This window comes from Phyllobates terribilis, unplaced genomic scaffold (assembly GCF_046119375.1).
Source record: "Phyllobates terribilis strain yellow unplaced genomic scaffold, ASM4611937v1 Scaffold_338__1_contigs__length_2061084, whole genome shotgun sequence".
NCBI classification, from domain to species: Eukaryota; Metazoa; Chordata; class Amphibia; order Anura; family Dendrobatidae; genus Phyllobates; species Phyllobates terribilis.
The window spans coordinates 144,246-288,424 of record NW_027363098.1 but is presented as its reverse complement, the minus strand read 5'-3'; positions in this window follow the sequence as shown (position 1 = coordinate 288,424).

Genomic DNA, 144,179 nt, shown 5'->3' with positions numbered 1-144,179 from the left:
ACTGCCCCCTACAGCTTCAGTGGCTGATCTCAGGTGTCCACAGGGAATCAGTGCCCGTGTATTGTTAGTAGACTTCCATTGTAGTCTTTATTAACACATCTACAACCCTTTGTATTATTCTGAACCTCCATAGAAGTGAATGGAGAAAGCCTATCATGCACAGCCACTTCTATGTTCATATTAACTAGAGATACAGCCTTATCTCGATAGCTGCGGGTGGCTACAGAGGTGGAGCCAACATCTATTAGCCATTTATGGCTTATTTGGTGGATATATCTGAGAGGGAAATAACCCTTTAATTGGGTTATCCACTACTAGACACCAACTATTGATAGGCCAAGGGAGGTGAGAAAACTAAAAGAAATTGATATCTCCAGACCAGCGCTGCATACCCCACTGGTTACCTGAGGTTAACAACCGGTGGGGGCAATGCATGAGTGTTGCAGCTTCTGATTGGTTGCAGCATTCATATTTCATCTAAGCCAGAAGAAGTAGTGCTCACATGACACCCCTGCCAGATGTTGATGTCAGAATAATGGCGGGATACACAACAATGAGTATAAGAGGGCACTGGTTTGGGAGGTGATTTGGGGATTTTTTAATATTTTCCCCTTCCTAGGTCCACAAATAAGACCCTACAAGTTCCAGGGAACATAGGTACACAGAACACCCTTTTTGGGCTGTGCATCTTCTCTATATACAGTGGGGGGAAAGTAAACTGCTCAAAAAAATAAAGGGAGCACTTAAACAACTGAATATAACTCCAAGTAAATCAAACTTCTGTGAAATCAAACTGTCCACTTAGGAAGCAACACTGATTGACAATCAATTTCACATGCTGTTGTGCAAATGGAATACACAATAGATGGAAATTATTGGCAATTATTAAGACACCCTCAATAAAGGAGTGGTTCTGCAGGTGGGGACCACAGATCACATCTCAGTACCAATGCTTTCTGGCTGATGTTTTGGTCACTTTTGAATGTTGGTTGTGCTTTCACACTCGTGGTAGCATGAGACGGACTCTACAACCCACAGAAGTTGCTCAGGTAGTGCAGCTCATCCAACATGGCACATCAATGCAAGCTGTGGCAAGAAGGTTTGCTGCATCTGTCAGCGTAGTGTCCAGAGGCTGGAGGCGCTGCCAGGAGACAGGCCAGTACACCAGGAGACGTGAAGGGGGCCGTAGAAGGGCAACAACCCAGCAGCAGGACCGCTACCTCCGCCTTTGTGCAAGGAGGAACAGGAGGAGCACTGCCAGAGTCCTTCAAAATGACCTCCAGCAGGCCACAAATGTGCATGTGTTTGCACCAACGGTTTGAAACAGACTCCATGAGGGTGGTATGAGGGCCCGACGTCCACAGATAGGGGTGGTGCTCACAGCCCAACACCGTGAAGGACACTTGGCATTTTCCACAGAACACCAGGATTGGCAAAGTCGCCACTGGCGCCCTGTGCTCTTCATAGATGAAAGCAGGTTCACACTGAGCTCATGCGACAGACGAGACAGAGTCTGGAGACGCCGTGGAGAGCGCATAGTGGGTAAACAACCTTACGCGGTGAAATGAGCTGCATCTGGATCTCGTCCACCTAAAGGGACTGTCAGCACAGAAGGAGACAGAGGTAAAACAAGCAGGTTGGAAGGTGTATATAAATGATTGGCCCACGCCGTGATCCATGGAGCGCTTGTACTTGGTTTCAACAGTCATTCTGTGCTGACAGTCCCTTTAAAATCAGTGTTTCCCAAACTCCAGTCCCCACGGCCCCCCACAGGTCATGTCTTCAGGATTTCTATAGTATTGCACAGGTGAGAGAATTCCTGATTCCTTGATGATACTTTCATCACATGTGTAATACTGAGGAAATCCTGAAAACCTGACCTGTTGGGGGGAAAACCTGACCTGTTGGGGGCCATGAGGACTGGAGTTTGGGAAACACTGCCTTAAATGGAGCGGTGCTGCAGTTTTATTATTCAGCGATTAGCAGGATCCCCCAACAATTTCTTAAGCAATGAGAAAATGCAGTCCCTAATGATGTCCTCTGACAATAAGCGGATCACGGACAGCAGATGCATTGGGTTCTGCATTTCTTGGAGAATGGGATGGGGCAGCTTCTGTCTTCTCAGTGATACAATCAGGAAGGAGATGCAGCGTGAGACAATCCCTGTCTAGATCTTTGATCTGATCATCAATACAGAGGGCTGATTGGTGAAGACAGAGGGAAAGGCTAATAAGATTATTAAAAAAAACTTAGTTTTTCAGCTGGTACTTCCTCTGGGGTCAGTATGCCAACCTCATTGACTTCATAGCACTTGCCAGAGTGGGCAGACACGATTTATTGCCTTTACACACGTCACCTCCACACAGGGTGATGCTGCTACCACGCCTCTGTAGTGATCAAACGTTGAGTCAAACAGCAGGGCTTTAAGAGGGCTGCCCTTTTCAATCTTGGGACTAAAACACAAAAATAAGACATCCTGTTAAGGGGTATAAAGGTAAGTAAACCGCGTTCAGTCCGGGGTGATGAATTCCAAAAGACAAAGTATATTCTGCCATCACATAACGTTTCGACCTGTTATAGGTCTTTATCAAGTATATACAAAGACATACAGGGATACTGATCCCCCTGGTCAGTGGCAAGAACCCTGTAAATTCCCCTTAAATGGTCCAAAACTGAAACTGTGGGAACAATCGAATCCACTTAGGGTTCAGCAAACTTACAGTCAAGGGTTTGATAAAGTTATCTACACCCTTGTGTCTCCGGAAAGCATGGCATACGTTCACGTGCTGAAAATGCCGACCAGTGCTGGAGTGAGCGGAGGTCCGCAGCTTGTGAAACTACAGATCCCAGCAGGCTGACGGTCTCTCATCAAGTTATGCTGGGAGTCGCAGTTTCACAAATAGTGCTAGAGGATCCATGTCAGAAATATGAGGCTGCCACTAGGGTTTCTCCCACAAATATGTAATCGGACGTGGAGCAGATCCGCACGTGGATGAGCCATATTCTCTATCTGTGAACATACTACTCTCCTTCACTCAGATTGTAAGTGGTTCTGCAGCGCATCTGTGCAGAGCAAGCTGTCAATCAAAATCCGGGCCAGGTTTACAGCCGTCACCTCCGATATAGTAAGCGGTGCTGTGATCCAAGACTGTAGCCGCTCTGTGCACAACGATGAGTGAAGGCCGGCGGCTGCAGGGAGGAAAGAAGTTAATTTTCTCCCGGTACCTGCATTATCAATAAGGCGGCCGGGCAACATTGTAACAATATTTATCTGCAGATTAACCCTATACCTGCAGGTACATAGCATTTTTCAAGGTGACAGGTTCCCTTTAATAAAGAGAAGATGGATAGAGCCGCATTAGTCCATACTCACAGTGGAAGCCTCCTGACAACTTCTTGAAGAATACTTTCCACATTTGTTCCAAGCTTTGCCGAGATCTAATAGAAATAAACAGAGAAATTAATTTCTTAATACAGTTTAGAACTCGGCTCCAATGAATCACAAGAAATGAAACCTGTTTGAAGCTGACAAGCAATCAAGCACTCCGTAAGCCACACAGAACATGGCTACTTATGTCATCTGCAGGTGATTAAAGGAACCTGTCATGTTGAAATGGTATAAGATCTGTAGGGGGATGTTGTAGAGCAGAGAAGTTGATCAGACTGATAGACATATCTGTGGGAAGAGAGTCAGTAAGACTTGCATTTTATGCAGAGAAAGTCCTGCCGTATGTACACTAGTCCAGTGGGCGGTCCTAAGTGATTGACAGTTCCCTGTATGACCATGCAGGCAAAGATAGCTGTCAATCACTAGCATGACCGCCCACTGGACTCATCTATACAAACAGCAGGATTCCACTGAATAAATTGATACAGGAAAAATATCTATCTTTGTACTGTGTTAGCCAGTAGATAGAAGAGTATTTAGATTTGAGAGTCCTCAGTGGTTGATACCTTTTAATGGCTAACGGAAAAGATGGTAACAAATTGCAAGCTTTCCAGACTACTCAGGTCTCAGGTCTGCCTGATGAAGAGGCCTGAGCAGTTTGGAAAGCTTGCAATTTGTTACCATCTTTTCCGTTAGCCATTAAAGGTATCAACCACTGAGGACTCTCAAATCTAATGAATGAATTACAATTTATAATGAATCTTCTCCCACAAACCTATATATCGTTCTGCTCAGTTTCTCATGGGTAAAACCTGTAAGTCTGAATGGGGCTGTAATGTTATTACAATCATGTTGTAATGGGGTTTGGGAGGTGGAACCTCTGAGCAACTATACAAGGGGGCGGTCCATGTAAGGAAGCGGGTGGCTCCCAGGGAAGACGGGCAGGTAGTCACAGCAAGTGACAGGGACAGTCTCTGGGTAGAAGGGCAGGTAGTCACGGCAAGTGACAGGGACAGTCTCTGGGTAGAAGGGCAGGTAGTCACGGCAAGTGACAGGGACAGTCTCTGGGTAGAAGGGCAGGTAGTCACAGCAAGTGACAGGGACAGTCTCTGGGCAGAAGGACAGCAGGCAGGTGGCTGGTGAGCGCTCCCAGGTGAGCAGGCTAGAGTCTCTGGACAGGCAGGTGGTCACGGCAAGTGACGGCAGAACCTCCAGGTAGACTAGCAGACAGGTAGCAGGTGGATGCTCCCAGGTGAGCGGGCAAGAGTCTCTGGACAGGCATGTGGTCACGGCAAGTGACGGCAGAGCCTCCAGGTAGACTAGCAGACAGGTAGCAGGTGGACGCTCCCAGTTGAGCGGGCAAGAGTCTCTGGACAGACAGGTGGTCACGGCAAGTGACGACAGAACCTCCAGGTAGACTAGCAGACAGGTAGCAGGTGGACGCTCCCAGTTGAGCGGGCAAGAGTCTCTGGACAGACAGGTGGTCACGGCAAGTGACGGCAGAGCCTCCAGGTAGACTAGCAGACAGGTAGCAGGTGGACGCTCCCAGTTGAGCGGGCAAGAGTCTCTGGACGGGCAGGTGGTCACGGCAAGTGACGGCAGAGCCTCCAGGTAGGCTAGCAGGCAGGTAGCAGGTGAGCGCTCCCAGGTGAGCGGGCAAGAGTCTCTGGACAGGCAGGTGGTCACGGCAAGTGACGGCAGAGCCTCCAGGTAGGCTAGCAGGCAGGTAGCAGGTGAGCGCTCCCAGGTGAGCGGGCAGGCTGGTCCATAGACAGACTGACAGGTGTCGGAAGGCAGACCGTCGGACCGCAGGCTTGCAAGCAGGTAAGCGGATATCAGGCAGGTATCAAGCAGGAATCTGGCAGGTGACTGGCAGGTAACAAGCAGGAATCTGGCAGGTGACTGGCAGGTAACAAGCAGGAATCTGGCAGGTGACTGGCAGGTAACTGGTAACGGGACCTGAGGGCTGAAGCAGAGTGAAGGCTTTGCAACAACATTGCTCGGGCACCTCCATTTTGGAGGAGGTGCCTTATATATGGTGAAGTCCTCCGGCCATTGGCCGGGGACTCCTTAGGACGACGCACGCGGCCCCTTTAAGAGAGGGGGAGCGCGCCCGCGCTCGCCCTAAGCACCGTGGCCGGGAAGCAGCGCACGCTGCCAGCAGAGCGGGAGGAAGACGCTGGGCACGGAGCGGAGAGGTGAGGGGAACAGCATCCCTGCCTAGCAGGAGGCAGGGACGCCGACGCTACAGTATACCCCCCTTTAGGCCCCCACTTTTTTAAGCCAGAGAGAAATTTATCAAGGATGAGAGGGGCATGGATGTTCTCCCAGGGCTCCCACGTTCTCTCCTCAGGACTAAACCCCTTCCAATCTACCAGAAAAAAGGTTTTTCCTCTTACCCATTTGGTGGCCAGAATGTTCTCTACCTCAAACTCGTTCTCAGCGGAAACCGGAGCAGGGGGCGTACCTGTAGACTTGGAAAAAGAGTTAAGTACCACGGGTTTGAGGAGAGATACATGGAAGGAGTTAGGGATCCGTAAGTTGGCCGGGAGTTTCAATTTATAAGCCACCGGATTGATTTGTTTGATAACTTCCAGTGGGCCGATGAACCGAGGCCCTAACTTGTAGGAGGGAATCTTGAGCCTGACATACTTGGACGAGAGCCAGACTTTATCTCCAGGACGGAATTGTGGAGGATCCAGTCGTTTTTTGTCAGCGTGTTTTTTCATCCGCTCGGACGAGTGAAGGAGTGCGGATCGGGTACTCTCCCAAATGGAGGAGAATTTGCTAATGAGAGATTCCGCAGCCGGATTGTCCATCGAGGTGGAGACGGGAAATGGGATCCGAGGATGCTGACCGAAGACTAGAAAAAACGGGGATTTGGAGGAAGATTCGCTCTCGTGATTATTGTAAGAGAATTCAGCCCATGGTAGGAGATCCACCCAGTCCGAATGGTGGGCATTAACGAAGTGCCGGAGGTAACTGGTCAGGATCTGATTGATCCGCTCCACTTGCCCATTGGACTGTGGGTGGTAAGTGGAGGAGAAGTCCAGGGTAACGTCAAGCAGCTTACATGTGGCTCTCCAGAAGCGTGAGGTGAACTGAACCCCACGATCCGACACGATGTGGAGGGGCAGGCCATGGAGACGGAAGATGTGGCGGACAAAGTCTTTAGCCAGTTCGGGTGCAGACGGGAGACCCGGCAGGGGAATGAAGTGCGCCATCTTGGAAAAGCGGTCAGCGACCACCCAAATGACAGTACAACCGGCAGAGACAGGGAGATCCGTTATAAAGTCCATAGCTATATGCTGCCACCAGGCAACAGGTACTGGAAGAGGAAGGAGGCGACCGGCTGGCAGGTGTCTCGGAACTTTGTTGCGGGCGCAGGACACACAGGCTGAAACAAAGTCTATTACATCCTTGTGCAGGGTAGGCCACCAGTAATGCCGGGTAATAAGCTGGAGGGTCTTTTTCTGACCGGCGTGGCCAGCTAGCTTAGATGAGTGACCCCAGAGTAGGACCTTCTTCCGATCAGGTACTGTTACGAACGTCTTACCGGGACGGAGACGATTTAGATTCACGGGAGCCACCTGCATTACTCTGGCGGGATCAATGATGTGCTTCGGTTCCTCCTCTAGGTCAGACACCAGGAAGGATCGGGACAAGGCGTCAGCTTTGATGTTTTTGTCTGCCGGGCGAAAATGAAGAACGAAATCAAAGCGGGCAAAAAACAAGGACCACCGGGCTTAGCGCGGGTTAAGTCTCTGGGCGCTCTGGAGGTAAGCCAAGTTCTTGTGGTCCGTGTAAATAATTAACGGGTGAAGAGCCCCCTCGAGCAGGTAACGCCACTCCTCCAGTGCCAGCTTAATGGCCAATAACTCTCGATCTCCTATAGAATAATTGCGCTCAGAAGAGGAGAAGAGTTTGGAGAAGAAGCCGCAAGTTACCATTCTTCCGGAAGGCGACTTTTGGGTAAGTACCGCTCCAGCTCCAGAGGAGGAGGCGTCAACTTCCAGGAAGAATTGTTTGTTGCCGTCCGGACGATGCAGCACCGGGGCGGAAGAGAAAGCCTGTTTTAAGGAAAGAAAGGCTTCCTCTGCTTCGGGCGGCCATTTTCTGTAATTAGTGCCCTTACTGGTGAGCGCAGAGATTGGGGCAGTCCGGGAAGAGAAGTGCGATATGAAGAGGCGGTAGTAGTTGGCGAAACCCAGGAACCGCTGAATAGCTTTCAACCCCTCTGGTCGGGGCTACTTCTGGATGGCAGACAGTTTCTCAGGATCCATTCGTAGGCCGGTCTGAGAGATTATGTAGCCCAGAAACGGAAGCGAGGTCTGCTCAAAGAAGCACTTCTCATATTTAGCGTAGAGGTGGTTCTGCCTGAGCCTGAGCAGAACCTGACGAACATCCCTCCGGTGTGTGGGGAGATCCGGAGAGAAGACCAAGATGTCGTCCAGGTACACCACTACGCAGGAGTAGAGAAGGTCCCGGAAGATGTCATTGACCAACTCTTGAAAGACGGCGGGAGCGTTACAGAGACCGAAGGGCATTACCAGGTATTCATAGTGGCCGTCCCGGGTGTTGAATGCCGTCTTCCATTCATCCCCCTGACGGATACGGACCAGGTTATACGCCCCACGGAGGTCCAGCTTGGTGAAGATTCTAGCCCCCCTCAGACGGTCAAATAATTCCGGAATGAGCGGAAGGGGCTATTTATTCTTCACCGTGATCTGGTTAAGGCCTCTATAGTCTATACAGGGACGGAGTGAGCCGTCCTTTTTGATGAAGAAGAAGCCTGCTCCCGCCGGGGAAGTAGATTTCCGGATGAATCCCCGGGCCAGATTCTCCTCAATATATTCTGACATGGATCGGGTCTCAGCAGCGGACAAAGGGTAAATGCGCCCACGGGGAGGAGTAGCGCCGGGCATCAGGTCGATTGGGCAGTCGTATGGTCTATGAGGGGGTAATGTCTCTGCCTTCTTTTTATTAAAGACGTCCGCATACGACCAATAAGGAGCCGGAAGACCAGGTAGATTGGCTGGAGTAGGAGAAGGACGGACAGGATGGACGGGAACTAAGCAAGTCTTATGGCAGTCCTGTCCCCAGCGAAGGACTTCTCCGGTCTGCCAATCAAGCACGGGTGCATGTCTCTGAAGCCAAGGTAGGCCTAATAAGAGGGCGTGAGAGAGTCCAGGCAGAACATGAAAGAAGATGCTCTCAGAGTGCAGCATTCCCACCTGCAGGGTTATGGATTCGGTGATGAGTTGGATGGGATGTGGTAAGAGGCCCCCATCCACGGCAGCGACAGATAAGGGTACAGCTAGAGGTTTGGTGGGAATGCGGTATTTCTCTACCAGAGACTGAGAAATGAGATTTCCGGCAGCTCCAGAGTCAAGTTGGGCTAGTTCAAAATAACGGTTCTCCCCGCAGATGATAGAGACCGACAGCAACAGAGATGGAGAGGGTTTACTCTTGTCTAGGACGACCTCTCTGAGCGATCCTAGACACAGGCGTTTCCCGACCTCTCCGGGCAGGAACGGATCCGGTGCTCCTTACTGCCACAGTAGAAGCAGCTCCCCTCGGCTCGGCGTAACTCTTGACGGGTTTTGACCATCTTGGTCTGGTCGACCTGCATAGGCTCAGGTGAGTGCGCCTGGGTAGTAACGGGAGAAGTGACAGGTTTCTGGAAGGTAGGGGCTAGACGTGGAAACCTCCTCTCACGGGTGACCTCTTTGGCGCGCTCCTGGAACCGGATGTCAATCCGGGTGGCAAGTGTTATTAAGTCGTCGAGAGTGGTAGGAATGTCCCGACCGGCGAGTTCATCTTTAATACGGCCGGACAGACCCTCCCAAAAGACAGACACCAGGGCGTCGTTATCCCAGGCCAGCTCCGAAGCAAGGGTACGGAACCGTATGGCGTATTGGCCCACGGAGAGATTTCCTTGACGGAGGCGTAGCAGAGATGATGCGGATGAGGTCTTCCGTCCTGGTTCGTCGAAGACTTTCCGGAAGGCCGTGAGAAAGGCTGGCAGGTTGGACACCAGGGGGTCTCCTCTCTCCCATAGAGGATTTAGCGAAGCCAGTGCCTCTCCCGTGAGATGGGACTTGATGAAGGCTACTCTGGCTCGGTCGCTGGAAAACTGGTGTGTCAACAGTTCGAAGTGCAGAGTGCACTGGTTAATGAAGCCCTGTGCCTGGCTGGGATCTCCGCCAAAACGAGGAGGGGCGGAGAGGCGGGGACCGGGAAGAGATGCCATGGTGTTGATGGGCTGCGGCGGTGCCGGGGTAGTAAGTGTGCGAGTGGAGGCAGCTCCGGAAGAGGTAGTCAATGTGTCCAGGCGGGAGTTAACACCACGCAGGTGACTCAGGATGGACTCCTGTTGGGACCTCTGACGGGAAAGTTCATGACATAGGTCCGAGAGCGAGGGAGCTTGGGTGCCACGGGTTCCATGGCCCGAGCAAACTGTAACGGGTCTGGGAGGTGGAACTTCTGAGCAACTATACTATTACTATTCCTTGTAAGGAAGCGGGTGGCTCCCAGGGAAGACGGGCAGGTAGTCACAGCAAGTGACAGGGACAGTCTCTGGGTAGAAGGGCAGGTAGTCACGGCAAGTGACAGGGACAGTCTCTGGGTAGAAGGGCAGATAGTCACGGCAAGTGACAGGGGCAGTCTCTGGGTAGAAGGGCAGGTAGTCACGGCAAGTGACAGGGACAGTCTCTGGGTAGGACAGCAGGCAGGTGGCTGGTGAGCGCTCCCAGGTGAGCAGGCGAGAGTCTCTGGACAGGCAGGTGGTCACGGCAAGTGACGGCAGAACCTCCAGGTAGACTAGCAGACAGGTAGCAGGTGGATGCTCCCAGGTGAGCGGGCAAGAGTCTCTGGACGGGCAGGTGGTCACGGCAAGTGACGGCAGAGCCTCCAGGTAGACTAGCAGACAGGTAGCAGGTGGACGCTCCCAGCTGAGCGGGCAAGAGTCTCTGGACCGGCAGGTGGTCACGGCAAGTGACGGCAGAGCCTCCAGGTAGGCTAGCAGGCAGGTAGCAGGTGAGCGCTCCCAGGTGAGCGGGCAAGAATCTCTGGACAGGCAGGTGGTCACGGCAAGTGACGGCAGAGCCTCCAGGTAGGCTAGCAGGCAGGTAGCAGGTGAGCGCTCCCAGGTGAGCGGGCAGGCTGGTCCATAGACAGACTGACAGGTGTTGGAAGGCAGACCGTCGGACCGCAGTCTTGCAAGCAGGTAAGCGGATATCAGGCAGGTATCAAGCAGGAATCTGGCAGGTGACTGGCAGGTAACAAGCAGGAATCTGGCAGGTGACTGGCAGGTAACAAGCAGGAATCTGGCAGGTGACTGGCAGGTAACTGGTAACGGGACCTGAGGACTGAAGCAGAGTGAAGGCTTTGCAACAACATTGCTCGGGCACCTCCATTTTGGAGGAGGTACCTTATATATGGTGAAGTCCTCCGGCCATTGGCCGGGGACTCCTTAGGACGACGCACGCGGCCCCTTTAAGAGAGGGGGAGCGCGCCCGCGCGCGCCCTAAGCACCGTGGCCGGGAAGCAGCGCGCGCTGCCAGCAGAGCTGGAGGAAGACGCCGGGCACGGAGCGGAGAGGTGAGGGGAACAGAGTCCCTGCCTAGCAGGAGGCAGGGACGCCGACGCTACACATGTAAATGCAGATCACAAAATCTTTCAGATGATCTTTTTTTTTTAACACTCAAATCCCCTATGGATATTTATGTTTACTAAAGGATTCCTTACCCATTCTTTTGACAGCTCTTCTTTAGGTATGGACACATACCGGCATCCGGCATAAAAACATCTGGAGACTTTTCCTTTTTCTGTGATATTGGATAATCTTGTTCATTTCTAACGCTTTAAATCTTTCAAATTCTTTCCGAAAAATGTATCATAAAGGGACTTCCTCAGGTCAGTTTTGCTTGTGGTTGTGTTACCATTATTTGTGCCAAATGTATCAAAGAGTTGCACGATGTTTGATAAATGTTTATGCAGCACTTCCATCTTTATTTATTCATTTTACTCACTTATATAGCATCAACCTATTCCGATGCGCTTTACAGACATTATCATTGCTGTCCCCATTGGGGCTCACAATCTACATTCCCTATCAGTATGTCTTTGGAGTGTGGGAGGAAACCGACGCAAACATGGGGAGAACATACAAACTTCTTGCAGATGTTATCCTTGGTGGGATTTGAAACCAGGATCCCAGTGCTGCAAAGCACCAATGCTAACCACTGAGCCACCGTGTATCTTTATCCACTGAGCCACCGTGTATCTTTATCCACTGAGCCACCGTGTATCTTTATCCACTGAGCCACCGTGTATCTTTATCCACTGAGCCACCGTGTATCTTTATCCACTTTTAACGTCACCCGTCGTTCTTAGACCTGTGTAGCTTTCCAAGCCCAATTTCTAAAAGTTGCAAGAGTGCTGTAAAATAGGAAGCTGCACATTTTTGCGCAAAAATGATGCGTCACAAAATAGTTTCGTGTTTTTTTAACACCAAAAATTGATGTAAATTCCTCGCTACATTGCCCCTTTTTCCAGCCAAATTTTGTAGAAAAAAAAAAAAAGACAAGGTACAGACAGCGAAGTTAAATTTGCCTACAGGAATGATTTTGATCTGGAGCGCATTGTACCCGGATACAGTCACTAGCGGGAATGTCAACCATCTTCTCAATTTGTTTCTCCACCCTCTCCGGATCTGCATTCTTCAAGTCTATCTAAAAGCAAAAGTATAAATACTAATTATTTATCAAAGCTGGACAAAATCTAGAAACCATATAATAAAACTGGCATAAAATATAGTGCTGAACAAGAGTTTAGGGAGAGATGTACAACTGGCACTGGCCTTTAGAAGGGATTGTGTAATCGCACAAAACTAGCAAAAATGTAAAGTGCCTGTAAAACAAGGAACGTGCAATTTACCTCTTAGTAAAAATCCTATTCTTTCTCAAGAACGGGAGGAATTTTAATTTCATGATTTTTTTTTAATCAAATAATTTTTATTGAAAAACTCCAAATACAAATTTTCCATCTTTCAAATAACATACATGACATAGTAATTCCATAGTATAAAACATGAACAAAGTATCTGAACTTCAATTCCCTAACCCACCCTAAACCCAAATCCCAACACTCCAGAGAGAACCATTTTCAGAGCAGTTCTAGAATAACGGACTACAGCATTCGTAGAAGGGGGAAGAAGATAAAAAAGTGACTAACAAAGGGAGAGCAGCGTTTTAATTTTATCATTTACTGCTTGATGCCTGAGCCGGGAAGTGCACGCTTGAAAACTGTTGCAGGCTGCTGTAATCACAGGACACAAGCAAACAGCATGGCATTTCCTATCAGCAGGGAGGAAGTAAAGGGAACAGTAATGAAAGTCTCCTCCTACTCCGCTCCATAATGAAATGAACAGTGTGCATCCTACAAATGCGATGCATACAGCAAACAATTCATTTTCCATACACAGGTTGTGAGTTGACCACTGGATATACACAAGTGTATAACTAATTACCAGAACTGGAAATCGAAAAAAAAGACGAGCAAGTTTGGGGTGAATCCTGCCTTCATTACTGCACAGCCGCTCATAGAGGGATCGGTGCTAGGAACAGCAGCAGTGCCGGCGATGTTCACAGATTTACCTGCTGCGGGACTGAAGGAGTCTGATAGTGTTCGGCTCTAAGCTTTTTACCTTGTTTACGACAGGAATAATTGAAAGCTGTGCTTCAAAGGCGAGGAAGAAGTTGGTCACCGTCTGCGCTTGAATACCCTTAAGGGGGGAAAAAAATATATATACATATATACAAATACTGAAACATCTAAATGCATTAGAACATCAAACCTGGTGAAGCGGTAAATGACTTGTCCTCCAGGGATACAGGCTACTGTCATTCAGTAATTATTTAATAGGAATTTTACATTTTATGTGATCACCACGCTAGAATGTAAATGATGAAAACACAACACAACTCCTCACCATATGAAGATATTTTGTGTTTTATAGAACAGCATTTCTGTGGAATAACACGACTGATTTACTGTGTATGCACCATAGCCTTCATTTGATGTCACTTACTGTCACCTGTCACCTTGCCCCAACTCTGCAATCCCCAATATCAGTCCATGACCTCAATGGGGTCACTATAAAATTCTAAAGGGGACTGGTCATGTCTCTATTAGAAAATAGACAAACTTAGGATAGAAACAATATGAGCATATACCCTGCTATAAGTAAGTAAAAAGCAATAGTGAATATATATAATATAGGGTACTTAGTAAACATGGTTTTTGATTTAAAAAAAGCCATCCCACCCACACCAAGGTGTACCCAGTCAGTTATGTGAAATATATAATAAAATACACTTTAGTACAATATTAGTGTTTTGTCCCTTTAAATCTGCTGCTACTTCTGTCACCATGGTAACTGCATTCATACTCAGCCAATAGGATTGCTCGGTTTGAATTTGGGAAAAAAAAAAAAGTCCTATATCGTCAGTTTGTTCCTTCTCATCTGAGTGTGAAGACAGACACCTGCGATCAGCGAGAGATTATAGGTATAAGACGTGATATAATATAACGGACGGAGCCACATCCCATCACACGCACTCAGCGACCACAACTCACAGGAATCAGCACATTTACCAGACAATAAGTTATTATTCCCCAACACATGATACGCTGAGACACCAGTGGGGGGCGCCGCACTCGTTACATCTCCCATCTGGATGGATCCAGCGACGAGATCCTGATATTTACCCCCAGCTCCGCTCCTCCATAGGGAATGGCCCAGATGCACGCAGAACGGACCGAAGTGTAATACTGCTAGAACTCTGCATGATATCACATCCTCCATATATACCACATAATAAAGGGGTGCTCCCACTGGGACAGGTCATCACCTATCCAGAGATCAGTGATAACTTGTTCCAACTAGACATCCCCTTTAATGGAAGAGATCACATCTCTAACAGTCAATACGCTATTCATTCCCAATCTTCCCTGGCCCCAGTAATGCCCCTGAGTATATCGCCAATATGAGCCAATCATCAAACCCTCTGCTGACTGTTCCCGATGTTTTATAGAGTTTGGAGACGTTGCTACAAGAGAAGATATCAGCGGACACCATGGGGGTGGAGTATTCTGCCAGCGATGGAGCAGGTAGTATCCACCAGTCTGTGATATCTGACCTTCCTCCATATTCTGCTCTTACATGCGTTTCTTCAGCTTTACCCCTTCCCGACATAACCAATTTATGTTTTTTTTCTGTTTTTTCCTCCGCTTTTTCCAACTTTTCTAACTTTTTGATATCTGTCCACATAGTGTGAGGTCTTGTTATTTTGTAGGATGAGCTGTCCTTATAAATGACACCATTCATTTACCACATAGTGCTAGAAAACGGGAAAAACATTCCAAGTGCAGTAAAAGTGCGGAAAAAAAAGCCTGACATTGTTTTTCTGGGAACGGTTTTAACGGCGTACATTGTGTGGTAAAAATGACCTGGTAATAGGATCCTACTCCTCAGTGTGATTACAGCAAGACCAAACTTCTCCAATAGTTTTGGCAAAAGAAAAAAAACTTTTTTTTGATGCTGTCACCATTTTTTCTGAGACCCGTAACATTTTCAGTTTCCGGGTTGATGGAGCTGTGTGGGGGCTTATTTTTTGAAGGGCAAGAGGACTTTATTGATAACATTTTGGGACACATATGTCATGGTCATCGCTTCTTACAGGATTTTCTGCAGTATTGAGGCGAACGAAAAAATGCAATTTTGTCTTTTTGAATTTTTTTCTGTGTTCACTGATCGTTTTTTTTTATATTTTGATAGATTGTATTTCTCTGAAAGAGACCAAACCACAAAATGTGTATATTTTTATTATCTTTATTTTTAGTGGGAGGGGAGTTGAACGTGTGGGGTTTTAATAAATATATATATACTTTTTTTCACTGTATTTGTATACATCATCTGATTGCTTGTGCTATATACAGCAATACCACAGTAATGCTCCATATAGCAAAACCACGGTCTTCTTTACAGCCCAAATGAAGCTTTATGATGACAGGCACGGAGGCTTCAGCAGACCCCCGGATGTCATAGCAGTCCATCGGCGCCCTATGATCGCGTCACAGGAGCGCCGGTGGGCGTATGGAACGACGCGTCCCAATGCTGGCGCGCTGTTAATGCTGCTGTTAGAGATTGACAGCAGCACTGAACAGGTTAACAGTGGTGGGCAGATCTTCACTCCACTCGCAGCTGTTAGAGGCAGGTCCTGGTTGTTTGTCACAGCCATTATCTGCCATGTACGGGGCGAGCTGACCCTACTCCATACACCCGCTACTGACTTATACCATACATGTACGGCAGATGTTGGTAAGGAGTTAAAGCGGTTGTCCAGCTTTGGGGCCATTTTTTTTTACTTTAATGCAAGTATTTGGGGCTAAAATTGATTTCTGTAATTGAGTTTCATTAAAAATGTTGCCTTCTGTAGCATCTGTGCTGCACTGTCTATTGCTGGCTGCAAAATTAGCTAACTGAGAATCTATCAGTGAGCTCCTTAGTCTTAAGGGAGAGTTTGTACATCTTTCATCTGTTTTTTTTTTCCTGAGTGCCTATTAGCTGATCTATGCCCAAAGAAAACACAAAACTTGAATGTGCAGGGAAACAACAAGTCTGTAATAGCCGGTGAAAAACACTTAATGAAACCTAAATGTAAAAAATTACTTTTAGTAGTAAATACATGGACATGAGAAAATATACACTGCTCAAAAAAATAAAGGGAACACTTAAACAACAGAATATAACTCCAAGTAAATCAAACTTCTGTGAAATCAAACTGTCCACTTAGGAAGCAACACTGATTGACAATCAATTTCACATGCTGTTGTGCAAATGGAATAGACAATAGATGGAAATTATTGGCAATTATCAAGACACACTCAATAAAGGAGTGGTTCTGCAGGTGGAGACCACAGACCATATCTCAGTACCAATGCTTTCTGGCTGATGTTTTGGTCACTTTTGAATGTTGGTTGTGCTTTCACACTCGTGGTAGCATGAAACGGACTCTACAACCCACAGAAGTTGCTCAGGTAGTGCAGCTCATCCAGGATGGCACATCAATGCGAGCTGTGGCAAGAAGGTTTGCTGCATCTGTCAGCGTAGTTCCAGAGGCTGGAGGCGCTACCAGTAGACATGCCAGTACACTAGGAGACGTGGAGGGAGCCATAGGAGGGCAACAACCCAGCAGCAGGACCCCTACCTCCGCCTTTGTGCAAGGAGGAACAGGAGGAGCACTTCCAGAGCCATGCAAAATTACCTCCAGCAGGCCACAAATGTGCATGTGTCTGCATAAACTGTTAGAAACCGACTCCATGAGAGTGGGATGAGGGCCAGACGTCCACAGATGGGGGTTGTGCCCAATGCCAGACCTTATGTGGCTGGAGAGTGTCAGCAGTTCCTGCAAGATGAAGGCATTGAAGCTATGGACTGGCCCGCCCGTTCCCCAGACCTGAATCCCATTGAGCACATCTGGGACATCATGTCTCACTCCATCCACCAACGTCACGTTGCACCACAGACTGTCCAGGAGTTGGTGGATGCTTTAGTCCAGGTCTGGGAGGAGATCCCACAGGAGACCATCCGCAACCTCATCAGAAGCATGTCCAGGCGTTGTAGGGAGGTTATACAGGCACGTGGAGGCCACACACAATACTGAGCCTCATTTTGACTTGTTTTAAGGACATTACATCAAAGTTGGATCAGCCTGTAGTGTGTTTTTCCACTTTAATTTTGGGGGTGACTCCGAATCCAGGCCTCCATTGGTTAATAAATTTGATTTCCATTGATGATTTTTGTGTGATTTTGTTGTCAACACATTCAACTTTGTACAGAACAAAGTATTCAATGAGAATATTTCATTCATTCAGATCTAGGATGTGTTATTTGAGTGTTCCCTTTATTTTTTTGAGCAGTGTGTATATATAATATAAACAATTACTGCAGCTTTAATGCTATTTATTACGTCTCAGGAGGAGGACGGAAGAGGAAGAGGACGGAAGAGGCGGAGGACGGAAGAGATGGAGGACGGAAGAGGCGGAGGATGGAAGAGGAGGAGGACAGAAGAGGAGGAGGACGGAAAAGGAGGAGGACGGAAGAGGAGGAGGATGGAAGAGAAGGAGGACGGAAGAGGCGGAGGATGGAAGAGGCGGAGGATGGAAGAGGCGGAGGACAAAAGAGGCAGAGGACGGAAGAGGGGGAGGACGGAAGAGAAGAAGGACCGAAGAGGAGGAGGACGGAAGATGAGGAGGACGGAAGAGGAGGAGGACGTAAGAGGAAGAGGACGGAAGAGGAGGAGGACGGAAGAGGCGGAGGACAGAAAAGGCGGAGGACGGAAGAGGCGGACGACAGAAGAGGCGGAGGACGGAAGAGGCAGAGGACAGAAGAGGAGGAGGACGGAAGAGAAGGAGGACGGAAGAGGAGGAGGATGGAAGAGGAGGAGGACGTAAGAGGAGGAGGACGTAAGAGGAAGAGGACGGAAGAGGAGGAGGACGGAAGTGGAGGAGGATGGAAGAGGAGGAGGACAGAATAGGAGGAGGAGGACAGAACTGCACCTTAAGATCCCTAGGGGGAAAGGGATGGTAGTAATATAGTGGTAGTATATCCATATTAGTGTAATATGAGTAATAATACTAGTGATAATAGTAAGAAAGTAATAAAATAACAGTAGTAATAGTAGTAGGTAGAATAGCAGTGTGATCCAGGGTCCTAGGACTGATCGCCTTTTCTCGGGGTCAAGAAGGAATTTTTCCCCTGTGACACAAATTGGCTGAAGGTGTCCTGGGGTTTTTGCCTTCTTCTGGATCAACACTGTAGGTATAGGGCAGTATTAGTAGTGTTAGGAAAGAAGAATAATACTGTAATAACATAGCACAATGTAATAGTAACCATATCAAATAGATTTATAAAAACAAATTAAAATAACTCCAGTAGTACAATAATTAGTGTAATATTATACAACTTGTAATAACATTATTAGGTTTGATCCAGGGTCCTAGGACTGATCGCCTTTTCCCGGGGTCAAGAAGGAATTTTTCCCCTGTGACACAAATTGGCTGAAGGTGTCCTGGGGTTTTTGCCTTCTTCTGGATCAACACTGTAGGTATAGGGCAGTATTAGTAGTGATAGGAAAGAAGAATAATACTGTAATAAGATAGCACAATGTAATAATAACCATATCAAATAGATTTATAAAAACAAATTAAAATAACTCCAGTAGTACAATAATTAGTGTAATATTATATAACTTCTAATAACATTATTAGGTTTGATCCAGGGTCCTAGGACTGATCGCCTTTTCCCGGGGTCAAGAAGGAATTTTTCCCCTATGACACAAATTGGCTGAAGGTGTCCTGGGGTTTTTGCCTTCTTCTGGATCAACAGCTTTAGGCATAGGGATTTTAGTAATACCATTATTAGAATCACAAGATTAATAAAAAAAATTAGAATTACATTTTTTTAATTAGTTTTATAACAGTTACAATTAATTGCATTAATGCAATAATAATAAATAGTAAAAATGGTGGTAATAATAATAATACAAAAAACTAGTCCCAGTTAGTAAGTTAGTGTAATGTTAGTGTAGGGACCCATCTGAAGAGGTCGCCTTGACGTTGGCAGATGGGCTCGCACAATTTGCTCAAAATGTGCGCTAAGAACCTCATATTTCTATGTACAGGAGATCTAGCAGTAATACCATTCAGGAGATAGATATCTGTGTGCACACATTTTGTTATATACTTTTGTGCAGCACACAGGGCAGGTATACAGGTACAGGGCGAGAGTGTTACAGTGATATTATAACTCGGCCTTAAGGATAAAATGCTGATAACTACAGATCCTGGAAACACATCCGAAACTAGACCTTGTAAGTAACTGGTTCCCAGCTAGTGGTAAATATGTACAGGGCAGTCCGGTACCAAGACCTGCTCTATAGGACACATTATCATCAGGCAGGTCCTTACAAGATCTGCGGCAGAAGTGTGGCTGTGTAACACAGTCCTGCTCCTGCCTCAGCTGCCCACAGTGGAGCCAACCTTGATCCTGGCAGCTTAATCCATTGTATGACACAGTAGGGGGCTTCCACAGCATTTAGGCACTTTAGACAGGAGAGGGAGGCATGATCATGGTGCCAATGAGTTTCTATGGCAGCTGAGATCTAACAATGGACCCCATGACGGCCATCTTACTGCTCCTATTAGACCCCGGCTGAGGAAAGGTCTATGAGGACACCGGTCAGACTTATGTCGCCTGCTCTGCACATATTAGAAATACCTAGGGCTGATTAGTTTGCCATATGTAAATCTGATCCAGCAGCGCTGGGCTACCACTGACGTGATCAGGGCTATTGAGCTCCTAGATTGGGCAGAGGAGCTCAGTATTCAGCAGGAGCTGGCCGAGGAGAGCAGAGCAACTTGCATGGGGCTGCTGCACAAGAAGCAACTCACAAGGTGGAGATTTACCCGGAGACGCTGTGCTCGGGCTATGATCTGCTGTGCAGGCTGCATAGTAGATGCCTCGAAGGACCCTAACTTCACCCCTAACAGGCACAGCAGAGCTCGGACGGCTGCAAGTGAACGGAGAGCGGCTGATTAGTAACTGCTGCGTCTCCTGCAGCTCAGATAAGAGCCGCACAGAGCGGGGGTTCAGTAATGATTAATATGGGAAGTGTCCGCCCCTCACATGCCCTATATGCGGCCTCCAGAGGTAAAGTCTCCCCTGTAACCAGCGCCTCCTCCCACCTTCTCTGCTGGCATGCTCCATTACTTAAAGGGGATGTCTGAAGAAAACAAGTTATCACTTATCCACAGGCTCGGTGATCACTTACTGATCGTGGGGTCTGACCGCTGCGAGCCATCGTCTGATCGGGAAGGAGTGGAAAGTCAGGGATCAACTGCAGCTCCATTCATTCTCTATGGGGCTCCGGAAAAGCCGAGCTCAGCGCTTGAATGCCACATAGGGAATGAATGGAGCGGATCCTGGAGTAATAACATGTCCTCCTCTCCTCAGCTTTCTGTCTGTGTAAGTGGCTCAGCCCTTGTCTCCCCTTCTGCTCCGGCTTCTGTGCTGGTCCTTGTGAGGAAGAGGAAACCCTCTGCCCTTCTGCTCCGGCTTCTGTGCTGGTCCCTGTGAGGAAGAGGAAACCCTCTGCCCTTCTGCTCTCAGTCCTCTGCGACTTTTCACAATCGCTCAGTGCACCCATTATATGTAATAAGGATCATTCTTCATCCCTTGTCCAGCTTTCACCCCCCCCAGTCTGACCAGCGGACAAGATAATAAACATGTGAGTGGAAGGTTCACAATTATTAGATGTGTTGTGAATAGTCTCCACAGCATTATCCGGAGAAAACTGCAGGGTGACCGCTTGTGAAACCAGCACAAAATCCAGCGGACAGCGCTTCCCTGTCCCCCGCCGGTCTCTGTATCCTGGCATTCAGCTATTCCATTTGGTGCTTATTCTGGAAGGAAAACAAAAATGTGATGTTCTTACACAGACGCCTGAAGACGCGACGTTCGCAGCTTTTCATCATCCATGTTGGGCTGTTGTATGACGTGTGGATTACTCTGCTTGTTGGATTCTTGCATTACCACAAACACTGCCTTTATTTTGTGATTTCTGTGCCGCTTCCCACTTCTATTGGCAGTGTGATATATCAGCACGTGAGGGCTGCCACAATCATGTGTCAATAGGTTTTTGCTGGAGGCAGTGATATAGAGACCATCCTGGACCAGGGAGGAGTTGGTACAGAAGCACCTAGAGAGGGGGGTACAGGGGCTTCATTTGAATTTTAAACTTAGCTGGATTGTGTTTAGCTACAAGAATGGAAAGTAAAATAATAAAATCTTAATTTTTTTTTTCTATTTGGCAAAATCGTCCATCAGAGGTTTGGCCACTACCGAAAAGTTTTTGATGAACTTACAGTAGTAGCTGGTGAAACCCAAAAAACTTTGTAACGCCTTTAAGTCTTGAATATAATACCAATCCAGTACCGTCCGGACTTTGGCCAGATCCATGCAAAAACGGTGAATGATAAGAACTAACCCTGAATGGAGAACATACATTTCTCTGGTTGGACAAATAATTTATTATCTTTGAGTATCTGTAAGACCTGCCTGACATGTACCTGATGTGACTGGAGGTAAATAAATTAATATGTCATCAAGATTGGTTTGTTGTGATCTACCTGCCAGATGACTAAAAATGTCACTAACAGTGTTGAAAGAAAGCGGGAGCATTAGTCAACCCAAATGCCATCACAAGCTTTTCATAGTGCCCCTCAGGAGTATTGAAGGCCATCTTCCACTCATCTCCTCAATGTGAATGAGATTATAAGCCCCCCTGAGGTCTAGTTTAATCAAATCGTAGGAGCCAAATTTTTTTCTAAAGAGGTCGGGATGAGAGGGAGAGGATATGCATCCCAGACCGTGATCCGATTAAACTCGCGAAAATCAAGGCGGGGGCGCAACCCCCAGTCTTTTTTTTTGACAAATAAAAACCCCACTGCAACGGGAGATGAAGAACGTCTTATATGGCCCAATGGTAGACTGACTGACCATGCTGTTCTGAACTGCCACCCTAAGATGGCTTCCCATTATATACCTACTGTATAAATGCTCCCTCTAACGGCTTCCTCCACCCACACCCAGGGACAGGGCTCAGCAGCTGCACTCTGCATGTTGGATGCAGGTGTTTTGGGGGGTTCCGTGCAGCACTCCCATCTTACCTGAGTGAAGGGAGACACCACACCTCTGGGTGAGGTGCAGTACCGCTGTGGCGACTGAACACTCAGGGGCGCCACATTCCCCCCCCGGTAAAACACAGCACGTCCGCGGGCTGGAACAGAGCAAAACCAGGCATAACTGACATGCAAAATTTTTAAGATGCATCCGCATATAAGACCATAAAACAACATTTCTTCCCTTTATGGGAGGCACATTTCTTTTAACGTTACTGGTTACATTATAAAACATCATAAGAGTATTGTCATATAAAACAATTTTCAAGACAGTTCCAGCACCAGGGTGCAACAGTAGCAGCATGAGGGACCCGTCCACAAACCCTCAACGTAGGCCCTGGGCATGGCTGCAGGGCATAGACGATCCAATCCTGGACCTCGTCTTCCGCCACGCCAAACGGGTTTTTGTTCTGAGGTATATTTGTAATTATAAAACCAATAGGATGCACTTTAAGAAGTGCTAAACTATGTACAATGTCAACGTCCGGCTTCTCACAGTCCTCAGCCTGTCAGTCTCTGTATCCTGACGGGTAACTGGGTAGCAAACATGAAGTCAACTGCACCCTTCCGGGCAACTTATGTACAGTCCAGTTAACTAAAACAGTTTAACAGTGGGGCCCCCTCCGGGGGAACCCCTGGTTTCTGCAGGCTGACCCAGCCTGGTCATCAGCCTCAGGCTGCAGGGGGACCAGGGATGGAGCAGCGCCAGCCGCATTTGGGAAAGGGACATCACTCCTACCTGCTCCCGCGACTGCGTCAGCTCGGCCTGACACCTCCCGGTCTTTACGCAGCTTCTCTCCACCTCCTCTCCTCTTTCGGGGGCGGTCCCATGGCACTTTGCTGTCGGTCACTCCCTGTGTCGGCCTCCCCGCTTTGACGGACACATCTATGCGGACAGTCACTGTTGCAAGGGGCAGGGCCTGCTTTTGGCGCCATTCTGGGACTCGGCCCACGACGGGAGGTTCCATTCTGTTGTTCTTTAGCACGCACATAATGGCGCCCGTTCTTCTGGGGCGGGCGCCACATTCAAGGCAGAAAACACTTCTTTAGGCGCACATTACCCGCAGATGGCGGGCTGGTCACGTATCCTGTTTGTGACGCCAAGTGGTGACTCGCTGCCCCCTGGGCCGCGGGGCACACGGCAGCCGGGCCTTATGGCTGCTTTGGGGAATATCACGGTGGCTGGCCCGGGGCGGTCAGTTCAAAAGGGATTATTTATAGGATTTGTCGTGAAGCCACCTGTGGTGTCTGGTGAGGATCACCAGTGCTGCAACAGTCCTCTGAGGCAGATGTTAGGGCAGCTAGAGATGGAACGGCTCCCCACAGGTGGAGCGGGCCTCAGGGCAGTGTAAATTGATGGAGGGTGCGCTGGGCGTTGTAGTGCAGGGAGGGAAATGGCACCAGTGAAGGAATAGACGGCGGCAACTCAGTGCAGTCGTCCAAGATTTTTATTCACAGTTCTTCAGGAAACACACAAGTGCACGTTACAGGTGAAGGCCTCCCACGTTGCGCCGTGGTCACCCTGGCAGGGGTTCAATCCTTCCTCAGGAAGTTTAGGAATGCTTGGCAGAACCCCACTTTCTCGTGTTCCTACTTTGACCGTCTTCACACTAGGTCCTTCTCCCTGCTGCCCTGCGCTGCCCACTCTCAATCCCGCTCGGGTATGCTGAAGTCCTTCCTATACGTCGGATCCGGGACCAACCTGACCCCCTGGAGATTAGAATGCAGCAACCGATCCCTCTGTCTTCTGACAGATGCGGGGTGTACGGGTGCTGTCCTGCACGCGCCGTACCCCTGGGATCCCTTCTTAGAATGGAGCCTACTGACTGACCATTCTGTTCTCAACTGCCACCCTAAGATTGCTTCCCATTATATACCTACTGTGTGCTCCTTCTAACTGCTTCCTCCACCCACACCCACTACTGGTTCCCCCTACCTTTGGGTTTCCCCCACTCCAGCCAGGGACAGGGCTCAGCAGCTGCGCTCTGCATGTTGCCCTTCCAGCCGGTCTGAAGCAGTGTAATGTTGGATGCAGGTGTTTTGGGGGGTTCTCTGCAGCACTCCCATCTTACCTGAGTGAAGGGAGACACCACACCTCTGGGTGAGGTGCAGTACCTCTGTGGCGACTGAACCCTCAGGGGCGCCACATGCCCACGATGCAGAAATGCTCCGGATTTTTCCTGAGTGTTTCTGCATCTCCCTGGCAAAAAAAACGCATGCAGATTTTACATGCGTTTTTCCTGCCAGGGACAAACGTAAGTGAAGCGTTTTTCACATGCATGTCCGCATGCGGGTTGTCAACTGCTTTCCAAGTGATTTTAGCATCACTTGGAAAGTGCTTGACAACTTGGTCACACTATATAAATCCTTGCAACCGGCATGTATTTATATAGTGTGACCAAGTTAATAGTTGAAAAAAAGAATAAAAATGGTAAAAAAAAAAAAAATAGAATTAGACTTACCGGTAATTCTGTTTCTAAGACCCTCCACGACAGCACACCTTGAGGTAGCCTCCCCATCCTAATTAGGGACAGGAAAACAAGATGTTAAATAGCCCCTCCCTGCTACAATCCCCAGTGTTTTCAAAGGACCACACAGTATGAATGCTCTAAATATTTATTAACACTAAGGATTTTTCCAATCAAAGAAATGGAGGGAACTACCCATGCTGTTGTGGAGGGTCTTAGAAACCGAATTACTGGTAAGTCTAATTCTATTTTCTCCAATCCCCTCCATGACAGCACACCTGGAGTAATACCAAAGAATGAATTTTAGGGAGCGACAACAGCCTGAAGGACTTTCCTTCCAAATGCTAAGTCTCTATTAGATATTACATCTAGTCATTAATAATGTTTAGCAAAGGTATGGACACACGACCATGTAGCTGCCCTGCAAATCTGCTCAATGGATGCACTAGCTTTTTCCGCCCAGGAGACCCACATAGCTCTAGTAGAAAGAGCTTTCAAGGATTTCAGAGGAGGCAAATCTTGAACTATGTATGTTTCACAAATTGCTTTCTTAATCCAATTTGCTAGCGTATTTTTGCAATTTTCTTTCCTTTATTGGGGCCTCCATATTGGACAAATAGGTTCTGATCCTTCCTCCAGGTTTCAGTCTGCCTCAAATAGCGGATTATAGTCCTTCTTACATCCAACGCGTGGAATTCTTCTTCCTTGCTATTTGATGGATTTTGACAGAATGACGGAAGAATTATGGGCTGAGACATATGAAAATTAGACGACACTTTAGGTAGAAAAGAAGGATCCAACTGGAGGATGATCCTGTCCTCCAAAATACGACAATAAGTCTCTCTGATAGACAGGGCTTGGATTTCACTCACTCTTCTGGCTGTAGTCAGAGCTACAAGCAATGCCGCTTTCCAAGACAATTTGTCTATGTGTGCCTCGGCTATTGGCTCGAAAGGATGCATAGTTAGACCTCTAAGAACTATGTTGAGATCCCAAGGTGGAACTATTTTAGCTCTTGTTGGATTAATCCGAGAAGCAGCTATCATGAACCTCTTAATCCATCTGTTTTGGGCCAAATCAGCATCAAAATAGGAACATAAAGGCGAGACTTGGACCTTCAGCGTGCTTGGTCTTAATCCTTTAGACAGACCGTTCTGTAGGAAATCCAAGATTCTGGCCACGTCAGGCCGAAAGGGATCTAATGGACGAGGCTCATACCATAGCTTGAAAGCTTTCTAGATTTTTCCATAGATGGAATTTGTGACTGGTTTTCTGCTTTTCTGCAGTGTATGTGACTCGCCCCCAGGGGTGTCGCGGGGCACCCGGCAGCCGGGCCTAAGACTGCCTGCGGGGATTATCGCGGTGGCTGGCCCAGGGCGGTCAGTGCCAAAAGGAATTATTTGTAGGGAATTTGTCGTGACGCCACCTGTGGTGTCTGGTGAGGATCACCAGCGCTGCAACAGTCCTCTGAGGCAGATGTCAGGACAGCTTGAGATGGAACGGCTCCCCACAGGTGCAGCAGGCCTCAGGGCAGTATAAATGATGCAGGTTGCGCTGAGCGTTGTGGTGCAGGGAAAGCGATGGCACAGCAGGAGTAACGGACAGAGACAGGGGATTTGCTTCATTACCTTTACTGGTACAGCTGTTAGGTACGGTCCAGGGTACTCCAGATGAAGGGCGCACTTTTGGACTTCTCCCCAGGGTGCGGGTATAGGGCCTCCTGATCCGTGTCTGTCCCTATGTATGCTCCTGGCCAGCCTGCAACTGGGCATAGCTTATGTGTCCTGCTTTTACTTCACCAGATGCTCAGAAACAGGACCTCTGGTTGGTAACCACTTTCCCTGGACGTCGGGGCCCTCGTGGTTCCTGATCCTGTGTTGTCTAGCCTTCAGGTTTGCCAGGGACTTGTAGTCCTCCTGGGATTCCGGTTATCCCCACTGGGTGTAAAGGGTCCCTGTAGGCGCGGACCCGGTGTCCGGTAGATATAACGGGGTGAGCTTATTGTGCTCCTCTGCCCCCTTGGTTTCACTCCCCTTTTTCTCCTTGCCGTCGGCCACACTCGGGGCCCTCACTACTAGGCAGCTGACGTGCTGCGTCTTCACCGCTATCTGAGCGTCGGCACGTTCTCAGGCTCTCTCTCTATCTGGGCTCCCTCTGCTGGTATGAGTTGGAAGGTAGAGGTGTTTGTATGTAGTGAGGGCCTCTTGTGGAGAAATCCATCCATGCACCCTTCTGGGTTCTGTGGCACCAATGCACAGCAGGGCGCCACATTTGGATCACCTGTACTGAGAAGCCTCTGGCTTTTCAGAGGGCGGTCTCAGAAGCCAAGCAGCTAGAGCCAAATTCTGAGGGGCCGGATGGAAAATCTGGCCCTAATGCAGCAGATCGTGGATTCAAGGAAGCATCAATGGATCATCCATTCTTAGACTGCTCAATGTTCCGAACCATGCTCTTTTTGGCCACATTGGAGCTATTAGGATAGTCTTGACCCCTTCCGACCTGATTTTTTGTAAAGTCCTTGGTATTAACAGAATAAGGGGAAAAGCATTAGCGAGCCCAACTTTCCAAGGGTGAGCGAATGCATCTATCCCTGTTGCTGAATCCTCGGGTTTCAAAGAGAAAAAGGCTCTTACTTTTGCGTTTTCCTGGTTCGCAAACAGGTCCACATCTGGGTATTCCCACTTTTGAACAATCATCTGAAATATCTTCGAGTTCATGCTCCACTCCCCTGGATGAATGTCTTTTCTGCTCAGAAGATCTGCATGATAGTTGTCGGAGCCCCTCAGATGCAGAGCCGATAAGGATAGTAGATTATGCTCCGCCCAGTGGAAGATCCTTTCGGAGATCATCTGTAACCTCCTGTTTCTTGTACTTTCCTGATGTCTCAAGTGGGCTACAGTTGTCATATTGTCCGAGTAGACTCTGACATGCGACCCCTGAAGCACAGTAGTGGCTGCCCATAGGGTTTCTTCCACCACTTTCATTTCTCTTAAGTTTGAGTACTGCTCTGCTATTTCTTGCGACCAGACCCCTTGGAAGGCCACGTGGGAGACTACTGCTCCCCATCCCCTTTTGCTTGCGTCTGTTTTGACGGATAACAAGGGAAGTTGAATCCATGCTGAACTTTTCTCCAGATTTCCTGGACAGAGCCACCAATTTAAAGATGCTTTCACCTTCTCTGGCAGATGAATTCTGTTGGAGAGGGAACTTGGAGATCTGTCCCAACAGGAAAGGATGTAGTTTTGAAGGACCCTTGAATGCGCTTGAGCCCAAGGTACCGCCTGAATAGATGAGGTCATGGACCCGAGGACGGACATGGCGAATCTTAATGACACTCCGCTCTGGTTCTTTAGTGCATAAACTTTCGACCTCAACTGAATCTGCTTCTCTTTTGGCAGAAAAGAGGCTTGTTGCTGAGAATCCAGGAGAATTCCCAAGGAGATCTTCCTGGTGGAGGGAATCAGATCTGACTTTTGGTAGTTTATCAACCATCCCAAGGATTCCAGGATCTGGAGGGTCATCTGGAGGTCTCTTTCCAAACTTGAAACCGAGGGAACCATCACCAAAAAATTGTCTAAATATGGGACGATGCAGATATTCAGTTTCCTTAGATAAACCTACTACCTCTGCCTTGATCTTTGTAAACAGGCGGGGTGCTGACGAAATGCCGAAGGGGAGTACATTGAATTGAAAATGAAGTATCTCTTGGTTCTGAGTTACAGCAAATCTGAGAAATTTTCTGTAATCCGGAAGAATTGGCACGTGGTAGTAAGCCTCTGGCTGGTCTACTGTTGCCACGACAAATCCTTTTCCAATCAATAAGCTGCCATTGAGGAAGGAAGCTCGCAATTCTGCCTCCTACCTTCTTGGCGTCATTGTCTGTCCTGCCTAGAACCTTGAAAGATATTCCTACCTCTTCCCCCTTTTGTGTAACTCCAGCGACCAGTTTTACCCTTGCCTCTGTACTGAAATGCTTGCAGGTGTTGTTGTTGAGGGAGAAGAAATGGTCTCTTTCTGAAACTTTTTGGATTCTTTGGCTCTGGCAGAGACTTCTTCTTGTCGGATGCTTTCTCCAACAACTCGTCTAGGACCGCCCCAAACATATACTCTCCTTTAAATGGAATGGAACAAAGCTTAGATTTTGATGCGTTGTCCCCACTCCACATCTTCAACCACAAAGCTCTTCTCGTAGAATTTGATAATGCTGCCAATCTTGCCGCAATCTTGACCGACTCCGCCAAGGCATCCGCTAGGAATCCAGTGGCCTTCTGCAGAAAAGGAAGAGATGCTAGGAGGTCCTCTTGAGTGGTACCTTTCCAGAGATGTTCCTCTAGTTGTTGGAGCCAGAGGAACGTGGAACGAGCTACACAAGTTGAAGCGATATTAGTCTTCAGTGAAGCCGCCGATGTTTCCCATGCCTTCCTTAGAAGGCTTTCCATCTTCCTATCCATAGGATCTTTGAGCTGTGACGAGTCTTCAAAGGGAAGGGTTGTTTTCTTCGCAACCCTTGCCACCTGTACATCAACCTTCGGGACTTCCATCCATAGCTTAGCCGCCTTTTCATCTAGAGGGAATCTATCCTTCATTTCTCCTGCCATACTAAGCCTTTTCTCAGGTGACTCCCATTCATCCAAAATAAGACTCCAAATGTTGTCATGCACAGGGAACACTACCTTCTTCTTGGATTTCAGACCGCCAACATTTCATCATGAACTGTACTGGTTTCCTTCTCCTCTTCCACCTGCATCGTGTCTCTCACCTGCGACAACAATTCCTCCATATTCTCAGACGAAAAGTAATATTTCCTATCTTCCTCATGATCTTCACTTAGGACCCCTTCTTCCGGTTCCTCCATAGACCCTAATTCTGAATCAGAGGTCTCCCTAACCTTATATTTTCTCCTTTTGGGGGGAGATGGACCTTCAGCTCTGGCTTGTGAGAAGGAGGCTAGGGAAGATTGTATTTCCTGCCGAACCATTCCCCTGACTTCTTCCATAAGGGAAGGCTGTTCTTCCTTCACAATGTTGTCAGTGCATTTCCAGCAGAGGGGTTTCTTATGCCCTGAAGCCAGCTTTTTTATACAGATGGCACATTTGCGAACTGTAGTGCTTTCTCCCACTGTCGGTGCAGGATCCTTGTCTCCCTAAATTAAAAATAAAAAAAGGGGAGATTTAAAATATATTTAGGATCCTGCTCAAAAGAGAGTGGGGAATAACCTAGGACCTAGTACTTACTGGGGCCGGGTTAGCGCTGGGCTCTGCAGACGCAGGCTTTGGAACAGCACCCTCCATAGTAGCAGAATATTCTGTCCTACCTTAATGGAGTCTTCTCATCTGGGTCTTTTATAGGGGAGACCGAGATCCAGTGCCAAATTTTCACCTATCTAGTGAAGGATCCTCATTTTCAGGGCAAACCGCGGCTTCTCCTTTTGAATTTCCCGCCGCAGCCCCATGCGTTCCACGGTGGAACGCACCAGAAGTGACGTCCCGCTGGCCAAAAGCCTGACTTCCGGCACGCCGCCATGGAGGACAGAGGAGACTCCGGCCGGGGAGCAACAGGAGGCCCCCAGCCCCCAAAACCCTACTCGGCTTTACACGCAGGCAAGTGTGTGTGTGGGCGGTCCCGCTCTCAAGGAGACACGGGAGCTGCAAAGGAAGGAAGGTCGGAGGCGATCGCTCCCTGCAGCCCGGCAGGTAAATTTAATAGGGCCCTGCTTGCCGGCCGCAGGCACCCCAGGTAACCTCTTCATCCCATAGGGACAGGAAAACACTGGGGATTGTTGGGGGAAGGGGCTATTTAACCTCTTGTTTTCCTGTCCCTAATTAGGATGGGGAGGCTACCTCCAGGTGTGCTGTCATGGAGGGGATTGGAGAAAATAACATTATACTTACCTTCTGATGGCCCCCGGCTTGCGGTGGAGTGAAAGGATCTTCCATGACGTAATTTAGTCATGTGACAGGTCACGCGACCGCCGTGACCTGTTGAACATCCGCAACAAGACCACAGAGAAACAAATCAAGAAGAAACGTCACACTCACCGGAGTGTTGATCAGGTTCAGGAGATACTTCTTTCCCTCGTAAGTGTAAAACAGAGACGCAGTCAGGGCCTTCACCGTAATCCCGCGCTCCCTCTCCACCTGCAGCTTGTCAAGAACTTGCTTATTGGAGGAGGCTTTTGGAATACACCCTGAGGGAAGGAGCGAGACACCAGAATCCACACTGTTAGCTCGTAGTGGCAGTGTCCCCCTCCATACTAGTCTGTCAATGGTAGCTTGTTTCTGTGTTTTATATATTTATTTTAGGTGTGTAAACCCTCTTCATGTGTACAGCAGCCTGGAATGAACGTTGCTTAAAAAATAAATAATAGAGTAAGGCCTCATTCAGACTTTCATCAGCTTTGTTTTGCATCCGAGAAGCTCTAAACTTTGATTTGGATCAAAATCCGACAGGTCAACGTGTTTCAGTGAAAAATACGCGGTCCACAGAAATATGTGAACAGCCCTAGACTATAATAGATATGAGTTCTGTGAAAAACAAGGATCGAGCTCGTACGAAATCCAACATTTCATTCTATAAATCTACATAAATTAAGTAACGTGCCAAATTGCTTTTTTTTTGGTTTATGTTTTGCGTGTACGGAGGGAAAGTTCCCAGTGCTAGTGTCTAGCTCACTGATTTTCCTTGCTTGATACAGAGGCTGGTGCTGGGCAGGGAAGCAACCTTGGAAGTCTGAGGCTTGGTTAGTGCTCCGTTACACCCAGAGCACTCAGAAATGCAGCAACAGATAAAAGATATAGAGGTGTCTATGGATTTAGCTTTCCAAATCCTGCATGGTCATGAATGGGAATTGGAGGGAGGGGTATATCTGATGGATTCCCTTAAATTGTTAATTGGCAATTGCAGTTCACATAGTTGCATATTACTTAATCATTAGAGCTACAAAAATTTGCACTTCAAGCACCAGTAAAACAGAGGCCAAAAAAGATTCCTTAGAGGCATCTGGTCACTATTAGTGATGATCGAGCGTGTTCTATCAACCCCTTCGGCAAGCACGCTCGGGTGCTCGCCGAGTATTTTGGCATGCTCGGCATTTCTTTTAAGGTCGCCGTGCCTGCAAGTGTCACGGCTGTTAGCGTGCTCACTGAATGGGTTCATAGAACACGCTCGATCATCACTAGTCACTATACATTAGTATACAATAAAAAAACACATATCACATAGTGAATAACACAGACACTATTCAATACAGCAGGGTTGAGGTGTACTTTGTGGGACAAAATTACAGCATTTTTGAAAGACGCCATTCACTTTACTGTGCAACATATAGAAAAAAAAGGGCAATGAATTCCAAATAAAGTGAAATGGTGCAGAAGAAAACAAAAACATTTTACTGCTTTTAAAAAATTCTAAACTTTGCAAACAAATTGTTTGGCTTGTGTTCCAATTTTCTAAGACCGTTTTTAATACCATTTTGGGGTACAACTTTTTGATTGCTCCATCAAATGAATAGTCGTAAGTTACTTACCGGTAACAGGATTTTTCAGAGACCATGACAGCACCACGAGAGAGGGGATCCGCCCACCAAGGAGAGGAAACATACAGGCTTAAAAGGGCGCCACCTCTCTCCCGCCTCAGTTTGGATTACAGAGCATTGAGAGGACCGCCAGGTTAATAAACACAGCAAACAATCACAAAATTGCCATACCAGACGACACCTACTGAGTGTGAGATTATAATTAATAAAACGGGAGTGTTCCCACAAACGTGAAAGGAGGGAATATAAGGGTGCTGTCATGGTCTCCGAAAAATCCCATTACCGGTATGTAATTTAATATTTTATCGGTCGACCATGACAGCACCACGAGAGAATTACAGAGATGAAGTAATGTATTGAAGGACCACAGCCTGGAACACTCTTTTCCCAAAGGTGAGGTCAGCCGATACACCTATATCTAACCTATCGTGTCTATGGAATGTAGAGGGACAGGACCAGGTAGCAGACTTACATATGTCTTCTATCGAGACACCTGTCTTCTCAGCCCAGGAGGTCGCCACAGCCCGGGTGGAATGAGCCTTCAGCCCTTCTGGCCCTTCCTCGTCGCTAGATGTACAGACCAAAAGTTTGGACACACCTTCTCATTTAAAGATTTTTCTGTATTTTCATGACTATGAAAATTGTACATTCACACTGAAGGCATCAAAACTATGAATTAACACATGTGGAATTATATACTTAACAAAAAAGTGTGAAACAGCTGAAAATATGTCTTATACTCTAGGTTCTTCAAAATAGCCACCTTTTGCTTTGATGACTGCTTTGCACACTCTTGGCATTCTCTTGATGAGCTTCAAGAGATAGTCACTGGAAATGGTTTTCACTTCACAGGTATGTCTTGTCAGGTTTAATAAGTGGGATTTCTTGCCTTATAAATGGGGTTGGGACCATCAGTTGTGTTGTGCAGAAGTCTGGTGGATACACAGCTGATAGTCCTACTGAACAGACTGTTAGAATTTGTATTATGGCAAGAAAAAAGCAGCTAAGTAAAGAAAAACGAGTGTCCATCATTACTTTAAGAAATGAAGGTCAGTCAGTCCGAAAAATTGGGAAAACTTTGAAAGTGTCCCCAAGTGCAGTTGCAAAAACCATCAAGCGCTACAAAGAAACTGGCTCACATCAGGACCGCCCCAGGAAAGGTAGACCAAGAGTCACCTCTGCTTCTCAGGATAAGTTTATCCGCGTCACCAGCCTCAGAAATCGCAGTTTAACAGCAGCTCAGATTAGAGACCAGGTCAATGCCACACAGAGTTCTAGCAGCAGACACATCTCTTCAACAACTGTTAAGAGGAGACTTTGTACAGCAGGCCTTCATGGTAAAATAGCTGCTAGGAAACCACTGCTAAGGACAGGCAACAAGCAGAAGAGACTTGTTTGGGGTAAAGAACACAAGGAATGGACATTAGACCAGTGGAAATCTGTGCTTTGGTCTGATGAGTCCAAATTTGAGATCTTTGGTTCCAACCACCGTGTCTTTGTGCGACGCAGAAAAGGTGAACGGATGGACTCTACATGCCTGGTTCCCACCGTGAAGCATGGAGGAGGAGGTGTGATGGTGTGGGGGTGCTTTGCTGGTGACACTGTTGGGGATTTATTCAAAATTGAAGGCATACTGAACCAGCATGACTACCACAGCATCTTGCAGCAGCATGCTATTCCATCCGCTTTGCGTTTAGTTGGACCATCATTTATTTTTCAACAGGACAATGACCCCAAACACACCTCCAGGCTGTGTAAGGGCTATTTGACCAAGAAGGAGAGTGATGGGGGACTACGCCAGATAACCTGGCCTCCACAGTCACCAGACCTGAACCCAATGGAGATGGTTTGGGGTGAGCTGGACCGCAGAGTGAAGGCAAAAGGGCCAACAAGTGCTAAGCATCTCTGGGAACTCCTTCAAGATTGTTGGAAGACCATTTCCGGTGACTACCTCTTGAAGCTCATCAAGAGAATGCCAAGAGTGTGCAAAGCAAGCATTAAAGCAAAAGGTGGCTACTTTGAAGAACCTAGAATATAAGACATATTTTCAGTTGTTTCACACTTTTTTGTTAAGTATATAATTCCACATGTGTTAATTCATAGTTTTGATGCGTTCAGTGTGAATGTACAATTTCCATAGTCAAGAAAATACAGAAAAATCTTTAAATGCGAAGGTGTGTCCAAACTTTTGGTCTATACTGTATATGATAGAGAAATTGCCTCCCAATTCCATCTAGCTATGGTGGACTTCGTGACCTTAGACCGTTCCTAGCCCCTTGGTAGGATATAAACAACGAGTTATCTTTCCTAAAGCTTTTGGTAACTGAATGTTACCTAACCAGACATCTCCTCACTTCTAACGTATGTAACTCCACCTCTTTCTGGTTACTAGGATGTGGACAAAAGGAGGGTAGGAGGACTTCCTGAAGTCTGTTGAAACGAGTAGCTACCTTAGGGAGAGAGAGTGATTTTTAGACCAGATCCTGCCTATCATCCAGAATTTGAGTAAACGGCGAGGCCATAGACAGGGCCTGGATGTCACTAATGCTCCTGGCCGAGGTTAAAGATATTAAAGCGGTCTTAAGAGAGAGGGATTTAAGGGTTGCTGACTATTAGCTCAAACAGCGAGATAGTCAAGGCCTTTAGAACCAAATTTAAATCCCAGGGAACCAAGCTGCTTTTAATAATGAGTCTAGATCTAAAAGCTGCCTTAATGAACCGAGAAACCCAGTAGTTACAAGCTACATCACAGCTATATAGGGCACCCAAGGCAGAAATATGTACTTTAAGGGTGCTGGTGGATAACCTTAGTTCAAGACCTTTTTGTAAAAACTCCAAAGATTTGTCCTATTGGCACCCCCTCCCCATGAACCCCAGAACCAGAGAAAGACAAAAACTTTCTCCAACTTGTGGCATAAATCTGGGTTGTAACAGGTTTTCTCCTGTGCAGGATGGTTACTAGACCTTTGGATAAACCTTTCTGATTTGGCAGTGTCCTTTCAAGTTCCACACCGTCAAGTGGAGGCCAGTTGCTTGAGGATGGAATATCGGACCCCGGAGAAGGAGATATGGAATCTCTGGAAGAACCCAAGGATCGGAGATGGACATGTTCCTCAGGCATGAGAACCAGGGCCTCCTGGGCCAAAAGGGTGCGATCAGCAGAACCCTGGCCTTGTCCTCCCTGATCTTTCTTATTACCATGAGAAGAACAGCCAACCAGGGGGGGAGGAGTCATACGCCAGGCTGAAATACCAACGTATCAGGAAAGCGTCCACAGCTAGGGGATTTAGGGAACACAAGATCTTTGTCTTCTGATTTAGTTTTGTGGCAAACGGATCTACCTGACCGGAGGCCCCCCCCCATCTTCGGCTATTTGGGTAAAAATTCCTTGATTTAGTTCCCATTCCCCTTGCATCAGAGGCTAGCAGCTTGGGAAATCTGCTCTCATGTTTTCTTTTTCCCTTATATAGAGGGCCATCAGGGAAAGGAGGTGACTTTCTGTAATCTGGAAGAGATGATCTGTCACTCTCATCAGCGATCTTGACCATGTATCCCCCTGGTGGTTCACATATGCTACCGCAACTAGATTATCCAAGAGGATCTTTACATTCTGGCCCTGAAGGAAAGGTAAGAAATTATTCACCGCCTTGTCTACCGCCAGAAGTTCTTTTGCATTGGAGGAGAGACCCTTTTCGATATCTGACCAGGTCCCCTGGGCTACCATATCTCCCAGATGGGCTCCCCACCCTCTCGGACTCGCATCTGTGGTAATTGTTCTAGTGACCCTAAGTACCCAGGGAACCCCTCGAGAAAGGTTAGGCTCATCCTGCCACCACTATAAAGATTTTACTGACCGGGGTGATAAGGACATCTTCCCTTCCAAGTGCCCCTTAAGAGAAACTTCATTATGTAGCACATCCCACTGTAGAACTGTGGCGCCCCTGAGGGTTCGACTGCCACAGGGATGCTGCACTTCTGTAATGGAGTGTAGTGTTCCTCCTCCGAGGTAAGAACAGCGTGATGGTCGGGACCCAACCTTTGCATCCAACACCACATTTCTCCACCAGAGGGGGCTAGTATGCACCAGGTGCTGCCCTCCTGGTTACAGGGAGACTGGGGAACCAAGAGTGAGGGGAACCAGTTAGTGGGTGAGGGTGGAGGACTTACAATTTAGTGACACTTTAAATTTCATATTTAATAAAAAGCCATCTTTGGTTTTGGTCTTTGTGCTGCTAATTACTGTGAGGTATTGTGATCTCCCACCCTGAACGTGGATCCTGTGTGGACCTGCAGTGGATGGAGACACAGCCCTCATACCCCAGCCTTGGAACGAGGGGCAGGTTGCAGACGAGGAATGTCTCAACCCGGTCAAGGACCACGACCAAGAAGGCCCGGAGCTAAAGAGTGTAGCTCCACAGCAAATGGATCCCGGGGAGGATGCAGACGGAGCAGTGTACACCACCTGTCCTCACCACCTGATATATTCAGAGGGAGTCCAGCTGCAAGAGGGATACCGGCCCCCGACACCCGACCTTGCTACTCCATGTCCTGGTTGGTAAAGCCCGGTAGGCCCAGAGGAAGGAGCGGAGCTGCCACCCGTGCCCTTGTTCTGAGAGGAGTTCAGAGGGAGATCCGGCCTATCTACACACACACAGACAGGAGAGGATACGGTCTGTAGTTCAGGAACACTCAGGTGCGGGGTCCCGATTGAATGCTGGACTTGCTCGGAGGTTGTCGGACCCCGGTCCCTGGTGACCGCAGGACTCCGTGGGGAGCAGGGAGTCGCCTTCCTTCTGCCATCTCTAATGTGAGTAAAGCCTTGGAAATTCATCCCTAAGACCTCCGGACTGTTCGTTACGCGCCATTCCGTGCGACGCCGCGTCCCTACTCCCGCACTACTACCCCCCCTTTATCCTGCTTTACCGGCCCTGAGGCCGCGCTCCGCCTGTGGGGAGCGGCGAGAAATTTAGCCGCCATGACTCCAGGCCTCAGCGGACTGTAGTTGCGCTGGTGGCGCATCACCAGACACCACAGGTGGCGTAGTCGACAATTACCACTCAACCCGGAAAGCCCTAGCATCATTTTCAATGTGACGGCCCTTGGCGAGGAACGGGTCCAGGCCACGACTGCACCCCCGTTCTCAACATCTGACCTGACTCCGAGTACCCCCATCTTCCCAGGGCAGGGCTGAGAGCGTCACATCACCATGTGTAGGGGTGGATTCAGTGAGGAGAAGTGAGAGGAGCAGGGGCTCTGCAGGAGCTCTGCTCGGCAGGCAGGCTCGGCCTGTCATGCCCAAGAAGGAGAGAGGAGTGGGAGCTAGGGAGGAAGGCTCCAGTAACTTAAGGGATCCCAGGGGGTACGGTGAGTGCAGGACGGCACCCGTACGCCCGAATCTGCCAGGTGTCAGAGGGATCAGGCTGCAAGAAGGGAACCGGTCCCTGGACTAGCTGAGTTACTTCAGGTCTCGGCTGAAAAACTTTCATTGTGCAGTTGCCACAACCTCACCTAAGCCGCCGTGAAGGGCACCAAGCAAGGTCCGGGAACTTCAAGTTGCCCAGAGGGATCTCAAGGTAACAGATCGGCACTTTGTGTGGCGGGGCGCATGGCAGGAGGGAGAAGACCCACCGCGGGAAGTCAGCTAAGAAAGGAACATACAGAAAGGGGGTCCCGTTAAGTACTCTTGAAGTACGTGGGAGAGTGCTGAGCCCCTGCCTGGTAAACGCAGCGCGACATGGGAGGCTGACACCTGTACAGTGCACCTGAGGAAGCTAAAGAACTGTGAGTAAACTCGGATGACTGCACCCCACTGTTTCTGTCAGTTATTTCTACAACGCTATCGCTCCTGCACTACAACGCCCAGCATCACCATCTGCATCTACACTGCCCTGGAGCTGTGCTCTGCCTGTGGAGAGCCATGCCAACCCAGCTGCCCTAACATCTGCTTCAGAGGTCTGCAGCAGCGCCGGTACTCATTACCGGGAACCACAGGTGGCGTCACGAGACAAAACTGTTAACAAACCCTTTTTTTTTAAAGAGTGACCCCAGGGTACGGGCCCGTGACATCCGAAGAAGGCAAAGGCCCGGGTACCGAGTCACCCATATTCCCCCTGGGCGAGTCATACTACACCACACAGGAGAGCCGACAGATCCTCTATATACTACACCACACAGGAGAGATGACAGATCCTCTATATACTACACAATACAGGAGAGCTGACAGATCCTCTATATACTACACCACACAGGAGATCTGACAGATCCTCTATATACTACACAATACAGGAGAGCTGACAGATCCTCTATATACTACACCACACAGGAGAGCCGACAGATCCTCTATATACTACACCACACAGGAGAGCTGACAGATCCTCTATATACTACACCACACAGGAGAGCTGACAGATCCTCTATATACTACACCACACAGGAGAGCTGACAGATCCTCTATATACTACACCACACAGGACAGATCCTCTATATACTACACCACACAGGAGAGCTGACAGATCCTCTATATACTACACCACACAGGAGAGCTGACAGATCCTCTATATACTACACCACACAGGACAGATCCTCTATATACTACACAATACAGGAGAGCTGACACATCCTCTATATACTACACAATACAGGAGAGCTGACAGATCCTCTATATACTACAGCACACAGGAGAGCCGACAGATCCACTATATACTACACCACACAGGAGAGCTGACAGATCCTCTATATACTACACCACACAGGAGAGCTGACAGATCCTCTATATACTACACCACACAGGAGAGCTGACAGATCATCTGTATACTACACCCCACAGGAGAGCTGACAGATCATCTGTATACTACACCCCACAGGAGAGCTGACAGATCCTCTATACACTACACCACACAGGAGAGCTGACAGATCCTCTATATACTACACCACACAGGAGAGCTGACACATCCTCTATATACTACACCACACAGGAGAGCTGACAGATCCTCTATATACTACACCACACAGGAGAGCCGACAGATCCTCTATATACTACACCACACAGGAGAGCTGACAGATCCTCTATATACTTCACCACACAGGACAGATTCTCTATATACTACACCACACAGGAGAGCTGACAGATCATCTGTATACTACACCCCACAGGAGAGCTGACAGATCCTCTATACACTACACCACACAGGAGAGCTGACAGATCCTCTATATACTACACCACACAGGAGAGCTGACAGATCCTCTATATACTGCACCTCACAAGAGAGCCGACAGATCATCTATATACTACACCACACAGGAGAGCTGACAGATCCTCTATATACTACACCACACAGGACAGATCCTCTATATACTACACCACACAGGAGAGCTGACAGATCCTCTATATACTACACCACACAGGAGAGCTGACACATCCTCTATATACTACACCACACAGGAGAGCTGACACATCCTCTATATACTACTACACCACACAGGAGAGCTGACACATCCTCTATATACTACACCACACAGGAGAGCTGACAGATCCTCTATATACTACACCACACAGGACAGATCCTCTATATACTACACCACACAGGAGAGCTGACACATCCTCTATATACTACACAACACAGGAGAGCTGACAGATCCTCTATATACTACACCACACAGGAGAGCTGACACATCCTCTATACACTACACCACACAGGAGAGCTGACAGATCCTCTATATACTACACCACACAGGACAGATCCTCTATATACTACACCACACAGGAGAGCTGACAGATCCTCTATATACTACACCACACAGGAGAGCTGACAGATCCTCTATATACTACACCACACAGGAGAGCTGACACATCCTCTATATACTACACCACACAGGACAGATCCTCTATATACTACACCACACAGGAGAGCTGACAGATCCTCTATATACTACACCACACAGGAGAGCTGACAGATACTCTATATACTACACCACACAGGAGAGCCGACAGATCCTCTATATACTACACCACACAGGAGAGCCGACAGATCCTCTATATACTACACCACACAGGAGAGCTGACAGATCCTCTATATACTACACCACACAGGAGAGGTTACAGATCCTCTATATGCTACACCACACAGGACAGATCCTCTATATACTACACCACACAGGACACATCCTCTATACACTACACCACACAGGAGAGCTGACAGATCCTCTATATACTACACCACACAGGAGAGCTGACAGATCCTCTATATACTACACCACACAGGAGAGCCGACAGATCCTCTATATACTACACCACACAGGAGAGCTGACAGATCCTCTATATACTTCACCACACAGGACAGATTCTCTATATACTACACCACACAGGAGAGCTGACAGATCATCTGTATACTACACCCCACAGGAGAGCTGACAGATCCTCTATACACTACACCACACAGGAGAGCTGACAGATCCTCTATATACTACACCACACAGGAGAGCTGACAGATCCTCTATATACTGCACCTCACAAGAGAGCCGACAGATCATCTATATACTACACCACACAGGAGAGCTGACAGATCCTCTATATACTACACCACACAGGACAGATCCTCTATATACTACACCACACAGGAGAGCTGACAGATCCTCTATATACTACACCACACAGGAGAGCTGACACATCCTCTATATACTACACCACACAGGAGAGCTGACACATCCTCTATATACTACTACACCACACAGGAGAGCTGACACATCCTCTATATACTACACCACACAGGAGAGCTGACAGATCCTCTATATACTACACCACACAGGAGAGATGACAGATCCTCTATATACTACACCACACAGGAGAGCTGACAGATCCTCTATATACTACACCACACAGGAGAGCTGACACATCCTCTATATACTACATCACACAGGAGAGCTGACAGATCCTCTATATACTACACCACACAGGACAGATCCTCTATATACTACACCACACAGGAGAGCTGACACATCCTCTATATACTACACCACACAGGAGAGCTGACACATCCTCTATATACTACACCACACAGGACAGATCCTCTATATACTACACCACACAGGAGAGCTGACAGATCCTCTATATACTACACCACACAGGAGAGCTGACAGATACTCTATATACTACACCACACAGGAGAGCCGACAGATCCTCTATATACTACACCACACAGGAGAGCCGACAGATCCTCTATATACTACACCACACAGGAGAGCTGACAGATCCTCTATATACTACACCACACAGGAGAGGTTACAGATCCTCTATATGCTACACCACACAGGACAGATCCTCTATATACTACACCACACAGGACACATCCTCTATACACTACACCACACAGGAGAGCTGACAGATCCTCTATATACTACACCACACAGGAGAGCCGACAGATCCTCTATATAATACACCACACAGGAGAGCTGACAGATCCTCTATATACTTCACCACACAGGACAGATTCTCTATATACTACACTACACAGGAGAGCTGACAGATCCTCTATATACTACACCACACAGGACAGATCCTCTATATACTACACCACACAGGAGAGCTGACAGATCCTCTATATACTACACCACACAGTAGAGCTGACAGATCCTCTATATACTACACAATACAGGAGAGCCGACAGATCCACTATATACTACACCACACAGGAGAGCCGACAGATCCAGTATATACTACACCACACAGGAGAGCCGACAGATCCTCTATATACTACACCACACAGGAGAGCCGACAGATCCTCTATATACTACACCACACAGGAGAGTTGACAGATCCTCTATATACTACACCACACAGGAGAGCTGACAGATCCTCTATATACTACACCACACAGGAGAGCTGACAGATACTCTATATACTACACCACACAGGAGAGCTGACAGATCCTCTATATACTACACCACACAGGAGAGCTGACAGATCCTCTATATACTACACCACACAGGAGAGCTGACAGATCCTCTATATACTACACAATACAGGAGAGCTGACACATCCTCTATATACTACACAATACAGGAGAGCTGACAGATCCTCTATATACTTCACAATACAGGAGAGCTGACACATCCTCTATATACTACACAATACAGGAGAGCTGACAGATCCTCTATATACTACACCACACAGGACAGATCCTCTATATACTACACCACACAGGAGAGCTGACAGATCCTCTATATACTACACCACACAGGAGAGCTGACAGATCCTCTATATACTACACCACACAGGAGAGCTGACAGATCCTCTATATACTACACCACACAGGAGAGCTGACAGATCCTCTATATATTACACCACACAGGAGAGCTGACAGATCCTCTATATACTACACCACACAGGAGAGCTGACAGATCCACTATATACTACACCACACAGGAGAGCTGACAGATCATCTATGTACTACACCACACAGGAGAGCTGACAGATCCTCTATATACTACACAATACAGGAGAGCTGACACATCCTCTATATACTACACCACACAGGAGAGCTGACAGATCCTCTATATACTACACAATACAGGAGAGCTGACACATCCTCTATATACTACACAATACAGGAGAGCTGACAGATCCTCTATATACTACACAATACAGGAGAGCTGACACATCCTCTATATACTACACAATACAGGAGAGCTGACAGATCCTCTATATACTACACCACACAGGAGAGCTGACACATCCTCTATATACTACACCACACAGGACAGATCCTCTATATACTACACCACACAGGAGAGCTGACAGATCCTCTATATACTACACCACACAGGAGAGCCGACAGATCCTCTATATACTACACCACACAGGAGAGCTGACACATCCTCTATATACTACACAATACAGGAGAGCTGACAGATCCTCTATATATTACACCACACAGGAGAGCTGACAGATCCTCTATATACTACACAATACAGGAGAGCTGACAGATCCACTATATACTACACCACACAGGAGAGCCGACAGATCCACTATATACTACACCACACAGGAGAGCTGACAGATCCTCTATATACTACACCACACAGGAGAGCTGACAGATCCTCTATATACTACACCACACAGGAGAGCTGACAGATCCTCTATATACTACACAATACAGGAGAGCCGACAGATCCACTATATACTACACCACACAGGAGAGCCGACAGATCCAGTATATACTACACCACACAGGAGAGCCGACAAATCCTCTATATACTACACCACACAGGAGAGCCGACAGATCCTCTATATACTACACCACACAGGACAGATCCTCTATATACTACACCACACAGGAGAGCTGACACATCCTCTATATACTACACAATACAGGAGAGTTGACAGATCCTCTATATACTACACAATACAGGAGAGCCGACAGATCCACTATATACTACACCACACAGGAGAGCCGACAGATCCTCTATATACTACACCACACAGGAGAGCCGACAGATCCCCTATATACTACACCACACAGGAGAGTTGACAGATCCTCTATATACTACACCACACAGGAGAGCTGACAGATCCTCTATATACTACACCACACAGGAGAGCTGACAGATCCTCTATATACTACACCACACAGGAGAGCTGACAGATCCTCTATATACTACACCACACAGGAGAGCTGACAGATCCTCTATATACTACACCACACAGGAGAGCTGACAGATCCTCTATATACTACACAATACAGGAGAGCTGACACATCCTCTATATACTACACAATACAGGAGAGCTGACAGATCCTCTATATACCACACAATACAGGAGAGCTGACACATCCTCTATATACTACACAATACAGGAGAGCTGACAGATCCTCTATATACTACACCACACAGGAGAGCTGACACATCCTCTATATACTACACCACACAGGAGAGCTGACACATCCTCTATATACTACACCACACAGGAGAGCTGACACATCCTCTATATACTACACCACACAGGACAGATCCTCTATATACTACACCACACAGGAGAGCTGACAGATCCTCTATATACTACACCACACAGGAGAGCCGACAGATCCTCTATATACTACACCACACAGGAGAGCTGACACATCCTCTATATACTACACAATACAGGAGAGCTGACAGATCCTCTATATATTACACCACACAGGAGAGCTGACAGATCCTCTATATACTACACAATACAGGAGAGCTGACAGATCCACTATATACTACACCACACAGGAGAGCCGACAGATCCACTATATACTACACCACACAGGAGAGCTGACAGATCCTCTATATACTACACCACACAGGAGAGCTGACAGATCCACTATATACTACACCACACAGGAGAGCTGACAGATCCTCTATATACTACACCACACAGGAGAGCTGACAGATCCTCTATATACTACACCACACAGGAGAGCTGACAGATCCTCTATATACTACACCACACAGGAGAGCTGACAGATCCTCTATATACTACACCACACAGGAGAGCTGACAGATCCTCTATATACTACACCACACAGGAGAGCCGACAGATCCTCTATATACTACACCACACAGGAGAGCTGAAAGATCCTCTATATACTACACCACACAGGAGAGCTGACAGATCCTCTATATACTACACCACACAGGAGAGCTGACAGATCCTCTATATACTACACCACACAGGAGAGCTGACAGATCCTCTATATACTACACCACACAGGAGAGCTGACACATCCTCTATATACTACACAATACAGGAGAGCTGACAGATCCACTATATACTACACCACACAGGAGAGCTGACAGATCCTCTATATACTACACCACACAGGAGAGCTGACAGATCCTCTATATACTACACCACACAGGACAGATCCTCTATATACTACACCACACAGGAGAGCTGACACATCCTCTATATACTACACAATACAGGAGAGCTGACACATCCTCTATATACTACACAATACAGGAGAGCTGACACATCCTCTATATACTACACCACACAGGAGAGCCGACAGATCCTCTATATACTACACCACACAGGAGAGCTGACACATCCTCTATATACTACACCACACAGGAGAGCTGACAGATCCTCTATATACTACACCACACAGGAGAGCTGACAGATCATCTATGTACTACACCACACAGGAGAGCTGACAGATCCTCTATATACTACACCACACAGGAGAGCTGACAGATCCTCTATATACTGCACCACACAAGAGAGCTGACAGATCCTCTATATACTACACCACACAGGAGAGCCGACAGATCCTTTATATACTACACCACACAGGAGAGCTGACAGATCCTCTATATACTACACCACACAGGAGAGCTGACAGATCCTCTATATACTACACCACACAGGAGAGCCGACAGATCCTCTATATACTACACCACACAGGACAGATCCTCTATATACTACACCACACAGGAGAGCTGACACATCCTCTATATACTACACAATACAGGAGAGCTGACAGATCCTCTATATACTACACCACACAGGAGAGCTGACACATCCTCTATATACTACACAATACAGGAGAGCTGACAGATCCACTATATATGTAGCACCCTGAGGACTCGGCTGCTACAGGGGTATTACACCTCAAGCCAGAGGTGTGGTATTCCACTCCCGGGTAAGGATGGAGTGTGGAACTGAGCTCAGAAGGCTGCATGCACTACATACATCCCATTTCCGGGGGACAGAACAACGGTACTCCCACCAGTATATGTGCAGGTACGACAGCGTCTGTCCCTGGCTGGAGTGGGAGGGGGGTGGAACATCCCAGTAGTGTAGGGGCAGATAGGGGGTGTATTCTGGGTAAATGTAGGAGCTCATTGGGTGCTGGTCACCTGAGCTCACACATAGAGGGAGTATATAAGGTGGGCACCATCTTAGGACAGGGTCAGTCAGTCAGTCAGTCAGTCAGTGAGTCAGCAGTAACTCCAGGAGAGGAGAAGGAAGAGGGACCCAGAGGCGCAGGACGAGAGGGGACCCCAAGATCCCAGAATAAGGACAAAAGGGTGAAGGGTCGGCAAAAGGGTACCGGATCCCAAGCTGGCGGAGGCCAAAGCAAACCTTAGCCAGGAACCGGAGGTCGTGGGCAAGATTTGCCACGACCCTCACCAAATCCACCAGAATGGCACACCGAGCATAGGGTCAGGGAAGCCAGAGAAGGTTCAACCACCAAGAGACCCGAGGGAGCCGGACATAGGTGGATCCCTGGTGAGAACGGCCAGAGAGAGAGAGAAGAAGGGAGCTCAGGACCATACTCAGGAATTGCCCGGGAGTTGACCGAGTCCCGCACCTGGTGGACGCAGCACGGCTTGGGTGGTCACTGCTGTACAGAGTGACCCGAGCAACACCAGTGAGTAAAAACCCTGAAACTGCATTTCATGCCTCTGAGTCTCCTTGCTGCACCTTCACAACCACCATCCTCCACGTTTGACCCCCTGAGGCTATACCCCTCCCATTGGGGGTTATACTACCACAGCTGCACACACACCACCAGCCTCAGAGGACCATCCTGCAGCAGCGGCCTTTTGACCGCAAATCAACGGGTGGCGTAGTCGACACTAAGAACATCTGCAAGGACTGCCGCACACTGAGTTTGACACCCTGGGCACGGACCGGGTCACAGCCACTCGGAGACTACAACCCCCATCTGATCCGGCTCCGGGTATCCCTAACAACATGGCCCAGGGTGCGCGTCATATACTACACCACACAGGAGAACTAACAGATCCTCTATATACTACACCACACAGGAGAGCTGACACATCCTCTATATACTACACAATACAGGAGAGCTGACAGATCCACTATATACTACACCACACAGGAGAGCTGACAGATCCTCTATATACTATACCACACAGGAGAGCTGACAGATCCTCTATATACTACACCACACAGGAGAGCTGACAGATCCTCTATATACTACACCACACAGGAGAGCTGACACATCCTCTATATACTACACAATACAGGAGAGCTGACAGATCCTCTATATACTACACAATACAGGAGAGCTGACAGATCCTCTTTATACTACACCACACAGGAGAGCTGACAGATCCTCTATATACTACACCACACAGGACAGATCCTCTATATACTACACCACACAGGAGAGCTGACACATCCTCTATATACTACACCACACAGGAGAGCTGACACATCCTCTATATACTACACAACACAGGAGAGCTGACAGATCCTCTATATACTACACCACACAGGAGAGCTGACACATCCTCTATACACTACACCACACAGGAGAGCTGACAGATCCTCTATATACTACACCACACAGGAGAGCTGACAGATTCTCTATATACTACACCACACAGGAGAGCTGACAGATCCTCTATATACTACACCACACAGGAGAGCTGACAGATCCTCTATATACTACACAACACAGGAGAGCTGACAGATCCTCTATATACTACACCACACAGGAGAGCTGACAGATCCTCTATATAGTACACAATACAGGAGAGCTGACACATCCTCTATATACTACACAATACAGGAGAGCTGACAGATCCTCTATATACTACACAATACAGGAGAGCTGACACATCCTCTATATACTACACAATACAGGAGAGCTGACAGATCCTCTATATACTACACCACACAGGAGAGCTGACACATCCTCTATATACTACACCACACAGGACAGATCCTCTATATACTACACCACACAGGAGAGCTGACAGATCCTCTATATACTACACCACACAGGAGAGCTGACAGATCCTCTATATACTACACCACACAGGAGAGCTGACACAACCTCTATATACTACACCACACAGGAGAGCTGACAGATCCTCTATATACTACACCACACAGAACAGATCCTCTATATACTACACCACACAGGAGAGCTGACACATCCTCTATATACTACACCACACAGGAGAGCTGACAGATCCTCTATATACTACACCACACAAGACAGATCCTCTATATACTACACCACACAGGAGAGCTGACAGATCCTCTATATACTACACCACACAGGAGAGCTGACACATCCTCTATATACTACACAATACAGGAGAGCTGACACATCCTCTATATACTACACAATACAGGAGAGCTGACAGATCCTCTATATACTACACCACACAGGAGAGCTGACACATCCTCTATATACTACACCACACAGGACAGATCCTCTATATACTACACCACACAGGAGAGCTGACACATCCTCTATATACTACACAATACAGGAGAGCTGACAGATCGTCTATATACTACACCACACAGGAGAGCTGACAGATCCTCTATATACTACACAACACAGGAGAGCTGACAGATCCTCTATATACTACACCACACAGGAGAGCTGACACATCCTCTATATACTACACAATACAGGAGAGCTGACAGATCCACTATATACTACACCACACAGGAGAGCTGACACATCCTCTATACACTACACCACACAGGAGAGCTGACAGATCCTCTATATACTACACCACACAGGAGAGCTGACAGATCCTCTATATACTACACCACACAGGAGAGCTGACAGATCCTCTATATACTACACCACACAGGAGAGCTGACAGATCCTCTATATACTACACAACACAGGAGAGCTGACAGATCCTCTATATACTACACCACACAGGAGAGCTGACACATCCTCTATACACTACTCCACACAGGAGAGCTGACAGATCCTCTATATACTACACCACACAGGAGAGCTGACAGATCCTCTATATACTACACCACACAGGAGAGCTGACAGATCCTCTATATACTACACCACACAGGAGAGCTGACACATCCTCTATATACTACACCACACAAGAGAGCTGACAGATCCTCTATATACTACACCACACAGAACAGATCCTCTATATACTACACCACACAGGAGAGCTGACACATCCTCTATATACTACACCACACAGGAGAGCTGACAGATCCTCTATATACTACACCACACAGGACAGATCCTCTATATACTACACCACACAGGAGAGCTGACAGATCCTCTATATACTACACCACACAGGAGAGCTGACACATCCTCTATATACTACACAATACAGGAGAGCTGACACATCCTCTATATACTACACAATATAGGAGAGCTGACAGATCCTCTATATACTACACCACACAGGAGAGCTGACACATCCTCTATATACTACACCACACAGGACAGATCCTCTATATACTACACCACACAGGAGAGCTGACACATCCTCTATATAATACACAATACAGGAGAGCTGACAGATCGTCTATATACTACACCACACAGGAGAGCTGACAGATCCTCTATATACTACACAACACAGGAGAGCTGACAGATCCTCTATATACTACACCACACAGGAGAGCTGACACATCCTCTATATACTACACAATACAGGAGAGCTGACAGATCCACTATATACTACACCACACAGGAGAGCTGACAGATCCTCTATGTACTACACCACACAGGAGAGCTGACACATCCTCTATATACTACACCACACAGGAGAGCTGACAGATCCTCTATATACTGCACCACACAAGAGAGCTGACACATCCTCTATATACTACACCACACAGGAGAGCTGACAGATCCACTATATACTACACCACACAGGAGAGCTGACAGATCCTCTATATACTACACCACACAGGAGAGCTGACAGATCCTCTATATACTACACCACACAGGACACATCCTCTATACACTACACCACACAGGAGAGCTGACAGATCCTCTATATACTACAGCACGCAGGAGAGCTGACAGATCCTCTATATACTACACCACACAGGAGAGCTGACAGATCCTCTATATACTACACCACACAGGACACATCCTCTATACACTACACCACACAGGAGAGCTGACAGATCCTCTATATACTACAGCACACAGGAGAGCTGACAGATCCTCTATATACTACACCACACAGGAGAGCTGACAGATCCTCTATATACTACACCACACAGGACACATCCTCTATACACTACACCACACAGGAGAGCTGACAGATCCTCTATATACTACACCACACAGGAGAGCTGACAGATCCTCTATATACTACACCACACAGAAGAGCTGACAGATCCTCTATATACTGCACAAAACAGGAGAGCTGACAGATCGACTATATACTACACCACACAGGAGAGCTGACAGATCCTCTATATACTACACAACACAGGAGAGCTGACAGATCCGCTATATACTACACCACACAGGAGAACTGACAGATCCTCTATATACTACACAACACAGGAGAGCTGACAGATCCACTATATACTACACAACACAGGAGAGCTGACAGATCCACTATATACTACACCACACAGGAGAGCTGACAGATCATCTATATACTACACCACACAGGAGAGCTGAGAGATCCACTATATACTACACCACACAGGAGAGCTGAGAGGTCCTCTATATACTACACCACACAGGAGAGCTGACAGATCCACTATATACTACACCACACAGTAGAGCTGACAGATCATCCATATACTACACCACACAGGAGAGCTGACACATCCTCTATATACTACACCACACAGGAGAGCTGACAGATCCACTATATACTACACCACACAGGAGAGCTGACAGATCCTCTATATACTACACCACACAGGAGAGCTGACAGATCCTCTATATACTACACCACACAGGACACATCCTCTATACACTACACCACACAGGAGAGCTGACAGATCCTCTATATACTACAGCACACAGGAGAGCTGACAGATCCTCTATATACTACACCACACAGGAGAGCTGACAGATCCTCTATATACTACACCACACAGGACACATCCTCTATACACTACACCACACAGGAGAGCTGACAGATCCTCTATATACTACAGCACACAGGAGAGCTGACAGATCCTCTATATACTACACCACACAGGAGAGCTGACAGATCCTCTATATACTACACCACACAGGACACATCCTCTATACACTACACCACACAGGAGAGCTGACAGATCCTCTATATACTACACCACACAGGAGAGCTGACAGATCCTCTATATACTACACCACACAGAAGAGCTGACAGATCCTCTATATACTACACAAAACAGGAGAGCTGACAGATCGACTATATACTACACCACACAGGAGAGCTGACAGATCCTCTATATACTACACAACACAGGAGAGCTGACAGATCCGCTATATACTACACCACACAGGAGAGCTGACAGATCCTCTATATACTACACAACACAGGAGAGCTGACAGATCCACTATATACTACACAACACAGGAGAGCTGACAGATCCACTATATACTACACCACACAGGAGAGCTGACAGATCATCTATATACTACACCACACAGGAGAGCTGAGAGATCCACTATATACTACACCACACAGGAGAGCTGAGAGGTCCTCTATATACTACACCACACAGGAGAGCTGACAGATCCACTATATACTACACCACACAGTAGAGCTGACAGATCCTCTATATACTACACCACACAGGAGAGCCAAGAGATCCTCTATATACTACACCACACAGGAAAGATGACAGATCCACTATATACTACATCACATAGGAGAGCTGACAGATCCTCTATATACTACATCACACAGGAGAGCTGACATATCCTCTATATACTACACCACACAGGAGAGCTGACAGATCCTCTATATACTACACCACACAGGAGAGTTGACAGATCCTCTATATACTACACCAGACAGGAGAGGTGACAGATCCTCTATATACTACACCACACAGGAGAGCTGACAGATCCTCTATATACTACACCACACAGGAGAGCTGACAGATCCTCTATACACTACACCACACAGGAAAGCTGACAGATCCTCTATATGCTACATCACATAGGAGATCTGACAGATCCTTAATATACTACATCACACAGGAGAGCTGACAGATCCTCTATATACTACACCACACAGGAGAGCTGACAGATCCTCTATATACTACACCACACAGGAGAGCTGACAGATCCTCTATATACTACACCAGACAGGAGAGGTGACAGATCCTCTATATACTACACCACACAGGAGAGCTGACAGATCCTCTATATACTACACCACACAGGAGAGCTGACAGATCCTCTATACACTACACCACACAGGAGAGCTGACAGATCCTCTATATACTACACCACACAGGAGAGCTGACAGATCCTCTATATACTACATCACACAGCAGAACTGACAGATCCTCTATATACTACATCACACAGGAGAGCTGACACATCCTCTATATACTACACAATACAGGAGAGCTGACAGATCGTCTATATACTACACCACACAGGAGAGCTGACAGATCCTCTATATACTACACAACACAGGAGAGCTGACAGATCCTCTATATACTACACCACACAGGAGAGCTGACACATCCTCTATATACTACACAATACAGGAGAGCTGACAGATCCACTATATACTACACCACACAGGAGAGCTGACAGATCCTCTATGTACTACACCACACAGGAGAGCTGACACATCCTCTATATACTACACCACACAGGAGAGCTGACAGATCCTCTATATACTGCACCACACAAGAGAGCTGACACATCCGCTATATACTACACCACACAGGAGAGCTGACAGATCCACTATATACTACACCACACAGGAGAGCTGACAGATCCTCTATATACTACACCACACAGGAGAGCTGACAGATCCTCTATATACTACACCACACAGGACACATCCTCTATACACTACACCACACAGGAGAGCTGACAGATCCTCTATATACTACAGCACACAGGAGAGCTGACAGATCCTCTATATACTACACCACACAGGAGAGCTGACAGATCCTCTATATACTACACCACACAGGACACATCCTCTATACACTACACCACACAGGAGAGCTGACAGATCCTCTATATACTACAGCACACAGGAGAGCTGACAGATCCTCTATATACTACACCACACAGGAGAGCTGACAGATCCTCTATATACTACACCACACAGGACACATCCTCTATACACTACACCACACAGGAGAGCTGACAGATCCTCTATATACTACACCACACAGGAGAGCTGACAGATCCTCTATATACTACACCACACAGAAGAGATGACAGATCCTCTATATACTGCACAAAACAGGAGAGCTGACAGATCCTCTATATACTACACCACACAGGACACATCCTCTATACACTACACCACACAGGAGAGCTGACAGATCGACTATATACTACACCACACAGGAGAGCTGACAGATCCTCTATATACTACACAACACAGGAGAGCTGACAGATCCGCTATATACTACACCACACAGGAGAGCTGACAGATCCTCTATATACTACACAACACAGGAGAGCTGACAGATCCACTATATACTACACTACACAGGAGAGCTGACAGATCCACTATATACTACACCACACAGGAGAGCTGACAGATCATCTATATACTACACCACACAGGAGAGCTGAGAGATCCACTATATACTACACCACACAGGAGAGCTGAGAGGTCCTCTATATACTACACCACACAGGACACATCCTCTATACACTACACCACACAGGAGAGCTGACAGATCCTCTATATACTACAGCACACAGGAGAGCTGACAGATCCTCTATATACTACACCACACAGGAGAGCTGACAGATCCTCTATATACTACACCACACAGGACACATCCTCTATACACTACACCACACAGGAGAGCTGACAGATCCTCTATATACTACAGCACACAGGAGAGCTGACAGATCCTCTATATACTACACCACACAGGAGAGCTGACAGATCCTCTATATACTACACCACACAGGACACATCCTCTATACACTACACCACACAGGAGAGCTGACAGATCCTCTATATACTACACCACACAGGAGAGCTGACAGATCCTCTATATACTACACCACACAGAAGAGCTGACAGATCCTCTATATACTACACAAAACAGGAGAGCTGACAGATCGACTATATACTACACCACACAGGAGAGCTGACAGATCCTCTATATACTACACAACACAGGAGAGCTGACAGATCCGCTATATACTACACCACACAGGAGAGCTGACAGATCCTCTATATACTACACAACACAGGAGAGCTGACAGATCCACTATATACTACACAACACAGGAGAGCTGACAGATCCACTATATACTACACCACACAGGAGAGCTGACAGATCATCTATATACTACACCACACAGGAGAGCTGAGAGATCCACTATATACTACACCACACAGGAGAGCTGAGAGGTCCTCTATATACTACACCACACAGGAGAGCTGACAGATCCACTATATACTACACCACACAGTAGAGCTGACAGATCCTCTATATACTACACCACACAGGAGAGCCAAGAGATCCTCTATATACTACACCACACAGGAAAGATGACAGATCCACTATATACTACATCACATAGGAGAGCTGACAGATCCTCTATATACTACATCACACAGGAGAGCTGACAGATCCTCTATATACTACACCACACAGGAGAGCTGACAGATCCTCTATATACTACACCACACAGGAGAGTTGACAGATCCTCTATATACTACACCAGACAGGAGAGGTGACAGATCCTCTATATACTACACCACACAGGAGAGCTGACAGATCCTCTATATACTACACCACACAGGAGAGCTGACAGATCCTCTATACACTACACCACACAGGAAAGCTGACAGATCCTCTATATGCTACATCACATAGGAGAGCTGACAGATCCTCAATATACTACATCACACAGGAGAGCTGACAGATCCTCTATATACTACACCACACAGGAGAGCTGACAGATCCTCTATATACTACACCACACAGGAGAGCTGACAGATCCTCTATATACTACACCAGACAGGAGAGGTGACAGATCCTCTATATACTACACCACACAGGAGAGCTGACAGATCCTCTATATACTACACCACACAGGAGAGCTGACAGATCCTCTATACACTACACCACACAGGAGAGCTGACAGATCCTCTATATACTACACCACACAGGAGAGCTGACAGATCCTCTATATACTACATCACACAGCAGAACTGACAGATCCTCTATATACTACATCACACAGGAGAGCTGACAGATCCTCTATGTACTACACCACACAGGAGAGCTGACAGATCCTCTATATACTACACCACACAGGAGAGCTGACAGATCCTCTATATACTACACCACACAGGAAAGCTGACAGATCCTCTATATACTACACCACACAGGAGAGCTGACAGATACTCTATAAACTACACCACACAGGAGAGCTGACAGATCCTCTATATATTACACCACACAGGAGAGCTGACAGATCCTCTATATACTACACCACACAGGAGAGCTGACAGATCATCTATATATTACACCACACAGTAGAGCCGACAGATCCTCTATACACTACACCAGGGCCGGCTCCAGGTTTTTCTGGGCCCCGGGCGAAAGAGTCTCAGTGGGCCCTTTTAACACATACACGATTCATGATGCACAGATACGGCGGAGAAATAAATAAATATATATATATATATATATATATATATATTTATTTATTACACATGGCCCAGCCTGCCCCCTCATCCTTCACATACGCAGACATATGCACACGCACACACGGTACGCAGACATATGCACGCACACACGGTACGCAGACATATGCGTGCGCACACACGGTACGCAGACATGCGCGCGCACACACGGTACGCAGACATATGCGCGCGCACACACGGTACGCAGACATATGCGCGCACACACACGGTACGCAGACATATGCGCGCGCACACACGGTACGCAGACATATGCGCGCGCACACACGGTACGCAGACATATGCGCGCGCACACACGGTACGCAGACATATGCACACATACAGACATACACATAGATAAAACAGACAAATATATATACACAGTCATATACACTGACATTCACATACATGCACTCACACAGACCCATTACTAATATTTTTAATATGGGGATTGGGGAAGCCTCACTCACCTGTCCCAGGTCCAGTGTCCTGTCCAGCAGCTCCTCAGGTATGGGGCAGTGCAGGGCCCCCGGCGTGTCACAGACTTCATGGCCCTGGAACATCAGAGGGGCCCACTTGCGGTCGGGTCCGGGCCCCTCCCGCCCATCTGTGCAGGACCTCCGCTCCGACAGTGTTTCATTGCCGGCACTCCCCCAGACATGGCCGCGCGCTGTCCGGCTGTGTCTCCTAGTAATGACGCGGCAGGAGCGACACACAAGCACAATTAAAGGTGCAGTGCCGTCGACCCTGCCGTGTCATTACTAGCAGACACAGCCGGACAGCGCGCGGCCATGTCTGGGGGAAGTGCCGGCAATCAAGCAGTGCCTGCGTCCCTGAACAGGTGCCGAGGAAGCGGCGAGGGCCCCGACAGTGAGTGGGCGGGTGGGTGTGTGGGCCCGGCCCCGACAGTGAGTGGGCGGGTGGGTGTGTGGGCCCGGCCCCGACAGTGTGTGGGCCCGGCCCCGACAGTGTGTGGGCCCGGCCCCGACAGTGAGTGGGCGGGTGGGTGTGTGGGCCCGGGCCCCGACAGTGAGTGGGCGGCTGGGCCCCTCTGATTTTCCAGGGCCCCGGCATTTGCCCGGGTACGCCGGGTGCTGACGCCGGCCCTGCTACACCACATAGGAGAGCTGGCAGATCCTCTATATATTGCACCACACAGGAGAGTCGACAGATACACTATATACTACACCACACAGGAGAGCTGACAGATCCTCTATATACTACACCACACAGGAGAGCTGACAGATCCTCTATATACTACACCACACAGGAGAGCTGACAGATCCTCTATATATTACACCGCACAGGAGAGCTGACAGATCCTCTATATACTACACCACACAGCAGAGCTGACAGATCCTCTATATACTACACCACACAGAAGAGCTGACAGATCCTCTATATACTACATCACACAGGAGAGCTGACACATCCTCTATATACTACACAATACAGGAGAGCTGACAGATCGTCTATATACTACACCACACAGGAGAGCTGACAGATCCTCTATATACTACACAACACAGGAGAGCTGACAGATCCTCTATATACTACACCACACAGGAGAGCTGACACATCCTCTATATACTACACAATACAGGAGAGCTGACAGATCCACTATATACTACACCACACAGGAGAGCTGACAGATCCTCTATGTACTACACCACACAGGAGAGCTGACACATCCTCTATATACTACACCACACAGGAGAGCTGACAGATCCTCTATATACTGCACCACACAAGAGAGCTGACACATCCTCTATATACTACACCACACAGGAGAGCTGACAGATCCACTATATACTACACCACACAGGAGAGCTGACAGATCCTCTATATACTACACCACACAGGAGAGCTGACAGATCCTCTATATACTACACCACACAGGACACATCCTCTATACACTACACCACACAGGAGAGCTGACAGATCCTCTATATACTACAGCACACAGGAGAGCTGACAGATCCTCTATATACTACACCACACAGGAGAGCTGACAGATCCTCTATATACTACACCACACAGGACACATCCTCTATACACTACACCACACAGGAGAGCTGACAGATCCTCTATATACTACAGCACACAGGAGAGCTGACAGATCCTCTATATACTACACCACACAGGAGAGCTGACAGATCCTCTATATACTACACCACACAGGACACATCCTCTATACACTACACCACACAGGAGAGCTGACAGATCCTCTATATACTACACCACACAGGAGAGCTGACAGATCCTCTATATACTACACCACACAGAAGAGATGACAGATCCTCTATATACTGCACAAAACAGGAGAGCTGACAGATCGACTATATACTACACCACACAGGAGAGCTGACAGATCCTCTACATACTACACAACACAGGAGAGCTGACAGATCCGCTATATACTACACCACACAGGAGAGCTGACAGATCCTCTATATACTACACAACACAGGAGAGCTGACAGATCCACTATATACTACACAACACAGGAGAGCTGACAGATCCACTATATACTACACCACACAGGAGAGCTGACAGATCATCTATATACTACACCACACAGGAGAGCTGAGAGATCCACTATATACTACACCACACAGGAGAGCTGAGAGGTCCTCTATATACTACACCACACAGGACACATCCTCTATACACTACACCACACAGGAGAGCTGACAGATCCTCTATATACTACAGCACACAGGAGAGCTGACAGATCCTCTATATACTACACCACACAGGAGAGCTGACAGATCCTCTATATACTACACCACACAGGACACATCCTCTATACACTACACCACACAGGAGAGCTGACAGATCCTCTATATACTACAGCACACAGGAGAGCTGACAGATCCTCTATATACTACACCACACAGGAGAGCTGACAGATCCTCTATATACTACACCACACAGGACACATCCTCTATACACTACACCACACAGGAGAGCTGACAGATCCTCTATATACTACACCACACAGGAGAGCTGACAGATCCTCTATATACTACACCACACAGAAGAGCTGACAGATCCTCTATATACTACACAAAACAGGAGAGCTGACAGATCGACTATATACTACACCACACAGGAGAGCTGACAGATCCTCTATATACTACACAACACAGGAGAGCTGACAGATCCGCTATATACTACACCACACAGGAGAGCTGACAGATCCTCTATATACTACACAACACAGGAGAGCTGACAGATCCACTATATACTACACAACACAGGAGAGCTGACAGATCCACTATATACTACACCACACAGGAGAGCTGACAGATCATCTATATACTACACCACACAGGAGAGCTGAGAGATCCACTATATACTACACCACACAGGAGAGCTGAGAGGTCCTCTATATACTACACCACACAGGAGAGCTGACAGATCCACTATATACTACACCACACAGTAGAGCTGACAGATCCTCTATATACTACACCACACAGGAGAGCCAAGAGATCCTCTATATACTACACCACACAGGAAAGATGACAGATCCACTATATACTACATCACATAGGAGAGCTGACAGATCCTCTATATACTACATCACACAGGAGAGCTGACAGATCCTCTATATACTACACCACACAGGAGAGCTGACAGATCCTCTATATACTACACCACACAGGAGAGTTGACAGATCCTCTATATACTACACCAGACAGGAGAGGTGACAGATCCTCTATATACTACACCACACAGGAGAGCTGACAGATCCTCTATATACTACACCACACAGGAGAGCTGACAGATCCTCTATACACTACACCACACAGGAAAGCTGACAGATCCTCTATATGCTACATCACATAGGAGAGCTGACAGATCCTCAATATACTACATCACACAGGAGAGCTGACAGATCCTCTATATACTACACCACACAGGAGAGCTGACAGATCCTCTATATACTACACCACACAGGAGAGCTGACAGATCCTCTATATACTACACCAGACAGGAGAGGTGACAGATCCTCTATATACTACACCACACAGGAGAGCTGACAGATCCTCTATATACTACACCACACAGGAGAGCTGACAGATCCTCTATACACTACACCACACAGGAGAGCTGACAGATCCTCTATATACTACACCACACAGGAGAGCTGACAGATCCTCTATATACTACATCACACAGCAGAACTGACAGATCCTCTATATACTACATCACACAGGAGAGCTGACAGATCCTCTATGTACTACACCACACAGGAGAGCTGACAGATCCTCTATATACTACACCACACAGGAGAGCTGACAGATCCTCTATATACTACACCACACAGGAAAGCTGACAGATCCTCTATATACTATACCACACAGGAGAGCTGACAGATACTCTATAAACTACACCACACAGGAGAGCTGACAGATCCTCTATATATTACACCACACAGGAGAGCTGACAGATCCTCTATATACTACACCACACAGGAGAGCTGACAGATCATCTATATATTACACCACACAGTAGAGCCGACAGATCCTCTATACACTACACCAGGGCCGGCTCCAGGTTTTTCTGGGCCCCGGGCGAAAGAGTCTCAGTGGGCCCTTTTAACACATACACGATTCATGATGCACAGATACGGCGGAGAAATAAATAAATATATATATATATATATATATATATATATTTATTTATTACACATGGCCCAGCCTGCCCCCTCATCCTTCACATACGCAGACATATGCACACGCACACACGGTACGCAGACATATGCACGCACACACGGTACGCAGACATATGCGTGCGCACACACGGTACGCAGACATGCGCGCGCACACACGGTACGCAGACATATGCGCGCGCACACACGGTACGCAGACATATGCGCGCACACACACGGTACGCAGACATATGCGCGCGCACACACGGTACGCAGACATATGCGCGCGCACACACGGTACGCAGACATATGCGCGCGCACACACGGTACGCAGACATATGCACACATACAGACATACACATAGATAAAACAGACAAATATATATACACAGTCATATACACTGACATTCACATACATGCACTCACACAGACCCATTACTAATATTTTTAATATGGGGATTGGGGAAGCCTCACTCACCTGTCCCAGGTCCAGTGTCCTGTCCAGCAGCTCCTCAGGTATGGGGCAGTGCAGGGCCCCCGGCGTGTCACAGACTTCATGGCCCTGGAACATCAGAGGGGCCCACTTGCGGTCGGGTCCGGGCCCCTCCCGCCCATCTGTGCAGGACCTCCGCTCCGACAGTGTTTCATTGCCGGCACTCCCCCAGACATGGCCGCGCGCTGTCCAGCTGTGTCTCCTAGTAATGACGCGGCAGGAGCGACACACAAGCACAATTAAAGGTGCAGTGCCGTCGACCCTGCCGTGTCATTACTAGCAGACACAGCCGGACAGCGCGCGGCCATGTCTGGGGGAAGTGCCGGCAATCAAGCAGTGCCTGCGTCCCTGAACAGGTGCCGAGGAAGCAGCGAGGGCCCCGACAGTGAGTGGGCGGGTGGGTGTGTGGGCCCGGCCCCGACAGTGAGTGGGCGGGTGGGTGTGTGGGCCCGGCCCCGACAGTGTGTGGGCCCGGCCCCGACAGTGTGTGGGCCCGGCCCCGACAGTGAGTGGGCGGGTGGGTGTGTGGGCCCGGGCCCCGACAGTGAGTGGGCGGCTGGGCCCCTCTGATTTTCCAGGGCCCCGGCATTTGCCCGGGTACGCCGGGTGCTGACGCCGGCCCTGCTACACCACATAGGAGAGCTGGCAGATCCTCTATATATTGCACCACACAGGAGAGTCGACAGATACACTATATACTACACCACACAGGAGAGCTGACAGATCCTCTATATACTACACCACACAGGAGAGCTGACAGATCCTCTATATACTACACCACACAGGAGAGCTGACAGATCCTCTATATATTACACCGCACAGGAGAGCTGACAGATCCTCTATATACTACACCACACAGCAGAGCTGACAGATCCTCTATATACTACACCACACAGAAGAGCTGACAGATCCTCTATATACTACACCACACAGGAGAGCTGATAGATCCTGTATATACTACACCACACAAGAGAGCTGACAGATCATCTATATACTACACCACACAGGAGAGCTGACAGATCCTCTATACACTAAACCACACAGGAGAGCTGATAGATCCTGTATATACTACACCACACAGGACAGCTGATAGATCCTGTATATACTACACCACACAGGAGAGCTGACAGATCCTCTATATACTACACCACACAGGAGAGCTGACAGATCCTCTATATACTACACCACACAGGAGAGCTGACAGATCCTCTATATACTACACCACACAGGAGAGCTGACAGATCCTCTATATACTACACCACACAGGAGAGCTGACAGATCCTCTATATACTACACCACACAGGAGAGCTGACAGATCCACTATATAGTACACCACAACGGAGAGCTGACAGATCCTCTATATACTACACCACACAGGAGAGCTGACAGATCCTCTATACACTACATTACACGGGAGAGCCTACAGATCCACTATATACTACACCACACAGGAGAGCTGACAGATCCTCAATATACTACACCACACAGGAGAGCGGGCAGATACTCTATATACTACACCACACAGGAGAACTAATAGATCATCTATATATTACATCACACAGGAGAGCCAACAGATACTCTATATACTACAACACACAGTAGAGATGACAGATCCTCTATATACTACACCACACAGGAGAGCTGACAGATCCACTATATACTACACCACAAAAGAGAAATGTCAGATCCTCTATATACTACACCACAAAGGAGAACTGTCAGATCCTCTATATACTACACCACACAGGACAGCTGACAGATCCTCTATATATTACACCACACAGGAGAGCTGACAGATCCTCTATATACTACACCACACAGGAGAGCTGACAGATCCTCTATATACTACACCACACAGGAGAGCTGACAGATCCTCTATATAATACACCACACAGGAGAGCTGACAGATCCTCTATATACTACACCACACAGGAGAGCTTACAGATCCTCTATATACTACACCACACAGGAGAGCTCTATATACTACACCACACAGGAGAGCTGACAGATCCACTATATAGTACACCACAACGGAGAGCTGACAGATCCTCTATATACTACACCACACAGGAGAGCGGGCAGATACTCTATATACTACACCACACAGGAGAGCTGACAGATCATCTATATATTACACCACACAGGAGAGCTGACAGATCCACTATATACTACACCACACAGGAGAGCTGACAGATCCTCTATATACTACACCACGCAGGAGAGCTGACAGATCCTCTATATACTACAACACACAGGAGAGCTGACAGAACCTCTATATACTACACCACACAGGAGAGCCGACAGATCCTGTATATACTACACCACACAGTTGAGCCGACAGATCCTGTATATACTACACCACACAGGAGAGCTGACAGATCCTCTATATACTACACCACACAGGAGAGCCGACAGATACTCTACACACTACACCACAAAGAAGAGCTGGCAGATCCTCTATATATTACACCACACAGGAGAACCGACAGATCCACTATATACTACACCACACAGGACAGCTGACAGATCCTCTATATACTACACCACACAGAAGAGCTGACAGATCCTCTATATACTACTCCACACAGGAGAGATGACAGATCCTGTATATACTACACCACACAAGAGAGCTGACAGATCATCTATATACTACACCACACAGGAGAGCTGACAGATCCTCTATACACTAAACCACACAGGAGAGCTGATAGATCCTGTATATACTACACCACACAGGAGAGCTGATAGATCCTGTATATACTACACCACACAGGAGAGCTGACAGATCCTCTATATACTACACCACACAGGAGAGCTGATAGATCCTGTATATACTACACCACACAAGAGAGCTGACAGATCATCTATATACTACACCACACAGGAGAGCTGACAGATCCTCTATACACTAAACCACACAGGAGAGCTGATAGATCCTGTATATACTACACCACACAGGAGAGCTGATAGATCCTGTATATACTACACCACACAGGAGAGCTGACAGATCCTCTATATACTACACCACACAGGAGAGCTGACAGATCCTCTATATACTACACCACACAGGAGAGCTGACAGATCCTCTATATACTACACCACACAGGAGAGCTGACAGATCCTCTATATACTACACCACACAGGAGAGCTGACAGATCCTCTATATACTACACCACACAGGAGAGCTGACAGATCCACTATATAGTACACCACAACGGAGAGCTGACAGATCCTCTATATACTACACCACACAGGAGAGCTGACAGATCCTCTATACACTACACTACACGGGAGAGCCGACAGATCCACTATATACTACACCACACAGGAGAGCTGACAGATCCTCAATATACTACACCACACAGGAGAGCGGGCAGATACTCTATATACTACACCACACAGGAGAGCTAATAGATCATCTATAGATTACATCACACAGGAGAGCCAACAGATACTCTATATACTACAACACACAGTAGAGATGACAGATCCTCTATATACTACACCACACAGGAGAGCTGACAGATCCACTATATACTACACCACAAAAGAGAAATGTCAGATCCTCTATATACTACACCACAAAGGAGAACTGTCAGATCCTCTATATACTACACCACACAGGACAGCTGACAGATCCTCTATAAATTACACCACACAGGAGAGCTGACAGATCCTCTATATGCTACACCACACAGGAGAGCTGACAGATCCTCTATATACTACACCACACAGGAGAGCTGACAGATCCTCTATATAATACACCACACAGGAGAGCTGACAGATCCTCTATATACTACACCACACAGGAGAGCTTACAGATCCTCTATATACTACACCACACAGGAGAGCTGACAGATCCACTATATAGTACACCACACAGGAGAGCTGACAGATCCTCTATATACTACACCACACAGGAGAGCGGGCAGATACTCTATATACTACACCACACAGGAGAGCTGACAGATCATCTATATATTACACCACACAGGAGAGCTGACAGATCCACTATATACTACACCACACAGGAGAGCTGACAGATCCTCTATATACTACACCACACAGCAGAGATGACAGATTCTCTATATACTACATCACACAGGAGAGCGGACACATCCTCTATATACTACACCACACAGGAGAGCTGACAGATACTCTATATATTACACCAAACAGGAGAGCTGACAGATCCTCAATAAACTACACCACACAGGAGAGCTGACAGATCCTCTATATACTATACCACACAGGAGAGGTGACAGATCCACTATATACTACACCACAAAGGAGAACTGTCAGATCCTCTATATACTACACCACACAGGAGAGATGACAGATCCTCTATATACTACACCACACAGCAGAGATGACAGATTCTCTATATACTACATCACACAGGAGAGCGGACACATCCTCTATATATTACACCACACAGGAGAGCTGACAGATACTCTATATATTACACCACACAGGAGAGCTGACAGATCCTCAATAAACTACACCACACAGGAGAGCCAACAGATACTCTATATACTACAGCACACAGTAGAGATGACAGTTCCTCTATATACTGCACCATACAGGAGAGCTGACAAATCCACTATCTACTACACCACAAAGGAGAACTGTCAGATCCTCTATATACTACACCACACAGGAGAGCTGACAGATCCTCTATATATTACACCACACAGGAGAGCTGACAGATCCTCTATACACTACACCACACAGGAGAGCTGACAGATCCTCTATATACTACACCACACAGGAGAGCTGACAGATCCTCTATATACTACACCACACAGGAGAGCTGACACATCCTCTATATACTACACCACACAGGAGAGCTGACAGATCCTCTATATACTACACCACACAGGAGAGCTGACAGATCCTCTATATACTACACCACACAGGAGAGCTGACAGATCCTCTATATACTACACCACACAGGAGAGCTGACACATCCTCTATATACTACACCACACAGGAGAGCTGACAGATCATCTATATACTACACCACACAGGAGAGCTGACACATCCTCTATATACTACACCACACAGGAGAGCTGACACATCCTCTATATACTACACCACACAGGAGAGCTGACAGATCCTCTATATACTACACAATACAGGAGAGCTGACAGATCCTCAATATACTACACCAGACAGGAGAGCTGACAGATCCTCCATATACTATACTACACAGGAGAGCTGACAGATCCACTATATACTACACCACACAGGAGAGCTGACAGATCCTCTATATACTACACCACACAGGAGAGCTGACAGATACTCTATATACTACACCACCCAGGAGAGCTGACAGATCCTCTATATACTACACTACACAGGAGAGCTGGCAGATCCTATATATACTACACCACACAGGAGAGCTTACAGATACTCCATATACTACACCACACAGGAGAGCTGACAGATCCTCTATATACTACACCACACAGGAGAGCTGACAGATCCTCTATATACTACACCACACAGGAGAGCTGACAGATCCTCTATATGTTATACCACACAGGAGAGCTGACATATCCTCTATATACTACACCACACAGGAGAGCTGATAGATCCACTATATACTACACCACACAGGAGAGCTGACAGATCATCTATATACTTCACCACACAGGAGACCGACAGATCCTCTATATACTACACCACACAGGAGAGCCGTCAGATCCTCTATATACTACACCACACAGGAGAGCTGACAGATCCACTATTTACTACACCACACAGGAGAGCTGACAGATCCTCTATATACTACACCTCACAGGAGAGCCGACAGATAATCTATATACTACACCACACAGGAGAGCTGACAGATCCTCTATATACTACACCACACAGGAGAGCTGACAGATACTCTATAAACTACACCACACAGGAGAGCTGACAGATCCTCTATATATTACACCACACAGGAGAGCTGACAGATCCTCTATACACTACACCACATAAGAGAGCTGGCAGATCCTCTATATATTACACCACACAGGAGAGCCGACAGAGCCACTATATACTACACCACACAGGACAGCTGACAGATCCTCTATATACTACACCACACAGGAGAGCTGACAGATCCTCTATATACTACACCACACAGGAGAGCTGACAGATCCTCTATATACTACACCACACAGGAGAGCTGACAGATCCTCTATATACTACACCACACAGGAGAGCTGACAGATCCTCTATATACTACACCACACAGGAGAGCTGACAGATCCTCTATATACTACACCACACAGGAGAGCTGACACATCCTCTATATACTACACCACACAGGAGAGCTGACACATCCTCTATATACTACACCACACAGGAGAGCTGACAGATCCTCTATATACTACACAATACAGGAGAACTGACAGATCCTCAATATACTACACCAGACAGGAGAGCTAACAGATCCTCCATATACTATACTACACAGGAGAGCTGACAGATCCACTATATACTACACCACACAGGAGAGCTGACAGATCCTCTATATACTACACCACACAGGAGAGCTGACAGATACTCTATATACTACACCACCCAGGAGAGCTGACAGATCCTCTATATACTACACCACACAGGAGAGCTGACAGATTCTATATATACTACACCACACAGGAGAGCTTACAGATACTCCATATACTACACCACACAGGAGAGCTGACAGATCCTCTATATACTACACCACACAGGAGAGCTGACAGATCCTCTATATACTACACCACACAGGAGAGCTGACAGATCCTCTATATGCTATACCACACAGGAGAGCTGACAGATCCTCTATATACTACACCACACAGGAGAGCTGACAGATCCACTATATACTACACTACACAGGAGAGCTGACAGATCCTCTATATACTTCACCACACAGGAGAGCTGACAGATCCTCTATATACTACACCACACAGGAGAGCCGTCAGATCCTCTATATACTACACCACACAGGAGAGCTGACAGATCCACTATTTACTACACCACACAGGAGAGCTGACAGATCCTCTATATACTACACCTCACAGGAGAGCCGACAGATAATCTATATACTACACCACACAGGAGAGCTGACAGATCCTCTATATACTACACCACACAGGAGAGCTGACAGATACTCTATAAACTACACCACACAGGAGAGCTGACAGATCCTCTATATATTACACCACACAGGAGAGCTGACAGATCCTCTATACACTACACCACATAAGAGAGCTGGCAGATCCTCTATATATTACACCACACAGGAGAGCCGACAGAGCCACTATATACTACACCACACAGGACAGCTGACAGATCCTCTATATACTACACCACACAGGAGAGCTGACAGATCCTCTATATACTACACCACACAGGAGAGCTGACAGATCCTCTATACACTACACCACACAGAAGAGCTGACAGATCCTCTATATACTACTCCACACAGGAGAGATGACAGATCCTGTATATACTACACCACACAAGAGAGCTGACAGATCATCTATATACTACACCACACAGGAGAGCTGACAGATCCTCTATACACTAAACCACACAGGAGAGCTGATAGATCCTGTATATACTACACCACACAGGAGAGCTGATAGATCCTGTATATACTACACCACACAGGAGAGCTGACAGATCCTCTATATACTACACCACACAGGAGAGCTGATAGATCCTGTATATACTACACCACACAAGAGAGCTGACAGATCATCTATATACTACACCACACAGGAGAGCTGACAGATCCTCTATACACTAAACCACACAGGAGAGCTGATAGATCCTGTATATACTACACCACACAGGAGAGCTGATAGATCCTGTATATACTACACCACACAGGAGAGCTGACAGATCCTCTATATACTACACCACACAGGAGAGCTGACAGATCCTCTATATACTACACCACACAGGAGAGCTGACAGATCCTCTATATACTACACCACACAGGAGAGCTGACAGATCCTCTATATACTACACCACACAGGAGAGCTGACAGATCCTCTATATACTACACCACACAGGAGAGCTGACAGATCCACTATATAGTACACCACAACGGAGAGCTGACAGATCCTCTATATACTACACCACACAGGAGAGCTGACAGATCCTCTATACACTACACTACACGGGAGAGCCGACAGATCCACTATATACTACACCACACAGGAGAGCTGACAGATCCTCAATATACTACACCACACAGGAGAGCGGGCAGATACTCTATATACTACACCACACAGGAGAGCTAATAGATCATCTATAGATTACATCACACAGGAGAGCCAACAGATACTCTATATACTACAACACACAGTAGAGATGACAGATCCTCTATATACTACACCACACAGGAGAGCTGACAGATCCACTATATACTACACCACAAAAGAGAAATGTCAGATCCTCTATATACTACACCACAAAGGAGAACTGTCAGATCCTCTATATACTACACCACACAGGACAGCTGACAGATCCTCTATAAATTACACCACACAGGAGAGCTGACAGATCCTCTATATGCTACACCACACAGGAGAGCTGACAGATCCTCTATATACTACACCACACAGGAGAGCTGACAGATCCTCTATATAATACACCACACAGGAGAGCTGACAGATCCTCTATATACTACACCACACAGGAGAGCTTACAGATCCTCTATATACTACACCACACAGGAGAGCTGACAGATCCACTATATAGTACACCACAACGGAGAGCTGACAGATCCTCTATATACTACACCACACAGGAGAGCGGGCAGATACTCTATATACTACACCACACAGGAGAGCTGACAGATCATCTATATATTACACCACACAGGAGAGCTGACAGATCCACTATATACTACACCACACAGGAGAGCTGACAGATCCTCTATATACTACACCACACAGCAGAGATGACAGATTCTCTATATACTACATCACACAGGAGAGCGGACACATCCTCTATATACTACACCACACAGGAGAGCTGACAGATACTCTATATATTACACCAAACAGGAGAGCTGACAGATCCTCAATAAACTACACCACACAGGAGAGCTGACAGATCCTCTATATACTACACCACACAGGAGAGGTGACAGATCCACTATATACTACACCACAAAGGAGAACTGTCAGATCCTCTATATACTACACCACACAGGAGAGATGACAGATCCTCTATATACTACACCACACAGCAGAGATGACAGATTCTCTATATACTACATCACACAGGAGAGCGGACACATCCTCTATATATTACACCACACAGGAGAGCTGACAGATCCTCAATAAACTACACCACACAGGAGAGCCAACAGATACTCTATATACTACAGCACACAGTAGAGATGACAGTTCCTCTATATACTGCACCATACAGGAGAGCTGACAAATCCACTATCTACTACACCACAAAGGAGAACTGTCAGATCCTCTATATACTACACCACACAGGAGAGCTGACAGATCCTCTATATATTACACCACACAGGAGAGCTGACAGATCCTCTATACACTACACCACACAGGAGAGCTGACAGATCCTCTATATACTACACCACACAGGAGAGCTGACAGATCCTCTATATACTACACCACACAGGAGAGCTGACACATCCTCTATATACTACACCACACAGGAGAGCTGACAGATCCTCTATATACTACACCACACAGGAGAGCTGACAGATCCTCTATATACTACACCACACAGGAGAGCTGACAGATCCTCTATATACTACACCACACAGGAGAGCTGACACATCCTCTATATACTACACCACACAGGAGAGCTGACAGATCATCTTATACTACACCACACAGGAGAGCTGACACATCCTCTATATACTACACCACACAGGAGAGCTGACACATCCTCTATATACTACACCACACAGGAGAGCTGACAGATCCTCTATATACTACACAATACAGGAGAGCTGACAGATCCTCAATATACTACACCAGACAGGAGAGCTGACAGATCCTCCATATACTATACTACACAGGAGAGCTGACAGATCCACTATATACTACACCACACAGGAGAGCTGACAGATCCTCTATATACTACACCACACAGGAGAGCTGACAGATACTCTATATACTACACCACCCAGGAGAGCTGACAGATCCTCTATATACTACACTACACAGGAGAGCTGGCAGATCCTATATATACTACACCACACAGGAGAGCTTACAGATACTCCATATACTACACCACACAGGAGAGCTGACAGATCCTCTATATACTACACCACACAGGAGAGCTGACAGATCCTCTATATACTACACCACACAGGAGAGCTGACAGATCCTCTATATGTTATACCACACAGGAGAGCTGACATATCCTCTATATACTACACCACACAGGAGAGCTGATAGATCCACTATATACTACACCACACAGGAGAGCTGACAGATCCTCTATATACTTCACCACACAGGAGACCGACAGATCCTCTATATACTACACCACACAGGAGAGCCGTCAGATCCTCTATATACTACACCACACAGGAGAGCTGACAGATCCACTATTTACTACACCACACAGGAGAGCTGACAGATCCTCTATATACTACACCTCACAGGAGAGCCGACAGATAATCTATATACTACACCACACAGGAGAGCTGACAGATCCTCTATATACTACACCACACAGGAGAGCTGACAGATACTCTATAAACTACACCACACAGGAGAGCTGACAGATCCTCTATATATTACACCACACAGGAGAGCTGACAGATCCTCTATACACTACACCACATAAGAGAGCTGGCAGATCCTCTATATATTACACCACACAGGAGAGCCGACAGAGCCACTATATACTACACCACACAGGACAGCTGACAGATCCTCTATATACTACACCACACAGGAGAGCTGACAGATCCTCTATATACTACACCACACAGGAGAGCTGACAGATCCTCTATATACTACACCACACAGGAGAGCTGACAGATCCTCTATATACTACACCACACAGGAGAGCTGACAGATCCTCTATATACTACACCACACAGGAGAGCTGACAGATCCTCTATATACTACACCACACAGGAGAGCTGACACATCCTCTATATACTACACCACACAGGAGAGCTGACACATCCTCTATATACTACACCACACAGGAGAGCTGACAGATCCTCTATATACTACACAATACAGGAGAGCTGACAGATCCTCAATATACTACACCAGACAGGAGAGCTAACAGATCCTCCATATACTATACTACACAGGAGAGCTGACAGATCCACTATATACTACACCACACAGGAGAGCTGACAGATCCTCTATATACTACACCACACAGGAGAGCTGACAGATACTCTATATACTACACCACCCAGGAGAGCTGACAGATCCTCTATATACTACACCACACAGGAGAGCTGACAGATCCTCTATATACTACACCACACAGGAGAGCTGACACATCCTCTATATACTACACCACACAGGAGAGCTGACAGATCCTCTATATACTACACCACACAGGAGAGCTGACAGATCCTCTATATACTACACCACACAGGAGAGCTGACAGATCCTCTATATACTACACCACACAGGAGAGCTGACACATCCTCTATATACTACACCACACAGGAGAGCTGACAGATCATCTTATACTACACCACACAGGAGAGCTGACACATCCTCTATATACTACACCACACAGGAGAGCTGACAGATCCACTATATACTACACCACACAGGAGAGCTGACAGATCCTCTATATACTACACCACACAGGAGAGCTGACAGATACTCTATATACTACACCACCCAGGAGAGCTGACAGATCCTCTATATACTACACTACACAGGAGAGCTGGCAGATCCTATATATACTACACCACACAGGAGAGCTTACAGATACTCCATATACTACACCACACAGGAGAGCTGACAGATCCTCTATATACTACACCACACAGGAGAGCTGACAGATCCTCTATATACTACACCACACAGGAGAGCTGACAGATCCTCTATATGTTATACCACACAGGAGAGCTGACATATCCTCTATATACTACACCACACAGGAGAGCTGATAGATCCACTATATACTACACCACACAGGAGAGCTGACAGATCCTCTATATACTTCACCACACAGGAGACCGACAGATCCTCTATATACTACACCACACAGGAGAGCCGTCAGATCCTCTATATACTACACCACACAGGAGAGCTGACAGATCCACTATTTACTACACCACACAGGAGAGCTGACAGATCCTCTATATACTACACCTCACAGGAGAGCCGACAGATAATCTATATACTACACCACACAGGAGAGCTGACAGATCCTCTATATACTACACCACACAGGAGAGCTGACAGATACTCTATAAACTACACCACACAGGAGAGCTGACAGATCCTCTATATATTACACCACACAGGAGAGCTGACAGATCCTCTATACACTACACCACATAAGAGAGCTGGCAGATCCTCTATATATTACACCACACAGGAGAGCCGACAGAGCCACTATATACTACACCACACAGGACAGCTGACAGATCCTCTATATACTACACCACACAGGAGAGCTGACAGATCCTCTATATACTACACCACACAGGAGAGCTGACAGATCCTCTATATACTACACCACACAGGAGAGCTGACAGATCCTCTATATACTACACCACACAGGAGAGCTGACAGATCCTCTATATACTACACCACACAGGAGAGCTGACAGATCCTCTATATACTACACCACACAGGAGAGCTGACACATCCTCTATATACTACACCACACAGGAGAGCTGACACATCCTCTATATACTACACCACACAGGAGAGCTGACAGATCCTCTATATACTACACAATACAGGAGAGCTGACAGATCCTCAATATACTACACCAGACAGGAGAGCTAACAGATCCTCCATATACTATACTACACAGGAGAGCTGACAGATCCACTATATACTACACCACACAGGAGAGCTGACAGATCCTCTATATACTACACCACACAGGAGAGCTGACAGATACTCTATATACTACACCACCCAGGAGAGCTGACAGATCCTCTATATACTACACCACACAGGAGAGCTGACAGATTCTATATATACTACACCACACAGGAGAGCTTACAGATACTCCATATACTACACCACACAGGAGAGCTGACAGATCCTCTATATACTACACCACACAGGAGAGCTGACAGATCCTCTATACACTACACCACACAGGAGAGCTGACAGATCCTCTATATGCTATACCACACAGGAGAGCTGACAGATCCTCTATATACTACACCACACAGGAGAGCTGACAGATCCACTATATACTACACCACACAGGAGAGCTGACAGATCCTCTATATACTTCACCACACAGGAGAGCTGACAGATCCTCTATATACTACACCACACAGGAGAGCCGTCACATCCTCTATATACTACACCACACAGGAGAGCTGACAGATCCACTATTTACTACACCACACAGGAGAGCTGACAGATCCTCTATATACTACACCTCACAGGAGAGCCGACAGATAATCTATATACTACACCACACAGGAGAGCTGACAGATCCTCTATATACTACACCACACAGGAGAGCTGACAGATACTCTATAAACTACACCACACAGGAGAGCTGACAGATCCTCTATATATTACACCACACAGGAGAGCTGACAGATCCTCTATACACTACACCACATAAGAGAGCTGGCAGATCCTCTATATATTACACCACACAGGAGAGCCGACAGAGCCACTATATACTACACCACACAGGACAGCTGACAGATCCTCTATATACTACACCACACAGGAGAGCTGACAGATCCTCTATATACTACACCACACAGGAGAGCTGACAGATCCTCTATACACTACACCACACAGGAAAGCTAATAGATCATCTATATATTACATCACACAGGAGAGCCAACAGATACTCTATATACTACACCACACAGGAGAGCTGACAGATCCTCTATATACTACACCACACAGGAGAGCTGACAGATCCACTATATACTACACCACAAAGGAGAACTGTCAGATCCTCTATATACCACACCACACAGGAGAGCTGACAGATCCTCTATATATTACACCACACAGGAAAGCTGACAGATACTCTTTATACTACACCACACAGGAGAGCTGACAGATCCTCTATATACTACACCACACAGGAGAGCTGACACATCCTCTATATACTACACCACACAGGAGAGCTGACAGATCCTCTATATACTACACCACACAGGAGAGCTGACAGATACTCTATATACTACACCACACAGGAGAGCCGACAGATCCTCTATATACTACACCACACAGGAGAGCTGACAGATACTCTAAATATTACACCACACAGGACAGATCCTCTATATACTACACCACACAGGAGAGCTGACAGATCCTCTATATACTACACCACACAGGAGAGCTGACAGATCCTCAATATACTACACCACACAGGAGAGCCGACAGATCCTCTATATACTACACCATACAGGAGAGCTGACAGATCCTCTATATATTACACCACACAGGACAGATCCTCTATATACTACACCACACAGGAGAGCTGACAGATCCTCTCTATACTACACCACACAGGAGAGCTGACAGATCCTCTATATACTACACCACACAGGAGAGCTGACAGATCCTCTATATACTACACCACACAGGAGAGCTGACAGATCCTCTATATACTACACCACACAGGAGAGCTGACAGATCATCTGTATACTACATCCCACAGGAGAGCTGACAGATCCTCTATATACTACACCACACAGGATAGCTGACAGACCCTCTATATACTACACCACACAGGAGAGCTGACAGATCCACTATAAACTACACCACACAGGAGAGCTCACAGATCCTCTATATACTACACCACACAGGAGAGCTGACAGATCCTCTATATACTACACCACACAGGAGAGCTGACAGATCCTCTATATACTACACCACACAGGAGAGCTGACAGATCCACTATATACTACACCACACAGGAGAGCTGACAGATCCTCTATATACTACACCATACAGGAGAGCTGACAGATCCTCTATATACTACACCACACAAGACAGATCCTCTATATACTACACCACACAGGAGAGCTGACAGATCCTCTATATACTACACCACACAGGACAGCTGACACATCCATTATATACTACACAATACAGGAGAGCTGACACATCCTCTATATACTACACAATACAGGAGAGCTGACAGATCCTCTATATACTACACCACACAGGAGAGCTGACACATCCTCTATATACTACACCACACAGGACAGATCCTCTATATACTACACCACACAGGAGAGCTGACACATCCTCTATATACTACACAATACAGGAGAGCTGACAGATCGTCTATATACTACACCACACAGGAGAGCTGACAGATCCTCTATATACTACACAACACAGGAGATCTGACAGATCCTCTATATACTACACCACACAGGAGAGCTGACACATCCTCTATATACTACACAATACAGGAGATCTGACAGATCCACTATATACTACACCACACAGGAGAGCTGACACATCCTCTATACACTACACCACACAGGAGAGCTGACAGATCCTCTATATACTACACCACACAGGAGAGCTGACAGATCCTCTATATACTACACCACACAGGAGAGCTGACAGATCCTCTATATACTACACCACACAGGAGAGCTGACAGATCCTCTATATACTACACCACACAGAACAGATCCTCTATATACTACACCACACAGGAGAGCTGACACATCCTCTATATACTACACCACACAGGAGAGCTGACAGATCCTCTATATACTACACCACACAGGACAGATCCTCTATATACTACACCACACAGGAGAGCTGACAGATCCTCTATATACTACACCACACAGGAGAGCTGACACATCCTCTATATACTACACAATACAGGAGAGCTGACACATCCTCTATATACTACACAATACAGGAGAGCTGACAGATCCTCTATATACTACACCACACAGGAGAGCTGACACATCCTCTATATACTACACCACACAGGACAGATCCTCTATATACTACACCACACAGGAGAGCTGACACATCCTCTATATACTACACAATACAGGAGAGCTGACAGATCGTCTATATACTACACCACACAGGAGAGCTGACAGATCCTCTATATACTACACAACACAGGAGAGCTGACAGATCCTCTATATACTACACCACACAGGAGAGCTGACACATCCTCTATATACTACACAATACAGGAGAGCTGACAGATCCACTATATACTACACCACACAGGAGAGCTGACAGATCCTCTATGTACTACACCACACAGGAGAGCTGACAGATCCTCTATATACTACACCACACAGGAGAGCTGACAGATCCTCTATATACTGCACCACACAAGAGAGCTGACACATCCTCTATATACTACACCACACAGGAGAGCTGACAGATCCACTATATACTACACCACACAGGAGAGCTGACAGATCCTCTATATACTACACCACACAGGAGAGCTGACAGATCCTCTATATACTACACCACACAGGACACATCCTCTATACACTACACCACACAGGAGAGCTGACAGATCCTCTATATACTACAGCACACAGGAGAGCTGACAGATCCTCTATATACTACACCACACAGGAGAGCTGACAGATCCTCTATATACTACACCACACAGGACACATCCTCTATACACTACACCACACAGGAGAGCTGACAGATCCTCTATATACTACACCACACAGGAGAGCTGACAGATCCTCTATATACTACACAAAACAGGAGAGCTGACAGATCGACTATATACTACACCACACAGGAGAGCTGACAGATCCTCTATATACTACACAACACAGGAGAGCTGACAGATCCGCTATATACTACACCACACAGGAGAGCTGACAGATCCTCTATATACTACACAACACAGGAGAGCTGACAGATCCACTATATACTACACAACACAGGAGAGCTGACAGATCCTCTATATACTACACCACACAGGAGAGCTGACACATCCTCTATATACTACACCACACAGGAGAGCTGACAGATTATCTATATACTACACCACACAGGAGAGCTGACACATCCTCTATATACTACACCACACAGGAGAGCTGACACATCCTCTATATACTACACCACACAGGAGAGCTGACAGATCCTCTATATACTACACAATACAGGAGAGCTGACAGATCCTCAATATACTACACCAGACAGGAGAGCTGACAGATCCTCCATATACTATACTACACAGGAGAGCTGACAGATCCACTATATACTACACCACACAGGAGAGCTGACAGATCCTCTATATACTACACCACACAGGAGAGCTGACAGATACTCTATATACTACACCACCCAGGAGAGCTGACAGATCCTCTATATACTACACTACACAGGAGAGCTGGCAGATCCTATATATACTACACCACACAGGAGAGCTTACAGATACTCCATATACTACACCACACAGGAGAGCTGACAGATCCTCTATATACTACACCACACAGGAGAGCTGACAGATCCTCTATATACTACACCACACAGGAGAGCTGACAGATCCTCTATATGTTATACCACACAGGAGAGCTGACATATCCTCTATATACTACACCACACAGGAGAGCTGACAGATACTCTATATACTTCACCACACAGGAGACCGACAGATCCTCTATATACTACACCACACAGGAGAGCCGTCAGATCCTCTATATACTACACCACACAGGAGAGCTGACAGATCCACTATTTACTACACCACACAGGAGAGCTGACAGATCCTCTATATACTACACCTCACAGGAGAGCCGACAGATAATCTATATACTACACCACACAGGAGAGCTGACAGATCCTCTATATACTACACCACACAGGAGAGCTGACAGATACTCTATAAACTACACCACACAGGAGAGCTGACAGATCCTCTATATATTACACCACACAGGAGAGCTGACAGATCCTCTATACACTACACCACATAAGAGAGCTGGCAGATCCTCTATATATTATACCACACAGGAGAGCCGACAGAGCCACTATATACTACACCACACAGGACAGCTGACAGATCCTCTATATACTACACCACACAGGAGAGCTGACAGATCCTCTATATACTACACCACACAGGAGAGCTGACAGATCCTCTATATACTACACCACACAGGAGAGCTGACAGATCCTCTATATACTACACCACACAGGAGAGCTGACAGATCCTCTATATACTACACCACACAGGAGAGCTGACAGATCCTCTATATACTACACCACACAGGAGAGCTGACACATCCTCTATATACTACACCACACAGGAGAGCTGACACATCCTCTATATACTACACCACACAGGAGAGCTGACAGATCCTCTATATACTACACAATACAGGAGAGCTGACAGATCCTCAATATACTACACCAGACAGGAGAGCTAACAGATCCTCCATATACTATACTACACAGGAGAGCTGACAGATCCACTATATACTACACCACACAGGAGAGCTGACAGATCCTCTATATACTACACCACACAGGAGAGCTGACAGATACTCTATATACTACACCACCCAGGAGAGCTGACAGATCCTCTATATACTACACCACACAGGAGAGCTGACAGATTCTATATATACTACACCACACAGGAGAGCTTACAGATACTCCATATACTACACCACACAGGAGAGCTGACAGATCCTCTATATACTACACCACACAGGAGAGCTGACAGATCCTCTATACACTACACCACACAGGAGAGCTGACAGATCCTCTATATGCTATACCACACAGGAGAGCTGACAGATCCTCTATATACTACACCACACAGGAGAGCTGACAGATCCACTATATACTACACCACACAGGAGAGCTGACAGATCCTCTATATACTTCACCACACAGGAGAGCTGACAGATCCTCTATATACTACACCACACAGGAGAGCCGTCAGATCCTCTATATACTACACCACACAGGAGAGCTGACAGATCCACTATTTACTACACCACACAGGAGAGCTGACAGATCCTCTATATACTACACCTCACAGGAGAGCCGACAGATAATCTATATACTACACCACACAGGAGAGCTGACAGATCCTCTATATACTACACCACACAGGAGAGCTGACAGATACTCTATAAACTACACCACACAGGAGAGCTGACAGATCCTCTATATATTACACCACACAGGAGAGCTGACAGATCCTCTATACACTACACCACATAAGAGAGCTGGCAGATCCTCTATATATTACACCACACAGGAGAGCCGACAGAGCCACTATATACTACACCACACAGGACAGCTGACAGATCCTCTATATACTACACCACACAGGAGAGCTGACAGATCCTCTATATACTACACCACACAGGAGAGCTGACAGATCCTCTATACACTACACCACACAGGAAAGCTAATAGATCATCTATATATTACATCACACAGGAGAGCCAACAGATACTCTATATACTACACCACACAGGAGAGCTGACAGATCCTCTATATACTACACCACACAGGAGAGCTGACAGATCCACTATATACTACACCACAAAGGAGAACTGTCAGATCCTCTATATACCACACCACACAGGAGAGCTGACAGATCCTCTATATATTACACCACACAGGAAAGCTGACAGATACTCTTTATACTACACCACACAGGAGAGCTGACAGATCCTCTATATACTACACCACACAGGAGAGCTGACACATCCTCTATATACTACACCACACAGGAGAGCTGACAGATCCTCTATATACTACACCACACAGGAGAGCTGACAGATACTCTATATACTACACCACACAGGAGAGCCGACAGATCCTCTATATACTACACCACACAGGAGAGCTGACAGATACTCTAAATATTACACCACACAGGACAGATCCTCTATATACTACACCACACAGGAGAGCTGACAGATCCTCTATATACTACACCACACAGGAGAGCTGACAGATCCTCAATATACTACACCACACAGGAGAGCCGACAGATCCTCTATATACTACACCATACAGGAGAGCTGACAGATCCTCTATATATTACACCACACAGGACAGATCCTCTATATACTACACCACACAGGAGAGCTGACAGATCCTCTCTATACTACACCACACAGGAGAGCTGACAGATCCTCTATATACTACACCACACAGGAGAGCTGACAGATCCTCTATATACTACACCACACAGGAGAGCTGACAGATCCTCTATATACTACACCACACAGGAGAGCTGACAGATCATCTGTATACTACATCCCACAGGAGAGCTGACAGATCCTCTATATACTACACCACACAGGATAGCTGACAGACCCTCTATATACTACACCACACAGGAGAGCTGACAGATCCACTATATACTACACCACACAGGAGAGCTCACAGATCCTCTATATACTACACCACACAGGAGAGCTGACAGATCCTCTATATACTACACCACACAGGAGAGCTGACAGATCCTCTATATACTACACCACACAGGAGAGCTGACAGATCCACTATATACTACACCACACAGGAGAGCTGACAGATCCTCTATATACTACACCATACAGGAGAGCTGACAGATCCTCTATATACTACACCACACAAGACAGATCCTCTATATACTACACCACACAGGAGAGCTGACAGATCCTCTATATACTACACCACACAGGACAGCTGACACATCCATTATATACTACACAATACAGGAGAGCTGACACATCCTCTATATACTACACAATACAGGAGAGCTGACAGATCCTCTATATACTACACCACACAGGAGAGCTGACATATCCTCTATATACTACACCACACAGGACAGATCCTCTATATACTACACCACACAGGAGAGCTGACACATCCTCTATATACTACACAATACAGGAGAGCTGACAGATCGTCTATATACTACACCACACAGGAGAGCTGACAGATCCTCTATATACTACACAACACAGGAGATCTGACAGATCCTCTATATACTACACCACACAGGAGAGCTGACACATCCTCTATATACTACACAATACAGGAGATCTGACAGATCCACTATATACTACACCACACAGGAGAGCTGACACATCCTCTATACACTACACCACACAGGAGAGCTGACAGATCCTCTATATACTACACCACACAGGAGAGCTGACAGATCCTCTATATACTACACCACACAGGAGAGCTGACAGATCCTCTATATACTACACCACACAGGAGAGCTGACAGATCCTCTATATACTACACCACACAGAACAGATCCTCTATATACTACACCACACAGGAGAGCTGACACATCCTCTATATACTACACCACACAGGAGAGCTGACAGATCCTCTATATACTACACCACACAGGACAGATCCTCTATATACTACACCACACAGGAGAGCTGACAGATCCTCTATATACTACACCACACAGGAGAGCTGACACATCCTCTATATACTACACAATACAGGAGAGCTGACACATCCTCTATATACTACACAATACAGGAGAGCTGACAGATCCTCTATATACTACACCACACAGGAGAGCTGACACATCCTCTATATACTACACCACACAGGACAGATCCTCTATATACTACACCACACAGGAGAGCTGACACATCCTCTATATACTACACAATACAGGAGAGCTGACAGATCGTCTATATACTACACCACACAGGAGAGCTGACAGATCCTCTATATACTACACAACACAGGAGAGCTGACAGATCCTCTATATACTACACCACACAGGAGAGCTGACACATCCTCTATATACTACACAATACAGGAGAGCTGACAGATCCACTATATACTACACCACACAGGAGAGCTGACAGATCCTCTATGTACTACACCACACAGGAGAGCTGACAGATCCTCTATATACTACACCACACAGGAGAGCTGACAGATCCTCTATATACTGCACCACACAAGAGAGCTGACACATCCTCTATATACTACACCACACAGGAGAGCTGACAGATCCACTATATACTACACCACACAGGAGAGCTGACAGATCCTCTATATACTACACCACACAGGAGAGCTGACAGATCCTCTATATACTACACCACACAGGACACATCCTCTATACACTACACCACACAGGAGAGCTGACAGATCCTCTATATACTACAGCACACAGGAGAGCTGACAGATCCTCTATATACTACACCACACAGGAGAGCTGACAGATCCTCTATATACTACACCACACAGGACACATCCTCTATACACTACACCACACAGGAGAGCTGACAGATCCTCTATATACTACACCACACAGGAGAGCTGACAGATCCTCTATATACTACACAAAACAGGAGAGCTGACAGATCGACTATATACTACACCACACAGGAGAGCTGACAGATCCTCTATATACTACACAACACAGGAGAGCTGACAGATCCGCTATATACTACACCACACAGGAGAGCTGACAGATCCTCTATATACTACACAACACAGGAGAGCTGACAGATCCACTATATACTACACAACACAGGAGAGCTGACAGATCCGCTATATACTACACCACACAGGAGAGCTGACAGATCCTCTATATACTACACCACACAGGAGAGCTGACAGATCCTCTATATACTACACCACACAGGAGAGCTGAGAGGTCCTCTATATACTACACCACACAGGAGAGCTGACAGATCCACTATATACTACACCACACAGTAGAGCTGACAGATCATCCATATACTATACCACACAGGAGAGCTGACACATCCTCTATATACTACACCACACAGGAGAGCTGACAGATACTCTATATACTACACCACACAGGAGAGCTGACAGATCCTCTATATACTACACCACACAGGAGAGCTGACACATCCTCTATATACTACACCACACAGGAGAGCTGACAGATCCACTATATACTACACCACACAGGAGAGCTGACAGATCCTCTATATACTACACGACACAGGAGAGCTGACAGATCCTCTATATACTACACCACACAGGACACATCCTCTATACACTACACCACACAGGAGAGCTGACAGATCCTCTATATACTACACCACACAGGACACATCCTCTATACACTACACCACACAGGAGAGCTGACAGATCCTCTATATACTACACCACACAGGAGAGCTGACAGATCCTCTATATACTACACCACACAGGACACATCCTCTATACACTACACCACACAGGAGAGCTGACAGATCCTCTATATACTACAGCACACAGGAGAGCTGACAGATCCTCTATATACTACACCACACAGGAGAGCTGACAGATCCTCTATATACTACACCACACAGGACACATCCTCTATACACTACACCACACAGGAGAGCTGACAGATCCTCTATATACTACACCACACAGGAGAGCTGACAGATCCTCTATATACTACACCACACAGAAGAGCTGACAGATCCTCTATATACTACACAAAACAGGAGAGCTGACAGATCGACTATATACTACACCACACAGGAGAGCTGACAGATCCTCTATATACTACACAACACAGGAGAGCTGACAGATCCGCTATATACTACACCACACAGGAGAGCTGACAGATCCTCTATATACTACACAACACAGGAGAGCTGACAGATCCACTATATACTACACCACACAGGAGAGCTGACAGATCATCTATATACTACACCACACAGGAGAGCTGAGAGATCCACTATATACTACACCACACAGGAGAGCTGAGAGGTCCTCTATATACTACACCACACAGGAGAGCTGACAGATCCACTATATACTACACCACACAGTAGAGCTGACAGATCCTCTATATACTACACCACACAGGAGAGCCGAGAGATCCTCTATATACTACACCACACAGGAAAGATGACAGATCCACTATATACTACATCACATAGGAGAGCTGACAGATCCTCTATATACTACATCACACAGGAGAGCTGACAGATCCTCTATATACTACACCACACAGGAGAGCTGACAGATCCTCTATATACTACACCACACAGGAGAGCTGACAGATCCTCTATATACTACACCAGACAGGAGAGGTGACAGATCCTCTATATACTACACCACACAGGAGAGCTGACAGATCATCTATATACTACACCACACAGGAGAGCTGACAGATCCTCTATACACTACACCACACAGGAAAGCTGACAGATCCTCTATATGCTACATCACATAGGAGAGCTGACAGATCCTCAATATACTACATCACACAGGAGAGCTGACAGATCCTCTATATACTACACCACACAGGAGAGCTGACAGATCCTCTATATACTACACCACACAGGAGAGCTGACAGATCCTCTATATACTACACCAGACAGGAGAGGTGACAGATCCTCTATATACTACACCACACAGGAGAGCTGACAGATCCTCTATATACTACACCACACAGGAGAGCTGACAGATCCTCTATACACTACACCACACAGGAGAGCTGACAGATCCTCTATATACTACACCACACAGGAGAGCTGACAGATCCTCTATATAATACATCACACAGCAGAACTGACAGATCCTCTATATACTACATCACACAGGAGAGCTGACAGATCCTCTATGTACTACACCACACAGGAGAGCTGACAGATCCTCTATATACTACACCACACAGGAGAGCTGACAGATCCTCTATATACTACACCACACAGGAAAGCTGACAGATCCTCTATATACTACACCACACAGGAGAGCTGACAGATACTCTATAAACTACACCACACAGGAGAGCTGACAGATCCTCTATATATTACACCACACAGGAGAGCTGACAGATCCTCTATATACTACACCACACAGGAGAGCTGACAGATCATCTATATATTACACCACACAGTAGAGCCGACAGATCCTCTATACACTACACCAGGGCCGGCTCCAGGTTTTTCTGGGCCCCGGGCGAAAGAGTCTCAGTGGGCCCTTTTAACACATACACGATTCATGATGCACAGATACGGCGGAGAAATAAATAAATATATATATATATATTTATTTATTACACATGGCCCAGCCTGCCCCCTCATCCTTCACATACGCAGACATATGCACACGCACACACGGTACGCAGACATATGCACGCACACACGGTACGCAGACATATGCGTGCGCACACGCGGTACGCAGACATGCGCGCGCACACACGGTACGCAGACATATGCGCGCGCACACACGGTACGCAGACATATGCGCGCGCACACGCGGTACGCAGACATATGCGCGCGCACACACGGTACGCAGACATATGCGCGCGCACACACGGTACGCAGACATATGTACACATACAGACATACACATAGATAAAACAGACAAATATATATACACAGTCATATACACTGACATTCACATACATGCACTCACACAGACCCATTACTAATATTTTTAATATGGGGATTGGGGAAGCCTCACTCACCTGTCCCAGGTCCAGTGTCCTGTCCAGCAGCTCCTCAGGTATGGGGCAGTGCAGGGCCCCCGGCGTGTCACAGACTTCATGGCCCTGGAACATCAGAGGGGCCCACTTGCGGTCGGGTCCGGGCCCCTCCCGCCAATCTGTGCAGGACCTCCGCTCCGATAGTGTTTGATTGCCGGCACTCCCCCAGACATGGCCGCGCGCTGTCCGGCTGTGTCTGCTAGTAATGACGCGGCAGGAGCGACACACAAGCACAATTAAAGGTGCAGTGCCGTCGACCCTGCCGTGTCATTACTAGCAGACACAGCCGGACAGCGCGCGGCCATGTCTGGGGGAAGTGCCGGCAATCAAGCAGTGCCTGCGTCCCTGAACAGGTGCCGAGGAAGCGGCCAGGGCCCCGACAGTGAGTGGGCGGGTGGGTGTGTGGGCCCGGCCCCGACAGTGTGTGGGCGGGTGGGTGTGTGGGCCCGGCCCCGACAGTGTGTGGGCCCGGCCCCGACAGTGAGTGGGCGGGTGGGTGTGTGGGCCCGGCCCCGACAGTGAGTGGGCGGGTGGGTGTGTGGGCCCGGCCCCGACAGTGTGTGGGCCCGGCCCCGACAGTGTGTGGGCCCAGCCCCGACACTGAGTGGGCGGGTGGGTGTGTGGGCCCGGGCCCCGACAGTGAGTGGGCGGCTGGGCCCCTCTGATTTTCCAGGGCCCCGGCATTTGCCCGGGTACGCCGGGTGCTGACGCCGGCCCTGCTACACCACATAGGAGAGCTGGCAGATCCTCTATATATTGCACCACACAGGAGAGTCGACAGATACACTATATACTACACCACACAGGAGAGCTGACAGATCCTCTATATACTACACCACACAGGAGAGCTGACAGATCCTCTATATACTACACCACACAGGAGAGCTGACAGATCCTCTATATATTACACCGCACAGGAGAGCTGACAGATCCTCTATATACTACACCACACAGCAGAGCTGACAGATCCTCTATATACTACACCACACAGAAGAGCTGACAGATCCTCTATATACTACACCACACAGGAGAGCTGATAGATCCTGTATATACTACACCACACAAGAGAGCTGACAGATCCTCTATACACTAAACCACACAGGAGAGCTGATAGATCCTGTATATACTACACCACACAGGAGAGCTGATAGATCCTGTATATACTACACCACACAGGAGAGCTGACAGATCCTCTATATACTACACCACACAGGAGAGCTGACAGATCCTCTATATACTACACCACACAGGAGAGCTGACAGATCCTCTATATACTACACCACACAGGAGAGCTGACAGATCCTCTATATACTACACCACACAGGAGAGCTGACAGATCCTCTATATACTACACCACACAGGAGAGCTGACAGATCCACTATATAGTACACCACAACGGAGAGCTGACAGATCCTCTATATACTACACCACACAGGAGAGCTGACAGATCCTCTATACACTACATTACACGGGAGAGCCAACAGATCCACTATATACTACACCACACAGGAGAGCTGACAGATCCTCAATATACTACACCACACAGGAGAGCGGGCAGATACTCTATACACTACACCACACAGGAGAGCTAATAGATCATCTATATATTACATCACACAGGAGAGCCAACAGATACTCTATATACTACAACACACAGTAGAGATGACAGATCCTCTATATACTACACCACACAGGAGAGCTGACAGATCCACTATATACTACACCACAAAAGAGAAATGTCAGATCCTCTATATACTACACCACAAAGGAGAACTGTCAGATCCTCTATATACTACACCACACAGGACAGCTGACAGATCCTCTATATATTACACCACACAGGAGAGCTGACAGATCCTCTATATACTACACCACACAGGAGAGCTGACAGATCCTCTATATACTACACCACACAGGAGAGCTGACAGATCCTCTATATAATACACCACACAGGAGAGCTGACAGATCCTCTATATACTACACCACACAGGAGAGCTTACAGATCCTCTATATACTACACCACACAGGAGAGCTGACAGATCCTCTATATACTACACCACACAGGAGAGCTGACAGATCCACTATATAGTACACCACAACGGAGAGCTGACAGATCCTCTATATACTACACCACACAGGAGAGCGGGCAGATACTCTATATACTACACCACACAGGAGAGCTGACAGATCATCTATATACTACACCACACAGGAGAGCCGACAGATCCTCTGTATACTACCCCACACAGGAGAGCTGACAGATCCACTATATACTACACCACACAGGAGAGCTGACAGATCCTCTATATACTACACCACGCAGGAGAGCTGACAGATCCTCTATATACTACAACACACAGGAGAGCTGACAGAACCTCTATATACTACACCACACAGGAGAGCCGACAGATCCTGTATATACTACACCACACAGGAGAGCTGACAGATCCTCTATATACTACAACACACAGGAGAGCTGACAGAACCTCTATATACTACACCACACAGGAGAGCCGACAGATCCTGTATATACTACACCACACAGGAGAGCTGACAGATCCTCTATATACTACACCACACAGGAGAGCTGACAGATCCTCTATATACTACACCACACAGGAGAGCCGACAGATCCTCTACACACTACACCACACAGGAGAGATGACAGATCCTCTATATCAGGGTTCCCCAACTCCAGTCCTCAAGGCCCACCAACAGGTCACGTTTTCAGGATTTCCTTAGTATTGCACAGGTGATGTAACTATTGCCTGTGCTGATGATGGAATTATCACCTGTGCAATACTAAGGAAATCCTGAAAACGTGACCTGTTGGTGGGCCTTGAGGACTGGAGTTGGGGAACCCTGCTCTATATACTACACCACACAGCAGAGATGACAGATTCTCTATATACTACACCACACAGGAGAGCTGACACATCCTCTATATACTACACCACACAGGAGAGCTGACAGATCCTCTATATACTACACCACACAGGAGAGCTGACAGATCCTCTATATACTACACCACACAGGAGAGCTGACACATCCTCTATATACTACACCACACAGGAGAGCTGACAGATCCTCTATATACTACACAATACAGGAGAGCTGACAGATCCTCAATATACTACACCAGACAGGAGAGCTGACAGATCCTCCATATATTATACTACACAGGAGAGCTGACAGATCCACTATATACTACACCACACAGGAGAGCTGACAGATCCTCTATATACTACACCACCCAGGAGAGCTGACAGATCCTCTATATACAACACCACACAGGAGAGCTGGCAGATCCTATATATACTACACCACACAGGAGAGCTTACAGATACTCCATATACTACACCACACAGGAGAGCTGACAGATACTCTATATACTACACCACCCAGGAGAGCTGACAGATCCTCTATATACTACACCACACAGGAGAGCTGGCAGATCCTATATATACTACACCACACAGGAGAGCTTACAGATACTCCATATACTACACCACACAGGAGAGCTGACAGATCCTCTATATACTACACCACACAGGAGAGATGACAGATCCTCTATATACTACACCACACAGCAGAGATGACAGATTCTCTATATACTACATCACACAGGAGAGCGGACAGATCCTCTATATACTACACCACACAGGAGAGCTGACAGATACTCTATATATTACACCACACAGGAGAGCTGACAGATCCTCAATAAACTACACCACACAGGAGAGCCAACAGATCCTCTATATACTACACCACACAGGAGAGCTGACAGATCCACTATATACTACACCACAAAGGAGAACTGTCAGATCCTCTATATACTACACCACACAGGAGAGATGACAGATCCTCTATATACTACACCACACAGCAGAGATGACAGATTCTCTATATACTACATCACACAGGAGAGCGGACACATCCTCTATATACTACACCACACAGGAGAGCTGACAGATCCTCTATAAACTACACCACACAGGAGAGCCAACAGATACTCTATATACTACAGCACACAGTAGAGATGACAGTTCCTCTATATACTACAGCACACAGTAGAGATGACAGTTCCTCTATATACTACACCACACAGCAGAGATGACAGATTCTCTATACACTACACCACACAGGAGAGCTGACAGATCCTCTATATACTACACCACACAGGAGAGCTGACACATCCTCTATATACTACACCACACAGGAGAGCTGACAGATCCACTATATACTACACCACACAGGAGAGCTGACACATCCTCTATATACTACACCACAAAGGAGAACTGTCAGATCCTCTATATACTACACCACACAGGAGAGATGACAGATCCTCTATATAATACACCACACAGCAGAGATGACAGATTCTCTATATACTACATCACACAGGAGAGCGGACAGATCCTCTATATACTACACCACACAGGAGAGCTGACAGATACTCTATATATTACACCACACAGGAGAGCTGACAGATCCTCAATAAACTACACCACACAGGAGAGCCGACAGATCCTCTATATACTACACAACACAGGAGAGCTGACAGATCCACTATATACTACACCACAAAGGAGAACTGTCAGATCCTCTATATACTACACCACACAGGAGAGATGACAGATCCTCTATATACTACACCACACAGCAGAGATGACAGATCCTCTATATACTACACCACACAGGAGAGATGACAGATCCTCTATATAATACACCACACAGCAGAGATGACAGATTCTCTATATACTACATCACACAGGAGAGCGGACAGATCCTCTATATACTACACCACACAGGAGAGCTGACAGATACTCTATATATTACACCACACAGGAGAGCTGACAGATCCTCAATAAACTACACCACACAGGAGAGCCGACAGATCCTCTATATACTACACCACACAGGAGAGCTGACAGATCCACTATATACTACACCACAAAGGAGAACTGTCAGATCCTCTATATACTACACCACACAGGAGAGCTGACATCCTCTATATACTACACCACACAGGAGAGCTGACAGATCCACTATATACTACACCACACAGGAGAGCTGACACATCCTCTATATACTACACCACACAGGAGAGCTGACAGATCCTCTATAAACTACACCACACAGGAGAGCCAACAGATACTCTATATACTACAGCACACAGTAGAGATGACAGTTCCTCTATATACTGCACCATACAGGAGAGCTGACAAATCCACTATCTACTACACCACACAGGAGAGCTGACAGATCCTCTATATACTACACCACACAGGAGAGCTGACACATCCTCTATATACTACACCACACAGGAGAGCTGACAGATCCTCTATATACTACACAATACAGGAGAGCTGACAGATCCTCAATATACTACACCAGACAGGAGAGCTGACAGATCCTCCATATATTATACTACACAGGAGAGCTGACAGATCCACTATATACTACACCACACAGGAGAGCTGACAGATCCTCTATATACTACACCACACAGGAGAGCTGACAGATACTCTATATACTACACCACCCAGGAGGGCTGACAGATCCTCTATATACTACACCACACAGGAGAGCTGGCAGATCCTATATATACTACACCACACAGGAGAGCTTACAGATACTCCATATACTACACCACACAGGAGAGCTGACAGATCCTCTATATACTACACCACACAGGAGAGATGACAGATCCTCTATATACTACACCACACAGCAGAGATGACAGATTCTCTATATACTACATCACACAGGAGAGCGGACAGATCCTCTATATACTACACCACACAGGAGAGCTGACAGATACTCTATATATTACACCACACAGGAGATCTGACAGATCCTCAATAAACTACACCACACAGGAGAGCCAACAGATCCTCTATATACTACAGCACACAGGAGAGCTGACAGATCCTCTATATACTACACAATACAGGAGAGCTGACAGATCCACTATATACTACACCACAAAGGAGAACTGTCAGATCCTCTATATACTACAGCACACAGGAGAGCTGTCAGATCCTCTATATACTACACCACACAGGAGAGCTGACAGATCCACTATATACTACACCACAAAGGAGAACTGTCAGATCCTCTATATACTACACCACACAGGAGAGATGACAGATCCTCTATATACTACACCACACAGCAGAGATGACAGATTCTCTATATACTACATCACACAGGAGAGCGGACACATCCTCTATATACTACACCACACAGGAGAGCTGACAGATCCTCTATAAACTACACCACACAGGAGAGCCAACAGATACTCTATATACTACAGCACACAGTAGAGATGACAGTTCCTCTATATACTACAGCACACAGTAGAGATGACAGTTCCTCTATATACTGCACCATACAGGAGAGCTGACAAATCCACTATCTACTACACCACACAGGAGAGCTGACAGATCCTCTATATACTACACCACACAGGAGAGCTGACACATCCTCTATATACTACACCACACAGGAGAGCTGACAGATCCTCTATATACTACACAATACAGGAGAGCTGACAGATCCTCAATATACTACACCAGACAGGAGAGCTGACAGATCCTCCATATATTATACTACACAGGAGAGCTGACAGATCCACTATATACTACACCACACAGGAGAGCTGACAGATCCTCTATATACTACACCACACAGGAGAGCTGACACATCCTCTATATACTACACCACACAGGAGAGCTGACAGATCCTCTATATACTACACAATACAGGAGAGCTGACAGATCCTCAATATACTACACCAGACAGGAGAGCTGACAGATCCTCCATATATTATACTACACAGGAGAGCTGACAGATCCACTATATACTACACCACACAGGAGAGCTGACAGATCCTCTATATACTACACCACACAGGAGAGCTGACAGATACTCTATATACTACACCACCCAGGAGAGCTGACAGATCCTCTATATACTACACCACACAGGAGAGCTGGCAGATCCTATATATACTACACCACACAGGAGAGCTTACAGATACTCCATATACTACACCACACAGGAGAGCTGACAGATCCTCTATATACTACACCACACAGGAGAGCTGACAGATCCTCTATATACTACACCACACAGGAGAGCTGACAGATCCTCTATATGCTATACCACACAGGAGAGCTGACAGATCCTCTATATACTACACCACACAGGAGAGCTGACAGATCCACTATTTACTACACCACACAGGAGAGCTGACAGATCCTCTATATACTACACCTCACAGGAGAGCCGACAGATAATCTATATACTACACCACACAGGAGAGCTGACAGATCCTCTATATACTACACCACACAGGAGAGCTGACAGATCCTCTATATACTACACCACACAGGAGAGCTGACACATCCTCTATATACTACACCACACAGGAGAGCTGACAGATCCTCTATATACTACACAATACAGGAGAGCTGACAGATCCTCAATATACTACACCAGACAGGAGAGCTGACAGATCCTCCATATATTATACTACACAGGAGAGCTGACAGATCCACTATATACTACACCACACAGGAGAGCTGACAGATCCTCTATATACTACACCACACAGGAGAGCTGACAGATACTCTATATACTACACCACCCAGGAGAGCTGACAGATCCTCTATATACTACACCACACAGGAGAGCTGGCAGATCCTATATATACTACACCACACAGGAGAGCTTACAGATACTCCATATACTACACCACACAGGAGAGCTGACAGATCCTCTATATACTACACCACACAGGAGAGCTGACAGATCCTCTATATACTACACCACACAGGAGAGCTGACAGATCCTCTATATGCTATACCACACAGGAGAGCTGACAGATCCTCTATATACTACACCACACAGGAGAGCTGACAGATCCACTATTTACTACACCACACAGGAGAGCTGACAGATCCTCTATATACTACACCTCACAGGAGAGCCGACAGATAATCTATATACTACACCACACAGGAGAGCTGACAGATCCTCTATATACTACACCACACAGGAGAGCTGACAGATCCTCTATAAACTACACCACACAGGAGAGCTGACAGATCCTCTATATATTACACCACACAGGAGAGCTGACAGATCCTCTATACACTACACCACATAAGAGAGCTGGCAGATCCTCTATATATTACACCACACAGGAGAGCCGACAGATCCACTATATACTACACCACAAAGGAGAACTGTCAGATCCTCTATATACTACACCACACAGGAGAGCTGACAGATCCTCTATATATTACACCACACAGGAGAGCTGACAGATACTCTATATACTACACCACACAGGAGAGCTGACAGATCCTCTATATACTACACCACACAGGAGAGCTGACAGATCCTCTATATACTACACCACACAGGAGAGCTGACACATCCTCTATATACTACACCACACAGGAGAGCTGACAGATCCTCTATATACTACACCACACAGGAGAGCTGACAGATACTCTATATACTACACCACACAGGAGAGCCGACAGATCCTCTATATACTACACCACACAGGAGAGCTGACAGATACTCTAAATATTACACCACACAGGACAGATCCTCTATATACTACACCACACAGGAGAGCTGACAGATCCTCTATATACTACACCACACAGGAGAGCTGACAGATCCTCAATATATTACACCACACAGGAGAGCCGACAGATCCTCTATATACTACACCATACAGGAGAGCTGACAGATCCTCTATATATTACACCACACAGGACAGATCCTCTATATACTACACCACACAGGAGAGCTGACAGATCCTCTCTATACTACACCACACAGGAGAGCTGACAGATCCTCTATATACTACACCACACAGGAGAGCTGACAGATCCTCTATATACTACACCACACAGGAGAGCTGACAGATCCTCTATATACTACACCACACAGGAGAGCTGACAGATCATCTGTATACTACATCCCACAGGAGAGCTGACAGATCCTCTATATACTACACCACACAGGATAGCTGACAGATCCTCTATATACTACACCACACAGGAGAGCTGACAGATCCACTATATACTACACCACACAGGAGAGCTGACAGATCCTCTATATACTACACCACACAGGAGAGCTGACAGATCATCTATATACTACACCACACAGGAGAGCTGACAGATCCTCTATATACTACACTACACAGGAGAGCTGACACATCCTCTATATACTACACCACACAGGAGAGCTGACAGATCCTCTATATACTACACCACACAGGAGAGCTGACAGATCCACTATATACTACACCACACAGGAGAGCTGACAGATCCTCTATATACTACACCATACAGGAGAGCTGACAGATCCTCTATATACTACACCACACAGGAGAGCTGACAGATCATCTGTATACTACACCCCACAGGAGAGCTGACAGATCCTCTATATACTACACCACACAGGATAGCTGACAGATCCTCTATATACTCCATCACACTGGAGAGCTGACAGATCCACTATATACTACACCACACAGGAGAGCTGACAGATCCTCTATATACTACACCACACAGGAGAGCCGACAGATCCACTATATACTACACCACACAGGAGAGCTGACAGATCCACTATATACTACACCACACAGGAGAGCCGACAGATCCTCTATATACTACACCACACAGGAGAGCTGACAGATCCACTATATACTACACCACACAGGAGAGCTGACAGATCCACTATATACTTCACCAGACAGGAGAGCTGACAGATCCTCTATATACTACACCACACAGGAGATCCGACAGATCCTCTGTAGCGCCGGCGTCCCTGCCCCCTGCTAGGCAGGGACGCTGTTCCCCTCACCTCTCTGCTCCGTGCCCGGCGTCCTCCTCCCGCTCTGCTGGCAGCGCGCGCTTCTTCCCGGCTACTGTGCTTAGGGCGCGCGCGCGCGCTCTCCCTCCCTCTTAAAGGGGCCGCGCGCGCCGTCCTAAGGAGTCCCCGGCCAATGGCCGGAGGACTTCACCATATATAAGGCACCTCCTCCAAAATGGAGGTGCCCGAGCAATGTTGTTGCACTGTTCACTACTCTGCTTCAGCCCTCAGGTCCCGTTGCCAGTTACCTGCCAGATACCTGCCAGATTCCTGCCAGCTTGCTGTCTTATTCCTGCCTGATATTCTGCTACCTGCCTGCTAGCCTGAGGTCCGACGGTCTGCCTTACTACTCCTGTCAGTCTGTCTAAGGACCAGCTTGCCCGCTCACCTGGGAGCGCACATCAACTACCTGCCTGCTTGCCTGAGGTCCGACGGTCTGCCTTCCAACTCTTGTCAGTCTGTCTATGGACCAGCTTGCCCGCTCACCTGGGAGCGCACATCTGCTACCTGCCTGCTAGCCTACCTGGAGGCTCTGCCGTCACGTGCTGTGACCACCTGCCTGTCCAGTGACTCCTGCCCGCTCACCTGGGAGCGCTCATCTGCTGCCTGTCTGCTAGCCTACCTGGAGGCTCTGCCGTCACGTGCTGTGACCACCCGCCTGTCCAGAGACTTCTGCCCGCTCACCTGGGAGCGCTCATCTGCCGCCTGTCTGTTGGTCTTCCTGGAGGCTCCGCCGTCACATGCTGTGACCACCCGTTTATCCAGAGACTCTCGCCTGCTCACCTGGGAGCTCACGTCTACCATCAGCCGCCACAGGTCGTACCAACCCTTTACCCAGAGACTGCCCCGGTCACTTGCCGTGACCATCTGCCCGTTCACCCAGAGACTGCCCCGGTCACTTGCCGTGACCATCTGCCCGTTCACTCAGAGACTGCCCCGGTCACTTGCCGTGACCATCTGCCCGTTCACCCAGAGACTGCCCCGGTCACTTGCCGTGACCATCTGCCCGTTCACCCAGAGACTGCCCCGGTCACTTGCCGTGACCATCTGCCCGTTCATCCAGAGACTGCCCCGGTCACTTGCCGTGACCTCCTGCCCGTTCTTCTAGAGACTGTCCCGGTCACCTGCTGTGACTGCCTGCCTGGTCGCCACCCGCTCCCTTACAAGGACCACCCCCTTGTATAGTAGCTCAGAGGTTCCGCCTCCCAGACCCGTTACATCCTCTATATACTACACCACACAGGAGAGCTGACAGATCCACTATATACTACACCACACAGGAGAGCTGATAGATCCTCTATATACTACACCTCACAGGAGAGCTGACAGATCCTCTATATACTACATCACACAGGAAAGCTGACAGATCCACTATATACTACACCACACAGGAGAGCCGACAGATCCTCAATATACTACACCACACAGGAAAGCTGACAGATCCACCATATACTACACCACACAGGAGAGCTGACAGATCCTCTGTATACTACACCACACAGGAGAGCTGACAGATACTCTATAAACTACACCACACAGGAGAGCTGACAGATCCTCTATATACTACACCACACAGGAGAGCTGACAGATCCTCTATATGCTACACCACACAGGAGAGCCGACAGATCCTCTATACACTACACCACATAGGAGAGCTGGCAGATCCTCTATATATTACACCACACAGGAGAGCTGACAGATCCTCTATATACTACAACACACAGGAGAGCCGACAGATCCTCTATATACTACACCACACAGGAGAGCTGACAGATCCTCTATATACTACACCACACAGTAGAGCTGACAGATCCACTATATACTACACCACACAGGAGAGCTGACAGATCCTCTATATACTACACCACACTGGAGAGCTGACAGATCCTCTATATACTACACCACACAGGAGAGCTGACAGATCCTCTATATACTACACCACACAGGAGAGCTGACAGATCCTCTATATACTACACCACACAGGAGAGCCGACAGATCCTCTATATACTACACCACACAGGAGAGCTGACAGATCCTCTATATACTACACCACACAGTAGAGCTGACAGATCCTCTATATACTACACCACACAGGAGAGCTGACAGATCCTCTATATACTACAGCACACAGGAGGGCTGACAGGTCCTCTATACACTACACCAAAAAGGAGAGCTGACAGATCCTCTATATACTACACCACACAGGAGAGCTGACAGATCCTCTATATACTACACCACACAGGAGAGCTGACAGATCCTCTATATACTACACCACACAGGAGAGCTGACAGATCCTCTATATACTACACCACACAGGAGAGCCAACAGATCCTCTATATACTACACCACACAGGAGAGCTGACAGATCCTCTATATACTACACCACACAGGAGAGCTGACAGATCCTCTATATACTACACCACACAGGAGAGCCGACAGATCCTCTATATACTACACCACACAGGAGAGCCGACAGATCCTCTATATACTACACCACACAGGAGAGCTGACAGATCCTCTATATACTACACCACACAGGAGAGCCAATAGATCCTCTATATACTACACCACACGGGAAAGCTGACAGAACCTCTATATACTACACCACACAGGAGAGCTGACAGATCCTCTATATACTACAGCACACAGGAGGGCTGACAGATCCTCTATACACTACACCACAAAGGAGAGCTGACAGATCCTCTATATACTACACCACACAGGAGAGCTGACAGAGCCTCTATATACTACCCCACACAGGAGAGCTGACAGATACTCTATATACTACACCACACAGGAGAGCGGGCAGATCCTCTATATACTACCTGTGAAGCACCTGAAGGGTTAATAAACTTCTTGAATGTGGTTTGAGTACCTTGAGGGGTGCAGTTTTTAGAATGGTGTCACTTTTGGGTATTTTCTGTCATAAAGGCCTTTTAAAGTCACTTCAAATGTGATGTGGTCCCTAAAAAAATGGTTTTGTAAATTTTGTTGGAAAAATTAGAAATCGCTGGTCAAATTTTAACCCTTATAGCTCTCTAATAAAAAAAAAGTAGACATGTGGAAATGTTATTTATTAACTATTTTGTGTGACATCTCTCTGATTTAAGGGCATAAAAATTCAAATTTTGAAAATTGCTAAAGTTTCAAAATTTTTGCAAATTTTCTTTTTTTTCACAAATAAACGCAAGTGTTATCGAAGAAGTTTTACCACAATCATGAAGTACAATATGTCAAGAAAAAAGAATCTCAGAATCAGGGGGATCCATTGAAGCGTTCCAGAGTAATTACCTCATAAAGTGACAGTGGTCAGATTTGTAAAAATTGGCCCGGTCATTAATGTGTAAACCACCTTAGGTTGTAAAGGGGTTAAGCATTATATATGGGGATTGGAAGAAAATAAGAATTGTCCTTTATTAGAATGCATATAGAATAAATGTACAGGCAAAAATAAAATAAAACCTGGTGAAAAAAAAGCTAGTGAAGTTTGAAGGATTGCTGTATGCAATTAGGCTACTTTCCCTGCATCTTTGACGGTGATTTAATAGCGCTATACCGCTGTTTTGCGCATGCGCCGATGATTCTAAGATGTTTCCCTTACGAAGAAAACGCTGGGAAGCTTCATAGCATGCTCGCGCATGCGCAAAGTGTTTGTTTTCCACTACCTTTCTGTTTTGACATGCGCATTGTACCCAGCAGGACGCCGATGTTGGCGCTTTTTTCACAAATTGTATGGGGTGAGTCATCAAGTGATCAATCATATAAAGCTGTTCTTAAAGAATAATAATGACTCTTTTCATGTATTTTGTATGTTATCTTCACAGCACAGGCACTATAATGAACTTTAACTTGATTGTATATACTTGAATTGCCATTCACTCCTTGTATATCGTATCTCCATTATATGATATGCTCCTATTTGTATAATTACTGTTAACACTATTTGTAATTGTTATACTATATAAGGTTCACTATGTTCACTTTGTTAATACTTGAGAGGCTCACACCTGTCTGTCTATCTATCCATCTATCTATCTGCCTATCTATCTGCCTATCACTCTCTCATTATGACATCAGGGTAAAATCTACAGTAAGCCACAGTGATGTGATGACATCATCACATTCTATATCCCAGTGTTACAGCCCAAGGGAAATCACTGCCTCACAGACTTACAAGGGTGAGGGAGTACCTTTTGTTTTTCGTGACGAACGAAGCAAAAATTTATTCTAAAATGGAGAGAAGACGAGCCCAAAGAGATCGGGTTCTGAGAGAAAGGAGAGGAATAAATGAAGAGCAGGTATTGTTGTTCGCTTTAGGGCGAAAATACATTAATCTACCGGACATGGACCCTGACGCCTCAGAAATGGCGTCCAAACGACAACATTTAGAGAAAATGAGAAAGTCCAAAAGACAAGAGATCCTTACACAGAGAAGGAACATGGAGAACCTCATGGCGTCTGACTCTGCCTCCTCCGCTGAGCTTCAGAGGGCCTTTATTATCTCCTTGAAAAAAATCGGAGATCTGGTCCCTGAAATAAGGAGGAGGAATAAAGAAGCCATCCTCAATAAGCAGAGAAACATCAGCGCAGAGACAGAGCTGGAGGAAGTTCTCCAAGAAACTCCAAGACAGGTCTCATCCAAGGCTGAAAGCCAAGACACCCTGAACCTGCAAAGAGCTGCAGCCCAGAAAAGAATGAGGAACAGCAGAGACTGGGTTGTCCAATGCAGGAGACATCTGAGATATGCTACACCCATCATTAATGGGAATGGTGCCCTATGGAGATCCCACTCATCAACCAAAACCATCTCCATCCCGGATTTTCTGTTCCATCTGAGTGTTTCTTCACCAGACAGATCAATGGATAAAGATGAACCAGGTAAGAAATAAACTTACTCAGTATAATAAGACTGGGGGGTGAGGGGGATTATACTCCTAATATTATGTACAGGCCTCAATTATAAATGCTGACTAATGGAAGAACTGTCCTTGTTGCCCATAGCAACCAGTCACCTTTCAGTGTTCTATAGAATGTTGAGAAATAGAATCTGTGCTGTGAATCGTTGCTATGGGCAACAGGGTCAGTTTTGCTATTAGAGAGTTTTGATAAATGAAGGACCAAATATTAGACATTTCCTGCTCATTTACATAGTTTTGTTTAAAATTATAATATATGCGCTGGAGCTATATCTATTAACCCCCCTTTGACCGGAAAAACTTTCGCTTTTTTTCTTCCTTCTTCGAAAAGCCATAACTTTTCTTTTATTTGCATGTGAGCTTGCTTTTTTAGTGGACCGAGCTGCAGTTTTGAAGAACACTATTTATTTTGTCTTTCAATTATTTAGAAAAGAGGGGAAAAAATCAAATAGTGGTAAAATTGTGGGACGGGGGGAGGGATTCCGACATTGTTCTTTTCTATTGTGTTCATTGTGTGGTAAAAATGACCTCATAAAGTAATTCTCCATGTCAGTGACAAGTGTGGTAATGCTGAACATGCATGGGTTTCCTTTTTACATAAGTGGTGGAAGAAAATTAAAAAAGTAATAAAAAACATTGATTTGTGTCTCCATATTCTGAGACATTGTAACTTTGTGATTGTTATACCTCAATGGCGCAGTGTAAAGGCTTCTTTATTGTGTATGAAGCTGTAGCTTTTAATGATCCTTTCTTGGGTAGACAGGACATTACGATATCTTTTTATTGCTATTGTTAGATATTTTTTTTTCTCATTTTAGTATTTACTGTTTGGGAAAATTATTTTTATATTTTTGTATAACGGACTTATACTAATGCCGTGATCCCAGTTATGCTTATTTTTCATTTTTTATTATTATTATTATTATTATTCATTAGGAAAGTTGTTTCATTCAAATTATATTTTTAAATAATTTTTTGGGTTTATTAATTTTTTTAATTTATTTAATTTTTTAGTCTCCTTAGAAGACTTGAACCTGCAATTTTTTGATCGCTTGTACTACAAGTGCTTCTCACTAAATTAGAATATCATCAAAAAGTAAATTTATTTTTAGTTCTTCAATACAAAAAGTGAAACTCATATATTATATAGAGTCATTACAAACAGAGTGATCTATTTCAAGTGTTTATTTCTGTTAATGTTGATGATTATGGCTTACAGCCAATGAAAACACAAAAGTCATTATCTCAGTAAATTAGAATACTTTATAACACCAGTTTGAAAAATGATTTTAAAATCTGAAATGTATGTTCAGTAAATGAACTCAATACTTGGTCGGGGCGCCTTTTGCATCAATTACTGCATCAATGCGGCGTGGCATGGAGGCGATCAGCCTGTGGCACTGCTGGGGGGTTATGGAAGCCCAGGTTGCTTTGATAGCAGCCTTCAGCTCGTCTGCATTGTTGGGTCTGGTGTCTCTCATCTTCCTCTTGACAATACCCTATAGATTCTCTATGGGGTTAAGGTCAGGCAAGTTTGCTGGCCAATCAAGCACAGTGATAGTGTTGTTTTTAAACCAGGTATTATTTTTGTATTGAAGAACTGAAATAAATTAACTTTTTGATGATATTCTAATTTAGTGAGAAGCACCTGTATGTGCTGTAATGGAACTGTATCGCTGTATATGGCTATATTATATGTTATCATAAGAAATTAAACCAGGCTGGTCTAAACAGGAGGACAAAAGTGAAAGATATGGGTTTTCAGTAGGTCCAGATAGTCATTACAGTTAATTAACCTCTTGCAATTGTGACCTGGTGGGGGCTAATGGGTGCTGAAAGCAAATTGGCAATCACTTAATTTAAATACCACTGTCAGCATTGAAACGGTTAAACCGCAGTAATCAGAGTGTGCTCCAGTCGCTGTATTTATTGGCACGTGGCAGCTATGTAATACAGCCGGTATCAGCCTGGTAAAATGCAGGCTCAGCGACTGAGCCCGCTCCATACACTTACCACACAACATGACAAACATTTCCATTATGTCTTCTCAAAGAGACTAACAAATCTTGTATCATCTCAGCAGGTGGAAGCCTTATGATGCCCTCTGACATAGCAGACATGCCAGCACATGCTGATGCCAGATCCCTTCTTTTACCCCAGAGAGAACTGGTTAAAATGGAAAATCCTGTTGACCTGTGCAGCCTTGAATTCCACAAAGATCTTGGAGTGGGAGGCTTTGGAAAGGTAAGTGTGAATTTCTCCTTCTCTGTGTTCCTCAATGTATCCTGCACCAGATACACAGGAGGATATACATATTCATTACAGGATGTTCATATGTAATGGTGATTGGGATAAACCAGTGATCCATTACACAGATCCCTATAATAGATGGGAGTTTGGTCTGATCTCCTTTGATTTTTCTCCAGGTCCTCTTGGCATCAGATCCGGTCAGCGGAGAACTGCTGGCTATTAAAATGATGGACAAGAGTCGTATTGATGAGGACACAATCTCTACAGAATTAGACATCCTCTTTATGGCCACTGGCTGCCGCTTCCTAACATCTCTGCGGGGGTTTATGGAAACACCATTAGAATATATATTAGCCATGGAGTATATGGCCGGAGGAGATCTGTTTCACCACCTGGCTCCATCTAATTCATTTGATATGGAAACATCAAGGTAAACTTCTAACAGCCAAATCCTAATAATCTGCTGCCCGTACATTGTAGTCCTAGAGTGTATGTAATCACCGATCCATCCTCTACTTTCTACTCCACAGACTCTTTGCGGCAGAAATGGTTTGCGGACTCCAGTTCCTCCATGAACATGGCGTGATACATTGGTAATCAGTTCATCTTCATAAATCTCTGTTGTCTCCTTACATATCTATTGTATAAAGTTATTTTCATGAATTATCCTCACAATCAGTATCTGCTCCTTCTCCCTTCAGTGACCTGAAGCCACAGAACATTCTCATCGATGACATGGGACATATAAAAATCTCTGACTTTGGCTTATCAGTCATGAATATGGGCGAGGATGACCTATTAGAAGAACAAGTTGGCACTCAGGGTTACATCGCACCTGAGGTAAAAAACATCCCAGTGTGATTGATGGCGATAGTAGGACTGAGTATTAATCTGAGTATCCTGCTCATATCTAATCACAGACTGGTCCTCATGGCCTCTGTGTGTAAATCCCCTCCCCGGTATATTCACCTTATCTCCTATATTATGTTCCCACAGATAATGGATGGAGAAGCCTTCAATCATCTGGCAGATTCCTTTTCATTTGGTGTCATCCTGTACATGATGATTGTGGGGAGCCAACCGTTCTATGGCAGCGGCACACTGGAGGAATACCACCGGTCTCTGCAGGAGGACGTCCCAGATATTCCAGACTGGATGCCCAACGATGCCCTTGACATCCTAGAAGGCGTAAGTAGGATCAGAGAAAGAAGGAAGATGAAGGACTATAAGGAAAGCTATAAGATATGATGTGGAGAGTCCATGGACATTGTGTAATAACGTATCAGTAATAATCCGTAATATAATGATTAATGGTCTCTCTCATTTTCCAGCTTCTTTGCAAATCTCCATCTGCCCGGTATGCTATAACATCCTTCATCCGAGAGCGCCCATTCTTCTACCCTATATACTGGTTCGACGTGGAGTCCGGCGAAGCCGACCCACCATTCCGATGGGGCGATGATGTAAGTATAGCACATAGGGACATCCATAGTGTTATCAATGCCCAGTAACACACATATCCACTATACACCTTATCATTATATCCCCCCGGTATACATTATATATGTGAGGAGACGATTCTCAGATGTGTATATTTCTCGTCTTAAAATGGAGAATAGCGGCGCACACCATATCAAATTACTTCTTTATTAATGTCCTTTAAAACATATCAGCAGGGAGAGAGAGAAGGAGCAGGTGTGGCTGGTCAGACAGACCCGACAATATGTTTTAAAGCACATTAATGAAAAAGTAATTTTATACGGTGAGTGACGCTTTTCTCTATTTTTGGACAGCAATTGTTTCCCCAGTCTGGGGTGTATTTAGCTGAGCACTACTGTGGTCCACGAACCCTTTCTTAATTGTGCAACTCGCAACATTGTACTCAGACTTTATGATAGTGCAGAATCGCCTAACTTTCTTTATTTTGAATATATTTCTCTCCTTACAGGAGGATTAGGCTGATATAAATCAGCCCCATTCCAGTAACATCTAGGAATGAAGATTTACATTAATCGGATGAGACAATTACACTGGACTTTCTTATTTACCTGACTGTGACAAACTTACCGATCTTCCACCACATAACATCAACGTAGATTCGAGCACCAAACATCCAGGGATTCATTCCGATCGCCATATTTGGGGTCATGAAGGATTTTTTTTCCCTTGATATGAGGATAATCGAACAACGAGTCCTCAGGGTTATTTTTCGCCTTCCTCTGGATCAACATAGCAAGTAATTAAAGGCTGAAATTGAAGGATTTCTTTCAGCCATACTTGCTATGTCACCATCTGGACGACTCATCTACAATGTGGTGGTAAGGAGACGACTATCAGATATGGACAGACAGAAGGCAGCCGCTGCTCCTTCTCCTACCAGACAGGAAAAAAAGAAGGTAGCGGCTGCTCCTTCACCTACCGGATATGGACAGACAGAAGAAAGCGGCTGCTCCTTCTTATAATTGGCCAAGTAAAGAGAGATGGAAGCGGCTGCTCCTTCTCATACTTGGCCATGTAGCAACAGAATGAAGCGGCTGCTTCTTCTACTACCTGGCTGTGGACAGAGAGAAGAAGCGGCTGCTCCTTCTCATACTTGGCCATGTAGCGACAGAATGAAGCGGCTGCTTCTTCTACTACCTGGCTGTGGACAGAGAGAAGAAGCGGCTGCTCCTTCATCTACCTAGCCATGGTGAAACAGAAGGCCGTATGGTTGATCGCAGTGCAGTAGGAATCCAGGAAAACTTCAACTGCATAGATCACACATTCCTGCTCTTCTCCTCTCCGTCATGTGTGATCCAGACCTGAATGTCCAAAAACAGCTCAAGTGCAACCAAAGGCCTGAAGAGCGGAATCATCATCTGCTCCTTTCTATAGAAAGTGACTGTATCTACAGACTTTCTTTTTTCATCGTTGCATATTATTAACAACTTATATGCACAAATATATATATTGAACATCTATGGTGTTTCTGGTTAGATTATTCTTATATACAGAACTGCTTGTTGGTATGTTTAATAATATCATAATTGAGCGAACCTTTCAAGGGTTGGTTTGGTTCTGCTCGGCGAACTTACCGATGTTCGTCGAACGGTTCGACGAACATATCCGAATCCCATTGCATTCAATGGGAGGCAAAACCAAACGCATACACAACACGTTCAAAGGGACCGAAAAGCTGCCAAAACAGCTCAAATTATGGGCAGACACCAGGAAAAGTGGCATCAATTGACCCACAGTACAAATTTTATAATGGCACAGCAGCAGTCAGCCATGGGCCATGCATGAGGTATCAGGGTATGGGCCAGCATTTATAGCTTTGAATTTAACTTCAAATTAAGACGGGGTGGGTGAGGGATCGGTGTAGGCCTGCTGTGCTGGGAGCCCTGATACCACATGCAACAGTTCAACCTGCTTTTCTGGTCAGCCACACTCAGGTGGCACAAACATCAGTTTCATAGACTACTATTGATAGAAAAATGTAAGGATAGTAACACAGGTAGTTGACTGAAAGTAAGTGCACGCCTTCCGATCTGAGAGCCCTAGCGCTACAGGCAACACACATGAAGGAGATCCAAAGAGGAGTCTCCAGATTTAAAAAAATTAAAGGCAGACACCACCAAAGTGGCATCAATTTCACCAGAGTAAAAATAGTATAATGGGGACCGACACCTCTTCCACTACAGGAAACCCAGCAGATGGAAACCCAACTTGGAGTCTCCATGTTTTGAAAAAATAGGGGCAGACACCAACAAAGTGACATCAATTTCACCAAAGTAGAAATAGTATAATGGGGACCTACTCCCCTTGCACTACAGGAAACACACCAGATGGACACTAGAGATGAGGAAACTTTCAAAGTTCGGTTCTGCTTGGCGAACTTCCCGATGTTCGCTGAATGGTTCGCCGAGCAAATCCGAATCCCATTGCATTCAATGAAAGGTAAAACCAAAAGCATACACAACACCTTCAAAGGGACCCAAAAGCTGCCAAAACAGCTCAAATTAGCTGCAGACACCAGGAAAAGTGGCATCAATTGACCCACAGTACAAATAGTATAATTATTATTATTTATTATTACAGCGCCATTTATTCCATGGCGCTTTACATGTGAAAAGGGCTATACATAGCAAACAACAAGTACAATAATCTTGAACAAAAAAAAGAGTCACCGACTGGTACAAGAGGAGAGCGGACCATGCAAGCGAAGGCTCACAAACAATCTACTAGGAATGGGTGAGGATACAGAAGGTGAGGGTAGAGATGGTCGTGCAGCGATATGGTGGAGCGAGGATTACTGCAAGTTGTACGCTTGTCCGAAGAGGTAAGTCTTCAGGTTCCTTTTGAAGGTGTTCACGGTAGGCGAGAGTCTCATGTATGTTGGGGTTGAGAGTTCCAGAGTAGCAGAGATGCACAGGAGAAATCTTGTATGCGATTGTGGGAAGAGGAGATAAGAGGGGAGCAGAGAAGGAGATCCTGTGAGGAACGGAGGTTGTGTGCAGGTAAGCACTGGGAGACTAGGTCAGAGATGTATGGAAGAGACAGATTTTGGATGGCTTTGTAAGCCAAAGTTAGGGTTTTGAACTGGAGTCTTTGGGCAACAGGGAGCCAGTACAGGGATTGACAGGTGGATAAGTCGGCCAGCAGAGTTTAGGATAGATTGGAGGGGTGCAAGAGTTTTAGAAGTGAGGCCACAGAGCAGGAGCTTGTAGTAGTTGAGGTGGGAGATAATGAGGGCGTGCACTAGTGCTTTTGCAGATTCATGGTTGAGGAATGTGCAGATCAGAGAGATATTTTGGAGTTGGAGTCGGCAGGAAGTGGAAAGTGCTTGGATCTCAGGTTTGAAAGAGAGATCAGAGTCAAGTTTGTAGGACTGGGGAGAGTGGGTAGCCATTGACTTTGATGGATAGGTCAGCTGAAGGGGTTGAATGAGATGGTGGAAAGATAATTGTGACATGCAGAAGCAGGGCTGTTGCTTCCAAAGCATCCAGCAACTGTTACAAATAACACAAGCACAGGAGACAGGAAGTGTTGTGCTTCAGAAGCATCCAGCAACTAGAGGGCTTAACACGGTCACAGGAGACAGGGAGTGTTTTAGCAGAGCCCCAGGGGGACTGTGGTGAACTTGTTATTGTAGTCTGGCTCAAGCCGAAGAGAGAGGTGGTGTGTATCTGACAGAAGGCAACTAAACAGGATTGAAGAGAAGACTGAAGGCAGATGAGAGGGGTGTCGGTACAGGGGTAGCACTGCTGCAGCAAGGCATGTCCCCTGAAAGCCGGAGGAGTGTCAGCTCCAGTAAGGGGGCAAATAGGAGAGCAGGGCAAGTCAGGCAGGTGCTGGTAGTGGGGGACTCAATTATTAGGGGAACAGATAGGGCAATCTGTCACAAAGACAGGGATCGTCGAACAGTGTGCTGCCTACCTGGCGCTCGAGTCCGGCACATCGCTGATCGGGTTGACAGATTACTGGGAGGGGCTGGTGAGGACCCAGCGGTCATGGTGCACATTGGCACAAATGACAAAGTTAGAGGTAGGTGGAAGGTCCTTAAAGATGATTTCAGGGAATTAGGCTGCAAGCTTAGAGCAAGGACCTCCAAGGTGGTATTCTCGGAAATACTACCTGTACCATGTGCCACGCCAGAGAGGCAACGGGAGATTAGGGAGAAAAATAAGTGGCTCAAGAACTGGTGTAGGAAGGAGGGATTTGGGTTCCTGGAGAACTGGGCCGACTACGCTAGGGAACGGCTGCACCTCAATGGGGAGGGTGCAGCTGTGCTGGGGAGAAAATGGCTAGAAGGTTGGAGGAGTGATTAAACTAGGGATTGGGGGGAGGGTGTTCATTTTATAGCTGGGGAAGATAGTGCAGAGAATGACCTGGGCACAAATAAAGAAATTGGGGGTGGGGTTAGAACAGTCAATAAAGTAAGAAGGAATAGAGGTACAGAGAGATACATAAAATGCATGTACACTAATGCCAGAAGCCTCACCAACAAAATGGAGGAATTAGAATTAATTTTGTTGGAAAATAATTATGACATGGTAGGGATATCTGAGACGTGGCTGGACGAGAGCCATGACTGGGCAGTTAACTTACAGGGCTATAGTCTGTTCTGAAATGACCGTACAAACAAGCGAGGGGGGTGTGTGTTTATATGTAAAATCATCCTTAAAACCCATCTTGCGGGAGAATATATGTGAATATAATGAAAATGTAGAGTCCCTGTGGGTGGAGATAAGGGGAAGGGGAAAAAATAATAAATTACTGATAGGGGTTTCTTATAATCTCCAAAAATAATGGAAGCAGTGGAGAATATCCTTGTAAAGCAAATAGATGAAGTAGCGACTCAAGGAGAACTCATTATTATGGGGGACTTCAACTACCCTGAAATACATTGGGGGACAGAAACCTGTAGTTCAAGCAAAGGTAATAGGTTTTTGACTACTATGAGAGACAATTACCTTTCACAACTGGTTCAGGAACAAACAAGAAGGGGGGCACTGCTAGACCTAATATTTACCAACAAGCCAGACCGCATATCAAATATACGAGTTGGGGGTCACTTGGGTAATAGTGATTACAAAATAATAAGTTTTCATGTAAACTTTAATAGGATGGGTAGTAGAGGGGTTACAAGGACACTAAACTTCAGGAAGGCAAATTTCCAACGGTTGAGAGATGATCTTAGTGCAATATACTGGGACGATATCCTGAGACATAAAGCTACACAAAGCAAATGGGAGACATTTATTAGCATCCTGAATAGGACCGTTGCACAATGTATACCCTATGGGAATAAACATGCTAGAAATAGGAGGAAACCACTATGGCTAAATAGAGCTGTAAGGGGCGCAATAAGTGACAAAAAGAAAGCATTTAGAGAACTAAAGCTAGTAGGTAGTGATGAGGCATTAAATAAATATAGAAAATTAAATAAATTCTGTAAAAACCAAATCAAGGCAGCAAAGATTGAGACAGAGAGAATCATTGCCAGATAAAGTAAAAATAATCCCAAAATATTCTTTAACTACACAAATAGTAAAAAACTAAAAAATGATAGTGTTGGTCCCCTTAAAAATAGTCTGGGTGAAATGGTGGATGAGGATGAGGAAAAAGCCAATATGCTAAATGATTTTTTTCAACCGTATTTACACAAGAAAATCGCATGACAGAAAACATGATCAGTGATAACAAAAATTCTCCATTAAATGTCACTTGCTTAACCCAGCAGGAAGTACGGCGGCGTCTAAAAATCACTAAAGTTGACAAATCCCCGGGCCCGGATGGGATACACCCACGAGATTTGCAGGAATTAAGTAACGTCATAGATAGACCATTATTTTTAATCTTTAAAGATTCCATAATAACAGGGTCTGTACCACAGGACTGGCGTATAGCAAATGTGGTGCCAATATTCAAAAAGGGGACAAAAACTGAACTTGGAAGTTATAGGCCAGTAAGCTTAACCTCTACTGTGTCTAAAATCCTGGAGGGTTTCCTAAGAGATGCTATACTAGAGTATCTGAGGAGGAATAACTTCATGACCCAATATCAACATGGGTTTACGAGGGACCGTTCCTGTCAAACTAATTTGATCAGTTTTTATGAGGAGGCAAGTTCCGGACTGGACCAAGGAAATGAAGTGAATGTTGTGTATATGGACTTTTCAAAAGCTTTTGATACAGTTCCACACAAAAGATTGATACATAAAATGAGAACAATGGGGATAGGGGAAAATATATGTAAGTGGGTTAAGAATTGGCTCAGTGATAGGAAACAAAGGGTGGTTATTAATGGAACGCACTCAGACTGGGTCTCAGTTAACAGTGGGGTACCACAGGGGTCAGTATTGGGCCCCCTTCTTTTTAACATATTTATTAATGACTTTTTAGGGGGCATACAGAGTAATATTTCAATATTTGCAGATGACACTAAACTCTGCAGGGTAATCAATACAGAGGAGGGTAATTTTATATTACAGGAGGATCTGTGTAAACTAGAACCTTGGGCTGATAAATGGCAAATGAGCTTTAATGGGGATAAATGTAAGGTAATGCACTGGGACAGAGGAAATAAATTGTATAATTATATGCTTAATTGAAAAACACTGTGCAAAACTGGAACTGAAAAAGACCTGGGTGTATTGGTGGACGACAAGCTCACGTTTAGTGGCCAGTGTCAGGCAGCTGCTGCAAAGGCAAATAAAATAATGGGATGTGTAGCACCCTGAGGATTCGGCTGCTACAGGGGTATTGCACCTCAACCCAGAGGTGTGATATTCCACTCCCGGGTAAGGATGGAGTGTGGAACTGAGCTCGGTAGGCTGCATGCACTACACACATCCCATTTCCGAGGAACAGGCCGACGGTACTCCCACTTAGAAATGTGCAGGTACGACCGAGTCTGTTCCTGGCTGGAGTGGGAGGGGGGTGGTACATCCCAAGTAGTGTAGGGGCAGATAGGGGGAGCAGCCTGGGTAAAGATAGGAGCTCATTGGGTGCTGGTCACCTGAGCTCACACATAGAGGGTGTATATAAGGTGGGCACCAACTAAGATCAGGGTCATATGCAGAGAACAAGACAGCTGCAGAGGAGCAGACAGCAAGCAGAGAGGAAGTCAGCCTGCAGCAAGAGAGAGACCCTGAGTGAGAGAGAGAGGAGAAAAGAGAGAGACCCAGAGCACAGAAGAGAGGACCCAAGAACCCAAATTAAAGCACCGGGTGAGGAGTCGGCACAGGGTACCGGAACCCAAGCTGGTGGGGGCAGAAAACACACCCTAGCCAGAGACCGGAGGCCGTGGGCAGCATCTGCCACGGCCACCCATCACATCCACCCCGAAGGCACACCACATGAAGGGTCAGGGAACCCAAGGCCAAGGGTGTCCCAACAGAAGGCCCGAGGGAGCTGGACCTAGGTGGATCACTGGTGGGGACGGCCAGAGAACGGGACAGAAAGAGAGCTCAGGGCCACGCTCCGGACTTGTTTGGGGGTTGGCTGGATCCAGGACCTGGTGGACGCAGCACGGCTCGGGTGGTCACTAGCAGCTGGAGTGACCAGTACAACATCTGCAGTAAGTAAACACCCTTAACTGCACAACCCGACTCTGTCTTCATTGCCGTCTGCACTGCACCACCACAACCCCCATCCTCTGCACCTGTCCTCCCTGAGGCTATACCCCACCCGTTGGGGGTTATACCATCACAAGCTGCACCTACACCATCAGCCTCAGCGGACCCTGCTGCAGCGGCGGCCATAGTGACCGCAACACAACGGGTGGCGTAGTCGACATTAAGAACTTAATAACATCTGTAGGACTGCCACATAACACTGAGCTTGACGCCCTGGGCACGGGGCCGGGTCACAGCCGCTCGGAGACTACAACCCCCCCATCTGATCCGGTGCCGGGTATTCTCCTCAAAAAGGAATATGTCCCAGGGGGCGCGTCAACTTTGGCGTAGTCGGCAGGATTACGTGCCCGCAACACCCGGGTACTGCGTGCCTGAAGAAAAGTGCAAGTTTACCTCAGAAAGAAGTCTTCCGCCGGTTCCGGAGGGTCCCCGCCATCGGACTCCGTCACAGATCGATTCCCGCCGGTTGTCCGCCATTAACAGCTTTTTCCCGCCATCTGCAGAGTTTCCCGCCACTGGGAGACGATTCCCGCCATTTCCAAAGGTTTCCCGCCTTGTCAGAGCGGACGCCATTATGGGCGTGCCAGAGGATGGCGAGAGGCCACCTCCCATCGTGGGCCAGGACCGAAAATGGCGCCAAAAGTGGAAACCGCCCCCACCAACAGAGACTGTGATGCTAGAGGTGTCTGTCAGCGTGAAAGAACTGCCCCTGGAGCTGACAATCACCAAGTGGCCCCGGGACCGCCCTCGAAGTGGGAGGACTGAGAAGGAGAGAGCAAAGATGGGTGTCGCTTGGAGCAGTCTGGAGCGAGCGCACCCGGAGGCAAGAAGCCTGGAGAAGAGTTTCGGAGGAGCTTACCCGGAGATGGCGAGAAAGCAGAGCAGCACCGGCCCGTTGGCCAGGAGCCTGCTAGAAACAGAAGAGGGAAAGCAGAGCAGCACCGGCCCGCTGGCCAGGAGCCTGCTGGAGACAACAGGAGGAGAGCAGAGCAGCACCGACCCGTTGGTCAGGAGTCTGCTGGAAACAACGACCCCACTAGGCCTAGTGGAGGTCCTAGCACAGCTCCCCCGAGATCGGGAGTGTGCGCAGACCGCTCTGGAGGGCCTCGCAAGGAGGATGGCCCGGGTGCAGCGAGAGACGTTGGCGGAGTGGAGCCGTGAGATGGCCCAGCAGACCGAGACCTGTCAGCGGAGCACGCCACCCAAGACGAGGAGACAGACCGCCTCTGAGGATGGCGCGGGAGGATTGAAGGCCGGAGACGGCGCCGAGAAGGGAGCCGAACGAGTGGAGGCAGGTAAAGGGGACGTCTATACCCCAAACCGGGAAACCGCGTACCTGCCCCAGCTCCCCGTCGCAGAGCCCGAAGTCTATCCTGCCGTGCCCGTCGCTGCAACGTCACCGCCGCAGACTAGGCCTCAAACGGGAGCCGCGACCCCTGTGACGTCACACGCCTCGACCCTGAGCGTGACTAAGCAGGAAGTACCACCAGCCTGGTCGCAAGGCCTAGTACCCCCGGGCGCCGCAATACCAACAGCGCCCCCTACCTCCGCGGAGCCCCCGGCATGGTCGCAGGGCCAAGTAGCCCAGGGCGCCGCCGTCCTTACGGTGCCCTTCACCTTCCAGATACCCCAGGCCTGGCCGCAAGGCCCGGGCAACCCGGGCGCTAACACCATCGCGCCCATAAGACCTAAAGTGCCGCATCTGGGAGAGGACCTGTACGCCCAGCATACGTGCCCGGATGGGCAGCCATTTATATGGCCACCGGAGTTCCACCATCCCCGACTCCGGAGAGAGAGACCCCTGGATGAACCCCTGATCCCGGCTCCAAAGCCCGTAAAGAGGATCTCGCCCCCGCTAGCAGAAGCGCAGTTCGAGTGGGACCCCACCGGAGAAGATCTCATGGGGTTCACTCAAGAGACTCGGGCAGCTGCAGCGGAGCGTGCTGAGTGCTGCCGCCAACAGCTCGAGGACTTTGAGAGGGAGCGGAGAGAGAGGCGGGTCCGGGAACAGCAAGCTCAAATAAGGAGCGCGGAGCAGAAGAGCCGGGCCAGGAGAGACCCCCGTGCAGCGCATAGTCCCCGCACCACCGGGACTGTGATAAAGTTTGATATGCAGCATGGGTGGGGCTTCATCCGAGACCACCGCACCCTAGGCGACGTCTTCGTGACCAGGAGAGACGTTGAGTCCCACCTACCGGAGGGACACAGAGGTCGTGACCTTTACATCGGGGACGAGGTCACCTTCACCCGGCACAAGTGTGCCAAAGGACCCTACGCCCTCCATGTGCATCGTCTGACGGAGGAAGAGCTGCGGTGTGAGGAGGAAGAACAAGAGGACCCGGACGGGTCTGAAACTAGAGCCAAAGGTAACAATAAAGAAAGAGCAGGAGGACGCCGTCGTTAAGTACAGCGAAGCAGGAGCTGTATATAGTTGCCCGTCGGGGCACCATAAACTGAAACTGTAACTGTTGCTAAAAATAGTCCCCGTTGGGACCAGCAAGTGTGAACTGTTACCCGTAATTCCCTAAATCCCACTGACCGAGGACTGAGAGCGGTCATTCCTTCCCAATACCTGGCCGAGGACTGAGAGCGGCCACTTTCCTTGTATATAGTTGCGCGTCCTAAAGCGCCCCCTACCGGTTTTATAGGAAAACCAGTTTTCTAGAGAGACTGTCGCACTTTACCCGGTCACAAGTTGCACAGTGACCGGAGGAGGAGCCTGAGGCGACGAGAATGATTATATGAAAAGTTTTATATGATGTTTTATTATGTTTATGTTTATGAAAAAAAAATGTATGTTTGGTGTTGTTTTTGTCTTACAGCCCGAGGACGTGCTGTGATTTACCAGGGGGGAATGTAGCACCCTGAGGATTCGGCTGCTACAGGGGTATTGCACCTCAACCCAGAGGTGTGATATTCCACTCCCGGGTAAGGATGGAGTGTGGAACTGAGCTCGGTAGGCTGCATGCACTACACACATCCCATTTCCGAGGAACAGGCCGACGGTACTCCCACTTAGAAATGTGCAGGTACGACCGAGTCTGTTCCTGGCTGGAGTGGGAGGGGGGTGGTACATCCCAAGTAGTGTAGGGGCAGATAGGGGGAGCAGCCTGGGTAAAGATAGGAGCTCATTGGGTGCTGGTCACCTGAGCTCACACATAGAGGGTGTATATAAGGTGGGCACCAACTAAGATCAGGGTCAGATGCAGAGAACAAGACAGCTGCAGAGGAGCAGACAGCAAGCAGAGAGGAAGTCAGCCTGCAGCAAGAGAGAGACCCTGAGTGAGAGAGAGAGGAGAAAAGAGAGAGACCCAGAGCACAGAAGAGAGGACCCAAGAACCCAAATTAAAGCACCGGGTGAGGAGTCGGCACAGGGTACCGGAACCCAAGCTGGTGGGGGCAGAAAACACACCCTAGCCAGAGACCGGAGGCCGTGGGCAGCATCTGCCACGGCCACCCATCACATCCACCCCGAAGGCACACCACATGAAGGGTCAGGGAACCCAAGGCCAAGGGTGTCCCAACAGAAGGCCCGAGGGAGCTGGACCTAGGTGGATCACTGGTGGGGACGGCCAGAGAACGGGACAGAAAGAGAGCTCAGGGCCACGCTCCGGACTTGTTTGGGGGTTGGCTGGATCCAGGACCTGGTGGACGCAGCACGGCTCGGGTGGTCACTAGCAGCTGGAGTGACCAGTACAACATCTGCAGTAAGTAAACACCCTTAACTGCACAACCCGACTCTGTCTTCATTGCCGTCTGCACTGCACCACCACAACCCCCATCCTCTGCACCTGTCCTCCCTGAGGCTATACCCCACCCGTTGGGGGTTATACCATCACAAGCTGCACCTACACCATCAGCCTCAGCGGACCCTGCTGCAGCGGCGGCCATAGTGACCGCAACACAACGGGTGGCGTAGTCGACATTAAGAACTTAATAACATCTGTAGGACTGCCACATAACACTGAGCTTGACGCCCTGGGCACGGGGCCGGGTCACAGCCGCTCGGAGACTACAACCCCCCATCTGATCCGGTGCCGGGTATTCTCCTCAAAAAGGAATATGTCCCAGGGGGCGCGTCAGATGCATTAAAAGAGGCATAGATGCTCATGAGGAGAACGTAATTTTACCTCTATACAAGTCACTAGTGCGACCACACTTAGAATACTGTGTACAGTTCTGGTCTCTGGTGTATAAGAAAGACATAGCTGAACTAGAGCGGGTGCAGAGAAGAGCGACCAAGGTTATTAGAGGACTGGGGGGTCTGCTATACCAAGATAGGTTATTACACTTGGGGTTATTTACTGAGGAAAAACTAAGGCTTAGGGGTGATCTTATTACTATGTACAAGTATATGAGGGGACAGTACAAAGACCTTTCTACTGATCTTTTTACTCTGAGACCAGAGACGGGGACAAGGGGGCATCTTCTACGTCTGGAGGAAAGAAGGTTTAATAATAATCACAGACGCGGATTCTTTACTGTAAGAGCAGAGAGACTCTCTGCTGCATGATGTTGTAATAAGTGATTCACTATTAAAATTTAAGAAAGGCATGGATGCCTTTCTTGAAAAGTATAATATTACAGGTTATACAGTGGTGGCCAAAAGTATTGGCACCCCTGCAATTCTGTCAGATAATACTCAGTTTCTTCCTGAAAATGATTGCAATCACAAATTCTTTGGTATTATTATCTTCATTTAATTTGCTTGCAAGGAAAAAACACAAAAGAGAATGAAGCAAAAATCAAATCATTGATCATTTCACACAAAACTCCAAAAATGGGCCAGACAAAAGTATTGGCACCCTCAGCCTAATACTTGGTTGCACAACCTTCAGCCAAAATAACTGCGAACAACCGCTTCCGGTAACCATCAATGAGTTTCTTACAATGCTCTGCTGGAATTGTAGACCATTCTTCTTTGGCAAACTGCTCCAGGTCCCTGATATTTGAAGGGTGCCTTCTCCAAACTGCCATTTTGAGATCTCTCCATAGGTGTTCTATGGGATTCAGGTCTGGACTCATTGCTGGCCACCTTAGAAGTCTCCAGTGCTTTCTCTCAAACCATTTTATAGTGCTTTTGGAAGTGTGTTTTGGGTCATTGTCCTGCTGGAAGACCCATGACCTGTGAGGGAGACCCAGCTTTCTCACACTGGGCGCTACATTATGCTGCAAAATTTGGTGGTAGTCTTCAGACTTCATAATGACATGCACACGGTCAAGCAGTCCAGTGCCAGAGGCAGCAAAGCAACCCCAAAACATCAGGGAACCTCCGCCATGTTTGACTGTAGGGACCGTGTTCTTTTCTTTGAATGCCTCTTTTTTTTACTGTACACTCTATGTTGATGCTTTTTGCCAAAAAGCTCTACTTTTGTCTCATCTGACCAGAGAACATTCTTCCAAAACGTTTTAGGCTTTCTCAGGTAAGTTTTGGCAAACTCCAGCCTGGCTTTTTTATGTCTCGGTGTAAGAAGTGGGGTCTTCCTGGGTATCCTACCATACAGTCCCTTTTCATTCAGACGCCGACGGATAGTACGTGTTGACACTGTTGTACCCTCGGACTGCAGGGCAGCTTGAACTTGTTTGGATGTTAGTCGAGGTTCTTTATTCACCATCCGCACAATCTTGCGTTGAAATCTCTCGTCAATTTTTCTTTTCCGTCCACATCTAGGGAGGTTAGCCACAGTGCCATGGGCTTTAAACTTCTTGATGACACTGCGCACGGAAGACACAGGAACATTCAGGTCTTTGGAGATGGACTTGTAGCCTTGAGAATGTTCATGCTTCTGACGCGCCCCTGGGCCTACTTGGTGTAGCGTTGCGCACGCGGGGACTACCAGGAGCCTGGCCTGTTGGGGGTAGTAGTCTCGTGGCGGTGGCCCGGTCCGTGCCCAGGGAGTCAAACTGTGTGGCTGAGTAGTAGCAGTAGATGTTGGACGACTACGCCACCCGTTGAATGCAGCTATGGAGCTGCCGCTGCAGGGCAGACCGCTGAGGCCGGTGGTACGATTGTGCAGCGTAGATGGTATAACCCCCAACGGGAGGGGTATGGCCTCAGGGCAGCCGACGTGGATGATGGGGGTAACAGGAACCACTCAGAGACGATGCGGTGTAGTTCAGGGTCTTTACTGGTGACAAAGATAGACCCTCCCGGAGTACTGGCTAGCGATCGGGGCCTGGTCAGTCCTTGAGCAGATGGGATCTCCCCTGGCCAGGCGGAGTTGTAGGCCTCCCCAACTAACTGTACTCTTCTGGCTACCTTGCTAGAGGCGGGTAAAAGTAGCCCACGTCCCTGAGTGTACCGTGTGGTGCTCACCCGTATGGCCGGTGACTCGGGGCCTTCTAGTGGCTTCCGCTCCACGACGGCGGTGCTGGTCCCACGCGTGTGACCGTGCCTTCGGGTTTCTTGGCCAGAGGACCTGAAATCCCCTGCCGGTCGGTTTCTGCTGCTGGGTAAGGATTAGTCCCCACAGCCTCGGACTCCGGGTCCGGTGGTAATTCTTCAATCAGGGTGAGCTCTTCAGCTGCCAGCCCCTGATTCCTTGTAGCACTGCTCCCACTGAGCTCCTGATCTTTCTTTCCTATAGCTGCTCCTCTTCTTAACTAACTAACCCTGCCTCAGCCCCAGTTTTATATAGGGGAAGTTCTTCCCCTCCCAGGACTGGGCAGGAGGTGTGGCATGCAAAGGATTCCTGACCAAGAGACCTCCCACCTGCTCTCAGACGTAATATCTCTATCACTGTGGAAACCAGACCCCTGGGGTGCCACATTCCCCCCTAGTGAATTTTAGTACTCCGGGACTAAACACATTTTTGTAAAACATAACAAGTAAAAACAGAAACAGTACAATAAAGAAAGGCATTAGGATGGTCACGGCATGTCCGCAACCGGGTGCAGTCTTTTGAGAAAACAAGGGTGTCCATTTCACCAAAACAGGGAGACGTAACCAGGTAGGGGTCTGTCCTGCCCCGAGTCCTTATCAGTCTTTTAGTCCATCCTGGGTTACGCTCCAACTATATGCAAAAAGGATTCCCGGTAAATCCACCAAAGACTCCTACAAATAACTAGAAACACAAAATTATACACAAGCAACAATAAACAGGTAAACATTAATAAAAATAGCTCGAACATTTAGATCCTCCACCGTATGGGCAACTGGCCTCTAGTGACCCTAGTGGACCTACGGAGCTGGCTGACTGGTCCTGAGCTACAGGGTATAGGAGCTGTCAAGGGTAAACTGGGCAGCCGTCTACGGACTCTTTGGCTCACTAGGGGTATGGCAGGCTCACTATAAGCAGAGGGTTGATTCTCTGGGTCTGCTTGTGTGGGGTCTTCTGCCTCCTGGACCGGCTGTTCTTCCAGCTCTACCTGTGTCTCCGTAGGCACTTGGGATGCTGGTTGGAGGAACGTGAGGACGGGTACCACAACAGCACCATTGACTTGAGTCCAAGACCGAGGGAAGTCTCCGAGCACAGTACTAATCATATCTTCCCTTTCCTCTATGGGTCGAGGGTCTTCTTGTTCCTCTTCAGGGTTCCGTAGCTGTTCGGGACACTTCTTCAGGTGATCCCGGGATACAATGGCTGTGGTTTCCCCTCCGTCTTTACTGATTGTACAGATCTTTGGGTTGTCGTGGCTTGAGGGCAGTACGGTGTACGGGTCCTTCTCCCACTGGTCGTCCAACTTGTGGAGCCGTCTTTTCCTCTTCAAGACCTGCTCTCCGGGCACCAGGGGAACAGCGGGAGCATACTGGTTGTAAGTTTTCTCTTGTCTTTCCCTAGCTTGACAGAGACTTCGCTCCACGCTCTCCTGTACTTTCCGGTACTGCTGCTGCCTCTCTGTGTCCCAGTCTGCTTCTGGTGAAGTGTCCTCGGGTGTCAGGACTCCCATCGCCAGATCAACAGGAAGCTTACCAGGTCTTGCCCTCATTAGGTAAGCCGGGGTACAGTTGGTGGAACCTACAGCGATGTGGTTGTATAGGTCCACCAGGTCGGGCAGCTTTTCAGGCCACAGACTACGTTCTTCCAGGGGCAATGTTTTCAGAAGATCTATCACCACCTGGTTCATTTTCTCACAAAGTCCATTAGTCTGCGGGTGATAGGGTGTTGTTCTTATCTTCCGGCAGCCATACAGGGTGCAGAACTCCTGGAAGACTTCCGCTTCAAAGGCAGGCCCCTGGTCCGTCAGCACCTGCTCCGGGTATCCGTGCGGACGGCAGAAGTGCTGCTGGAAGGCTCTAGCTGCTGTTTGAGCCGTTAAGTCCTTGACGGGGACGACAACCAAGAACCGGGAGTAGTGATCCACGATGGTTAACGCGTAGACGTAGCCACTTCTGCTTGGGGTCAGTTTTACATGATCCAAGGCTACCAGTTCCAACGGCTGTCTGGTGATGATGGACCGCAGGGGAGTCTTCTGGCTGGCACGGTCCCTCCTTCTTAAGTTGCATGGGCCACAGTCTCTGCACCACCTCTCGATGGTTCCTCTCATACCTACCCAATGGAACCGCCCGCGCAGCAGGAACTCCAGCTTCTTCCATCCGAAATGCCCAGCTCCGTCGTGGTATGCCTCCATCACCATAGCTGCGTCTCTTCTTGGCACCACTACTTGCCAGATTAGTTCATGCGTCCGGGAGTTAACCATTCTGCGGCACAACTTCCCCTTGTAAAGGAACAGTCGACTCTTCTCAGCCCACAGTTGCTTGGCTTCCTCCGGAGCGTCTGGGTCAAGGCGTGCATCTGGCCGAGTCAGCATCTCCTTTACCAGTCGGACGGCAGGGTCACTGTCTTGCGTCTCCGCCCAGTTGTAATGAGGTAATGGGTTGAACGTAGCGGATTGCTTACTCCTTACACGGTGGGAATACTGGATAGTCCCATGACGGTGGAACGCGGGGAGTTCAACTTCTTCCAGTTCCTCTGAATCTTCCCCTACGTCCGGTAGGTTCGGCATCCTGGACAGGGCGTCCGCGTTGGTATTGGAGCGTCCTGCCCGGTATTTGATTGTAAACTCATAGTTGGACAAGCGGGCCATCCATCTCTGCTCTAGGGCACCGAGTCTTGCAGTGTCCAGTTGTGTCAACGGGTTGTTATCCGTGTACACGGTGAACCGGGAAGCAGCGAGGTAGTGCTTAAAGCGTTCGGTGACTGCCCACACCACTGCCAGGAACTCTAGCTTAAATGAGCTGTAATTCTCAGGGTTTCTTTCGGTGGGTCGCAGTTTTCGGCTGGCGTAACCAATTACCCGTTCCTTCCCCTGCTGGATCTGGGACAACACGGCTCCTAGCCCGATGTTACTGGCGTCGGTGTAGAGGATAAAGGGCTGGCTATAATCAGGGTACGCCAGGATTTCATCCCCCGTGGGGGCCATCTTCAGCTGGCGGAAGGACTCTTCTTCCAGCTTCTCCCATCTGAAGGGTGGCTTCTGGTTCTTGGCCTTCCTGGACTGGCCTATCAGGAGCTCCTGCATAGGAGCTGCCTTTTTGGTGAAACCGGGAATGAACCTTCGGTAGTAGCCTACCAACCCGAGGAACTGCCTCACTTCCTTTACGCTGGAGGGGCTTGGCCATTCCTTTATTGCGGTGATCTTATCAGGGTCGGGAGCCACTCCGTCAGCACTCACCACGTGTCCCAGGTACTGCACCTTTGGCTTCAGGAGGTGACACTTGGAAGGTTTCACCTTTAGGCCGTAACTTGCCAGAGCTTCGAACACTTCCGCCAGGTGTTTCAGGTGGTCCTCGTAGGTCTTGGAATAGACGATGACATCGTCCAGGTATAACAGGACCGTCTCAAAGTTTCGGTGTCCCAGACAGCATTCCATCAATCGCTGGAAGGTTCCTGGTGCGTTGCAGAGTCCTAACGGCATGCAGGTAAACTCGCTAAGTCCCATCGGGGTGGTGAATGCGGTCTTCTCCCGGTCTGCCTCTGCTACAGGAACCTGCCAGTACCCGCTAGTGAGATCCAAGGTGGAGAAGAAGTTAGCAGATTTTAAAGCAGCCAAAGACTCCTCTATTCTTGGTAAGGGGTACGCATCTTTGTGTGTGATACGGTTAATTTTCCGGTAATCTACACACATTCTCATGGTGTTGTCTTTCTTTTTGACCAAGACTAGTGGAGCTGCCCAGGGGCTACAGCTATCCCTGATTACCCCAGCCTCCTTCATGTCTCTAAGCATCCCCTTGGCGTGTTGGTAGTGTGCAGGGGGTACGGGTCGATACCTCTCTTTTATGGGAGGATGGTCTCCCGTGGGGATGTGGTGTTCTACCCCCTTGACTCGCCCGAAGTCTAACGGGTGTTTACTAAACACTCTCTCGTACTCTCGAACCACCCGGTAGACTCCCTGTTTCTGGTGGGAGGGAGTGGAGTCAGTACCCAAATGTAGTTGCTGACACCAATCCTTCATTATTTTCATAGAGCCGTTACCTTCCTCCGGGTGAGATGGAGGCAAGGGTTCCACAGACTGTATAGAATTTTGGTTGATAGTATATAATTTGGCTAGCGTAGCATACCGGGGCAGGTATACTTCCCTTTTCCCGATATTTATTATACGAACGGGCACCCTCCCATGGCGTACATCAACTACCCCCCGTGCTGTCAAAATGGTGGGCCTACTGTCTGAGTAGACTGGTTCTACCATGGCCTGGTAATCTCTACCTCTCAGACCAATAGCTGCCCGGCACCAAATCATCATTTCACTTTTCGGGGGCATGGCAATAGGGAAAGGGTCACACATTCTTACGCTACCAATTTCACCACCGGAGAGTTCCACCTGTTGCCGTCGCATCAGTGCCCGGATCTCTTTCTGGAGCGCTCGCTGCTGGCCGGAGCTGGCGTTCTTGGCAACCTGCTGTAAAATGAAAATCACCTCTGCAAGACAATTTTCAATCACATTAGTTCCTAGAGTTATCTTTGGGTGACTCTCGCGCTTGTCAATGTCTACAATGATCAGTCCCTGTGCTGCCAGTTCGACTCTACCGATTTTAATGGTCATTTCTTTAAATCCGATCTGTGGCACGGGCTGACCATTACTGGCGATGATACTCAAGTCGTCGTCTGGATAGCGGGTTATATCCGAGTCATTCCAGTACTGCTTGAAGAGCACGTACGGGATGGTGGTGACCTGTGACCCGGTGTCCAGTAGGGCACTCATAGGGATGCCATCCAGTACCACAGGCAAGACTGGACGTCCTCCCACATATTTGTCGCGCCAGTTCGATGGGCCTGGTGATCTTTTTCCTGGGGGTTGGCCCTCTACCCCAGGTTGTGCCAGTTTAAAGGACAGTACCTTGCCATATGTCCGGGTTGATTGCAGCGGCGGCAGATGGGTTGTCCGTCCTCATTGTATCGGTCGCTGGGTCTTCCTCTGGCCGGTGGGGTCCTCCTTGGTCGACGCCACGGGATGTCCTCCGGTCCGGATGCCAGCTGGATCTTCCCTGGAGTGGAAACCTGTAAAGACTGCACAGTTTGGGTTAGCGCAGCAACGCTTTTAGCTAGCTCTTGGACCTGATGGTGCAGGTCTGGAGCCGGGTCATTGTTCAAAGCCTGCGCGTCAGCTCCCACAGGCCCTGCCGACAAGGGTGTCGCCTCCTGGTGGTAAGTGGTAGTAGGGCGTCTGTGGGTCACAACGCCACCTGGTGCCGGTTCTCGGAGCACCCGGATGGCTCTGTCCTTGAACTGTGCAAAGTCCAGATGAGGATCCTGTAAGGCCATTGCCCGCAACTGGGTCCGGTGGGCATTGCAATATAGTCCCTCTATAAATTGTTCGGTCAACAGCCTGTCCTCGTTTCCCACGCCGTCAGGGTCGGTCTGCTTAATGGCTCTCAGGGCCTCTTGTAGGTTTAGTGCATAGTCCCTTATATTCTCATGTGCTCGCTGTTTGCACCCGTAGAATCTAAGCTTAATCTCGGCTGAGGTGCGGGTATCAAAGGTGTCCCTCAGCCGGGTTAGTACCCCTGCGACAGTCCTCCTCCCAGGTGGCCAGGACTTTACCTCCCTTTGGGCTGCCCCGGTTAGTTGGGCCACCAAGATGATCACTTTTTGCTCTTCTGTGAGGGGGTACACCTGGAAGAGGCTATCCAGCTTTTCTTTAAAGTCATTCAGGGTATGTGACTCCCCTGAGTACTGGGGTAGCCAGGCTGCTCCCGGGATATAGGGCATGGTGAAAGGCATGACTGCAGCAGCGGTGGCGCTGGCGGGGGTTGAGGCAGTGAAGCTCTCCTCCGTATCCGACATCTTTCTCCCCCCCTAGTGGACCGTGGCCTACCTTGCGATGATCCTCTTCCGTAGGCCGCGGCTCCGCAGTGGATCGTCAGGGTTGAGGACCTTCCGTCGCGCTCCTGTGACGTCGGCGTCTGCTGGGCTCCTTCCAGGACCTTACGCAACGTCCGGACGTGAGGCGGGGCTTCAGTTCTCGCGCGCTTTCGGAGTCCACGCCCCTCTTCTTCCCGCGCGGCGTCTTCAAGATGGCGTCCAACGGCGGGAAAACTCCACGGATGGCGGGAAGAAGGCAGAAGATGGCGCCGGATGGCGGGAAAACTTCACGGATGGCGGGAAGAAGGTAGAAGATGGCGCCGGATGGCGGGAAACCTCCACGGATGGCGGGAATCTTCACCACTGGTAAGTTTGAACAGTCTCTTTCAGGCACGCAGTACCCGGTGGTTGCGGGCACGAGATCCTGCCGACTACGCCAAAAGTTGACGCGCCCCTGGGCCTACTTGGTGTAGCATTGCGCACGCGGGGACTACCCGGAGCCGGGCCTGTTGGGGGTAGTAGTCTCGTGGCGGTGGCCCGGTCCGTGCCCAGGGAGTCAAACTGTGTGGCTGAGTAGTAGCAGTAGATGTTGGACGACTACGCCACCCGTTGAATGCAGCTATGGAGCTGCCGCTGCAGGGCAGACCGCTGAGGCCGGTGGTACGATTGTGCAGCGTAGATGGTATAACCCCCAACGGGAGGGGTATGGCCTCAGGGCAGCCGACGTGGATGATGGGGGTAACAGGAACCACTCAGAGACGATGCGGTGTAGTTCAGGGTCTTTACTGGTGACAAAGATAGACCCTCCCGGAGTACTGGCTAGCGATCGGGGCCTGGTCAGTCCTTGAGCAGATGGGATCTCCCCTGGCCAGGCGGAGTTGTAGGCCTCCCCAACTAACTGTACTCTTCTGGCTACCTTGCTAGAGGCGGGTAAAAGTAGCCCACGTCCCTGAGTGTACCGTGTGGTGCTCACCCGTATGGCCGGTGACTCGGGGCCTTCTAGTGGCTTCCGCTCCACGACGGCGGTGCTGGTCCCACGCGTGTGACCGTGCCTTCGGGTTTCTTGGCCAGAGGACCTGAAATCCCCTGCCGGTCGGTTTCTGCTGCTGGGTAAGGATTAGTCCCCACAGCCTCGGACTCCGGGTCCGGTGGTAATTCTTCAATCAGGGCGAGCTCTTCAGCTGCCAGCCCCTGATTCCTTGTAGCACTGCTCCCACTGAGCTCCTGATCTTTCTTTCCTATAGCTGCTCCTCTTCTTAACTAACTAACCCTGCCTCAGCCCCAGTTTTATATAGGGGAAGTTCTTCCCCTCCCAGGACTGGGCAGGAGGTGTGGCATGCAAAGGATTCCTGACCAAGAGACCTCCCACCTGCTCTCAGACGTAATATCTCTATCACTGTGGAAACCAGACCCCTGGGGTGCCACACTTCCTCACAATTTAGTTTCTCAAGTCCTCAGACAGTTCTTTGGTCTTCTTTCTTTTCTCCATGCTCAATGTGGTACACACAAGGACACAGGACAGAGGTTGAGTCAACTTTAATCCATGTTAACTGGCTGCAAGTGTGATTTAGTTATTGCCAACACCTGTTAGGTGCCACAGGTAAGTTACAGGTGCTGTTAATTACACGAATTAGAGAAGCATCACATGATTTTTGAAACAGTGCCAATACTTTTGTCCACCCCCTTTTTTAGGTTTGGTGTGGAATTATATCCAATTTGGCTTTAGGACAATTCTTTTTGTGTTTTTTCATTGAAGACAAATTAAATGAAGATAATAATACCAAAGAATTTGTGATTGCAATCATTTTCAGGAAGAAACTGAGTATTATCTGACAGAATTACAGGGGTGCCAATACTTCTGGCCACCACTGTAGTATACAATGGCCGACATATATTGCTCAATATAGTATCATGGCCCCATATACTATATAATTGGCTTATCCCGTCTGTCTGTCCGTCCAGGAATTGCCGGCCGGACCAATCAGCGAAGCGGGATTTCAGAACAAGATGGCGGCCGTTAGCTCCATACTGTATATACTGGGCCCCATATATTGCTCCATACAGTATATACTGGGCCCTATATATTGCTTCATACAGTATAATGGCCCCATATAGTATATAATGGCAGACATATATTGCTCCATACAGTATCATGGCCCCATATAGTATATAATAGGCCCCATATATTGCTCCATACAGTATATAATAGGCCCCATATATTGCTCCACACAGTATATAATAGGCCCCATATATTGCTCCACATAGTATATAATGGGACCCATATATTGCTCCATACAGTATATAATAGGCCCCATATATTGCTCCACACAGTGTATAATAGGCCCCATATATTGCTCCACACAGTATATAATGGGACCCATATATTGCTCCATACAGTATATAATAGGCCCCATATATTGCTCCACACAGTGTATCATGGGCCCCATATATTGCTCCATACAGTATATACTGAGCCCCATATATTGCTGCACAGTATAATTTCCCCTTATAATATATAAAGGGCCACATTTTTTGCTTCATACTGTATATACTGGGCCCCATGTATTGCTTCATACAGTATACACTTGGCCCCATATATTGCTCCATACTGTATATACTGGGCCCCATATATTGCTCCATACAGTACTTACTGGGCCCCATAAATTGCTGCACAGTATAATGGCCCCATATAGTATATAATAGGCCCCATATATTGCTCCATACAGTATATACTGGACCCCATATATTGCTCCATACCGTATATACTGAGCCCCATATATTGCTGCACAGTATAATTTCCCCTTATAATATATAAAGGGCCACATTTTTTGCTTCATACTGTATATACTGGGCCCCATATATTGCTTCATACAGTATACACTTGGCCCCATATATTGCTCCATACTGTATATACTGGGCCCCATATATTGCTCCATACAGTACTTACTGGGCCCCATAAATTGCTGCACAGTATAATGGCCCCATATAGTATAAAATAGGCCCGATATATTGCTCCATATAGTATAATGGCCACATATAGTATATAATGGGCCCTATATATTGCTCCATACAGTATATACTGGGCCCCATATATTGCTGCACAGTATAATGGCCCCATATAGTATATAATGGGCTCCATAAATTGCTAAACAGTATAATGGCCCCAATATAATATATAAGGGGCCCCATATATTGCTCCGTACAGCATAATGGCCCCATATAGTATAATGACCACATATAGTATATAATAGGCCCCATATATTGCTCCATACAGTATAATGGCCACATATAGTATATAATGGGCCCCATATATTGCTCCATACAGTATATAATGAGCACCATATATTGCTCCATACAGCATAATGGCCCCATATAGTGCTCCATACAGTATAATGACCACATATAGTATCTAATAGGCCCCATATAGTGCTCCATACAGTATAATGGCCACATATAGTATATAATGGGCCCCATATATTGCTCCATACAGTATATACTGGGCCCCATATATTGCTCCATACAGTATATACTGGGCCCCAGATATTGATCCACAGTATAATGGCCCCATATAGAATATAACGGGCCCCATATATTGATGCATACAGTATAATGGCTCCATGTATTATATAATGGGCCCCATATATTGCTCCATACAGTATATACTGAGCCCCATATATTGCTCCATACAGTAAAATGGCCACGTATAGTATATAATAGGCCCCATATATTGCTCCATACAGTATAATGGCCCCATATAGTATATAATGGGCCCCATATATTGCTCCCATACAGTATATACTGAACCCCATATATTGCTGCACAGTATAATGGCCCCATATAGCATATAATGGGCCCCATATATTGCTCCATACAGTATAATGGCCCCATATAGTGTATAATGTGCCACATATTTTGCTCCATACTGTATATACTAGGCACCATAAATTGCTCAATACAATATAATGGCCCCATATAGTATATAATAGGCCCCATATAGTGCTCCAAACAGTAGAATGGGCCCCATATATTGCTCCACACAGTATATACTGGACCCCATATACTGCTCCATTAAGTATAATGGCCCCATATAGTATATAATGGGCCCCACATATTGCTCCATACAGTATAATGGCCCAATATAGTGCTCCATACAGTATATACTGGACCCCATATATTGCTACATAAAGTATAATGGCCCCATATAGTATATAATGAGCCCCATATATTGTTCCATACAGTATACTGGCCAAATATATTTCTCCATACAGTATAATAGCCCCTTATAGTATATAATAGGCCCCACATATTGCTCCATACAGTATAATAGCCCCATATATTGCTACATACAGTATATGATGGGCCCCATATATTTCTCCATAGAGTATATAATGGGCCCCATATATTGCTCCATAAAGTATATACTGAGCCCCATTTAATGATCCATACACTATAATGGCCTCATATAGTATATAATACGCACCATATATTGCTCTATACAGTATAATGGCCCCATATAGTATATAATAGGCCCCTTATATTGCTCCATACAGTATATAATGGGCCCCATATCTTGCTCCATACAGTATAATGGCCCCATATAGTATATAATTGGCCCCATGTATTGCTCCATACAGTATAATGGCCTCATATAGTATATAATAGGCCCATATATTGCTCCATACAGTATAATGGCCCCATATAGTATATAATTGGCCCCATGTATTGCTCCATACAGTATAATGGCCTCATATAGTATATAATTGGCCCCATGTATTGCTCCATACAGTATAATGGCCTCATATAGTATATAATGGGCCCCATATATTGCTCCATACAGTATAATGGCCCCATATAGTATATAATGGGCCCTATATATTGTTCCATACAGTATATACTGGGTCCTCTAAATTGCTCCAAACAATATAAAGGCCCCATGTAGTATATAATGGGCCCAATGTATTGCTCCACACATTATATACTGGGCCCCATAAATTGTTCCATACAATTTAATTGCCCCATATAGTATATAATGGGCTCCATGTTTTGCTCTATGCGGAATATTCTGGGCCCCATAAATTGTTCCATACAGTATAATAGCCTCATATAGTATATAATGGCCTACATATATTGCTCCATACAGTATCATGGCCCCATATAGCATATAAGAGGCCCCATATATTGCTTCCACACGGTATATAATGGACCCCATATATTGCTTCATACAGTATAATGGCCCCATATAGTATATAATGGCAGACATATATTGCTCCATACAGTATCATGGCCCCATATAGTATATAATGGCCGACATATATTGCTCCATACAGTATCATGGCCCCATATACCATATAAGAGGCCCCATATATTGCTCCACACAGTATATAAAGGGCCCCATATATTGCTCCATACAGTATATACTGAGCCCCATATATTGCTGCACAGTATAATTTCCCCTTATAATATTTAAGGGCCACATTTTTTGCTCCATACTGTATATAATGGGCCCCATATATTGCTCCATACAGTACATACTGGACCCCATATATTGCTCCATACAGTATAATGGCTCCATACAGTATATACTGGGCCCCATATATTGCTCCATACAGTACAATCTGGGCCCCATATATTGCTCTATACTGTATATACTGGGCCCCATATATTGCTCCATACAGTACATACTGGACCCCATATATTGCTCCATACAGTATAATGGCTCCATACAGTATATACTGGGCCCCATATATTGCTCCATACAGTACAATCTGGGCCCCATATATTGCTCTATACTGTATATACTGGGCCCCATATATTGCTCCATACAGTACTTACTGGGCCCCATATATTGCTGCACAGTATAATGGCCCCATATATTGCTCCATATAGTATAATGGCCCCATATAGTGTATACTGTGCCACATATTTTGCTCCAAACTGTATATACTGGGTACCATAAATTGCTCAATACAGTATAATGGCCCCATATAGTGCTCCATACAGTATAATGGGCCCCATATATTGCTCCATACAGTATATACTGGACCCCATATATTGCTCCATAAAGCATAATGGCCCCATATAGTATATAATGAACCCCATATATTGCTCCATACGGTATAATAGCCCCTTATAGTATATAATTGGGCCCCACATATTGCTCCATACAGTATAATGGCCCCATATAGTGCTCCATACAGTATATACTGGACCCCATATATTGCTCTATAAAGTATAAAGGCCGCATATAGTATATAATGAGCCCCATATATTGTTCCATACAGTATAATGGCCACATATATTTCTCCATACAGTATAACCCCCTCATATAGTATATGATAGGCTCCATATATTGCTCCATAGAGTATATACTGGGCCCCATATATTGCTCCATACAGTATAATGGCTCCATATATTATATAATGGGCCCAATATATTGCTCCATAGAGTATATACTAGGCCCATATATTGCTCCATACAGTATAATGGCCCCATATATTATATAATGGGCCCAATATATTGCTCCATACAGTATATACTGGGCCCTAGATACTGTTCCATACAGTATAATGGTCACATATAGTATATAATTGGCCCCATGTATTGCTCCATACAGTGTAATGGCCATATATAGTATATAATAGGCCCCATATATTGCTCCATACAGTGTAATGGCCACATATAGTATATAATAGGCCCCAAATATTGCTTCATACAGTATATACTGGGCCCCATATATTGCTGCAAAGTATAATGGCCCCATGTAATATATAAAGGGCCAAATTTTTTGCTCAATACTGTATATACTGGGCCCCAATATATTGCTAAATACAGTATATACTGGGCCCCATATACAATATAATTGCTCCATATAGTATATAATGGGCTCCATAAATTGCTCCATACAGTATAATGGACCCATATATTATACAATGGGCCCAATATATTGCTCCATACAGTATATACTGGGCCCCATATATTGCTCCATAATGTATATACTGGGCCCAATATATTGCTCCATACAGTACTTACTGTGCCCCTTATATTGCTGCACAGTATTATGGCCCCATATAGTATAAAATAAGCCCGATATATTGTTCCATATAGTATAATGGCCACTTATAATATATAATGGGCCCCATATATTGCTCCATATAGTATATACTGGGCCCCATATATTGCTGCACAGTATAATGGCCCCATATAGTATATAATAGGCTCCATAAATTGCTAAATACAGTAAAATGGCCCCATATAATATATAATGGGCCCCATATATTGCTCCATACAGCATAATGGCCCCATATAGTGCTCCATATAGTATAATGACCACATATAGTATATAATAGGCCCCATATATTGCTCCATACAGTATAATGGCCACATATAGTATATATTGGGCCCCATATATTGCTCCATACAGTATATAATGGGCCCCATATATTGCTCCATACAGCATAATGGCCACATTTAGTGCTCCATACAGTATAATGACCACATATAGTATATAATAGGCCCCATATATTGCTCCAAACAGTATATACTGGGCCCCATATATTGCTCCATACAGTATATACTGGGCCCAGATATTAATCCACAGTATAATGGCCCCATATAGAATATAATGGGCCCCATATATTGATGCATACAGTATAATGGCTCCATATATTATATAATGGGCCAGATATATTGCTCCATACAGTAAAATGGCCACATATAGTATATAATAGGCCCCATTTATTGCTCCATACAGTATAATGGCCCCATATAGTATATAATGGGCCCCATATATTGCTCCATACATTATATACTGAGCCCTATATATTGCTGCACAGTATAATGCCCCATATAGTAAATAATGGCCCCATATATTGCTCCATACAGTACAATCTGGGCCCCATATATTGCTCTATACTGTATATACTGGGCCCCATATATTGCTCCATACAGTACTTACTGGGCCCCATATATTGCTGCACAGTATAATGGCCCCATATATTGCTCCATATAGTATAATGGCCCCATATAGTGTATACTGTGCCACATATTTTGCTCCAAACTGTATATACTGGGTACCATAAATTGCTCAATACAGTATAATGGCCCCATATAGTGCTCCATACAGTATAATGGGCCCCATATATTGCTCCATACAGTATATACTGGACCCCATATATTGCTCCATAAAGCATAATGGCCCCATATAGTATATAATGGACCCCATATATTGCTCCATACGGTATAATAGCCCCTTATAGTATATAATTGGGCCCCACATATTGCTCCATACAGTATAATGGCCCCATATAGTGCTCCATACAGTATATACTGGACCCCATATATTGCTCTATAAAGTATAAAGGCCGCATATAGTATATAATGAGCCCCATATATTGTTCCATACAGTATAATGGCCACATATATTTCTCCATACAGTATAACCCCCTCATATAGTATATGATAGGCTCCATATATTGCTCCATAGAGTATATACTGGGCCCCATATATTGCTCCATACAGTATAATGGCTCCATATATTATATAATGGGCCCAATATATTGCTCCATAGAGTATATACTAGGCCCATATATTGCTCCATACAGTATAATGGCCCCATATATTATATAATGGGCCCAATATATTGCTCCATACAGTATATACTGGGCCCTAGATACTGTTCCATACAGTATAATGGTCACATATAGTATATAATAGGTCCCATATATTGCTCCATACAGTGTAATGGCCATATATAGTATATAATAGGCCCCATATATTGCTCCATACAGTGTAATGGCCACATATAGTATATAATAGGCCCCAAATATTGCTTCATACAGTATATACTGGGCCCCATATATTGCTGCAAAGTATAATGGCCCCATGTAATATATAAAGGGCCAAATTTTTTGCTCAATACTGTATATACTGGGCCCCAATATATTGCTAAATACAGTATATACTGGGCCCCATATACAATATAATTGCTCCATAAAGTATATAATGGGCTCCATAAATTGCTCCATACAGTATAATGGACCCATATATTATACAATGGGCCCCATATATTGCTCCATACAGTATATACTGGGCCCCATATATTGCTCCATAATGTATATACTGGGCCCAATATATTGCTCCATACAGTACTTACTGTGCCCCTTATATTGCTGCACAGTATTATGGCCCCATATAGTATAAAATAAGCCCGATATATTGTTCCATATAGTATAATGGCCACTTATAGTATATAATGGGCCCCATATATTGCTCCATATAGTATATACTGGGCCCCATATATTGCTGCACAGTATAATGGCCCCATATAGTATATAATAGGCTCCATAAATTGCTAAATACAGTAAAATGGCCCCATATAATATATAATGGGCCCCATATATTGCTCTATACAGCATAATGGCCCCATATAGTGCTCCATATAGTATAATGACCACATATAGTATATAATAGGCCCCATATATTGCTCCATACAGTATAATGGCCACATATAGTATATATTGGGCCCCATATATTGCTCCATACAGTATATAATGGGCCCCATATATTGCTCCATACAGCATAATGGCCACATATAGTGCTCCATACAGTATAATGACCACATATAGTATATAATAGGCCCCATATATTGCTCCAAACAGTATATACTGGGCCCCATATATTGCTCCATACAGTATATACTGGGCCCAGATATTAATCCACAGTATAATGGCCCCATATAGAATATAATGGGCCCCATATATTGATGCATACAGTGTAATGGCTCCATATATTATATAATGGGCCAGATATATTGCTCCATACAGTAAAATGGCCACATATAGTATATAATAGGCCCCATTTATTGCTCCATACAGTATAATGGCCCCATATAGTATATAATGGGCCCCATATATTGCTCCATACATTATATACTGAGCCCTATATATTGCTGCACAGTATAATGCCCCATATAGTAAATAATGGCCCCATATATTGCTCCATACAGTGTAATGGCCCCATATAGTGTATAATGTGCCACATATTTTGCTCCATACTGTATATCCTGGGCACCATAAATTACTCAATACAGTATAATGGCCCAATATAGTGCTCCATACAGTATAATGACCACATATAGTATATAATAGGCCCCATATAATGCTCCATACAGTATAATGGGCCCCATATATTGCTCCATACAGCATACACTGGACCTCATATATTGTTCCATAAAGTATAATGGTGCCATATAGTATATAATGGACCCCATATAGTGCTCCATACAGTATATACTGGATCCATATATTGCTCCATTAAGTATAATGGCCCCATATAGTATATAATGATCCCCATATATTGTTCCATACAGTATAATGGCCACATATATCTCTCCATACAGTATAATAGCCCCTTATAGTACATAATAGGCCCCACATATTGCTCCATACAGTATAATGGCCTCATATATTGCTACATACAGTATATAATGGGCCCCATATATTGCTCCATACAGTATATAATGGGCCCCATATATTGCTCCATACAGTATATACTGAGCCCCATTTATTGCTCCATACACTATAATGGCCCCATATAGTATATAATAGGCCCCTTATATTGCTCCATACAGTATATAATTGGCCCTATATCTTGTCCATACAGTATATTGGCCCCATATAGTATATAATGGGCCCTATATAGTATATAATGGGCCCCATGTATTGCTCCATACAGTATAATGGCCCCATATATTGCTCCATACAGTATAATGGCCCCATATAGTATATAATGGGCCCTATATATTGTTCCACACAGTATATACTGGGTCCTCTAAATAGCTCCAAACAATATAAAGGCCCCATGTAGTATATAATGGGCCCAACGTATTGCTCCTCACAGTATATACTGGGCCCAATAAATTGTTCCATACAATATAATTGCCCCATATAGTATATAATGGGCTCCATGTATTGCTCTATACAGTATATACTGGGCCCCATAAATTGTTCCATACAGTATATTATCTCCATATAGTATATAATGGGCCCCATATATTGCTCCATACAGTATAATGGCTCCATATAGTATATACTGGGCCCCATACACAGTATTGCTCCATACAGTATAATGGCCCCATAGAGTATATAATGGGCCTCATATAATGCTCCATACAGTATATACTGTGTCCCATATATTGCTTCATACAGTACAATGGCCCCATATAGTATATAATGGCCAACATATATTGCTCCATACAGTATTATGGCCCCATATAGCATATAATAGGCCCCATATATTGCTCCACACAGTATATAATGGGCCCCATATATTGCCCCATACAGTATATACTGGGCCCCATATATTGCTGCACAGTATAATTTCCCCTTATAATATATAAAGGGACACATTTTTGGCTCCATACTGTATATACTGGGCCCCATAAATTGTTCCATACAGTATATTATCTCCATATAGTATATAATGGGCCCCATATATTGCTCCATACAGTATAATGGCTCCATATAGTATATACTGGGCCCCATATACAGTATTGCTCCATACAGTATAATGGCCCCATAGAGTATATAATGGGCCTCATATAATGCTCCATACAGTATATACTGTGTCCCATATATTGCTTCATACAGTACAATGGCCCCATATAGTATATCATGGCCGACATATATTGCTCCATACAGTGTTATGGCCCCATATAGCATATAATAGGCCCCATATATTGCTCCACACAGTATATAATGGGCCCCATATATTGCTCCATACAGTATATACTGAGCCCCATTTATTGCTGCACAGTATAATTTCCCCTTACAATATATAAAGGGACACATTTTTGGCTCCATACTGTATATACTGGTCCCATATTTTGCTCCATACAGTATATACTTGGCCTCATATATTGCTCCATACTGTATATACTGGGCCCCATATATTGCTCCATACAGTACTTACTGGTCCCCATATATTGCTGCACCGTATAATGGCCCCATATAGTATTTAATGGGCTCCATAAATTGTAAAATACAGTATAATGGCCCCATATAATATATAATGGGCCCCATATAATGCTCCATACAGTATATACTGTGTCCCATATATTGCTTCATACAGTACAAAGGCCCCATATAGTATATAATGGCCGACATATATTGCTCCATACAGTATTATGGCCCCATATAGCATATAATAGGCCCCATATATTGCTCCACACAGTATATAATGGGCCCCATATATTGCTCCATTCAGTATATACTGAGCCCCATTTATTGCTGCACAGTATAATTTCCCCTTATAATATATAAAGGGACACATTTTTGGCTCCATACTGTATATACTGGGCTTCATATATTGCTGCACAGTATAATGGCCCCATATAGTATATAATGGGCCCCAAATATTGGTCCATACAGTATATACTGGGCCCCATAAATTGTTCCATACAGTATATTATCTCCATATAGTATATAATGGGCCCCATACATTGCTCCATACAGTATAATGGCTCCATATAGTATATACTGGGCCCCATATACAGTATTGCTCCATAAAGTATAATGGCCCCATAGAGTATATAATGGGCCTCATATAATGCTCCATACAGTATATACTGTGTCCCATATATTGCTTCATACAGTACAATGGCCCCATATAGTATATAATGGCCGACATATATTGCTCCATGCAGTATTATGGCCCCATATAGCATATAATAGGCCCCATATATTGCTCCACATAGTATATAATGGGCCCCATATATTGCTCCATACAGTATATAATGGGCCCCATTTATTGCTGCACAGTATAATTTCCCTTTATAATATATAAAGGGACACATTTTTGGCTCCATACTGTATATACTGGGTCCCATATTTTGCTCCATACAGTATATACTTGGCCCCATATATTGCTCCATACTGTATATACTGGGCCCCATATATTGCTCCATACAGTACTTACTGGTCCCCATATATTGCTGCACAGTATAATGGCCCCATATAGTATTTAATGGGCTCCATAAATTGTAAAATACAGTATAATGGCCCCATATATTATATAATGGGCCCCATATATTGCTCCTTACAGCATAATAGCCCCATATAGTGTTCCATACGGTATAATGACCACATATAGTATATAATAGGCCCCATATATTGTTCCATACAGTATAATGACCACATATAGTATATAATGGGCCCCATATATTGCTCCATACAGTATATAATGGGCCCCATACATTGCTCCATACAGCATAATGGACCCATATAGTGCTCCAAACAGTATAATGACCACATATAGTATATAATAGGTCCCATATAGTGCTCCATACAGTATATACTGGGCCCCATATATTGCTCCATACAGTATATACTGGACCACATATAGTATATAATAGGCCCCACATAGTGCTCCATACAGTATATACTGGACCCCATATATTGCTCCATACAGTATATAATGGGCCCCATATATTGCTCCATACAGTATAATGGCCCCATATAGTATATTATGGGCCCCATATATTGCTCCATACAGTATATACTGAGCCCCAGATATTGCTCCACAGTATAATGGCCCCTTATAATATATAAATGGCCATTTTTTTTGCTCAATACTGTATATACTGGGCCTCATATATTGCTCCATACAGTATATACTGGGCCCCATATATTGCTCCATACAGTATAATGGCCCCATATAGTATATAATAGGCCCCATATATTGCTCCATACAGTATAATGGTCCCATATATTACTTCATACAGTATAATAGGCCCCCATATATTGCTCCATACAGTATAATGGTCCCATATATTGCTTCATACAGTATAATAGGCCCCATATATTGCTCCATACAGTATAATGGTCCCATATATTGCTTCATACAGTATAATAGGCCCCATATATTGCTCCATACAGTATAATGGTCCCATATATTTCTGCACAGTAAAATGGCCCCATATAGTGTATAATGTGCCACATATTTTGCTCCATACTGTATATACTGGGCACCATAAATTGCTCAAAACAGTATAAGGGCCTCATATTGTATATAATGGGCCCCATATATTGCTCCATACAGTATAATGGCCCCATATATTGCCCAGGGGAGGAAATTGTGCAACCCACCTCGGGGTCCTGGGATCCCCCAGTACCCCTGGAACACTTGTGTGCTGAAGATATAGCGGTAGCAAAACAAATGCTGAGAGAATAGTGTCATGTGTTCTCCAAAGATGACTCTGATATGACTCTGATACAGGCAGTATCCCGTCATTGCATTTGAAAATCAATTTGAAAGACACGACCCCAGTAACTAGAAGTGACATGTCTGTGCTAAAACCATTACATTGTGAAGTGAAAGAATATTCACAAGATCTCATCAAGAGAGGTTGGGTCCAAAAGTCGAAGTCATCTTATTCCTCTCCAATTTTCTGTGTTAGGAAGAAGGATGGTACGTTGAGACTCTGTTGTGATTACTGGGAGCTAAACCGAAAGTCAGTACCTGATCGACACCCGATACCAAAGATCCAAGATATGCTGGATAGCCAATCAAGAAGCACCTGGTTCTCTGTCCTCGATCAGAGTAAGGCATACCACCAAAGGTTTGTCGAAGAGTCCAGTAGACCTTTGACAGCATTCATCACACCGTGGAGATTATATGAGTGGATCTGCATACCGTTTGGACTCAGTTCAGCTCCAGCATAATTTCAGATGAGCATGGAGTCATGTTTAGAAGGATTGAGGGACGATATCTGCCAGCCGTACTTGGATGACAATGTGGTACACAGCAAAACCTTCCGGGAGCATGTTGAACACGTGAGGACCGTATTTCAACGATATCAACAACATGGAGTTAAGTTGACCCCAAAGAAGTGTGAACTGTTCAAAAGACAAGTCCGCTTTCTAGGGAAAATTGTGTCCAGAGAAGGATGTACCATGGACCCAGCAGAAATCGCTCCTGTACTAACCTTAAAAGACAGGCAGCCCTCGACCGTCGGGGAGTTGATGCAGATATTAGGATTCCTCTCCTACTATCGTACTTACGTTCGGAACTTCTCCAGGATTGTCGCCGTACTATACCTCCTCTTGGGGGGGATAACAGAGACAACAACACTCACGGAGAAAAAGAAGAACGCGGGTAGGACCAGGCTTAAAAGAAAGAAAGCTGTTTCATCCCATCAGCCCATTCTCTGGACAGCCGACCACCAGGAGGTATTGGAAAAACTAGTAGACTACCTGGTAAAACCTTGGGATATCCTGATTTCAATTTACCATTTGTTCTTCATTGTAACGCTTCTCAAGTTGGACTGGGAGCTGCCCTGTATCAGCATCAAGATGGAAAAATGAGAGTGATCGGTTACGGTTCTAGAACGTTGACAGATGTCGAGAAGAAATACCATCTACATTCCAGAAAATTGGAGTTCCTGGCATTGAAATGGGCTATCTGAGAACGATATAGAGATTAGTTCTACTAGAGGAAAGAGTTTGAGGTATGCACTGACAAAAACCCTTTGACCTATGTCCTTACTACAGCCAAACTGATTGCAACGGGTCAGAAATGGGTTGCTGAACTAGCTGACTTCAATTTCAGCATCAAGTACAGGCCAAGAAAATGCAATGTGGATGCTGACGGATTGTCAAGAATGCCACTAGAGCCTGAGGAGTTCATGCAAGAATGCTCGGAGGAAGTCAGTCTGGAAGCAATTGAGATCAGTACCCAAGCAGTACAAGCTTATCAGGAGGAAGACACACAATTATGGTATCCGTTGATGGTGGAAAACACCATAAAAACGAGAGTACAAGATCACCCCCGGTCTATTCAACAATTACCAAAACGGCAGAACAACGGGAAGATTAGATAATTGGTAGAATACTACTTTATGTGGACCAAAATCGGTTTCCAAGTAAACGAGAGAGAGCCAATGAGTCATCAGCAGTATCTGTTTTAATTAAAGAGTGGACGAAGCTCTACCTCACTGAAGACGGTATCCTGTATCGTAAAGGAGGACAAAAAAGGCAGTTGGTACTACCCAGAGTATTCCATAGGTTGGTCTTCAAAGCACTCCATGAAAACATGGGACACCTGGGAGTGGAAAGGACAACCAACTTGATCCATGAACGTTTCTTCTGGCCGTACATACAGAGAGGTATTGAGAGGTACGTGACCAGGGAGTGTGCGTGTCTGAAACACATCAACACATCAACCCGGGCACCTATGGGAAACATCCAAACTACATATCCGTTTGAGATGGTCTCAATAGACTTTCTACATCTCGAGACGTGCAAGGGTGGTTACTAATACATCTTGGTGGTGATGGACCATTTTACACGATTTGCTCAAGCATATGCCACCACCAATACATCGGGTCGAACAGCGGCAGAGAAGATCTTCAATGATTTTGCTGTGAGGTTTGGGTTCACTACAAGGTTACGCCACGGCCAAGAAAGAGAATTTGAGAACCAGCTCTTTGCCAAGCTCGGAAAGTACTGTAGAATTCAGAGATCCCACAAAACGCCCTATCACTCAGAAGGTAATGGACAAGTGGAATGTTTTAACCAAACATTATTGTCAATGTTGCGCACTTTAACTGATGATGAGAAGAAAGACTGGAAGAGTTCTCTGTCAAAAGTGGTACATGCCTATAACTGTGCAAAGTCCAACGGGTTGCTCACCCTTTTTCCTATTGTATGGACGGTCGCCAAGACTGCCAATCGACATCATGTTCCATACTCCGGTGTCAGAGACTTACAGATTGTATCAGGAGTACGTTCGGAAATGGAAGGAACGGATGACAGGGGCATACAATATAGCGCCCAAAGTAGTTACGCAAGGACTGAGCAAGAGTAATGAGTACTATGATCGAAAATGTTATGGAGCAGAATTGGAAGCCAGGTGCTAGTCAAGAAAGTACGTGAGAAAGGCGGTCCAGGAAAACGTTCGTACTGGGAAGACGAGGTGTATGTGGTCGTAAGAAGAAAAGCTGATGACAGCCCAGTGTATGAAATCCGATTGGAAATGGGAGACAAGAAAACCAGAATAGTCCATCGGAATTTACTACTACCCTGTGACTATCTCCCACCACAACAAGACTTCCCAGAAGTAGACTGACATCGTCCGAGATTGACTAAAAGACCACCACAGACTGAAGCTCCGGAGGTGAATAGTGACCTTGAAAGTTCCGATGGAGAAGAACACACCATTGTATCTCTCGGACCAGCAAGGAGAGGGCTGTACCATCCTCAGGAGAGTTAACTAAACCCTGAGGCTCCAGAGTTCGTACCAAAGAATATAGATGAAGTCCAATTCAGATCTGATGATCGAACACTGGCTCCTGAAGAGACCGATAGAGACTCATGAGGAGCAAAATTACCAGACTGTGCGGAAACAAGGGACTCAGGAGAAGTACAGGAACTTACAGAGGCAGCTCCATGAGCATTTGAGGATGCACGGGAAATGAGTGCGGCGGAAGAAACTTCTGTGACCGAAGAACCCGTGGTCTCTGAGGAACAACCCACCAGGAGGATGTCGACGCGAGAAGTGAGGAAGCCCATGATGCTGACGTATGAGACACTTGCTGAACCGAGTCAAGTGCCAAGGACTGTCGACTGGAAACAGGTATCTCTGCCTGTGGACTAGGTAAGCCCACTTGAGTGGTATTCACCAACGTGAGGCAGTATTGAAGATGTTGCCTGGTGGAAAGACTTGTTTTCATGCTTTGATTTTCCTTAAAAGACTTTGTAGAAACAAAGAACTGTTAAAGCATAGAGAGAGAGAGCTGGTTGAAGATGTACGAAAAGCTCCAGCTGAAGAGATGCTGAGTGTTTTAATTGTGTTAATTGTTTATTTCTTATAGGCATCCTACAAGAAAAAGGTTATAAGATTAGGTTGTTATCAATGTTTATGAACGTTATACTAATTTCACAATGCCAATTTGCATATAAAGTTATTCAACTTTCACCACTGTCTCAGAATTGGTTAGATTGATCAATTAAGACGAATGTCGAGGATGACATTCAAAAAGGAGGGAAATGTGTGGCATGCAGAAGTAGGGCTGTTGCTTTAAAAGCATTCAGCAACTATTAGAAGTAACACAGGTACATGAGACAGGAAGTGTTGTGCTCCAGAAGCATCCAGCAACTAGAGGGTTTAACACAGTCACAGGAGAAGGGGAGTGTTTTAGCAGAGCCCCAGGGGGATTGTGGGGAAGTTGTGTACTGTCTGGCTGGAGCCAAAGAGAAAGGTGGTGTGTGTGTTCTGTATCTCACAGAAGCACCACTGCAAGTAAAAAGGATTCAAGTCAGGAGTGAAGCTAAGCACAGGTCAGGGAGAGTTCCTGAACTAACAGTGCAGAGTATTGTCAGGCAGACAGATAAGGACTGTAAGAAATGGTGTCACAGGGATCATCTCCCTCAGCAAACCCATCCCCCCTCCTCCATCTCCCTCTGCTGTAAAGAATGCTGTGTTCATTAATGTGCCTTTGCATTAGAACTGTGCTGTTCTGTACTACTGGGAAGACTGTGCACTGCTGTGCTGCTAAGGAAACTGTATTGTTTGTTACTGGAGTCTGTTGCTCATAAGACTTAACTTGCACTGGCTGTGCGGTTTCTTATTAAAAGCTACTGTTCTACCATTTATAAGGACTCTTGTCAAGTGTGTCTGGTCACCAAGTGAAAGAACCTACGTGTTTGTGCCTGAGGGTCAATACCCCTGTGTGCCTGAGAGAAGCTGCAGCACATGGTCTATGGTCTCCCTGAGTAACTGTTCCCCCAGGATGTAACCTGTTTCGCCCCTACCTGAACCTAGCGGCGTGCATGTAACATGTATATGTTAAAGGGTGAGAATTTCCAACAATCCCATGTCTCAAACAATATTTAATACTAAGTTCTATATGGCATGTGATACTGAATATGTTATCTATGTTTTACAATGCCCATGTAAATTGTTATATGTGGGGAAAACAACTTGGGATTTTAAAACTAGAATAAACCACCATCGATATACAATTAGGAAAAGAAATTAGATTTACCTATGTGAAAGCATTTTGTGGAATTGGGACAAAAATGGAAGGATCTTATGTAAGCTCTTTATATATGTAATTTTTATGATGTGCTGGAATGTTTATTTATTGATATCATTGCTGCACCTATTTAATATA